Raw genomic sequence first — 127,596 nt, forward strand, 5'->3', positions numbered from 1 at the left:
AGAATTTTTGCATCAGCATAGCAGGGCTATAGACCATTCAGATAAATGATGAAGTCTGTGTGTTTTTTATTATAGACTTGTTACAAATGTCACATCCAACACACACACACACACACACACACTGCACTCTCTGGTTAGTCATGGCTAGTCTTGCAATGTACTGTGTAACTGAGCAAACATTTGCTCTGCTCAAAAAGCTACTGGAGAACATCAGTTTTATTATGCAGAGTATCTTCCTTTTGTATGATGAACAGAGTGTCGATCTTGGACCTGAGACCCTGATTCCAAAGTCTGGCTCAGCCATGAAGTCCCATGATATCCACCGTTGGCAAGTTGCTCTTAGTTTCCTGTTGGTAAAATGGATCTAGCAGAGATGGGTATAGGAGGGAGCCTTATTCCATGTTAGACCGTTTGTCTGTCCTAGCCTGGCATTGTCTCTACACAATCCCATATATAAAAATAATTTCAAATCTATTACAGACTGGGATAATATTCTTCACTTAACATGTTTGTTTCCTCACAACAACTCTGCGAAGTAGGTTAGGCCGGGACACTGACTGGCCCAAGGTCACCCAGTGACTCATAGCTGAGCAGGGATTTAAACATGATTGCAACCTGTCTGTTGCTCTTTGACCACCAGGGCCTTAGTCCCTGCACCCAGATCTTTTGTTTATTTGTTGTTTAAACCCAACAGTGCACACGCAGGGCGTTTTGCAGCATGAGAATAATTAGAAAGTATTTCTTTTTTCCCCTTTTTCTTCTTTTTTTCTTTTTCTTCTTTTTTTAATCTGTACAAGTCGTATATAAGTCATGTAAATGTAAAAGCAATAAGTAATAGTGTATATACAAGATACAAAATGGTGTACAAATTATGTATATGACACAAGTTTAAGAGCATTTTTATTTATACAAATTTGTATATACATATATAAGTTATAAGTGTTGTATATTATTGTTTAAACTATAACTATGAGAAAACTTAATAAAAATTAAAGGAAAAAAAGAGAATAATTAGAAAGTAGTCAGGCCGCTTCCTCAGGGAGCTGTCAGGATGCTGTCGGCGGCTCCTAGCTGGTCGCCCAGGAAAGTATAAAGACAAAGAAAAGTTTCTTACAGTCCTTTTTTATTTCAATCTTTACAGGGAGAGGATATGGAACCCAGCCTCTTGGATAATGGCATTGTCGCGAGTGAATCTCCACCCCCTGTCTCTCCCACTTCCTCATTTGTCACTTCTACGGGTGCTGCTACGTAACGTCCCCTTTGTCTTCTCTCCTACAGTGGTGCCCCGCTAGAGGACGAATGCCTCGCTAGACGAAGGCATTCGTCTAGCGGGAGGCTGCCCCGCTAGACGAAAAAGTCTATGGGGCTGCCTCGCAAGACAAAAAATTTTCGTCTTTTTTTTTCTAGCGAAAGCGCGGCTGTCATTGCTGCTTCGCTAGACGAAAAACCCGCTAGACGAAAATTTTCGCAGAATGAATTATTTTTGTCTAGCGGGGCACCACTGTACTTTTAAGGCTCGCCGGGTTCTGGGAGATGGAGGGTGTGGAATGCTCTCTAATGACAACGTGTCATCCAAGTGTTGCTCCAGCTCTCCCATGATTTCTCAACTTTTCCCCTCATCTGCCTCTGAGCTGTGACCTCGCTCAAACCCCTGTTGTAAATTTATACTGTCTTCCTCTTCCTCCTCCCTAGAAGGGTCAGGATGGGGGGGGCAATTTCCACCATTCCTCCTCTGCCCAGTCCTTGACAGGAGCATACAATCTAAAGTCTGATGGGACTGGGGTGAGAACAAAGGGAGGGGTGAAGCGAAGGGATGAATGGAAGCACAGACAGTTTCATGTAGGTGTGTTGTTTTCTTGCGATTAATTGGTTTTAAATAATTAAGAACAGATTGGTAAATCTCCTAAAGCAAAAGAAGAAGAAGAAGAAGAAGAAGAAGAAGAAGAAGAAGAAGAAGAAGAAGAAGAAGAAGAAGAAAAGTCTGGGCAGAGGGAAGGGGTTGGGTGATGACTAGGACAAGGATATATTCAGCCTTTCCTTGTCTGTGACTAACTGCTTAGTCAGCATGTTTATGGCCACAAAAGACAGTGTTTGTTGACTTTAAGAGTTTAAAGGACACAATGCAAATGGGACGAAAAGTCTGTCCATGTCCAAACATGAATGGAAACGTCCATCAAGGTATTTATTGTAGAGATAGGCACATTCCAGGGCATGGCTGAGACTTTTTTTTTTTTTTTAAGGTTACCACTGGGTTGATTTTGAAACTCAGGTAGCATATAGATTACCAAGCAGGGGAGTCTAGTCTATGGAGTAGACGTTTATTTGAGCAGCTCTCTTATCATAGCCAACTTACAAGGCAGAGACCTGAGAAGGTGTTTGTGGATCAAGTTTTAAGCTAAATATTTTTGGACTGGTAGGTTAGAAAGTACACATTAAATGAGAGAGACAACTCACTCTGACATGGGGCCAACCTGGCTTCTGTCAAAGGAGTGGTTGCCTAGGTCATCTGAATGTTTATGAGCCATCCTGATTCAGAGAAATATTAGACATGCACACAATGCCTTACGCATTATGGCATCATCATCCAGTCTATGAAGAGTATAGATTTACCCAGGTCAATATCAGATCAACTCCAAAGCTTTGGGCAGAGAGGTAAGAGGGGGCAAATCCCAGCCATTGCATTTGCCAGTGTAACGTTTTAAAAAGCACAACATTTCACCACTCTACAAGGGGGCTGATTTTGCATTAAATAAGTGGAATCTTTTGTATGTGATATACATATTTCTAAACAATTGCCTAACCACTAAACACTTTAGAAACACTGGTTTCTCAGCTATGAAGGCTGCAATCTGAAAAATGTACAACTTATTTCTAGTCTGGTAATGTTTTGGCGTTTATGTCTGTTTAAAATGAAGGTTGAGACTGGATCCTCCACAGCCCCCATTTTAAGATCAGCTACTCTCACCATTCATTTCATGTTTTAAATAATAGTTTGTCATGCTGTTCACCCTATATTCCAAGAAGGATTCCACTTTATAAATTCACGCTGGAAATAGATAGGATCAGTTGTTTCGTTCTGTTTTAGATCAGGCTTTGAAGTTCACTGTTCCTACTAGAAAGATCTGATACTGGCAGAATCTATTTAATACAATATAGCATTGTCTGTAGTCAACAATCAAATACTTGAAATTCACCTTGCTTCATCACTGGGATGCATGGCAGCCATCTAATTAACAATGTCAAGCATTTGTGTATTGAGCTTGTATTGTTACAGCATATTTCCCTGCTTCCTTCATTGCCACCCATCTAACCCATCTTCATAGAAGACTAGAATCATAGATCTTGCAGGACTTGTTCTTGATGCGCAGAGAACAAGATACCATTGCTTTCATTTCTCCTAAGCTTCACAGGATGTCTCTTCTACATTTTTTGATGTCTTTAAAACCTGCCACTCATACGTTCCCGGTGCCAAGAAATCAGACAACACATGGTTTGAGTTTGCCACCTCTTGTGGCTTCCCGTCTCATATTTTAATCTCTCAATTTCAACCGGATGCTTTCTTTTATTTCTGTCTTCTCCTTTAAACTGTGTTGCAATGTGACAACAGTATGCCATATTTTACCCTCAAGGATGGACTGCTGGAATATTTTAAACTCAGAATTTTTTATTATAGCATATACTAATAAAGTAAGGTAAAGGACCCTTGGATGGTTAAGTCCAGTCAAAGGTGACCATGGGGTGCAGTGCTCATCTCGCTTTCAGGTCGAGGTAGCCGATGTTTGTCCAAAAACAGCTTTATGGATCATGTGGCCAGCATGACTAAACCACCTCTGGTGCAATGGAACACCATGACAGAAGCCAGAGCGCATGGAAACGTCATTTACCAGTATACCTGTATACTAATAAATGCAAACATATATATACATAATACAATTAATAATAATAATAATAATAATAATAATAATAATAATAATAAACTATTATTGCCAGGCTGCTGCCAGCAACTCCCAGCTGGTTGCCAGGAACGTACAAAGACAAGGTAATTTTTCTTACCGTCCACTTTTTATTCAGTATTTACAGAAAGAGGCTATGGAATCCAGCTATGGAATCCAGCGTTGCTCCAAGTGAATCTCCACCCCCCATCTCTCCCACTTCCTCATTTGTCATTCGCATTGTCACTCCTATGGGTGCTGCTACATGCCCTCCGAGAGCCAGTATGGTGTAGTGGTTAAGAGTGGTAGACCCGTAATCTGGGGAACCGGGTTCCCCCACATGCAGCTGCTGGGTGACCTTGGGCTAGTCACACTTCTCTGAAGTCTCTCAGCCCCACTCACCTCACAGAGTGTTTGTTGTGGGGGAGGAAGGGAAAGGAGAATGTTAGCCGCTTTGAGACTCCTTCGGGTAGTGAAAAGCGGGATATCAAATCAAACTCTTCTTCTTCTTCTTCTTCTTCTTCTTCTTCTTCTTCTTCTTCTTCTCCTCCTCCTCCTCCTCCTCCTCCTCCTCCTCCTCCTCCTCCTCTGTCTTTGAGTTCTTTGCTCTCCTACTTTCAAGGCTCTCTGGGTTCTGGGAGACGGGTGGGGTGGGCTGGAGTCTGGAGTGCTTTCTAAAGACACTGTATCCATCAGCTGTCGCTCCCCTGATGCTTCCCCTTCCTCTTCCCCTCACATTATCTCCCAACTTCCACCCTCATCTGCCTCTGAGCTGTGACCTCCCTCAAACCTCTGTTAAATCTAAACTGTCTTCCTCTTCCTCCTCCCTGGAAGGGTCAAGCTGGGGAGGCGGTGTCCACCATTCCTCCTCTGCCCAGTCCCCTGACAAATATACAGATTCCTGCAAGGCACTCGTGATGGGGCTCCCCTCGAAGTTTCAACAGTTCGGTGGAATGCATTGCCTTCATCTTAACAAGGTTGGGTCTCTCTTTAGTAGCATACGATTCCAGCATCCTTACTTAAGAATATAAGAACATAAGCAGAGCCTGCTGGATCAGCCCAATGGCACATCTAGTCCAGCATCGTCTTCTCACAGTGGCCAGATGCCTGTGGGAAACCCACAAACAGGACCGAGCTCAAGAGCACTCTCCCCAAAATAGACGAGGATAATATCATTCATCTTATTGGAACCCTGCGATTAGCCAAGAACACCTTCTTAGCATCAAGTTCAAATATGAGGAGCACACAGAGATATTTGTAATGGCTGTTCTATGGTTGTTGTGCTCCCTCCCTCTGGAGATTTGTCAGAATTATCTCTGAATTCTTTGCAGATGTGTTGCAAAATCTTGCTATTATTAGGGCTGGTTTGTTTGTGTGTGTGCTTGCAACTAAGTGAGCTGGAATAGAAATGGAAGCACATTGCCTAGTCTGCATTCATATTGCATGATTTCCCTCATGTATCCCAGTCTGCTTGCCAAGGTCACACACAATTACCTCTGGACTGTGGCCTTTATGTGACACAATCTGTTTTCTCTTTGGCTTACGCATGGCCTACCTTTTATTCACCTCGGGTGTCCTCCCTTGTGGGCCATAAGGCACACCAACTATGCTCCCTTCTCCAGCAACCTGTCCCTATGACTAGGATGATATGTTCTGCATACCACAGTGTCTTGTCATTTGTGGAAGGTGACATTTGATTAGTTAAGGAGTGCCACAACAATACTTGGAAATCCTCTAGGTATGAATTCAGATACACCCAAGTTTTCTTTCAATTTCTAAACCCACAAGAAGTGGGAGTCTTTCCACTCCACCCACAGGCGTAGTCATCTTCATAATAAGGTGGTAAAATAATACTGACACAAACCTCCCCCTCCCCAAGGAATAGGGAACAGAAGCCTGTGATGTTTTCCTCCCAATTCAGTTTTTCAGACCGATTCTTTTGCAATCGCCACCAAATCCTGTGCTGCCAGAAGATCTGACTAGCTAGGAATGCAACACTGTGGGGAATTGCAGAGCCTGAGGATTATGTGGACATTTGGTGAACCCTTGTGATGTTTCTTATTAACCAATCCTATCTCAATATAGTTCCTGTAAAGTATGAATATATTTGGAAGTAGCTATAATTTGCGCTTTCCCAGATTGCTTTTTCCATTTATGACTTAGGTTGCTTGTCTATTTCCCCCCTTATTTTTTCCTTACAATTAGATGTTAATGCTCATTCATTGGTTTTTCTCTAAATGTATACTGTAAACATACAAGATTTATATTTACGTTGTTTTTCTTTTGTATTCTTACCATGTCCATGCATGTTTTATTTTTTATTTTTATTTATTTATTGAATTTACAGTGGTACTTTGGTTTACAAACTTAATCCAATCCAGAAGTCCGTTCTTAAACCAAAGTGTTCTTAAACCAAGGCGTGCTTTCCCATAGCAACGGGGGACTCAATTTACAAATGGAACACACACAACAAGAAGTGAAACATGTTCCAAAGCAAAGTTCACAAACCAAAACACCTACTTCCGGTCTGCAGCGTTCTTAATCAAAGTTGTTCATAAACTAAGCTGTTCTTAAACCAAGGTACCACTGTATATACCGCTCTATACCCAGAGGTCTCAGGGCGATTCACAGAAAAGATCACAATATATAAAATCAATCAGGTCAACCAAAGGCCTGGTTAAAAAGGAACAGTTTTGCCTGGTGCCTAAAGGTGTGTAATGAAGGTGCCAGGCAAACTTCTCTGGGGAGAGCATTCCATAGGCGTAGAGCCATTGCAGAGAAGGCCCTGTTCTTGTGTTGCCACCCTCTGGAACTCTCAAGGAGGAGGCACACACAAAAAGGGCCTCAGAAGATGATCTCAGGGTCTGGGTAGGTTAATATGGAAATAATTTTATTTCTTCTCTTTCTTTGTTAAAGATGTAAAAAAGAGAGCAAGAGGAATTCAAACTCACACTTTAAACAGTCTTACAGAACCATCCACTTCGTAAGTCGCAAAGATGTGTTGCTGTATTTAGCCCCATTCACATGCACATTCACGTAGATATTAATGTGTGGAAGAATAGGATCATGCCTACTGAATCTGATTGCTATGTGTTCATTATTCAAACTTCTGAACAGAGTCAGGTGCATATGTCACAGCATGAGTGTCTCCTGCAACAATACAAAACAAACCTGTACCTACCAGCTCCAGATGTACACTTCTTAAATCACAGATGGGGAACCTGTGTCTTGGACACTAGCTCCCATCAGCAACATCACTCAAGGCCAATTGGAGTTCAGGAGGGCCCAAGGTTCAGTTGGTACAATTGAAGCCGGACTCTGCCCTATCATAATATTTCCCATCGTTGCTCTTGTCTGCACCTTCCCCAGCACACACTTGTGGTTCCTTCGGCTGACTCTTGCCCTCTCACTGCAGTCAAATTATTAAAACATATTGTCGGGGAAAGCAGCATAGATCTGCATTTTGACAGCTTGAACTGCATGCCTGGAAATTATTTTCTGGATGGACTTCTCAAGCGGGCAGCTCCATCACATGATTTCTGTATTAGCAACACGCACAGATTCCATTTAAATTTTCATGCAAGGCTTTTTGACAAGTTCTTCAAGGGAGGTATGTGCCTGCTTTACAGCTGAAAAGGTGCCAAGTAAAGAAGCATAAGTAAATATTGGTCACACTGGACTGCCTCTCCCCAAAGGGATAAAGACACACTGGAAGTCTAGCATAAAAAACTCAAGGGGGTGTGGTGCATTGAAAGAGATGAAATGGGAGGATTATCCTGGCTGTGGGCTGTCCAAGTGGGTCCTCAGAGCTCTTAACAGCATCAGGGCCTGTCCTCAAATTTGCTTCCCCACAGCAGAACTTATGAGTGACTGAAATTCAGAGACACCGAGGAGTATGGAAAGAGAACTCACCAGAGTGACACTCACAAATCTATTACTACTAATAATAATTTATTATTTGTACCCCGCCCATCTGGCTGGGTCTCCCTGGCCACTCTGGGCAGCTTCCAACAAATATTAAAATACAATACAAAGTCACAGATTAAAAACTTCCCTAAACAGGGTTGCCTTCAGATACGGTATTTTCTAAATACAAAGCAAGGGGGGAGATGAATCACACACAAGTTTGCATAACATGCTGATTTAGATGTATAGATGTGAATCTAGAAATATTGGAGAAGGCAGTAACCAGGCGCTCATGCTTCCTCAGATGATCAACTTCAAGGCCTATGCTTACGGTTATAAATCTTTAAACTAGACTCACAGTTTGTGCAGAGGGGAAAGTGGTAGGCAGAGCAAGAGTACTTCTCTCCCACCTGACAATTGTCCATGACAATCACACCATGCAACTCACCAGTCCAGTGTTTTGAACCACTCTGGTGTCTTAGTGCCTGTCCAATTGCTTTGGCTAATTTCCAAAGATGTCCTCACCTCCAGATCTTTTTATAGCTTGGGATACAAAAACTACTTGACATGACTGAGTGCTTTGGCTGCATCTATGAAGACGAGAAAAGTGCCAATAATGTATTTCTGGGAATAGTGAAACACTGTGAGTAATCTTACAAAATTATCTGGCCATTTGTCATTTCAACGCTCTTTTGCAGCCTTCAGTGATGAGCATGCATGCCAGAGCTGTTCCACGGTGCTGAAATGCCAAAAGGCAGGGGTCCCTATTTGGCAATTTCCACCAAACCCTGCACCCCTGCCCCACCCCTGATGTCAGCAGAGGAAGCTCCCCAGTGCAGCCAATCCCTACTCAGTGGGGTTCATTGATCAACTGATTAGCACTCCCAGAAAGCCCTGCTGGCACCAGAGACCTGAATTCAAATGCTGACTCACAAATGAAACTCATTGGGTGACTTCGGACCTAACCTCACAGGGTGTTGTTGTGACGTTGAAATGGGAGGAAGATCCACTTATGTCACGGTGATTTCTATGGAGGGAGGTGAGATATTGTATAAACTGGAAGGTGGCCCTGCAAATTTAGTACTATTAAGCTCCAAGTGCCATTGCCAAGATATAATGAACAAACTGTTACATATTGTGAATTAGCACAGTCACTCAGAAAGTACCGTAAGCTGTGAACCAGGTAGCTATTGTTCTAACTTCGCTTTTATCATGAGCTCACTTGATGATCTTAGCCAAGCCACTGTCTCTCTGCCTCAGGTCTTATTAGCAATGTAAGGATAATAAAAGGTCCCTGGATGGTTAAGTCCAGTCAAAGGTGACTATGGGGTTGCGGCACTCATCTCGCTTTCAGGCTGAGGGAGCTGGCACTTGTCCACAGACAGCAACCAGGTCATGTGACCAGCATGACTAAACCACTTCTGGCACAATAGAACACTGTGACAGAAACCAGAGCACACGGAGACGCTGCTTAACTTCCCGCCACAGCGGTACCTGTTTATCTACTTGCACTGGTATGCTTTCAAACTGCCAGGAGCTGGGATAGAGCCAATGGGAGCTCACCCCACCGCAGGGATTTGAACCACTAACCTTCTGATCAGCAAGCCCAAGAGGCTCAGTGGTTTAGACCACAGCGCCACCTGCGTGTAGGGATAATAACACTGACTTGCAGTATGTCTCTGAATGACAGTTGCTGGAAGCTGCAGGAAGGGAGAATGCTGCTGGGCTCAGGTCCTGATTGTGGGCTTTCCTGAAGTATTTGCTTGACCATGGTGAGAACAGGATGCTGGACTAAATAAGACCACTGGTCCGATCCAGCAGCCTATTCTTTTGTTCTTAGGAGATACATGAAACAGTGCCAGTGTGCTAATGTATTTATTTTATTTATGGCATTTTTATACACCTATGAACCAAATCCCATGGTTACTTTACAAAAAAAAAAACCATGAAAAAGAAAGAATGCAATAAAAATAATCTAAAACTATATAATATCTGTAGCAGCATAAAATAAACAGAAATAGCTATGAAACCAACCCAAGACACATAAAACCATTGCAAAAAAAACAAGAAAGGAGAAAATAGTAAATGTCACCGATTGAAAATGCACTAAAATTCAAAGGCTTGGGGGAATAAAAAGGTCTTCACCTTGTGTTGAAAGGACCAGATGAACCTCTCTGGGGAGGGCTTTCTACAAATGAGTTGCCTGCACTAAGTCTTTGATGTCTTATAGATGCTACTTAACATAATTACCGGTACCATTTTTTTCTGTCTTCCCTTTTTTTCCTGTTTCTTAAATAGGGAAGTGAGAACCCTGACCTGTATAAGAATTGTTTGCCTATTGCCTATATAAATAAGTAATGTTCTGTGCTACGTTGCTTCCGTCCTCACTGCGCTCCTAGAAAAAATACTGATTCTCTGCAGGTTGCAGAACAATTGCATTGCACACATAAGGATGAGTCTTAATCTGGTATGGAAAGCAGGAAGCCACTATGGAACTTTAATTATACAAATTAGGCTCTTTGCATAAGAGCAGGTTAGTTATGTACTTGGAATGCATTTCTTTTCCCGTGTACTGTGAGGCTAATTAATTACACGCGCACCCCCGCCCCAAATATTCCTATTCTAAATGCTAAGCAACCGGCCCCATCTGGCCCTGCAGAGAGAATTCCACCACATGGAAATTCACTGATGTGTGCAAAGCATTGGAAAGCACCCATCTGCATCTCAGGGGCCTTTCCCGCACCTCTCATACTGGATTGTTACCAGCTCTGCATTTGGTGGATGGATCAGCTGCGTTCCACAGTATGGGCAGAATGGCAAAATGCCTGTTTCAAATCACATGCCATTTTCCTGGCGATTTACAAATTTTGAGTTTGTTCTAATGTGGATTAGAACATGCAACAAGCGAGTTATTTCAGTAGGATCTGCAGAACATTGTTTGTTTGTTGGAATATCAGGAATATTTGTATCTTCCCCCACCCCAATAAAAGATGGCCAGGCCTTTGTGCCTCTATGCTAGTTTATAGCTTAGTCCCAAGGAGGTTGCCTAATGCAGCTCGCCGGTCGGTTTAATCTGGCCCCTGTGGCAGTGTATCTCCTGGGGTAAAATCCCAACAATTCCAATCCATCCTAAAAATCCTTTGGTTGGCCCTCACGGCCCTTCACTTCATCAAATCTGGCCCTCTTTGAAAAAAGTTTGGACACCACTGCATGGAGCCTTTGTTTTGAACAGTGTTTCCCGAACTTTGGTCTCCAGCTGGTTTTGGACTACAACTCCCATCATCCCTAGCTAGCAGGACCAGTGGTTAGGGATAATGGGAATTGTAGTAAAAAAAAACACAGCTGGAGACCCAAGTTTGGGAAACACTGGTTTTGAAGGATACCCTGTATTGTATAAAGGCTGACTGAACAAAGATTGCACAATATCCCTGACTTTTGAATTTACATTGTTATACATTGTTCTAACAATTAATAAATGGTAGGATTTTGATTATTTGGAGTACTGGAGTACCAGTAGCACCTTAGAGAACAAACTTTGTTGTGACAGGAAAAGAGAGTCTTCAAAGGAAGGTGTGCTGGGGAGAAAAGGGGGAGAAAAAAGACTCACTGGGAGAGATGCCTTTGACTCCAGTGCTGCACTGCTGTGGAGAACAAGCCCAGCTTGAGATGACTGTGCTGTGCAAACTGGTATATAGAAAGCTACCTTACCAGACCATTGGTCCATCTAGCTCCATACTGTCTACACTGACTGGCAGTGACTTGCCAGGGTTTCAGATAGGGACCTCTCCAAGACATAGCTATGGGGCAGAATCCACATCAGAGCCAGTGTGGTGTAGTGGTTAAGAGTAGTAGACTCGTAACCTGGGGAACCGGGTTCGTGTCTCCGCTCCTCCACATGCAGCTGCTGGGTGACCTTGGGCTAGTCACACTTCTCTGAAGTCTCTCAGCCTCACTCACCTCACAGAGTGTTTGTTGTGGGGGAGGAAGGGAAAGGAGGATGTTAGCCGCTTTGAGACTCCTCGGGTAGTGCTCTTCTACATTTCGGCAAGTCTTGTGCAGGATACCATCCTGCTAGGATCCTGTCCCATGTTAATTGGTGTGAAAGGGGGAGGGGCATCTGTATTGTCTTCCTCAGGCAGCAAAATGCCTTGGCCTGACTCAAAATTTTCAGAGTGCTTTAGCAGGTTCACATGGCAGGGCCAGAGGCAAAAGTAGGCAGGACAGTTAATGTTGATTTCACCTTGATGCAGTAGACTAGTGTCAAGGGGGGTGCACAGCAGGGCTGTTGAGGTATATGGCCTAAGGAGAGGGTGTGGCTCCAAGGGGCCAGATAGAGAAGCTTGGAGGGCCACAATTAGCCTCCAGGCCTGAGGTATAGCTATATATTCCACTGGAGTCTATAGACTGAAGTAGCACAAATTTCCCTTACACTAAGAAGTTTGTTTAGTGCATTCTGCAGTAACCCAAAGGGGCTTGTCAGGCAGCAGCTACAGGGGTCTGTTGCTCAACTCTTTTTCTGTAGGGGAATGTCACAAAGATATGCAACCTATCTTTTCAACCTAGGTTAATTAGGAACAGTTTCCTCTGGCCATTTCACACTAATTGCAGCAGGAGGGAGAACCCAATTAAATAGCCACTGGAAAGCCTGAGGGAAAAGTTAGGTCTGCCCCCAGTCATTGCCACACGCAATAACAATGGGGGAAGGACAAAATAAAAAAAAAATTCCTTCCAGTAGCACCTTAGAGACCAACTAAGTTTGTTCTTGATATGAGCTTTCGTGTGCATGCACACGAAAGCTCATACCAAGAACAAACTTAGTTGGTCTCTAAGGTGCTACTGGAAGGAATTTTTTTTTTTTATTTTGTTTTGACTATGGCAGACCAACATGGCTAACTACCTGTAAATGGGGGAAAGGGAAGTATAAAGCTATATGAAAACCAGGGACTTGGCTAGACTGGTAAAGAAAAAGCGATTTACATGCATCATATGTGTGATATAACATTGTGCCACCAGATGGCGACGTGGAGTCCCATTTTTATCTACCCGTTTTCCCTGTTTAAATTTACAACTGAAAATTTACAAATTTAAAATGAAACGCTTCTTTGATGTGTCTAGATACAGCCCAGGGACACGTCTCTTCTCCAGATTGCCACAAGCTATGCCCGTTCTCCCAGTACAACCCGCCCCATGCTTTTTCTGTGCATATGGATATAGAATATACAGGGGCACACTCAAGACAAAGGACATGCTTATTATGCCTGGTGTGGAGACTGTCTGTGTGGGAGCAAACGGAGAGGGGAAGCATGCTGTGTGGAAGGTCCCCCACTACAAACTGCAAGGTGCAGCCTTTTGGAAGTGGAAGCATGAGGGTGATATCGTGTGATGCTTGAAGACATAAGGGTGAAACCTTCTGCCTTCTCAGTTGTTGTGTAAGTTTTTCTTCCCCTTAGTGGGGAAAAAGGTCATTAAATGGCTTCTAATCTCTTGCAAAAGCAAAACAACAGGCTGAGCTCCATATGCTGGTCACTTGGCATTCTTGGAAGAGATAGCTTCAAAGAGGCGCAGATGGTGAAGAAACATATTATAGTGCGTATGAATGTTATCATGTATTACAGGGAGGAGAGCAGGGGGTGGAGGTGGAAAGGAAATTAGTGAGAGAGAAAGATAGAGGTTGGGGTTACCAGGCAACCAGAACTAGTAAAGAATAACATGAAAGGACAGCAGGGAGGAAGGCTTCAAAGCAAAGAACTGGCAGAGCAAATTAGATTTCTGGAAAAAGTGATTAATTTATTTGTCACATTCCGTAGAAGGTTAGGAAATCCGCTGAAAATGTATCACTGGTACTGAGGACCATGTAAATAAATGGACCAACAACAGGGCACAAACCAAGATGAAGGTTAAGCAGAGGGCGGGGGCAATTTAGCTGCTCCACAGAACATAGATGGGAACCTCCAGAGGTTGTTGAGCTCCAGCTTCCATCAGCTTTTATTTTAAGAAGCAAGTAATATTCTAAAATAACATATACTGCATACACACAATTACATAACATAGCCACTTATCATAATACATCATAACATCAAATCCCAGGTGCAGGTGAGGGGAAGGATTTCTATATTATATATCTGCATTTCTCTGCCATTTAGGTCATCTTGGGGACTATCCTTTAAAGTAGCATCTCCCGGCTCTGGACTGCGATTGAAAATTTGAATGAACCTTTTATGAGTCCCATTTCTGGGTCTTTCTGGCTGGGGTTTTCTGATTAACAAAAGGATTTCCTGTTTGTTTGTTTGTTTTTTGATGCCTTGGCTGTGTAGGTTCCCTTTACTAAACTGGGTAGAAATAAACTGTCCAATATTATTATCTGCTTTTGCAGATCATGCGGTGGTGGGTGGGGCATTGTGAGAGATGGGATTTATTTAAGTCATTTCTAGGGTCCCCCTTCAGTATTCCCAGGGCAATGTATAGTTGCTAATAAGCTTACAATAAAAAAGCACACAAACAAATAAAAGACATAGAAATAGTAGTCATAATACCAATAAAAGCCAGCAAAGCCATACTATAAAATGAAAATCAGTCATAAAACATTCTGAAATGCTTGTGCCCTATTTTTAAAGGTCTTATTCCTCTACATTTGAGAACAAGGAGCTGAGCAGGTTGAGAGAGAATGTCCAAAGACAGCCTTGCAGTGCAGACCACTATAGAAATCTCCAGATTGCTGTTTCCTGAGGCCACCAGATGGAGAAGCAGAAACACCCTGGCACATCTCCATCATGTCTAAATGCTCTTCTGTCTGACAGCCTCTACTATGCATAGGCACTAAATTACGGTACCCTGCAGTTGTTTGAAACTCATTATCTATTGAAATGACCAGGAAATGACTTGCAACAACTCTATAACACAAAACAAAATCAAAAATTCTTTCCAGTAGCACCTTAGAGACCAACTGAGTTTGTTCTTGGTATGAGCTTTCGTGTGCATGCACACGAAAGCTCATACCAAGAACAAACTCAGTTGGTCTCTAAGGTGCTACTGGAAAGAATTTTTGATTTTGTTTTGACTATGGCAGACCAACACGGCTACCCACCTGTAACTGGATCTATAACACAAGTCCACTGTTAGTATCTGTTGCTGTAGACTAGGGCCCTACAGATTTTACTAGACTACAACTCCCATCATGTTTATATGCTCAAAGCAGTATAACATTTAAATAACAAATAACAATAAATTATCCCTGATCATTGGCCATGCTGCCTGGGGCAAGGCTGATGAGAGTTGTGGTCTAACAACTTCTGGAGGGCACCACATTAGCTACCTGCAATGTTGGGGCAGTGCTGGCTGCACATCAGTAGCTCTTGACAATCCCTCCATGTAGTCCAGTGTTATCCCTACAAAGAAATGGTTGGGCTGGGGCAGGTAACAAATGGCCACTCTGTTGCAATATGGTGCTCTTGCCATTCACAACAGAGAATGTCAGAGAGCCAAAATAATACAGGGAAGAAGAGTGTTCCTCTCAAGTCCACCCACCTTTGTATAGTTTAAGGTAAGAATGAGAGAAGTTAATAAAAAAGACAACATAATATTTTTGTTGTTGTTTAGTCGTTTAGTCGTGTCCGACTCTTTGTGACCCCATGAACCAGAGCACGCCAGGCACTCCTGTCTTCCACTGCCTCCCGCAGTTTGGTCAGACTCATGTTGGTAGCTTCAAGAACACTGTCCAACCATCTAGTCCTCTGTCGTCCCCTTCTCCTTGTGCCCTCCATCTTTCCCAACATCAGGGTCTTTTCCAGGGAGTCTTCTCTTCTCATGAGGTGGCCAAAGTATTGGAGCCTCAGCTTCAGGATCTGTCCTTCCAGTGAGCATATCAACATAATATAGATATAACCATTTTCTCCCCATCCTCCAATCAGTATCAGCAGAAACTAGAAAGTCACCAAGATCTGTTGCCAGACATAGAGATTCATAGAGGTATAGTAAGTGTTGCTTCCCAGGATGTTTCTAATTAGTCTTTGGTAGACACTGTTTTTTTCCATGATGCCCAGGTGTTACAGGTGCTCCTGTAGCTTTTGAGGCCTGTAATTTAAACTTTGCTAGCAATGCACTTTGAAAGCAATATAAAACATGAGCACTGATTAATCCCTACTCACCTCCTCCTAAGAGATGCACCGCAGGATATAATTATTGCTATGAAAGCACTTTTAGATTCTTGGATCAAAGACATGTAAGTGTCCATCATTATTTAGGCTGGAATCCTTTCCTATTTACCTGAGCATGACCCACTGAATTCAACAGGACTTACTTCTTAGTAGACATGGATAGGAGTTTTTGAGAATGACCAGCCCTTTTGTCGTTCTCATCTGCCATCATGAACTGAAACGAGACTATCAGCTTTGTTGGTCAATGATTTACAAAATACTTTTGAAGTTTGGAAGGCAGCATTCCTAAGTATTTTTCCTATGCCTGTAAATACAAACTATGTGCCATGAGGAAACTACAATCTGTCATGACAAATAAAATTTAAAAATAATGGAAGGCTCCTGTGAATTCAAAGTGCTCACCGACCAATGGGCTTGCCCGCTGTGCCTGTATAATTCACTGATATGGTAATACCTACTTCCACCCACACGGGTGGCACTGTGGGTTAAACCACAGAGCCTAGGGCTTGTTGATCAGTAGGTCGGCGGTTCGAATCCCCGCAAAGGGGTGAGCTCCCATTGCTCAGTCCCAGCTCCTGCCAACCTAGCAGTTCGAAAGCATGTCAAAGTGCAAGTAGATAAATAGGTACTGCTCCAGCGGGAAGGTAAACGGCGTTTCCGTGCACTGCTCTGGTTCACCAGAAGCGGCTTAGTCATGCTGGCCACATGACCCGGAAGCTGTACACCGGCTCCCTCAGCCAGTAACACGAGATGAGCACCGCAACGCCAGAGTCGGACACGACTGGACCTAATGGTCAGGGGTCCCTTTACCTTTACTTCCAATTAGCCTCTTCTGGGTTGGGATGCAATTAGGACAGGACTTTGGGACAAAAGCCCAGGGCCCTGCTCAGCAGAATTAGCAGGATGGCCATCAAACTCAGCAGGGCTGCCTATAATATTGTTATAAGCTTGTAGGTGCCAGATCTTTTAACCCCTGGACCCAGCAAATGTTTAAAAAATAGCCTAAGCCAGGCTGGCTTCCTGATGAAATAATTCGCTGTGTAGATGGGCATTAAAAGGCGCCAAAGGGCAAAGGCTCTGTGCCAGAATAGAAATGGGAGGGGCCCCTCTTCTAGTCTTGTCAGGTAGAAGACAAAAGGGGACTTTCTGGAACAGAGTGGAGAGTTTAGAATGTTTTATATTGTGTTTGAAATCTGTTTGAATCCAAGGCTTCAAAGTGTTGCATTTGAAGCGCTGGCGTGTGTATCTGATTTACTTTTCAGCGCAATCCTAACCAGGTCGACTCATGAGGTAAATCCTATTGATATCCAAAGGGATTTATTCCCGTGTGTGGAGTTAGAATCGCAGCCACAGACATTTTTGGATGTAAATCCTTAAAAAGCCACCCTTTGCTTTTCACTCCTAAAATTCCATTTCACACTCTTTGCTTTTTAGCGCCGCTCTAGCCATTCGCTTCTCCTTATCTCCGGGGCTCGCTATCCTAGGCAACTTCTCTCTATGGTGCGGTGAGGTCATAGAATTGCGCCGGGGCGGATGCGACGCGCGGCGCTGAAACCATGGCGGCGGTGGACATACGAGGTAATGGAGACTGGATTCTGTTGCTTTACTATATCTGCTTAGGCACCTTGTTTAAGGAAAGGCCACTGACTCCCGGCTCCCTTCCCGCCCCGTGTGTCTCCATTTTGCCATCCATGTCCGCCAGGGCCCCTGAGGCAGATGCAGAAAACAGGGGCGAGCGGCGTCTGTTGTCTCGATAGGGCTGGGAAGGAGGGAGTGGACGAAACCTTTGTGGGGGTGGCAGAATAAAAGTAATTCCAGTTATTATTATTATTATTTTAAAAAGACGCAGTGGAATCAAGTGTCGTTGTCGTTGTTGTTTTTATAACACTCCCAATAAGTCCTGCGCCCAAAGACATTGTAACGTTGCGCCGATCTGCGGCTGAGATCAGAAGCGATATTAGTGGCTTTGGGGCTTTTGAAATTATAAACATTATTCTGTTGTCGAGAGAGTAGACAAAACAGGAAAAGGAAAGACGCTAATATCATTACAACTCGGGATCACTTAATGAAATTGCCAGGAGGCTCAGGACAAATTCAAAAGAAACAGGTCTTTCATAGCGAATAACGTGTTTGCTACTCCACACTGTGGCAATAGTCACCAGGTTCAGATGACTTCAAAAAAGAATGAAACTGAATCAGAAAGGATTTCTGGGTTTGTACTCTTCTTAGTTTTATTCCATTACAGGTGGACTATATATCCTTCAGATTCTACCTAGAGTGGCATGTTGCCTGTAGTGTTATAAACTCAGATATATAAGCCAAATAGCACCTTAAACCTAGGTTACGGTTGCCACAACAGAATGTCTAGGTACCATTCCCCCCCCATGAGATTTATTGTTATTATTAATATCCATTTGCAACTAGTGCAGGTCCAATTACGACCATGTGGAGATATCTGGATGCCAGGTTGGCAACTGACATCTCCCTCTGACTGCCTCCCCTTTCTTAAGCAGGTAAGCAAAAGAGCTTATTTATTACATTTATATCCCACCTTCCCCCCCCAAGGAATACATGGTTCCCCCTACTCTCAATTAATACCTACAACAACCCTGTGAGGTAGGCTAAGAGGCTGTGACTGGCCCAAGGTCACCCAGTGAGCTTCATGACTGAGTGGGGCTTTGAACCCTAGTCCCAGGTCCTAGTCCAACACTCTAACCAAAACACCACACTGGCTTCCTAGAGTACTTCTGCTTTGGGGCAGGTATATAAATTAAGTAGGCAAATAAATATGGGGAAAGCAAAATGTCACTTAGAGAAGGATCTGAAATACTTTCTTTGAAGCTTGAATTTGTTTTTGTTCTGGATTTTTAAAAACGTTTTAGTGTGTTGTAAAATACTTTGAGATTTTTTTTAAAAAAAACGCTGTATAGAAATGAAATGAATCATCATCATCATCATCTCCATGGGGGGGGGGCAATGGCGCCTAGACATAACATTGTGGCAATCACAACCCAGGTTTGGCGATTACCTTATATATCTGAGTTTCTAACACTGGGTGGTACACCAATGGGGCGGGATGGCACATTCCCATTTTGCCTCATTTTTTCCAGACTTAACAAATGCTGTTATAAGAATAACCTGAAGTGCAGACAACTTTGAGGCATTAAGCTAAATGTTTATTTTTGAAATGATTAAACTTAATTTCTGACACCTCAAAGAAGAAGAGAATGATTACATTCGTACCTCGGAAGTCAAACGGAATCTGTTCCGGAAGTCTATTCGACTTCCAAAATGTCTTGAAACCAAGGCACGGCTTCAAATTGGCTGCAGGAAGCTCCTGCAACCAATCAGAAGCTATGTCAGACGTTTGGGTTCCAAAGAACATTTGCAAACCAGAACACTCACTTCTGGATTTGCAGCGTTCGGGAGCCAAAACATTCGACTTGCAAGGCCTTGAGGATCCAAGGTGTGACTTTTGAGTTTGAGTCACTTTAAGAAGTGTTTAGAAATATCAGTCAAAGCTTGTCTTCTCAAGTCATTCTGTTTGACACTGATTTTTGCAGGTGTCATGCTAATAAGTTGCTGAACCTCTACTTCTGCTAAATCAGTATATGGCAATGCTGTACAGGTGGATATTCTCCACTGCAGGCAGATTCCTACTTTATTAATTAATTTCACAGGAAAGGTTCAATTGTTTCCACTGATATTCCCTAATGTGGGAATGCTTCTCCCCCTCTTGTATTGCACTTGAAGATAAAGGAGTGACTTTTCGAAGTGTTCCTGTATTTTAGTTTGTACTATGGGTAGAAGCCCACAGTGAACAGATATAATACTAAAAAAAATATTGAGGATAGGCATTGCTGAATCTGTGGCATCAGTGGTTTCATTAATTCCCACATTTTAACCTGCTTTTATGAAAGAAGGTAAATTGCTGCATTGAGAGAAACTCTTCTCTATAGAAGTAGAATGGCGCAAGGCACATTTACATAATAATAGGACCATCTCTTTGCTTGCCTCTGCTTTATGCAAGAGTTTGAGCAGCACATTATTGATGCAGCATATGCATTATTCATAGCCTATTTATGCTGCATTAATCATGGTTTCCTAAGCATCCAGGTATGCTTTCTAAAAGATTGCTGAAACAATGTACAGTGGTACTTCGGTTTTCGAATGTCTCCGTTGACAAACATTATGGTTTACGAACGCTGTACACCTGGAAGTAAATGCTTTGGTTTTCGAACACACCTCAGAAGTCGAACATGCCACATGGCTTCCGCTGAGTGCAAGATCCTGAGGCCTAGCTGTCGAGTCCTGAGCACCCACGCAACATGGAGGTGATATTTGGGTTTATTTGGTGATTGTGTGCAATCAATCTGTGCTCATCTCATGTCAGGAGCTCTCTTGCAACCAATTTGTTTTTGTGACTGTGCAATCAGTCTGTGTTCATGTAATCTCAGGAGCCCTCTGCCAATCACCCATTGCTGTGAGAAATGGATAAAAGCTGCAAAGCCAAGAGAATCATTAACAGAACAACAATAGAGGTGAAGAAGGAAATTATTTCCAAGCATGAAAGTGGGGTCCATGTAAGTGATCTGGCAACGCAGTTTGGTATGCCCAAATCTACAATTTGTACCATCATAAAAAGTAAGGATGTCGTGTCATTAAGTGAGCCAGTGTTGCAAAGGGTGTTAAGACACTCATAAAGCAACGAACACAGACAATTGAAGAAATGGAGAAATTGCTTTTAATATGGATAACTGAAAAACAGTTGGCTGGTGACAGCATTTCTGAGAGCATAATTTGTGAAAAAGCTTTACATTTGCATGCTGACCTCATCAGAAACACCCCTGGAGCAAGTGCTGAGGGTGAGAGTTTCAAGGCAAGCAGAGGATGGTTTGATAATTTTAAGAGGGGAAGTGGCATATACAGTGTGGTGAGACATGGTGAAGCTGCCAGTGCCAACAAATTAGATGCTGAGCAATTTGTTTTGGAATTTAAAGATTATGTTAAGTCACAGGGTTTCGTTCCCCAACAAGTTTTCAACTGTGATGAGACAGACCTCTTTTGGAAGAAAATGCCAAAGAGGACCTACATAACAAAGGAGAAATCATTGCCAGGACACAAGCCCATGAAAGACAGGCTAACCCTTTTATTTTGTGGTAATGCAAGTGGAGATTTTAAGTTGAAGCCTTTGCTAGTCTACCATTCTGAGAACCCCAGGGTATTTAAGAAAAACAATGTCATAAAAAGCAAATTGCATGTGATGTAGAGGGCAAACAGCAAAGCTTGGGTAACCAGGCAATTTTTAATTGAGTGGGTTCATGAAGTGTTCGGGCCAAGTGTAAAAAATACCTCCAAAACTATAATCTTCAAATGAAGTGCCTGCTTGTTGTGGATAATGCTCCAGCTCACCCTCCAGGCTTGAAGGACAAGTTGATGGAAGATTTCAGTTTTATCAATGTAAAGTTTTTGCCACCCAACATGACTCCTCTCATCCAGCCCATGGACCAGCAGGTCATTCATATCTAATTTTAAGAAGATTTACACCAAAGCACTGTTCCAAAGGTGCTTTGAGGTGACTTTGGACACAGAGCTAACCTTCAGAGAGTTCTGGAAGAATCATTTCAATATCCTACATTGTTTACATCTCATAGACAAAGCATGGAGGGATGTGTCTCACAGAACAAGTGGAACTTCTGTTGATTTCCACTGTGGTTTAAAATGGTTGTGCTTTGGCTCCAAACTTTCTTCATCCACTTTCTTAAGCACTGAGAAGCATTGCTACACTTGCCTTGCTGCAAACCCCACATCAAATACAGCACAGAGGACATGTTCTGCATATTAGAGAATTTAGTGCTTCCTCAAACCTTACTTGCTACATTACATTTTAAAAATATATACACTGTTCCACCTTTAAAACTTGTGTGCTTCATCCCTTCTTGAGATAAACAACAACAAAAGTTTTGTACAAAGTTGAAAGATTGACTGCCCTTTAGAGAAAGTCTGCCAACTTCTTGGTGCTTGAAACCAGTTCCCCATAAAGCAACTACTTGTGGATCCTGCCATACTCTGAGCTCCAAGCACCCATTGAAGCAGGTGGATAGTGGTGGACCAGCACTTCATTGACCAGGGCTGCCTGGCTTAAGGTGGGCAGTAGCTGACCAGTCAGACACAATCTCTCACACTGATGAAGACTATCACTATTGTAACTATACTTGTGCTAACCATTCATTTCTCTTTCTCCTCCAGATAACCTCCTGGGAATTTCCTGGGTTGACAGTGCTTGGATTCCAATATTAAACAGTGGAAGTGTGTTGGATTATTTCTCAGAGCGTAGCAACCCATTCTATGATCGAACGTGCAACAATGAAATGGTTAAAATGCAAAGGCTATCGCTGGATCACCTAAAGTAAGTTACTGCTAGACATTGGTAAAGTAATCCTATAAAACAGGAATAGGGAATGTCCAGCCTGCTGACCTGATTCATCCCAGCAGGTCTCCCTGTTTGGTCCTATTTGTTTCAGGCACACCATGGCCAAGTGCTACAGCTCTCTTCATATATCTGTTAGTTGGCATTGCCTGCAAGCCCTGTTCTGCACCAGTTTCCAGTTTCCTGACAACCAGCTGGCTGATGGGTGATTGGAAACTGCTGTGTGAAGCATTTTGCTAGCTCTTTGCTTGGAGTGTGAGAAGTGGTTGCAAAGCTCCTAGTGCTCTTTCCAAGTGCCTGATAGCCACCCGGTTGTCACGTGCTTTGGAAGCATTATGCAAGGGACTTAAACACCCACCATTCACCTGATGTAATTATGACACCACATGATTGACAGAAGGATAGTCCAGACCAGCTTTCACAACTGGTCTGCTGGAGTGGGAAGAGAGGAGGATCTGGGCTGTTGAGACTAAAAGTTTCCTCCTGTGGTTATAAAACAAAGTTTAGAATGGTAGTTGTCACCTGTGAAAAGTAAACACTACCAGCAAATAAGCTACTAAAGCCAGAGATGATAGAACTTTCCCCCTCTCTTTGTCCCTATTTTGCCTTGACAGCTGGTTCACTTAAACTACTTGCCCTGCCCTTTTATATAAGCAGAAGACAGTTACCCAATTTGTCTTGTGCTATGGATGAAATATGGGTTCAATGATTCTGGCTTATGTAAGATTAGAGAAATGCCTGTTAACTGGTGGTCTTCTGAAAGTTTCTTATTCTGTTTTGAAATGGTAGATGTTGAATGACTAAGATACTGTGTGTCAAAAGTGATTAAAGCTTTTTCATTCGTAATCTACTTTGTTCCATGCATATGAGAAATTGACAACGTTCCTGTTGATTATAGATTGCTCTGCAACACAATTGTTTGCATATTTTAACATCAACTAAAGTTGGAGCTATAAAAGATAGCTTTAATTAATATTAAATTAAAATTCATTTCAAAATGAAGAGCATCATAACCGTTTCAGATAATGTTTTCTATTGCCGTTAGAGGATAGCTTTATTAAGTCTATTCAAAATAAACAATGAACAAATATATTTATTTGGAAAGACATACTAATGAGCCCAAGGAAGCAAGCACTGTTTCTTTTTTACATTGGAAATAGAGCCTAGAGAGCAATTTAAGTGGTCTCATTAGTAAGCAGTTACCTTGAAACCTCCTTTGTCTTTTATTTCTATTTGCTCTGAAAATGCTTTGCGATAACTCATTTCTTTTTTAATATTCTGAAATTTTCTAATGAAGTCCTTGTTGGTACAATTTGTGGCTGGGATCCTTTATAGTGTTGCACTTTCAAACCTGCAGAGATTCAGAGTCCAATAACCACACTAATCAAATCCAAACATGGACACTTGATTTTAAATCATCCTATGGTGCTATTAAGGGACGCAGGTGGCGCTGTGGGTTAAACCACAGAGCCTAGGGCTTGCTGATCAGGAGGTTGACGGTTTGAATCCCCGCGACGGGGTGAGCTCCCGTCGCTCAGTCACAGCTCCTGTCAATTTAGCAGTTCGAAAGCACGGCAAAGTGCAAGTAGATAAATAGGTACCGTTCCGGCGGGAAGGTAAACAACGTTTCCGTGCGCTGCTCTGGTTAGCCAGAAGCGGCTTACTGGTAGTCATGCTGGCCACATGACCCGGAGGCTGTACGCTGGCTCCCTCGGCCAGTAAAGCAAGATGAGCGCTGCAACCCCAGTGTTTTCCGCGACTGAACCTAATGGTCAGGGGTCCCTTTACCTTTATGGTGCTGTTAAGCTATCTGTGAATTTGGTGGGAGTCCAGCTGGTGACAAATTTATTAAGGACAGCAGTATGAAACCCGATAGATTTAGAGCAAATAGATCCATCAGGTGACTGTCATAAAACTACTAGGATCTAGAACAATGTATTACATGATTTGGTCCAAGAGGGGGCACACTTGAAAGTGTGCACTAGATGACCCTTTGGGTCTCTCCTAATTCTACAATTCTATGATTCTATAGGTGTGATCTGTCAGTGGGAGGCTTGTACTTTCAGTTGGCTTCTTTAGCCTCTACAACAAATAGTAGTCTTATCTCTTTGTTCAGTCTTGTCTTTATTCTTTCAGTCAAATGGTTGGAGTGGAATATATCCTTTTACATGCACAAGAGCCAATTCTCTTCATTATTCGTAAGCAGCAAAGACAGTCTCCGACGCACGGTAAGGATTTTTACAGTATTTTGTAGAGGACAAGATGGAAACAAATAACAAAAAAAAGGATAGGTACATTGCTTCCCTGTGCAGATGCAGTGCTCACAAACAGAGGAATCTTCCCAGGGCTAAGCAAAGCTATGTTCTCCAACCTCCCCTCAGTGCACATACAGGAAGTGATTTGGTGTTTATGAAGAACAAGAGGTCTCTTCATATCCTCATCTGCATATCCCTATCCAAGCTTTCCATTCTGCTTGCTTGATCAAGTTAACCTCCCTCTGGATCTCTCATAACTTGAGCAAACGGGGAGGAATCTGGGCATGCAGAAGGTGCATATTCCACCTCCAATTCCTCATATCAGCTTGTGGCTTTGTGGGGTGGTGGTGGAAAGAAATGAGAATCCTATGTTTAGGTGCTGTGTCCACACAGGAAAGGATCATAGCCTATGCGTACTTCCGAATGCTCCACCTGATTTTGAATTCCTGTCCACTGAAGCATGTTAGCTCCCAGAATTCATGTTGCAGTTACATTTTCTTCCTGAATTTTGCTTTATGGTATAATTTCCTTTTTGAAATAGTAAAAGAATGCCCTCTTGTGGCAAAAGGCAAATAGTGCTGGTAAAAACATGCCTATTTGCAATCTTATGTTTTTAGCAGTGTTGACTTGTTATAACTATGTATTGCAATAAAGCTTGAAAAAAAAGGCATTCAATCCCCCCCCCCCCGGCTTTCTTCATGTTTTAATCATGGGTTGAGATTTGCTCTAACCATTGAGTTTTTCTCCCCAATGCTTCACAAGTAAGAAAAGTGGAAGAAGACTGAGCCCTCACAAACAGAGCCCTACTGGGCCATGTGCGTGTGATACACATATGAGAAATTGGGCACTCTGCTTGATTTTGGATAGTAGGTTTGAATGTCCCATGACCGATCTACCTAATACACTTGCAATGACAGTTTGTTTATCTAGAGGGTTTTGGCAGCTGGTCTAATGTTCTGCTTTTCTTTTATAGTCACCCCACTGGCTGATTATTACATTATTGCTGGAGTGATTTATCAGGCCCCTGACTTGGGGTCAGTTGTAAACTCCAGAGTGGTAAGTCTCTATCCTGTATTCTTATAATGAAGGTATTACCAATGCAAGTGCTTTGGGTTTTTTCCCTGTTCCCTTGTTTGTCCTCAGGTTTGGGGGAAAAATGTGTGAAAAAAGGATCTCCACCTTTGTGAAAAATGTATGTGCTGTAGGAAGATTTACTATTGTTCTGGACTTGTTAACTTTTGAATGGTGTCTTGTTCTTAAGGTTGAATATGCCCTGTATCAGAATAGCCCCCCCTTAGAGGGAGTGTTCCCAAAGTGGGGTACCACATCTCAGAAGGCCCCCTCAATGGTTCCCAACTGCTTAACGTCAGAAGATGTTTGGTCCCTGAAGATGTACCGGTATATGTAGTAGAGAAATTACTTCTGAGCATGTGCATACTGCCTTGCCTTTATTCCATGTGTTCCTACCTCCTAAGTGAAAGATCTGGCTCAGTGGTATTATTCAATCCCCCTCCCAATCTTCCAGCCTCTGTGCATGAAGGTGCATGGAGATTCCATCCCAAACTCAGAGTACTGGACTACCTATGTATAATGGCATTTATTTTGTGAGTTGGCCGGTTTGGCTACCTAAAATATAGCACAATATGGGAAATCATGTATCTTGTTACAAACTTTTTTTTTTTCAAGCTCAGTGCAGTACATGGAATCCAGTCAGCTTTTGAAGAAGCCATGTCCTACTGCCGCTATCACCCTTCGAAAGGCTATTGGTGGCATTTCAAAGATCAAGAGGAACGAGGTAGCATTCTAGGCTTTAAAATACATGCCTTTTCTTCTCTGAAATGCCTGTCTGCTCTGCTGGTTTATCAATACATGAATGAATGAATGAATGCACCACAGGAGTTGGAAAGAGTTAAAACATTCCAGAAAAGTAATGGTGTCGGCACAATGTCATTTTAGGTGTCTGGGCTGTTGAGTATTTAGGAGAGTAGTTGTACTGCAGAAAGTGTGCTGGGGAGACCACACATTCCGGAAGCAATGAAGAAACGCTCAGCATTCTTTGCTCAGCTTTATTTACAGAAACAAAAACTCATTTTTCATTAAATCAATAAGGGTGATCCATCCATCAGGGTACTAAGATAGGTACACACTGCTCTTTACATACTGTGCCCAATTGCTGACACAGCTTAATAAGCACAACTTAACAGCACCTGCTATACAGCTTCACAGCTGTAAAACTAGGTTGTGACTTTTACTCTGGCTTTTAAAGAGATACACATCTTGTGAAACAATAATGAACCTTAAAATATAAATAAACCATTCAACAATTCCTCTGCGGTTCATTATTGTGGAACAAAAATGTAAAGCATATTTTGTACATGCCTTTAATGTGTAACCTTCAGAAGAGCTTTAGTAAAAATGACCGCAATTTGATTGTTACCTGGAACATATTGAAATGCAATTATTTTGTCAGCAATCAGTTTCTTTACAAACTGTAAACGTAATCTTAAGACTGCGTATTGGTCTCTGAACACAAGATAGCGTGTCTGCTCTGGGAATCGAGGTAAACTTTTACTGGTAGTGTTACTTGCATCTGTAGATCTGCAGATACTTGTAGATACCATTCAATATCACGAATAGCCTGAATGCATGTGCATGGTTGTGGAGAGACAAATAATGGCTTGTTTCTGGGACTTCCATTCAAATGGACACCCGTTATAACAGAACTCCATACCAGACACACCCCTGTAATTATTTTGTTCCACTGCATGCGATGCATCACAGAAAATTTCAAAACCTTTGTCAATACTTGATGTAAAGTGCAGCCTATAATGTTTGGTATGTTTAAGGTACATTACAACTCTCTTAAGAGCAGAGAAACATTTGCGTAGTGGGCTTTTCCACAAATTTTGCTAGAAAGTGAAAAGCATAAGTTATACCCTGTTTCTCATAAAATAAGACGTCCCTATAAAATTAGCCATGGCAGGATTTTCAAGAATTTACGAAATGTAAGACATACCCCGAAAATAAGCCGTAGTGCTGGGCGCAGTTCTGGAGGGCGCCAAGGAAGAGGCGAGGCTGCCCGCACCTTAAAGCCTCCTTTCTGCTGGAGGAGCCACCCTCCAGCTGCTGCCCATCTTCTTTACCGCAGCGCTGCACCGAGCGGTACACCCAGCAGCCTCGCCTCTGCCTGGCCTGGCCGAGGCCTGCCAGCTCGGCGCCCGGAACCAGCTGCTGCAGCGCTGAGCATAACGCCCGGCAGCGCTGCGCGGAGCGCCCTGAGCCAGCAGCCTCCCCTCTGCCTGGCCTTGCCTCCGCCTGCCAGCTCAGCGCCCGGAACCAGCTGCTGCTGCAGCGCCGCATGGGATGCAGAGCAGCGCCGCATGGAGCGCCCCGAGCCAGCGGCCTCGCCCCCGCCTGCCAGCTCGGCGCCCGGAACCGGCTGCTCCTGCAGCGCCGAGTGGAACACCCGGCAGCGCTGTGTGGAGCACCCCGAGCCAGCGTCCTCGCCTCCGCTTGGCTCGGCCGAGGTCTGCCGGCACGGCACCAACAACCGGCTGCTGCTGCAGCTGTGAGAGGGACGCCTAGCAGCGTCACGTGGAGCCCCGAGCCAGCGGGACCCAGCAGAGAACCCAAGAGGTTAAACTATTGGGATTGGGACTAAATTACTCCTCCCCCCCAAAAAATACTTGCCATTTTATTTGAATTTCCTTTGTGTTAAAAGAAGAAAAAAAGTTTAGCAAAGAACATACATAAGCTGTGCAGTCTTGGCAGCCTGCACCCACATTTAGTACTTCTCATGGCTCTCACTTGGTCCGTTTATAAATCTGTGGTAATAAAAATAAGACATCCCCTGAAAATAAGCCATAGTGGGGGTTTTTGAGGGAAAATAAATGTAAGACGGTGTCTTATTTTCAGAGAAACACGGTATCTAGTCTTGAGATTCTTTGAATGAAATTTAGCTTGCCTATAGCAGAACGATACAAAGCCTTGTCAAGAATTGGCTTATCTTCACCTGTAAAAGTAAAACCACACACCATAGGCGTTTCCTTCCCATTTGCATTTTCTAAACATAAGATTTTTTTTACAGTTTGATGAACCAGAAAAGATCCATTTTTGCCTTCCTCAATTGGCATGGATAAGTAATTTTTAGCTATGCCTAATTCCACCACATCAAATTTCTTCTGCAACTGTGATGCTACCTGTTCATATTCCTGTTTAGTTTTTGTAGAAATTAACATGTCATCTACATACACACATATTTTTGTTAAGAGTTTGCCCCTCCCTTAAGAAACACACAGTTGTCTGCCTTTTCTTGCGAAAAACCAATATCCAGCAATTCTTTCGCTAATGTTTGGTGCCAGTTCCTTCTGCTCTGGTGCACACCATAAAGTGATTTATTTAATTTGCATACCAATCCTTAAGAGGCATCTATGCCATCAAGAACACGCATAAAAATTGTTCTTTTAAATCTGCAAACAAATAGGCAGATTTTATATCCAAATGATAAATAGAATGTCCACATTGTGATGCATCTTTTAACAAAAGCTTAACTGTTTCATATTTTACACTTGGTGAATAACACAAATCATAATCTTCGTCTAGAATTTGTTGAAAACCCCTAGCTACTAATCTAGCCTTGTACCTTACCACTTCATTTTTGTCATTCATTTTAACTTTATAAACCCATTTTGAATCAATAAGTCTCATATCTGGGGTTTGTGGTACAAGAGACCAAGTGTTATGCTCCTTTAAAGAAGCTATCTCAGAGTTCATAGCTTTATACCAATTCACAGCTTGGTGCTTAGGTAAATTCCGAACATCATTGTAGCTTTTTGGCTCAAAAATCGCCTTATTGGCATACACAGTATTGAACTGTTCATCTGCAAAACGTTGTGGCTCCTGTCTCTTTCTATTTGAACGTCTCAGTCCGGAAGGAGAGTTAAGACTCTTCAGACTTAATGGGACTAAGTAAACTACTAGTTTCAGGTTTTAAATCATCATTGTTAGACTGAAGATATGCCTGTAGGCTAAGCTCACGGTCAGAAAACTCGAGAGAATTTAAACTCCCCTCGGGTGCCTGTAACTAAATCCTCAAACAAATTACTAGACTCAACAGGCTTTTCATCTTCTTTCATTAATTCAGAATCACTATTATTCCCTCCTCCTCCTCCTTCCTTTTTCTCCTCAGTATTATCTATACCACCATTACCTTGGAAAACAGCAACTCCATTCCAATTTACAGTTTGTATCATGCTTCTGGTAATATGAAATTTGCCAGTTGCTGGTACGTAAATTCTGTACGTCCCCTGCTGGTAGCCCATTAATTTTCCCTGAACACTACGCTCACCCAATTTCTGCTTAGTGTGATAATGCATAATGATATCTGAACCCCAAATGCGTAGGTATTTCAGATTAGGGCGTTTTTTAAACAACATCTCATAGGGGGTGACATCTAAACCAGAATGATAGCTACGATTCTTGACAGCAAAAAGCATGGAGCGCTTCAGCCCAAAAAACTTTGGGCAGATTAGCATCATGCAGATAAGTTTTAACACCTGCCTGCAAATCACGCTGCACAACTTCAACAAGCCCATTTTGCCAGGGCAAGATAACTCATGAGTAGTCCCCTGCGCTTCCAAGAAATTCTCAAAATCCTCAGAAACAAATTCCCCTCCCTGGTCAGGCAACAAGTTCTTAATAGGTTTGTTAAAGTGCGTTTTTACCCAGCTGCAAAAAACTTTGTACTTCTCAAATGCTTGTGACTTCTCAGCAATTGTATAAGTCCAACAATATCTACTATACTGGTCTATCAGAGTAAGCCAGTACTTAGAACCTCCTAATGATGATGGGAGTGGCCCAACTAAATCACAATGTACATGCTCAAATGGCTCAGTTACCTTCCTGTTTGAGCACCTACTGTAGGATGGGGCACTGTTGGTGGAAGTGAAAGCTTACATTAATTTAATTCTGCAGGGATACCAAATCAGTTGAAGGAGCTTAGAGAAGATATAAAGTAAGCAGAAAGGAGAAACATTTCTGGAAAGCTGTAGAAAATTAAAGGTTAACTTCTACTGCAAAACTAACAAACAAACAAACTAAAGAAGACAAGAAGCTTTATTCTGTAAATGAAGAATGGACAGATAAAAGAAAGTTAAAAGTTTATGTTCTGATGGGATGCTTCATTACAATCTCTAAATTATTTTCAGATAAAGCCATACCCAAAGCCAAAAAAAAGGAAGAACCAAGCTCCATTTTCCAGAGACAACGTGTAGATGCATTACTCCTAGATCTGAGGCAAAAATTTCCTCCAAAGTTTGTGCAGGTATTAGTTGGGCTCACACTTTAACTGATAATACATCAGTTGGATGTATTAAGGTTATGTATTGTAGGTGTTAGAGCTGTCATGCAGCTAAAGGTTGGCATCTGTTATGGTTGGCACCTTCAATCTATTTATTTATTGAATTTATATACTGCCCTATACTGGTGTGTGTGTGTGGGGGGGGGTGTCTCTTGTTAGCTGGTTTCATATGTTACTTGATTTTTAAAAGTGATATAATTTGATTTTCCTGTGCAAAAATGTACTTTGGAAATCTTGTGTAATGAAAGCAATTGCACAAGGCTGTAGATTTGGCTTCTGCAAGTTTTGCCTCACAAACCTATTATTTGAGAGTGTCAACAAGCATATACATAGATAGAGGTTGTCTAATTGACATGCTGTAGTCGTACCTCGTGTTGCGCTCACTGCGGGTTGCGAACGGCGCGGGTTACAAACACGGCCTGCGCATGTGAAGCGTTCTGTGCAGGTCACGCATGCGCAGAAGCACGATATCACACTTCCGTGCATGCACGATACAACCGCTCGGGGTGCAAATGGCACCCCGGAATGGATCGTGTCCGCAACCCAAGGTACCACTGTATTTGAATTTTTTACTAAATGGTTTTTAAATATAGCAGCAGTTCTTAATAGGACAATAGCAAGATCATGCCAAAGCCAGATGCATGTATTTTTTTTTTAATTACCGTAGTGACTGTTTTTCTTTTTTCTCTTTTTCACAGCAAAAGTCTGGAGAAAAACCCATTCCAGGTGAGAATTCAGTCATTGTTTTTAAACAGAACCAAACACAAAGCCACTGCAGTTTTTTTTCCCAGCTGAGGCTTATGGGAATATTGCCACTGTCTAAGGTCATGTGCACTATAGAGAGTGAGCGGGGGAAGAGAGAGTGAGGTCCTCTGTGCTGGGACCCTAAAAAAATCACCACTTTATTTATAAACATTATGGGTGCAGGAAACTATTAGGATTGAAAATCTGAATGCAGCAATTTGAGTTATTTTATTTAATATTTTGCTGGAAGCTGCCCAGAGTGGCTGGGGAAACCCATCCAGATGGGTAAGGTATAAATAAATTGTTGTTGTTGCTTTATTCTGGCAGTTTTGCATTGGAAAATAATTTTACAGCAGAATCAGATATATAAAACTGTTAGAATTAGATTTTCTTGATTTTATGTTTCCAGTGGATCAGATCAAGAAGGAGTCAGAGCCAACCCCTGAAGCTACAAAACAAGAGGAGAAGGACACGGCTAAGATCACCCAACAGAGCACTAGCACCAAAGGACCGCCAGAGAAACGGATGAGACTGCAATGAGAGAAGGGAAGATTATACTCTTAAACTGCAATACAGCAAGGAAAGGAATGACAACTGCGTGGTGGATTTTTGACATTTCAAGGCTCTTTTCTTTTGAACTGTTTAGAAACCTGTTAGCTGAAAACCTTTAGCTACATACAGGAAGAAATAGTTCATCTAGTGTATCTAACCCCCAGTGTCATGTCTTTGGCTAGAAGCCTGTGCTCTTAAGCTTAGACCTTGGAAAAGGATGCTTCAGGAAAGAAGATAAAGAAAAAACAAATGCAAAACCAGCTAATTCCTTGATCATTATCTTCCTTCTACCCCTCATTCTTATGTATTCTACAGAATAACAAATGTGTGGCAGGATTATGTGAAGAAATGAGCAAGTTATGCTTTGGGCTTTGAAGAAAGGTGTTGGCAGTAGATGAAAATATTTTTAAAACTGTTTTACAGAATCCATATAATTGGAAGTGAAATGTAGGCTGAAATTTCAAAATCTTATTGGTAACTATCTCAGTAAATAACATAATTGGAACAGTCACCCTCTTTATAAGCTTTTGAGTCCATACTGCTTTATATATAGAAAAAGCTTTACCTTTGTTAATTTTTCATAACAGTGCAGTGTAATGTTGAAATAAACTCAGGTACTCTGGTTTTTGAACTTACATTTTAAATTTATTCCTGACTCTACCCCATATTACCCTCTAATTAAAGCTGGTGAGAGAATAAGTTGTACTTATCATCTTGGCCACATAATGAACTTACCATATTGTATTCGGCTTTTGTAATTTGACCTGTTTATTATGGTTAACGTCAGGGCAAGAAATAATATATAAAAAGTTGAGCCTTTTATGAAATTAGCATTGCCCCAAATAATAGGAAGATGGAGTGGGAAGAATTACATTGGTGAGCTCCTTTTAAGTCAAATGATGTTCTGATGAAGCCACAAACATCAAGTTGTCTAGATTAATGTTACCGGCCCTGGTTCTAATGCACAAGATTGATAACTGTCTGGCTATGCAAACAGGACAAAGAAAGTGATCAAAGCAGGTGGTATCTCTAGATGTGCTGTACTACCTTACTGGTGGGACAACTTTTACTGGACAAAACGTCAGGATAAATTTCTGCTACCTGCCTGCTGCTTATCATAGCACTGGAAAGGACCACAAGGGTCATCTAGTCCAACCCCCTGTAATGTATCTCAGCTAAACCATCCAACAATATTGAATAATCATCCCCTGTTGGCTTTAAAAGAAGGAAAAAGAGGTTCCATTTTCCAAAGTAGGCATACCATCACCGTAATCCAAGGAGATCGGTGAGTTCATGTGTAACATTTGAAACTTTACATTATCTGGAATTTGCTGCTATTGCTACTACTAAGCATGACATGCTAGCTAGGTGTCATATAGAGCACAGTCCTAAGAGTCATTCCCACCTACAGATTTCTGAATAAACTTGGCAGCCATGGAACAGGAGGACAGATTTTCTTCTGGACTGGTAAAATGTTGAAGAACAGGAAAGTATCTACAATCCAGATGAGCAGTAGGTAGCCAGGCTTGCAGATGACACTAAAGTACATAGAATGGTGAAAATCAGATTGTAAATGTTTGAGACAACTCCAGGCTGTCTGTGGGTGGGGTGGAGGGTGAGAGGGAAGAGAAATATGGTTATGGCACTGGGGAAAATCCCTTCTCTCCTTGTCCTTTCTCAATTTAACCCTAACTCGGAAAACAAACGGGCAACTTGAGCACCTTCTAGATTGAAACTGAAGCTAAGCAGAGCTAATTTTGAAAATAACCAAAGCCTTTTGAGCTAGAAACTGGAAAGTGTTCAATATGTTTTTTATATGATATGGCAGCTAAAATTACATATTAAAACAATTTCCAGTACAGTAGGTTTATTAGCAAAAGCAATGAAGAGGGGTTTTGGCACCTTAAAGACTAACACGTTTTATTATGACATATGGAGTGATTCAAAGGAAAGTATACAGCATATCACACATGGATATAAAGAAAAGGACAGTTTAAATGGTTGTAAATGATTGGGGGGGGGAGTTGCACCATATTCTGGAATAAGAAAGTGGGTAGGTGGTTGACTGTATCTTCTAATTTTCCTGAATTTTTCCGTGTCAGAGATTACCAAAATCTAACTTTCATAGTCTGTTATTAGGAAGGTGTGATCCTTGTGAGGAGGGAATAAGGAACCTGTTGCCTTCCAGATCTTGCTGGACTGCAGTTCCCATTGTTGTTGTTCAGTCGTTCAGTCGTGTCCGACTCTTTGTGACCCCATGGACCAGAGCACGCCAGGCACGCCTATCCTCCACTGCCTCCCGCAGTTTGGCCAAACTCATGCCAGTCGCTTCGAGAACACTGTCCAACCATCTCATCCTCTGTAGTCCCCTTCTCCTTGTGCCCTCCATCTTTCCCAACATCAGGGTCTTTCCCAGGGAGTTCCCATTACTCCCTGCCAATGCAAACACTGATCAAGGAAGATGGGGTTTGCAATGAAACAACACAACTGGAGAGTCCCAGGAACCCCCATGCCTGCAGGCTTATCTTGATCCAATTTCTCCTTTTAGATTATCTGTACCCCCCAATTGAAATATTTAACGCTACATCCTCTCCGTCCCTCTCTCGTTTTTAGATTCAAGATAACCCCCAGAGGTAGATGGGCAGAGAGTGCGCGAGTGATCCAGCGTCACTTCGGGAGCCTTCCTCGCCTAGCGAGGGCCTTGTCCTGTGGGCATCTTCTCTCATGCAAGCATCCTTTACCTCACACCTTGTCACCCGCCGCGCCGTCGAGAGGCAAGCGAGGAGCGAGATGCTCCCCGACCTCGAAGGCAACGGCATTGCTCAAGCCGTCCAAGATGCTTCCCTCAGCGAATGGCGCCTGCACACTTGTCGCCGGGGGGAGGCTTCGGGGCGGCCAGGCGAGGTTCCTTTCGCTAACCGTTTCTTAAGGGCCGAATGCCGCCCACCATCGCGGAGCTTAAATCTGTCATAACCGCCGCCTTGGGAGCCGTTTGCACCCTGGGAGGTTACACGCTTCCATTGGCGGCAAAATCACGGCTCCTCCTCATCAGAGGCGACGACGCTGTTCGAGGAAAGGGCCACAGGCGCCCTCGTGGGTTGCACCGCCGCCTTGGACCCACCGGCCGTCGGCTCCGTGTGCTTCGCCGCCCTCTCGGTTCAGGCAGGCGCTAACAGAGAGACATTTGTTATTTTTCGCGCCCCCACCTTCCGAATAGACCCCTGAGAAGAAGGCGGAGAAACGAGGCACGGGAAAGCAGCGCGCGTGGGACAAAAAGCACCTGCTGAATTCCTCTCAGGGGAGCCTCGAGGGAGAGCGGCGGGGATCGAGAGGGAGCGGCGCGGGAGAAGGGCGGCGGCGAGACTGCAAAATCAGGCCGAGCGCCCCGCCTGGAGGGGAAAAGCCAGGTAAGCCACTATTTTGTTCTCGAACGGCGTCGTTTTCCCGGCCCCGCCGCCGCGGCTCCCGCGCTCGCCCCTCCCCTCGGGCCGCTCAGTTCCACGGTTGCTGGAGCGCCGGGCGGAGGACACCACCGATGGCTGCTCTCCTCCCCGCAGGGCAGCGGTGGCGCTGGTGGCGTCGGCGGCAGCAGCAGCAGCGGAGGAGCCTCGTCCTTCTTCCCACCCCCTGCCTGGCTGTCGCCTTCCCGCGCGAGGCGAGGCCCTCCCGCCGCCCCCCGGCCCGCGCGCGAGGGGAGATATGGGGCCGGGCGGCGCCGGTGGGGGACTCGCGTGGCTGCTGCTAGCCTCGGGCGCCTTCCTGAGCCAGGCCTCGAGCCAGGCGCCGCCTCAGGGCTTCCGATACGTCTCCTACGAGGTGATCATCCCGAGGAAGATGGCGCCGCGTCGCGGGCGGGAGCCCCAAGACCTCACGTACCTCGTGGAGCTGCAGGGGAAGGGCCACGTGGTGTACCTCCGGCAGAAGAGAGGCTTCGTGCCTCAGCACTTCCCGGTGTTCACGTACGGCAAGGAGGGAGACCTCCAAGCGGACTACCCTTTCGTCAGGGACGATTGCTTCTACTACGGGTTTGTGCAAGGCCAGCCCTCCTCTCTGGTCGTGGTCAGCACATGCTCAGGAGGACTTAGGGGCCTCCTGCAGGTGGAAAACAAGACGTACGAAATCGAGCCGGTCCAGGCACCCACGAACTTTCAACATGTGGTGTATCGGCTGGAAGAAAAGGAAGGCGCCGTCCGCATGAGGTGCGGGCTCACTAAGGGAGATCAAAATCTCCAGGAGGCAATGATCCATATCCCAGAGAATATAGAGCTCAGAAGGTCCCAGGGAGCACTCTGGCAGACACATGCCAGATATGTGAAGGTTGCAGTTGTAGTGGAACATGAGCTGTTTGTCCACACTGGCAGAAATGAAAGTCTTGCTGCTAGAGAAGTACTGGATATTGTCCATATTGCAGATTCACTCTATAAGCCTCTTGGGATTCATGTAGTCCTAGTTGGACTAGAAATATGGTCACAAAAGAACCTCATGGCAATTGCTAAAAGTATAGATGAACTGCTTGATGTTTTTAATACTTGGAGAAAAACGACTTTCATCCACCATCTAAGGCATGATGTTGGCCACTTATTTGTATATAAGCATTTTGGAGATAAGCTTGGATTATCATTTGTGGGAACAGTGTGTGATCCCATTTGGGCATCTGCTGTTGAGGCATTTATTACTTCTAGTTTGTTCTCATTCACTATAACTTTTGCTCATCAGTTGGGCCATAACCTTGGCATGCAACATGATGAGAAATACTGCACTTGTAGTCAGCATTCTTGCATTATGGCTTCATTACAGAGCAACACAAGTCAGTTTAGCAATTGCAGTTTTGATAGTTATTCTACCCTAATGAATAGTGGTAGGAAACAATGTCTGTTAATTCCACCAGAGCATGAGAAACTGTATGAGCTCGAAAACTGTGGAAACAAGGTGGTAGAGAGCGGAGAACAATGTGATTGTGGTTCAGAATTTCATTGTGAATTGGATGCATGTTGCCAGTCGAATTGTATGATGCGGTCAGGAGCTACTTGTGCTTTTGGAACATGCTGTGCCAACTGTCAGTTTCTTCCAGCTGGAACAGTTTGTAGAGAAAGGACTGACATCTGTGATCTTCCTGAATACTGCACTGGGATTTCAGAGTGGTGTCCTGAAGATGTTTATGTACAAGATGGAGCTCCATGCTATGATGGTGCCTACTGCTATCACGGGAAATGCTCTACTCACATTCAACAGTGCAAAATGATATTTGGCAAACAAGCAACGGTTGCCCCACTAGATTGCTTCAAAGAAATAAATACGCGAGGTGACCGCTTTGGCAATTGTGGCGTTATTCCTGGTGATGTTTATAAGAAATGTGAAAACAGTAGTATCTTGTGTGGAAGAGTCCAGTGCATAAATAACGATAAAGTGTCTAATCTAAATGAGCATAGCACCATAATACAAACTCCTGTTAGCAACAACTTGTGCTGGGGTGCATACTACCCAAGTGGAATGGGCATAGCTGATATTGGAGCAGTGAGAGATGGTACACAATGTGGCGATGGCATGATATGTATTAATAGGTATTGTATCAAGGTATCCCTTCTGAACTATGACTGTAATCAAACAAAGTGCCACAACAGAGGAATGTGCAACTCTCATAAAAATTGTCATTGTAACTATGGTTGGGCCCCTCCATATTGTCTAAATGAAGGCTATGGTGGCAGCATTGACAGTGGACCCCCTCCACCTAAGAGTGGCAATTTAGGTATGACTATAAGCATTGTAATAGTTATTTTTACTGTTGTTATTGGAGCTGGGGTTGGAATCATATAAGGAATTTCACTGATAGAAGGTTTGAAATTACTTACTGTATATTACTCATTGAAGTGTCAGACTCCAGTAAGCTCTCAAAAGACAGCAAGTCCTAAAGTGTCTAATCTGACATTGCAAACACTTGGGAGATATTGAGCTTATAAAGGATTTCACTCAGTACATTATGCTGCAAATAATGTATTTTGTTGCTTGTAAAACAAGTCTGGCCTCTCAATAATTTAAAAATCTGACTTGCTATTAATTTTCTAGGCACATCAGCTTATGAAAATACTTGGGCACCTAGATAGTAATGTTTGAGGATGACTTCCCACAGGGTCTGTTGTAACATAATTACTGTGGAGTATCACATAAACAGAGCACTCTAGTGTGGGTTGGGGCTGACCAGGGCCTATTTAAATAGGTCCTATCAGACTGATCTTATTTGCAGGTCATGTTGAGGTAATGCAAAGTGTTTATTAGGGAAATAAATTGAAACCTGACCAATTGTTCTAATTGGCACCTGTGGTTTTTAAAAACAATGTACCTCTGCTCTCTGAATGGAGAAGCTGAAGTTCCATGTTCTTGTTGAAGGCCAAGCATATAAGTAGTTAATTAATGGAGCCATTTCCAAAACAAAATGTTGGGTCCACAAGAAAGTTCATGTAATGAACTTTAAATGTATGCATTTAATAACGGTCCATTGGAAGTGGACATTTACAGAGTTTGCTCAAAGAATTAAACTGGACAGTGTTTTACAGTTGCATCTTCAAGCAAATTATGTATATGCCCATTCTAATAAAATATATTCAAGCCCACAAGAATCTTTCTAAATGGCATTTTGTGGAGGCGAAAGCATACAGTGAAACTAACTTTTGTATGCTGTAAATTAGAGAGGATTGGAAGCTTGGAAAAAATTGAAGTAGCAAGAGAATGCCATCCAGAGACAAACCTAGAAAGACGATACATTCAAAAAGAATTATGAACAATTCTTTTAACTGCAATAATGACAATACAATTGGTTTCTTCATGCATTTGAAATGTCCTTAGGAATGAGGTGAAACATCTCAGAATTTCACATTCATGAACCTCTTACTCAAGATTTGTGTAGCTCTTTAAATGATATTTAATCATGTGTAAGTGTGTTGGGAACTGCAGCATCCATTAGTAGTATAACTGACACACTGCTGCTCTATACATAACTCCAGTATGTTATGACTATTCATAAACTGCCTCACAAGAATAAATGTAAACTCATGCTTTTGATTTGCAATGGCATACAATATAAATTCTGAGAGATTTAATGTATGGTTTTTCAGAACACAAAAGTGCAAACCAGCAGAGCTATGTGGTGTAATTTCTATAGCAGTATTGTATGTCCCTTGAACAATCAAACATCTGGGGTGAAAACATTATTTATGGGTCTGTGTAATGTAAGAGAATTGCTCTAGTGAAACTGGTTCAATTAAATACAAATTTTGCCTTTCTGTCTCAGTCTGTCTTGCATTCTAATTTAACCGAAAGCATTCGTCTTTGACTTCCCTCTCACAAACCATTCATCAGGACTGCATTGTTTAATACTTTGATATTTCCTGGAAGAATCAGTTTACAGTTCTTAACAGTGATACTTGTTCAGAACAGTGAGAGTATATATATATCCCCATCTTTCGTAATTTATCTTTATCATATTGTACAATATACTGTTTTGAATGCCCTTTACTGATGTACAACCATGAAAACTATTGCTTAGAAATTATTTCAGATTACTTAATAAAAATATTTTATGTAAAAGTTTTTTTATTTATTACATTTGTACCCCACCTTTCATCCAAGGACCTCAAAGAAGCATACATAGATCTCATTCCCCCCCCCCCCTCACAATAGCCTGTGAGGTAGGTAATAGCATCTGGTCTCAGATAGATCGTGGTGACTGTCCCTGCTAATTTTATGGCAGCATGGAAATTTTAATGTAGGTTTCCATGGTGCTAGTTCATAAAAAGGTGTACAGTGGTACCTTGGGTTAAATACTTAATTTGTTCTGGAGGTCCGTTCTTAACCTGAAAACTGTTCTTAACCTGAGGTACCACTTTAGCTATTGGGGCCTCCTGCCGCCGCCGCACGATTTCTGTTCTCATCCTGAAGCAAAGTTCTTAACCTGAGGTACTATTTCTGGGTTAGCAGAGTCTGTAACCTGAAGTGTCTGTAACCCAAAGTGTCTGTAACCTGAGGTACCACTATATCAGCTTTTCATCAAGAGAACACCAATTTGTTTGGGTGTTATGATTGGTTTTATGAATGCAAATCATTCCTGGAACAGTATAGTTGTCTACAATTACAGCTAATTTTTGCCTTTTATTCAAAGTAATAATAGCCTTTAGACATATAAACTACTGTAGATTATTTGGTAGTCATGCCTTCTGCAGCCAGTGCAATATCTTTTATTGGGACACCTCATGGAATTTAAGGAGAGCAAAGCAGGGGATATGTATGAAAGCGACAGTTTGATAACATATACGGTGTTAGGGTTGGTACAGTCCTCATTGGGTTTTGCCACTCCAGTGTCATTTATGCTGTCAAACGTTCCTGGCTACTTAGCAGACCTCTTATTTTGACATTTTGACCGTTGGGACTCCCTCTAGCTCAGGGGTGGGGAACTTCTGGCTCACAGGCCGATCTTCGCCCCATCAGGGGTTCCAATTTAGCCCATGAGGACATTTTCCACAAACCACACCCACCTGTGGCATCAGCTCATGGGCAGGGTTGAATTCTGCTGGGTACTGCTTCACTAGTGGAGAGTGCATTAGTAAAGTACCGTAAATCCCTGCAGAGAGCGGAATTGAATTCTCTGCTCACCAGTTGGTGAGTAGAGCACTTAATCTTGCTGGGTGCTGCTTTGCCACTGCATTTTCTGCAAATAACCTCTCCCTTCACCCTATAAATCAACTTTAGCATGTGGATGGTACTGCCCACTTATCAGTTACGTGACATCATTATGTCAAATGATTATGTCAATAGTAAATAGTAAATTTAACCAAGACAGGACACAAAAAGGGTTTCTAAACGAACCTTCTTTATTAGAAATACACCTGCTACAAAGCAGAAATAAATTAATATCAAATATGTATAATATATTACTGGAATGGGAGGTTAAAGATGAGATGGTGAAAGAAACTATGATTAAGTGGGCGAGAGAATTGGGTAAGACAATTGATTTGGATAAATGGGAAAGACTTTGGAAAGAAGCATGGAAGTTTACAGCAGCGGAGGGGATTAAGGAAAACATGATTAAGATGTTCTACAGGTGGTATATGACTCCAAGTAAAATACACAAGATGTACAAAACAAAAAGCAACTCTTGCTGGAAATGTCAAAAGGAAGAGGGGACCTTCTTACACATGTGGTGGCATTGCAGGGTGATTCAAAATTTCTGGAGCCAGGTTTTAGAAGAAATTTAAAAAATGATGAAATATAACATCAAGAAAAAGCCGGAATTATTTTTGCTGGGAATTTTGGATGGGGAAATAAATAAACAAGATGAGAAACTTTTTCATTACGCCACGGCAGCGGCGAGAATGTTGATCGCCCAATATTGGAAAAATAAAGAAGTACCGGCAATTAAGGATTGGCAAGAAAAATTATTTAATTATATAGACCTGGCTAAATTAACTGATAAAATTAGAGGAAGTAGTGACCAAAAATTCCAACAAGGTTGGGGGAAAATTGGAGACTACCTGAAAAAGCAATGCCCCACTGTGAAATGCTGGCTCCATTACTAAGCACTCTGTATTGGGAGCTAAAGTTAGCAAGGAAAATACAAGAAAATAAAATAGAAGAATTACACAAGAGTACCAAAGTAGTAAACTAGAAGAGATAGACTGACAACCTAGGATGAAGACAAGAAGCCGTAAGGGAAGGGGAAGTAACAGATAGTAGAAATAGACAAGTATGGACAGAAGTAAGGAAGAAAGAAGTATTACTAAAGGTTAATAGAATTGATTTATATGAAATATAGAATTGGATGTTATGTTTTGCTTTGTATTATTTACAACTGAATTATTGGGAATATAGGAAGGCATTAATTGAATGCATTTTGTGGTTTTTTAGGAAGAATTTAACATGTAATTTTTTAACATTGTTATTCTTTGGTTATTGTTTTTTTTAATTCAATGTTCTTTTTTCTTTTGTATAGATGTAATAAAGTAAATAAATTTAAATAAATATTAAAAAACAACAAAAAAACAACAAAAAGGTTTCCTGTATCTGCTTCTAGCCAGTTGCTTACTCACTAGGCTTATCTAAATTTATATGCCTGACTAGCTTCCCCCAGATGCTAATCTAGTCAGTGAAATCAGGAGGTATGGCTCAAATTCCAGTGAGCAGGAATTTGAAAGGGAAAGGTCAATTTAGCCTTTGGGAATGGGATTGTTTTTTAAATCAAACATTTTTAACCAGTCACAAAATGGCTGCCACATCTTAAAGTAGAAAAAGAGACAGGTCAGCAACCTCAGCAATGGGGAGAGGGCACAACAGAATCCACTGCTGTGTTCGCTCCAGCAAGAATCCATCACTTCTCAGTTTAGAACAGAACGGATGGTGAGTGTCCAGTTCTGGCACTCAGTGAAGGGGTGGGCATGTTTAAGGGGCGAAGGTGTTCAGTGTGGTAAAGGCCAAACCAGTTCAAACAAGAACTAAGCAGGAAGAGCAAACAGTCTCTAATGCATTGTGGTTTCGAGAGGTTACTTCTTGAGACCTTTCACAGGCATCACAGGAGGCACCATGTTGGGAACCCCCGCCATAGCCAATATCTTATATAAGTTCACAAAGGAACAAAAACGAAATAGAATAGACTATCCTCCTGCTCTTGATCAGTATAAGTGGTGTCCAGGGAATCATTTTCTTTCTCTTTTTGCTGTCTTAACTCATTTTTATATGTCATCACTCTGCTGAAGGCCCTGGGATTCTGGCCTATAAGCCTGGCTGGGGAACTATGAACTTTATTTAAAAATGTCAGGAAACCTGGATATGCTATAGAACTTACATGTTCTTTTTCACAACTAGATAGTCTGGAAGCAGTAAAGAGGATGGCCAATGGCATACATTGATTGATTGCTTTGTCAGTGCAACTGCAATGACAATGTTCTCAAATTTTGAAGAAAATGAAGCAACTTTAAGCAGTGTAATATTACAATAATTTATTTTACATAAATAAAAAGTACTTATTTTAAAGTCACATTAAATTATCTTCTGTATGACAATATGCCTTACATGAAGAATTGTGTACCATTAAACAGAAATAATTTGGTGTCTAGGGTGGCGCTGTGGGTTAAACCACAGAGCCTAGGGCTTGCCGATCAGAAGGTCGGCAGTTCGAATCCCCGCCACAGGGTGAGCTCCCGTTGCTCGGTCCCTGCTCCTGCCAACCTAGCAGTTCAAAAGCACGTCAAAGTGCAAGTAAATAGGTACCACTTCAGCAGGAAGGTAAACGGCGTTTCCGTACGCTGCTCTGGTTTGCCAGAAGTGGCTTAGTCATGCTGGCAACATGACCCGGAAGCTGTATGCCGGCTCCCTCGGCCAATAAAACAAGATGAGTGCCGCAACCCCAGAGTTGTCCGCGACTGGACAGGGGTCCCTTTACCTTTTAGTCTTTTATCACTATTTGCTTCCTGTCTCATTGGGTTGCTAATGAGCAAATTCAAACCATCATATCAAAGCTACCTAAAAAGAGGTATACAGAGAACTGGAAGCAAAAATATTAATGTTATATGGACAAAATACAAAACAATCTTATCAATAAGAAGCATTTATTTATGTGTTTATTTTAAAAATGCGATAAAAACAGTGCTTAAGAACTGAGAGCAAAATGTCTGCATTTTTTATCTGATATAGTTGTAAAATGACTTAGAAGTCCATTAAATGAGATTTCTTCATTTTCTGAATAATCTCTTCTGAATAAATCCTCAAGAAAGATAACTACTGACAGCTGATGTGGACAAAATAATCATTAAGCCATTTCAACTACATTTAGTCATGGAAATAGGAGAAAAATAAATAAACGTACAATTGGAAATACATTACAATGTTCGAAATAAAATTGATTTTTAAAAAGGAATGTCAAATTCCCTCATACTGAAAAAGTGATATAGATACCCCAGCTGTATAAAGTTATGTGAAGCTCCAAAATTCTGCTGATAGATTGTCTTACATTGAGGGTGGTCCATATAGAGTTCGTAACACACATAGGTGACTGGAATATCTATCTATCATCTATCTCATTAGAAATAGACCTAAAAGTCCTACAGATTTGTCACAGGTATTGTCACTGAAGGCAGGGGGATTTTAAATGTTTTATTCTATCCTTTTTAATTGTTGACCAAGACAATTAAATTTAAGTACCTGGAAATGAGTTGCCTTTCTGCTGTTGTTTCCCCTATGTGAGCATGGAAGAGAGCAAGCAAGCAGGAAGGAAGGTGCACGGGGCCAGAAAAGCAAGTCATTCTATCAGTTGTATTTTATTTACACAATTGGAATTGATTTCAGGAACCAAAATGCATTTTTGTGTGCAGCCTGAGCAGGAGCAGTGAACAATGCTATAGTTCATTATTGTAGCTTGTCTTCACTTACCTCACAGTTGTAAAGAATATCTCAACATTATGAATGGTCTGTTTCACCAATAAGAAAAAGAGGTTGGAATAGGCCAATATATATGTGAATTGTACTTGGATAAAGGTGACTTTTATTCTTTACGTTCTCAAATTTCTTAACCCAGCTCAAGGTAGTCATCTGAACTAACCGGAAATTTAACTGATAATCAATCACAGTCAGTCCATCATTTGAAAAATAAGAATTTAGAGCCATCTGATGCTAAAATGGGAACTAGACATTACATTTTGGCGAGTGTAATCTTGGTTTAAGGAGCCATTTGGTACCTGGCTTATATACATGAGTTTCTAATACTGATTACTACAGGTTGTTCCACTAAGCCACCTAGCAGCTGCATTTTGTACTAGCTGCAGCTACCAAACCAAGTGCAAGGGTCATCTACAGTGGTACCTCTGGTTGCGAATGGGATCTGTTCCAGAGTCCCGTTTGCAACATGAGCAGAACACAACATGAAGTGCTGCGTCTGTGCATGTGCGCAGCTGATTCAGCGCTTCTGCGTATGCACGAACCGCCAAACCCGGAAGTAACCCGTTCCGGTACTTCCGGGTTCGGCGCATTCGTAACCCGTGACGAACGCAACCTGCAGCTATCGTAACTAGAGGTATGACTGTAATTGTAAAGTTATCTTGTCTGTGGTAAGGGGAACAGCAGATTCTAGCAGAACAGTCTTTATATACAGCACATCATGATTTGATGAATCACATTCAAGTATTCAAAACCCCTTAACAGCCCTTATGTTATCTCAGTGACGTCCTCCCTACCCTGAAACTTTTGTAAGTTATTTATTAATTTAAAAGCATGACAAATCCTCAGGCTATGACCATTTACTCTGATGTGCAAACGGCCATGATACTAGTCAGGATTTTCCTGCTGTGAAAACCAGCAAGGGGGGGGGGGGGAGCAGTTATCCTGGAGACTCAACAGCAGGAATAGGAACATTGGGACATGCCTTACACTGAATCTGATAGTTGATCCATCTAGCTCTGGAATGTCCTAAGACTGGAATTTGGGTGGTGGTGGTGCACAGACATAATTCCACTGTCTATAACTTAAGCTTGAACCTTCAGATTCCCACAAAGAGCGTAACTATGGTCCATTAAGTATTGTCTGAGGAATTGGTCTGCTTTTGAAGAGTGACTTGCTCATGATTTTCCTTTTACTCATGCAAAGTCTTTATTCATCAGGCGTGCATTTCTGCATCTGGTAGCCAACCAAGCCTGCAACTTTAGGAACTAAGTGGATGCCTGATGTCTGTCTCAGATTCAGAGAGGAGGTTATCCACATATTAGGAGGAAGCATGAACTGCTGTCTCCCTCAATAACACAGGATCCAATTGATGTGGCTTACTGTTCTTTGACATGGCCCGTCTCCCTATAACATTGTGCTTGGGAAGCTTAAAATTATCTCTGAAGAGGATCACTCCAGTGAAAGCAAGATAGTAACAACCCCCAAGGAGCCTCTCCTAAATAGAGTTCATATATCTTGTATTAGTATGAGGTTAGTGATTTTGGTTATCTTTCACTCCCCTAACATCTTGGTCCGAAAATTGTCCGCAGAACATCCTGTTCTTCCTGTAACTGCCCATTTTGCTAACCATCTTCTAGGTTCTCCCCCACCCTTTCTATTCTCTCCCCATTCCGTCTTGTTCATAACCAAGCTCCGCCCACATTCCAAAGGGAAATCTCCTGACAGTTGCTATAGACAGAATCCTTCTCCTCTAACATGCAGCTTTCTTCCTATCTTGCCTTGCACCCACAAGGAGCTTCCCTATTAAGAAAGACAAGCAAGAGTGGAGTGGTCTAGTGAATTATTTCACTGATCAAGGAAAATGACTAGCAATCTTGCCTGGCTACTGGTGCTGATCTCATGGAACGTGTTATGCGAGAATGAAGGTCAGAAACCACCACAGGGTTTTAGATATGCTTCTTATGAAGTGATCGTCCCAAGGAAACTGACTCCCCGATATGGAGAACGAGAAACTCATGATGTCACATACATGCTGCAGATTGAGGGGAAGGGTTATGTGGTGACGCTCAGGAAAAAGAAGAGCTTTGTCCCTAAACACTTCAATGTCATCACATACAGTAAGGAGGGAGACCTCCAGGTGGACTATCCTTTCATCAAAGATGACTGCTTCTACCATGGCTTTGTACAAGACCAGCCTTCCTCTAGGGTCACCCTCAGCACTTGCTCGGGGGGCCTCAGGGGTCTGCTTCACTTAGAAAATTACACCTTTGAAATTGAACCTGTTCAGGTACCTGGTACTTCTCAACATGTGGTGTACAGATTGGAGGGAATTGAAGGTGCTGTTCGCATGAGGTGTGGGCTAACAAAGGAAAAGCAAAGGCGCCAAGAGGCCATGTTCCAAAACAAAAGGAAAGTATTTACTAAAAGTGCTGCTAGAGGAGTCTGGTGGTCACACACCAGGTACCTAGAGGTTGCAATCGTGATAGAACATGAACGATATGTTAGGTTTGACAGAAATGAAAGTCGGGTTGCTAGGCAAGTTATGGATATCATCCATACTGCAAACTCACTATATGAGCCACTGTCTCTTGAGCTGTCTATAGCTGGCTTGGAGATATGGACAGAAAGAAACCTCATAGAAATTGTTAACAGCATAGATGACACTCTTACTATGTTCACCCACTTTGTAAGAAATTCACTAAGTAAACGTATACAACTTGACGCTGCTCACTTATTTATATATAAGAGTTATGGAAGTACACTTGGATTAGCGTACATAAAAACAGTTTGTAATACCCACTGGGCATCTGGTGTTGAATCATATATGACTCCCAGTTTGTTCCTTATTTCTCACACATTTTCCCATGAATTAGGACACAATCTTGGAATGAAACATGATGAAAAATACTGTACTTGTAATCGAACTGCTTGCATAATGGCTGAATATCAAACAACCTCTGATATATTTAGCAACTGTAGTTATAAAGAATATTTCAACATAAGAAACAGGCAGTGTTTGCTAATTCCACCAGACTCCAATAAAATATATAAACTTTCATACTGTGGAAACAAAGTAGTGGAAGATAAAGAGGAATGTGACTGTGGTTCACCTGATCAATGCAAGTTGGATCCATGTTGCCAGTCTAATTGCATGTTGAGTCCAGGTGCCACTTGTGCTTTTGGACAGTGCTGTGTTAATTGTCAGTATCTTCCAGTTCATAAGGTTTGCAGAGAACAGGTCAGCAGTTGTGATCTCCCTGAGTACTGCAACGGAACTTCAGAATGGTGTCCTGAAGATGTTTATGTACAAGATGGCACCCCGTGTAGTAATGGTGTATACTGTTATCATGGGAATTGCACAACTCACAATAGGCAGTGTAAAACGATCTTTGGCAACAAAGCAATCAGTGCATCAAAGGATTGCTTCAGTGAAATGAATGCTCGAGGTGATCGCTTTGGCAACTGTGGGCTTAGAGATGACACTTATAAGAAATGTGATACTCAGAACATCTTGTGCGGCCGAATCCAGTGTGAAAATGTTGATACAGTACCTTCTTTGGAGGAACACAGCACCATAATTAATACGCCCCTTGGCAATAGGAAATGCTGGAGTACAGATTACCACGCTGGACTGAAGATACGTGATATTGGAGCAGTGAGAGATGGGACTCCTTGTGGCACAGAAATGATGTGTATTAATGGGGAGTGCAAGAGTGTGTCCCTCTTGAAATATGATTGCAATGTCACAAAGTGTCATAATCGAGGAAAATGCAACTCTCTCAAACATTGTCATTGTGATTATGGCTGGGCCCCTCCAGACTGTCTAAACGAAGGTAATGGTGGCAGCATTGACAGTGGACCTCCTCCACCAGGGAAGACTTCACAGCGTACTGTCAACTTGACAGGAATTATAGCAGCAATTGTATTTCTTGTTTCTACTGTTCTTGCTGTTCTTGGGCTGGGTATTTATTTCAGGAAGCGTCTAAGAGAGCGGTTTGTAAAAAAACCAGAAAAAATATATGAAGAAGATAGAAAAGAGGAAGAAAATCCTGTCCCAACTGAATGAGAGAATTGAACAATACACTGAATGTGTCAAATAGATGTGCAGGAAACAATGGACAGTATTATGCAGAGATACATTTAAGTTTCTAAAGTTTTTAAAGCCCTTCTTCATTACATTTGTCTACTAGGTGCAACAGGGCAGAACTCTGCAATGTGTTGATGTTGTCTGTATTCTCTAACTCTCGGAAGTATCTCCCTCAAGCCCACTGGGGAAAAGAAACATATGTGAAGGAATGATAAATACTTTCAGCAAAAGCCAGGCTCTGAATAAAATCCCATTCTCACAGAAACCAACATAACCACTAATGTCACTTGAGTAACTGAGGTGATGTCCTAAAATATGCTAGTTGTAGAGCAGTAAAAAGGCAACAAAATACTTTAACAGCTGAGCATCACAACGTTATGTAATCTTAGTGATTCCATGCCTTCATATCAATGCAACTGAAGAATGGATACAGAGAACTGTGGAAACAAAAACAATGTTAAGATGACAAAATGTTTATTTGTTTATTTAATTTATTCTTCACACTTTAAAGAAAGTAATCCAAAGTGATTTATAATATAGAAACAAACACATACTGTACATTGAAACCAGCAGAAAATAAAATAAAAACCAAAGATACATCTAAAATAAAACCCCATTTTTAAAAGGTAGGATTAAAACATTCCACCCACTGGAGACCACAGATAACTAAAAACAAAGGTCTAGCAAAAGAGGGGGAAGTTTTTGCTTAGTGCCTAAAGCTATTTCTTTATAATGCCAGGTGAGCCTCCTCAGGAGGAGCATTCCATAGGCAGGGAGCCACCACTGAAAAGGCCCCTTCTTGTGTTGCCACCCCCCAGAACTCCTGAGGAGAAGGCACAAGAAGAAAGGCCCCGGATGATTATTGTAGGGTCTATGCTGGTTTATACGAGGAGAGGTGTTTCTTCAGGTATTTGGGTACTGAGCCACAATAGGCTTTGTAGGTCAAAACCAGCACTTTGAATTGGGCCCAGAAACTGATTGGCAACCAGTGTGGTTGGGTCAGGATTGGTGTTATGTGCTCAGACTGTTTTGCCTCCGTGAGCAACCTGGCTACTGAATTCTGTACCAACTTCTGAATTGCCTTCAAAGACAGCCCCATGTATAACACATTGAGTAATCTAACCCAGAGGTCATCAGTGTAGCTGGCCACCAGCCAAAGCTGATGGAAGGCACTTCATGCCACCGAGGCCACTTGAGCCTCAAGTGACAGCAAAGCGAAGTTTCCAGAAGTGTAACCCCATCAAGAGCAGGCCATTTCCCATCCATCCAGTCTAGGGAACCATTCACTTCAGTTTAATCTGAATTGGGCTTCAGTTTATTGGCTCCCATCCAGTCTATTACTAAGTCAAGACATCAGTCATGCACATCCACTGCTACAGTTGTAGATGTAAAGAAATCCAGCTGTGTGCCATCAACATATTGCTGTCAATGTACTGCAAGACTCTGGATGACTCCACTCAGCAGTTTCCTGCAGATGTTAAACAGCATGGGGGATATGCTCCTCGCCCTAAGGAGCCCTGCAGTGAAGACTTCATGAAGCTGAAAAGCACTCCCTAAGCATCATCCTGTGGAAATGACTATCCAAGTAGGACCAGAACCACCGTAAAGCAGTGCTGCCCACTCTCACACTAGGACAGCTGCTCCAGAAGGATACCATGGTGAATGGTATTGAAAGCCGCTGAGAGATCAATAGGATTAACAGGGAATTAACACATTTTCCCGTCCTTCTCCTGACTGAGGTCATCATACAGCATAACAAAAGCAGTTTCCATGCCCAAACATACCTAAACCTTGATTAAAATGGATGCAGAAAATTGGTTTCATCCAAGAGAGCCTGGCTCTGGCTCACAACCAGTCGCTCAAAATATACAAGTAAGCATTTATTTCTTTGTTTTAAAAGACCAAAAGCAGTGATTTAAAAACACTGAAAGTACAAATGCCAACATGTTTTATCCAAATAGGTGTAAAATTGTTGAGAAGTCTAACAAATGACATCACTTAATGTTATGAATAATTTCTTCTGAATAAATCCCCAAGGGAGATTACTGAATGTTGCTATGGACAAAAGAGGGATGCTTTAATCCTTAAATTCCAAAGTTCTGCTGATAGCAGACTGATCTTATTATGTAGGGACCAATTTCAGTGTTGTACATAGAGGTGACTGGATCTCATTTCTCTCTCTCTCTCTCTCTCTCTCTCTCTCTCTCTCTCTCTGTCTCTCTCTCTCACACACACACACGGAGTCACAAATATTGGCCACAGATACTGCAGGTGAGGGAGGAAGGCGCTTCAATGCTTTATTCCATAGCATCCCAGCTCTTCCTCCCCTTTCAGGACAGCTAAAGGTGAAGCAGCCTGCAGAGGAAAAAGGGAAGGTGGAAACAGTATTATGCCCTTGTTAGATCTTCCTCTTTCCAGACCAGAAAAAGGAATGTGGGGCTGAGCTGCTCTTTTACTCTCGAAAATTTCATAGGTGAAGTAGGTACACTTATTTGAAACAATAGGAAACAAAAGCCCAGGGAATGAGGCTGCTAGTCACCAAGACAGCTAATCTTACATAGTGGCATCTGGCTTTTTGCTTGTAGTGCATTGTAGTCAGGTCTGCACTTGCTAAGAGTCCAAGCTGGCACTGTTTTGAGCCTGGTCCTCAGCTATCCATCTCTCCACTGTAAATGGAGAAAACCACCTTTCTTTGTTTCTACAGAGGTTCCCTAGAAATAAAAGGCAAGTGTACAAAACCAGGACATACCTCTGTACACACACACTCATTTCAGAGATAATGTTTTTCTGCCAGAAAAAGTACTAGAAAAAGTTAGTCTAGCTTATAAAACAATTTGTTCCACCAAGACACTCTGGCTGATTTACTACAAATTCATATTATCCCAAAGATCTATTTAAATCAGTTTGTATATGTGTGCTGTATAATGTTGTAACTCTTTGTGACCTATTTCAACTATATATTACTTTTCAAAACTGCTTTGAGGTCCCCCCCCTACAATCAAGTGGTATATAAATTTTATTAAATAAATAAACAAACGAACATTTGCAGTTGCCGTCATCTTTTTTAAAATCAAAATTAAATTTAAAAAGAACTAGATTAAGTCAGCAGGCCAGAAACTCTTAATCTCAGGGTTGTGGATTTGAGCCACATGTTGGGCAAAAGATTCCTGCATTGCAGGGGGCTCGAGTAGAAGACCTTCACGATCCCTTCAAACTCTACAATTCTATGATTCTATGATAAGAGAGTATTTTAATTTCTATATAAAAATGTATTCTGCTTAATATATATTTAGAGTGTGACCCGTAACACTCAGTAAATCAAAACAAAATTATTTGTCACAAATAAAATTGATTTAGTCATGAAAATAACGGAAAAAATATTCTGGAAATCAGTTATCATGTACTAAATGCAATGGAATTTTAAAAAGCCATGTCAGATTTCTGGTGTTGAGAGTGACTTAAAAGCTTCAAAAATAAGTCATGCCAGACCAATCTGATTTCTTTTTTTTCTTGTTTTAATGGAATTACAAACTTGGTGGTTGAGGGAAATGCTGTGGATATAGTGTATCTTGATTTTAGTAAGGTGGTACCTATTTATCCACGTGCACTGGTATGCAAACAATGAGAACCCCATCAGACCAGCTCTATGTAAGAAAACACACACTTTGTTTTCTGTTAATAATAAAAACTCAGAAAAGTTGTCCTGCTAAAGCAGGGGTCAGCAAACATTTTCAGCAGGGGGCTGGTCCACTGTCCCTCAGATCTTGTGGGGGGCCGGACTATATTTTTTTTTGGGGGGGGGGGAAATGAATGGATTCCTATGCCCTACAAATAACCCAGAGATGCATTTTAAATAAAAGGACACATTCTACTCATGTAAAAACATGCTGATTCCTGGACCGTCCGCAGGCCGGATTTAGAAGGTGATTAGGCCGTATCTGACCCCCAGACCTTAGTTTGCCTACCCATGTGCTAAAGTGTATACAGTAAATCAGTTTGTTGTACCATGGCACTGTCTGGATTGTTCCAAACTCATATCCCCCTCCTCTTGTGTGTTTTAATCAGTTTACATCAACACAGGACATACTGTATATTCTGGCGTATAAGACTACTTTTTAATCCAGGAAAATCTTCGCAAAAGTTGGGGGTCGTCTTATACGCCGGGTGGAGAATCTGCGGTCGAGTATATCTCAAACTCTATATTTTAACTGGAAAAGTTGGGGGTCGTCTTATATGCCCAGTTGTCTTATACGCCGGAAAATACGGTAAATGTGCTGTTTAATTTTGTTATTGCTTGTGATTAGCAATGGGTGAGAATTCCATTCTAATCGAACAGAAGAACTGCTTTTGCTGCAGTTTGCAAATTTGTCTTGTGCCTTTCATGTAAATGCTAGCAGCATTTGTTGCTACTTTTTGTTGCTGTTTTGTTTTGTTTTGAAAAAAGTTCAGCAAAGTTTATAACATCCTGAACAGTAATAAAATAACATCTATTCATCGGCTTATATCTCAACACTAGTGGGAGTTGAGTACTTTGTATAGGCCTCCTGGAGTTTCATCACTCAGAGATGCCATAGTTAACAGCTTAATATGTGTGGCCCAGGGATGTCATGAACCCTAGAATCTGTTCTCATATACCCTGGCTCAGAGATGTGCCCCTGTTTTCCAGGGAGCTCACTGGTTGAGCCAGTGGGAAATGGGAGGCCTCACATCATCATGATGGAGCATGGGGACCATCCCAAGTGTTGTGTTGGCATCCAACATTGTTATTACTATTAATAATTTCTTTTCTAGAATAATTTAATTTTTTTAAGAAAAACACCTTGAAGCATTTTACAACCTACAATAAAATATCAAATACAACAATCCAAAATAAAACATTACAAAATATATATAAGGTATACCTTCAACACAACATAACTAACAGGAAACTAAAATATTATCTTAAACATGTACAGAATGCACATTTAACAAAGCAAAGTTAACCTAAAAATTATCTTAACATTTCAAAAGAAAACATTACTAAACAAAGTCAAATATAAAATGCACATTTAAAACAGTATTATTAGCAAGAGAATAAAATATTATCCTAAGCATAGAACCTATCTGCTGCAGTTGCTGGTAATACTGCCAATGGTGGTTCAGGAGGAAGCTCAGGCTCAATGACCTGGGTCTGCACTAAGAGACAACCAAGATGGTCTCGGGCCTCTTCAGCAGCCTCAGTTTTTGTAGCTAGACTCATAACTACAACATAACTAAAGTAGTCATAAACAATAAAGAAAACATAAAAATATACAACCAAACGGAACAATTTCCACATAAATCACAAGATCTAAAATAAACATACAAAAAACCAGCAACAGCAGCAACCACCACCCAACAAAATCTGGCAAACAACACCCCAGCCCAAGGGTGTGTTCAGCAGTCTCAGCTTTTGTAGCTGAAGTCAGTTAGGGCCCCTTCCTCCTAGGTCAGGTGGAAAAAGGCTGCAAGGCAGGGAGCAGGTCTTCCAGGACTCGTAGCCAAGAGTCACAGCCAAGATGCCCTTGGGGTGAGGGGCAGCTGCGCTCTATGCCCTGCATGTTTGTTGGTGGGGCAAGGAGTGAGCCACCTCAAAATGAGTAGACACATTGGAGAATTTTGAATGTGAGCCTTGTCATCAAAAGGACCACATATGCAGCAGCTACAGTGTGACTCTGTGGACCAGTTGGACAAGTAAGGACTTCCCATAATTTGTTTAAAAAACACCTTCATATAAAATTTATAGCATTTGATACAAACTACTCCAACCTGCATCTAATATCTTACTGTAAATTTATGAGATCTATAGATTTAGGGCATTATACAAATTTAATAAAATAATAATAATTAAAAATTCCCCCTTTGCCTTACCTGCTATTGCTGCATATTGCTGGCCAAATCTCTGTAGAGCAGGCAACTTGCTGTTCACACATCCTGCTTCCAGCCCTTCAGTGGCGCAAGAAATACTATATCTATACCAAATTTGTTCGTGACAAGGCCATAGGAACTCGACTAGGTATTCTTCCATTGCCTTTCACTCAGTTCCCATGATTACCTGACACTATGGTCCTCAGCTTATCAGCACTCCTTTCTGTTCTTCCTGTTAAGTCCCCTTTCAGGCACACTGACCTGCTTCCCACTCGCCCATTCTCTGCATTCTGTTCTGTCCGTAATCACCAAGGCCCGCCCACATTCCAAAGGTAAATCTACAGACGGTTGCTATCATCAGAATCCTTCTCTCTCTATAGGAGTCTCCTTCCCATTTTGCTTTGGGCCCATCACAGGCTATCCCATGGGGTGCCTTAGTGCATTCTTTCATCTGTCAGGGAAGGTGACAAGCAATCTTCCCTGGCTGCTGGTGCTGATCTCATGGAATGTGTTGAGTGAGACTGCAGGTCAGAACCCTCCACAGGGCTATAGGTATGCCTCCTATGAGATGATTGTCCCAAGGAAATTAACCCCCCGATATGGACAAAACCCCCATACTATCACTTACTTTCTGCAAATTGAGGGGAAGGGCCACACCGTGAAGCTCAAGAAAAAGAAGAGCTTTGTGCCTAAACATTTCCCTGTCTTCACTTACAGTAGGGAGGGGGACCTTCAGATGGACTACCCTTTCATAAAAGATGACTGCTTCTACCACGGCTTTGTAAAAGGCCATCCTGCCTCTCGAGTCACCCTCAGCACTTGCTCGGGGGGACTCAGGGGTCTGTTGCACTTAGAAAACGGCACCTATGAAATCGAACCTGTTCAGGCATCTGCTACTTCTCAACATGTGTTGTATAGATTGGAGGAAATGGTGGGTGATGTACGAATGAGGTGTGGGCTAACAGAGGAAGAGCAAAGACGCCAAGAGGCCATGATCCAAAGCACAAATCTAACAGTTCAAATTGATGCTAGAGGAGCCTGGTGGACACACACCAGATACTTGGAGCTTGCCATTGTGATAGAACATGAACGATACGTCAGGTTTGACAGAAATGAAAGTCGTATTGCTTTGCAAGTTCTAGATATTATCCATGCAGCAAACTCAATGTATGAGCCACTTGCTATTGAGCTGTCTATAGCTGGCTTGGAGATATGGTCAGAAAAGAACCTCATGAAAATCGAAGACACAATAGAAAAAACACTCCTCAATTTTGCAATATTTGTAAAAGATTCACTAAGTAAACATATAGATCTTGATGCTGCTCACTTATTTGTATATAAAAATTTTGGAAATACAGTTGGATTAGCATACGTGAGAACAATTTGTCAGGCCTTTTGGGCAACTGGTGTTGAGTCATATATGACTTACAGTTTGTTTGATTTTACTGTTATATTTGCCCATGAATTAGGACATAATCTTGGAATGAGACATGATGAAAAATACTGCACTTGTGATCGACATGCTTGCGTTATGGCTGCATACGGAGTAAGCACAGATAAGTTTAGCAATTGCAGTTATAAGGATTACTTCTCAGTAAGGAACAGACAGTGTTTGTTAGTTCCACTAGATCCTGATCTAATGTACAAATTTGCATACTGTGGAAACAAAGTAGTGGAAGATAAAGAGGAATGTGACTGTGGCTCACCAGAGCAATGCAAGTTGGATCCATGTTGCCAGTCTAATTGCATGTTGAGTCCAGATGCCACTTGTGCTTTTGGACAGTGCTGTGTTAATTGTCAGTATCTTCCAGTTCATAAGGTTTGCAGAGAACAGGTCAGCAGTTGTGATCTCCCCGAGTACTGCAACGGGACTTCAGAATGGTGTCCTGAAGATGTTTATGTACAAGATGGTGCCCCTTGTACTGATGGTGCATATTGCTATAATGGGAATTGCACAACTCACAACGGGCAGTGCAAAATGATCTTTGGCAACAAAGCAATCAGTGCATCAAAGGATTGCTTCAGTGAAATGAATGCTCGAGGTGATCGCTTTGGCAACTGTGGACTTAGACATGGCACTTATAAGAAATGTGATACACAGAACATCTTGTGTGGCCGAATCCAGTGTGAAAATGTTGATACGGTACCTTCTTTGGAGGAACACAGCACCATAATTAATACGCCCCTTGGCAATAGGAAATGCTGGAGTACAGATTACCACGCTGGACTGAAGTTTCCTGATATTGGAGCAGTGAGAGATGGGACTCCTTGTGGCACAGAAATGATGTGTATTAATGGGGAGTGCAAGAGTGTGTCCCTCTTGAAATATGATTGCAATGTCGCAAAGTGTCATAATCGAGGAAAATGCAACTCTCACAAACATTGTCATTGTGATTATGGCTGGGCCCCTCCAGACTGTCTATATGAAGGTAATGGTGGCAGCATTGACAGTGGACCTCCTCCACCAGGGAAGACTTCACAGCATATTGGCATCATGATAGGAATTATAGCAGCAATTGTATTTCTTGTTTTTGCTGTTTTTGCTGTTCTTGGGCTGGGTATTTATTTCAGGAAGCCCCTGAGAAAACGGTTTGTAAAAAAACTAGAAAGAACATATGAAGAAGATAAAAAAGAGGAAGAAAATCCTGTCCCAACTGAATGAGAGAATTGAACAATACACTTAATGTGTCAAACAGATTCGCAGGAAATAATGGACAGTATTATGCAGAGATACATTTAAGTTTCTAAAGTTTTTAAAGCTCTTCTTCATTACATTTGTCTACTAGGCACAACAGGGCAGAACTCTGCAACATTATGAAAAATACAGGTACAGTCCTGCACTTGTGATCAAACATGCTTGTGTTCTGGCTGCATACCAAGCAAGCACAGATGAGTTTAGCAATTGTAGTTATAAGGATTACTTCTCAGTAAGGTACTTTCAATGTTTGTTAGTTCCACCAGTCCCTGATCTAATGTATAAATTTGCATACTGTGGAAACAAAGTAGTGGAAGATAAAGAGGAATGTGATTTTGGCTCACCAGAGCAATGCAAGTTGGATCCATGTTGCCAGTCTAATTGCATGTTGAGTCCAGGTGCCACTTGTGCTTTTGGACAGTGCTGTGTTAATTGTCAATTTCTTCCAGCATGGTCTGTTTGCAGATAGAAGGTTCATGCCTGTGACCTTCCTGAGTACTTCAATGGGACTTCAGAGATGTGTCCTGAAGATGTTTATTTACAAGATCATGCCCCATGCAGTGATGGTGCATATTGCTATAATGGGAATTGCACAACTCACAATGGACAATGCAAAATGATATTTTGCAACAAAGCAACAGGTGCATCAAAGGATTGCTTCAGTAAAATAAATGCTTGAGGGGATTGCTTTGGCAACTGTGGGCTTAGACATGACACTTATAAGAAATATGATACTCAGCATATCTTGTGTGGCCTAATCCATTGTGAAAATGTTGATCAATTACTTTCTTTGGCGGAACACAGCACCATACTTCATATGGCCCTTGGCAATAGACAATGGTGGAGTACAGACTACCACCCTGGAATAGAGATACCTGATATTGGAGCAGCGAGACATGGGACTCCTTGTGGTACTGACCTGATATGCATTGATGGGAACTGCATGAGAGTGTCCTTTTTGCAGTATGATTGTAATATCACAAAGTGCCATGATCGAGGAATATGCAATACTCAGAAACATTGTCATTGTGATTATGCATTGTGATTAGCTCCAGCATGGCAGCAATTATAGGAGTAATTATATTTTTTGTGTTCCTGTGGTTCTGGGTATTTATTTCAAGAAGCTCTAGACACGGACATTTGGCCAACTGAAGGAGCAAATGCATAATTATTATTTTTTAAAGGAGAAGACATTCAAAACTGAATTAGAGAATTGAACAATGCACTGAATGTGTCAAATTGATGTGCATGAAATAATGGACAATATTATACAGAAATACATTCAGTATTTTGATTACTCTTAAATGTTAGGGGTATTTTTTTAAAAAAAATTCAGCTAGGCACTACAAACGGGAAATTTTTGCAATGTGGTCTATAATCTCTAACTCTCAGATGCATCTTCCTCAAGCCCACAGCACAGCAGGAAAGGCCCTGGGCATGAGGGGCTAAACACTCTGTGAAAGAAAATCGCATTCACACAGAAATTTACATAGTGATTCTGTTGAAATAACTGAGATGCTAACCTAAGATATGCTGGCTGTCTAGCAATAATATTGCAGCTGATTGCCTTAGCTACTGAACAGCAGATACGTATTCAGATTTCCACCAGTGTAGGATGGGCATTGAAAAAGGTACTGTGGAAGCAAAAAACATGAATGCTATAATGCTAAAATATACAACAACCTTACTTATAAGTAAAGGTAAAGGTAAAGGGACCCCTGACCGTTAAGTCCAGTCGTGGACGACTCTGGGGTTGCGGCGCTCATTTCGCTTTACTGGCCGAGGGAGCAGGTGTTTGTCCGCAGACAGCTTCCAAGTCATGTGGCCAGCATGACTAAGCCGCTTCTGGTGAACCATAGCAGTGCGTGGAAATGCCGTTTACCTTTCCGCTGGAGCGGTACCTATTTATCTACATTACTTACACTTTGGCGTGCTTTCGAACTGCTAGGTTGGCAGTTATAAATAGCTTTTCCTTAATCTTTATTATATGCAGAAGATAGTGCATAAACACTGAAAGCTCAAATGGCAACGTTTTCAATCCAATTTAGGTATAAAATTGCTCTGAAGTCAAACAAATGAAATATATTAGTTTTACGAATAATTCCTTGAGTAAATCCTCAAGGATGATGATGATGATGTTTTTATTATTTATACCCCGCCCACTCTGGGCAGCTTACAGCATACATAAAGCATAATAAAACATCAAACATTAAAAACTTTCCTCTAAGGTAAAGGTAAAGGACCCCTGGATGGTTACGTCCAGTCAAAGGCTACTATGGAGTGCAGTGCTCATCTTGCTTCAGGCCGAGGGAGTCTGCATTTATCCATAGTAAGTTTTCTGAGTCATGTGGCCAACATGACGAAACCACTTCTGGAGCAACGGGGCACCGTGATGAGTGCCAGAGCGCATGGAAACACCATTTCCCTATATAACTCTACTGACGTCTGCTATGCCAAGAATGCACAAATTCATTTCAATTACGTTTAGTCATGGAAATAGGCAGGCCCTCCGCCTTGGCCCTGCAACAGTGAGTGCCATGGGCATGCCGACATCACTGCGACTTACGCATGTGGCGTTGGCACGCCCCATTGCGTGCGTCCGCTGCTGAGTAGAACCTGGGGGCGGTGGCCCCTTTATTTAAAAATTCAGGTGCCTGGGCACCCAGGGCCCTGTATAGTTGGCACCTATGGAAATAGAAGAACTAGAAATAACCTTTTTGAAATCAATTACAATACAATTGAATTTTGAAAAGCAGTGTTAAATTCCCTGGTATTGAAAGTGATTTGCAAACATTAATAGTATATAGTTATTGTGAACCTTCAAAGTTGGATCAAACTCAATGTGACACATGTAGGTGACTGGATCTTATGAGATTTCATTGTTTAAAAGCAGGAATATGGCACATCAGATTAGTCATAGATAGTGACACTGCAGGAAGGAGTTTAAATATTTTGTCCTATGCCTTTTCCTTGTTGATCAAGACAATTGAGTGCATTTCTCTGGAAATGAGCTGCCTGCCTGCCAGTTCCCTTTTGATGTTCCTTGTGTGAGCATGCAAGGGAGCAAGGAAGCAGGGCTGGTGGTCCCTGGGTTGAGCCAGCCAGGTCAACCTGATTTGTACAGTTGGGCTGTGGGTGTGCACAGCCTTATTAAATACAACCTATGAAATCAGCTCTCGGTAATTAGACTCTACCTCTTCACAAAGTACACCTACTTTCAGAAGTCATCTTTTTTTTAAAAGCAGAAAAATATTATACGGTATAGCGCTTTTTTTTAACTGTGATTCTTTGGTTGAATTATTGCAAGTTCATTTTATCTTCAAATGACATTTAAATCACCTTGCACCAATCTGGGGGGAATATGTGTTTATATTTCATTACTGGTGATTTATTTCAATTAAATATTAGTTTTGAACATTTGCAAATGACCTTTAAGTTTTGTTTTCTAAAGTAGAATAAAGCAAGAATTACATTAAGAGAAAAGTGATGTGATATATATTTACATTTAATGTAAAATAAAATACTTTTGTTTTTTTATATATTATTATATATATATAAAGCGTTAAACATTAAACATATAGGGCTGCCTTTAGATTTCTTCTAAAAGTTGTATATTTATTTATCTCCTTGACAAATGATGGGAGGGCGTTCCACAGGGCGGGCCCCACTACCAAAAAGGCCCTCTGCCCGGTTCCCTATAACGTCCCTTTCTTCAGTAAAGGAACTTCTAGAAGGCCCTTGGCGCTGGACCTCAGCGTCGAGGCTGAACACTGGGGGTGGAGACACTCCTTTAGATATATAGGGCTGAAGCCATTTGGGGCTTTAAAGGTCAGCACCAACACTTTGATTTGTGCTTGGAAACATAGTGGGAGCCAATCTGGGAATAATGTTCATTTCGAGAGCATTCAACTTTCTGCAAATGATAAGGTTTAATGGCTCCTATCTATCAATATCTAGGGAAGCCTATTTTTTTAAAATTTATGTTTGTTATTTTATGTATTTCATTTATGTTTACTATTACTAGCTGAGTTATATCTCTTGGTGATAACTTACCTAGATATTTAACAGATTCGGTACAAATCTAGAATTGATATTGCTTAAGTGAATTTGCTTAAGTGAATGGGTAGGACGTGGGTGGAGCTGTGGTCTAAACCACTGAGCCTCTTGGGCTTGCCGATCAGAAGGTCAGTGGTTCAAATCCCTGCGACGGGGTGAGCTCCCATTGCTCGGTCCCAGCTCCTGCCAACCTAGCAATTTCGAAAGCACGCCAAAAAGTGCAAATAGATAAATAGGTACCACTCCGGCAGGAAGGTAAAAGGCGTTTCCTTGCGCTGCTCTGGTTTCGGTGTTCCGTAGTGCCAGAAGCGGCTTAGTCATGCTGGCTAAATGACCCTGTGGTTCCCTCGGCCTGTAAAGCGAGATGAGCGCCACAATCCCAGAGTCGTCTGCAATTGAACTTAACTGTCGGGGTCCTTTACCTTTACCTTTTAAGTGAATGGGTAATTGAATTTTCACCTATTGGCATCAATTCCAATTTGGACCAATTAATCAATTATCCTGATATTTTACCCGAAGCTTCAATTGTTTACATCAAATTAGGAATACTAGTTTGAGACTTCAAAATAAACAGAAGGGTATCATCTGCAAATAAAAACAATTTATATTCGACTGAATTGTGAATTGCTCCATGAATCTCACAATGTTGTCTGATAGCGCAAGCCAGGGGTTTTAAACATATTGTTACAGAATGGGTGTGTGTGTGTGTGTGTGTGTCTGTCTGTCTAAACACTGAAATTAATAAATGCTAGGATGTGGGGTTATTTGTGATACGAGGGGAGAATATAAGCTGCAAAGGAATTCCTGGGTAGCCTGGCAAAACTAGGTCCCTTAAGAGAGCCATTGTGAGTTGTTAAAAAGAGAATGGCACTTCTAGCCCAAGGTGTGATCAGAGACTGTAGATTTTGAAGGTTGCCAGGGTAACTGCTCTGGGGAATGGCAAAGGGTTTCTGGGAAGAAGAAGGGGGGAGATCCATTTTGGCAAGGGAGAAGGAAGGACTGCCTGCAATGCTTTGGGCCATGCTGTAAGCTCTGGACCCTCTCCATGCAAACTAAGGGTGTAAATGGGTGAATAGACCCTATTTCTTAAAGCACAACAGCCTCCACCGTGTCTTCTATTCTCCAAAGGGAAACAGACCCTGTGTGGACACCTGAGATCCCATACGCTCTTGCCACGGCTTTTGTCACAATATATTAAAGAGTAAAGGTGAAAGTGGACATCCTTTTCTGGTTCCTCAGGCCAGTGGAAAGAGAACAGACATAATATTGTTCACTTTAACTCTATATGTAGGTGAAACATAGAATACTTTAATCCAACATGGATAGCTCAATTGGTTAAAGCATGGTGCTGATAATGCCAAGGCTGCAAGTTCAATCCCCATATGGGACAGCTGCATATTCCTGGGGTTGAGCTAGATCAGGCATGTCCAATTTCAAGTAGGATGTGATCTACTATCCAGTATCAAAAACTGGAAATGATCTATCACACTCTCCCATTGTCATTCTTCAATGTGACTGAGGCGGCCGCAAGGAGGCGGAGGCAGCACTTGCGCCAGCCAGAGCTCTTGCCGTGGTGGTGGTGGGCAAGCCTGCCTAAGTGCAGGGCGGTTGCTGGGAGAGGGCGGTGGGCAGAGGCGATGAGGCCTTGGTAGTGCTCGACCAAAATCGTTCCCACGATTGACACATTATATTTGACTGGTGAAACCCAGCAGATGGGCGGGGTATAAATAAATGATGATGATGATGATAAAAATAATAACAAATCATTACCCCCACATCAGGGCCCTCCCAGGGCCCTTGGCACACGCGGGAAGCCAACACGCCCCCAAATGTCCAATTTCCCCTTTTCCAGACGAAGAGCTCTGTGGGAAGAGGGGTTGGTGGCTTACATTCACGTAAACACAGCTAGGCTAGACCTGGAAAGGTGGGGAAAGTTCAGCATCCACGCAGAACTAAGATGGAGAGTGGAGGGGCGTGGGACCTGGCATTTTCTTTCCACAGGAACTGGTAGGAGGGAGGAGGGGTGTCATTGTTTCTCTTGTGCGCCGCCCTTCCCTTGGCTTCCTCTGCAGCACTGCAGCCCTTGTGGAACATGTGTACCTCATTGTCGACCCCTGCCTCCTTGCCCTGGGACTGCGGCTTGCAGGGGGCAGAGGCAGGCACCTCATATGTTTCTGGGGCCGGCCAGCTGACTGAGGCGGCCGCAAGGAGGCGGAGGCAGCACTTGCGCCAGCCAGAGCTCTTGCCGTGGTGGTGGTGGGCAAGCCTGCCTAAGTGCAGGGCGATTGCTGGGAGAGGGCGGTGGGCAGAGGCGATGAGGCCTTGGTAGTGCTCGACCAAAATCGTTCCCACGATTGACACATTGGACATGTCTGGGCTAGATGATCCTAAGGGTCCCTACCAATTATATGATTTTATAAAATCCAGTGGAAATCCAATGTTTCTGAATACCTGTTGATAGGAATCAGAAAAGGGGAAAGCACCTAAGTCCTAGCAGTAGGCTTCCCAGTGGTATCTGTTTAGCCACCTTGGGAAGAAGATGCTGACTAGATTGGCCTTTCACCTGATATAGCAGGGCTTTTTAAGTTCTAATGCTCTGTATTTACCCTTTCATGCTTTCCCACCCTCCATCTTCCTTCTCCATTCTGTTCCATCAATCAACTAAGCTCCACCCACATTCTAAAGGTAAATCTACGGAGTGTTGCTATGGTCAGAATCATCCTCCTGGTCTAGTTAGCATGCAGCTTTATTTCCACCACCATTCCAGACCAAAAGGGACTTCCCTGTCATGAATGACAGGCATCAGTACAGTGCTCTAGTGAATTCTTTCACCTCTCAGGGAAAATGACTAACCGCCACACATGGCAACTGGTGCTGATCTCATGGAATGTTTTGTGTGAGACTGCAGGTCAGAAACCACCACAAGGCTTTATGTATGCCTCTTATGAGGTGATCATCCCAAGAAAACTAGTCCCTAGGTATGGACAAGAACGTCATGATGTCACCTACCTACTGCAGATTGAGGGGAAAGGCCATGTAGTGCATCTCAAGCAGAAGATGGGCTTTGTCCCTAAACACCTCCCTGTCTTCACTTACAGTAAGGAGGGAGACCTCCGGGTGGACTATCCTTTCATCAGAGATGACTGCTTCTACCGTGGCTTTGTACAAGACCAGCCTTCCTCATGGGTCACCCTCAGCACTTGTTCAGGGGGCCTCAGGGGTCTGCTGCATTTAGAAAATGACACCTATGAAATTCAGCCTGTGCAGAGATCTGCTACTTCTCAACATGTGATGTATCGGTTGGAAGAAATAGAGGGTGCTGCACGCATGACTTGTGGGTTAACAGAAGAAGAGCAAAGGCATCATGAGGCCATGATCCAAAAACCAAAGAATATAGTGGCTAAGGGTGCTCCAGAAGGAGGTTGGTGGACACACACCCGTTATGCAGAGGTTGCAATTGTTGTGGATTACGAAAGATATGTGAGAATTGATAGAAATGAAACTGTTGCTGCTATGCGAGTTCTAGATGTCATTCATGTTGCTAATTCATTATATGAGCCACTTGGTGTCGTTGTGACTCTTGTTGGATTGGAGATTTGGTCAGAAAAGAACCTCATTGTGATTGATAACAACATTAAAACCCTGCTTTCCAATTTCAATGACTGGAGAACAAACATCCTAAATAAACATCTAGAGAATGATGCTGCTCATTTATTTGTATATAAGAGTTTTGGACGTACACGAGGATTATCATATTTAGGAACAATCTGTTGGACTGATCGGGCATGTGGTGTTGAATCATATGTTGGCTATAGTTTGTCTGATTTTTCTAATACATTTACTCATGAATTAGGACATAATCTTGGCATGCAACATGATTCAAAATACTGTACTTGTGAACGAAGTAAGTGCATTATGGCTGCAGCTCAGGCAAACACTGATAAGTTTAGCAACTGCAGCTATCAGAATTATTTTGAGCTAAGGAACACTCCATGTTTGTTGATTCCGCCAGAGCCTGATAAAATGTATAAACTCAAACACTGTGGTAACAAAGTAGTAGAAGATGGAGAGCAATGTGACTGTGGTTCACCAGATCAATGCAAGTTGGATCCATGTTGCCAGTCTAATTGCATGCTGCGCCCAGGTGCCACTTGTGCTTTTGGACGGTGTTGTGCTGAGTGTCAGTATCTTCCAGCTCATTATGTCTGCAGACAAGAGGTTAGCAGGTGTGATCTTCCCGAGTACTGCAATGGGACTTCAGAATGGTGTCCTGAAGATGTTTATGTACAAGATGGCTCCCCGTGTAGTGATGGTGTATACTGCTATCATGGAAACTGCACAACTCACAGTGAGCAGTGCAAAATGATCTTTGGCATGGAAGCAACAGCTGCTTCAAAGGCTTGTTTCAATAAACTGAATGGTCGAGGGGATCGCTTTGGCAACTGTGGCCTTAGAGATGGAGCTTATAAGAAATGCAGTGCTAAGAATATCCTATGTGGAAAAATCCAGTGTGAAAATGTTTATAAACTGCCTTCTTTGGAGGAACACAGCACCCTAGTTAATACACCCATAGGCAATAGGAAATGCTGGAGTACAGACTACCACAGTAGAATGGAGATGCCTGATATTGGAGCAGTGAGAGATGGGACTCCTTGTGGCAAGAACATGATGTGTATTAATAGGAACTGCAAGAGTGTATCCCTCTTGAACTATGATTGTAATTTCACAAAGTGCCACTATAGGGGTATATGCAATACTCATAAACATTGTCATTGTGATTATGGCTGGGCCCCTCCATACTGCCTTTATAAAGGCTTTGGTGGCAGCATTGACAGCGGGCCTCCTCCACGAGGTAACATTCTGGATCGTAGCAATCTCAGTGCAGGAATAACAGAAGTAATTGGATTTATTGTTCTGCTACTATTGTTGTTGTTGGTCTGGATATTAATTTCAGGAATGGACTGAGACTGAAGTTCTTACATTTAAGTAGAAGAGTTTGTCAAGCACAAAAAAGAAGAAATTCTGAAATGGATCACAGAAATGAACAGTTGGCAATGTGCCAGATACAGAACGAATAATAGATTGTACTATGTAGATATACATTCAATTTGCTAAGTTTTTGATTTTTTTTTTTTTTAAAAAAACCTTTTCATTAAATTTTCCTCCTAGGCACTCTAGGTTGTGAAAATCTTGGTTTCCTCAACAGGGGAGAATTATGTTATATGTTGAGCCTCACTACATCCTCTGTCTTCCAGAAAGTATTCTGAGGGCTCCCCCCCCCCAGCTGTAACTCACCAAAAGTTAGTTCTGGCACCTGTCAGGTGGGCACCATTGCCATTTTTAGAGAATGAGAGAGACATTCATAGTGAGTTCCGGCACCTCTTTTTCTAGAAAAATAGCACTGCCTCTGCCTCATGGATTAGCTGTGATAGTCTATGTATTGTTGGATAATAACCCCTATTAGCCCCAGTCAGCACTGACAATGTTCAGGGATGATGGAAGCCATTTCCAACAACATCTAGAGGGCCACAGGTTTTTTAATTGGATGTATGTGTGTTAAACACTGAGCAGAATTCTATTTCCCAAATAAGAACCCATTCTCAAGGAAGTGCGTGGATTTTTAAAGCACCCAGGGGGTCCCATCACTGAGGGAGGAAAACCTTTAAATATTTTAATCATGCTGTGTCCATATTTACCAAGGCAACTGAGTGACTTTCTCTGGAAATCATCTGCCTGCCTGTCAGCTGTTTCCTCTAGTTACCTGTATGAGCAGGAAGGAGGATGGGAGCCAGGCAAGCAAGTATGTGTTTCCTGTGGCTGAGTTCCATCCCTTTCCACTAATAGTAGGCCCACCATTTCACTGCAATCCAGATCTTCTTCCCCTTCCAGGCCAATTAGAAAGGGATGAGGAGGGTGGGGATGGAGCAGCCTGCAGGGGGAAAAGGCCAAGGAAAAGGAAGCAGCGTTATCAACTTATCTTGTCTTCCTTCCCCTCTCTGTTCCGAAGATTGGAGTGGGTGGCCAAGCTGCTCTCCTACCCACCAACATTTCTCAGACAAAAGTATGGATGCTTCTGTGAAACGGTAGGAAATTGAGCCCATAAGTGCAGGAGGCACGATTAACACAATGACCTCCTGCTTTTTTGCCTGAAAAACATTTGAAGTCTAAACTTTGCACATGGACAGTGGTAATTTATCAATTACACAACTTCTGCTACTGATCTACCCTTGTTTTGAAAAGAATGCTAAGCTCTTGTGAGCTTCAACTATCTGCCTCTTCATTGTAAATTCAAACAAGCACATTTCTTTGCTTCTGGTGAAGTTCCCTTAAAAAAAACCCAATTAAACAATTAAAAATAAGTCTATGAAATCAGCTTTCTGGAACCAGAACTTACCTCCTCACAAAACACACATTTAATAGGTAATTCCCCTCCCAGGTGGTGCTGTGGGTTAAACCACAGAGCCTAGGGCTTGCTGATCAGAAGGTTGGTGGTTCAAATCCCTGCAACGGGGTGAGCTGCCGTTGCTCAGTCCCAACTCCTGCCCACCTAGCAGTTCGAAAGCACAATAGCCATTCATCTATAGGCTGCTAGTTTGTTTTATAATGACTCAGGTTGAATTATTGCGAGTTCATGTTACCTCCAAAGGTGTTCAGACACATTTTGGAGTGATGTTACCCTCTTGAATTTGCTTTTCAGCTTCATTTATACCAATCTCCTATGTGGTGGACCCTACACCTTACCCCTGTACTTGAGGCATATTTTTCTGCCAGTACTGGGGAACCAGGATGGTGACTTAGATATACCCCCCCGCAAGAGTAAGTGGTAGCGTATGTAGTTCTTAGGCTTGGTTTAAAATATTGTCCCACCTTCACAGAAATACTGCCTCTTGGGTATATAACTCAGCCCCAGAACAGATGCAGAGTGGTCCTTTATTTAGGAATAGGAATAGGAATAGGAATAATTTTATTGGCCAAGTATCAATCATACTTGGAATTTTGCTTCGACTACATTGCAATGTAAAGAAAACGTACCTCATACAAACACTATTACCTTCATGATACAACAGCCCAACAAAGGAACCCCATACCACCAACTGACCTCCCTTGTGCACACAACTACAAATTCAACAGTTTGATGACACAAGGAAAAAACCTCTTCCTGTGCCTAGACGTTTTTGTGTATAGAGTCCTGTAACGACGTCTGGATGGAAGTAAATCAAACAGGTAATGACCAGGATGCGAAGGGTCTGCGACAATTCTCTCTGCTCTCTTCCTGGCTTGAGCAGCATAAAGTGTCTCTATTGGATGCAAACTAACACCAATTACCCTCTCTGCAATTATTACTGCTCGTTGGAGCGTCTTCTTATCCACCTTAGAGGCTGTGCCATACCAGGCAGTAATAGAATTACAGAGAACAGTTTCAATAGTATCTCTGTAAAATTGGATCAACAATTCTTGGGGCAAATTAAATTTTCTTAGTTGTCGCAAAAATACAATCTCTGGTGGGCCTTTTTAATAATAATATTGATGTTGCCTGACCAATTTAAATTTTGATAAATTATAGAGCCCAGGAACTTTAAGGACTCTACCACTACAACCATGTTACCAAGAATGGAAAGTGGCAGCGAGATGGGAGGGTGCTTTCTAAAATCGATTATCATTTCCACTGTCTTTTGGGCATTTAGCACCAAGTTATTTTTACTGCACCATGAAACAAGATGGTCTACTTCCTGCCTATATGCAGATTCATTGTCCTCCCAGATAAGCCCAATGACTGTCGTATCATCTGTAAATATCGAGATCTTAACCAAGGTGTCAGCAAACTTTTTCAGCAAGGGGCCGGTCCACTGTCCCTCAGACCTATATTTTTTTGGGGGGGGGCAGGGAAATGAATGAATTCCTATGCCCCACAAATAATCCAGAGATGCATTTTAAATAAAAGCACACATTCTACTCATGTAAAAACACCAGGCATGCCCCACAAATAACCCAGAGATGTATTTTAAATAAAAGGACACATTCTACTCATGTAAAAACACGCTGATTCCCAGACCGTCTGCGGGCCGGATTTAGAAGGTGATTGGGCCGCATCCGGCCCCCGGGCCTTAGTTAGGGGACCCCTGTCTTAACCAATGGGTCAGTTGAGGTGCAGTCGTTTGTGTATAAAGAAAAAAGCAGTGGGGAGAGCACCCCCCCCCTGGGAAGCACCTGTACTGAGGGTACTATTACTTGATATAATTTTTCCCAGCCTCACCTGCTGCCTCCTGTCTGTTAGAAAGCTGTATATCCATTGGCAAACAGAAGCAGGCATGTTAAACTGAAGTAATTTAGAAAACAATTTGGATGGGGCAATAGTATTGAAAGCTGAACTAAAGTCGCACGTAACCCCCAAGGAATCCATATGTTAATATAGAAAAAACAACAACCCACTTTTAAACTGGCACTTTGAGTCTTATGCAAGTTAAACAGAAAAAAGGAATTATTTCACAAGAACGGTAAAAAGAGATATGTTGGGAGTTGGAATCAGTAAACTGTATAAATTGTGTTTAGTAGATGTCACAGGTTTTTCAATAATAAGTTATGTGTACAGCTTAGATTTATTTCAGTTACTTAGACTTGTTACAGAGGTGTTACAGCTTGGGTTTCAACAACTGAAACAGGCTAGTACTAGCCTGCCTATTGTCCTTCAGATTCCCACCCCTTAGAAGTCTCACACCTGAGGCTCCTCTATTAGAATCAGTATATTAGACCAGGGGATCACTGCACATTCCTCTGCTAACTGGTTTAGGATTCCTCTTCTCTAACTAGAAGATATATCCCCCTCCTACTGAAATGGGATTTAAGTAGAGCATTACCTCACAACTCCTCTTATTCCAAAATTCAGCTTACCAGATATTTCACATTGCTAACTTGTCAGTGAAAAAGCCACTGAGATACATTTAGGGCTCGCAAGTTCCTATGTGAAAAGGAAGGATCTCTAGGATGAATTTAGGAAGGGTGTTGCTTACACACCAAAATGACTTGACAAATTTTGCTTGAAATGTCCCTTGCCATGTCACTCTGGGGTGAAGAGTGAAAAACCCCAACTTTCTGGGTTGGGTCATACATACATCTGAGAGAAGCAAGTGTCTTTGTTTGGTTGAAGCTATGGATTATTCCCTAAAGGAACTGATAACCTGACTTTGTTGGCAATTTTGAGCCGACTCACCCTGCAATGCCCCAAAGCAGAGAGTTAGTTGCTTCTTCATGTTACAAACAGGAAGAAACAGTATCATGGGTTGGGGTAGTTTTGCGAGGGGCATACCATGCAAGTTGGTACTGAGCTCTCCACCTTACCTCAGGTACATTATGTAATTTGCTCCCACAAGGTACAATTATGGCCATCAACTCATGTGACTTTAAAACAGAGTTAGACAAAATCTAAGGATAAGGCTATCAAAGGCTACTTGCCAAAATGGCTGGTATGCCTCAGTTATTAGAGGCAGTATGTGACTCAATAGCACTTCCTGAGTATCACAAGTGGGGTAAACATACAGTTCCTGATTGTGGGCTTCCTAGTGGCATCTGCTTGGCCACTGAGGAAACAATATGTTGCATCAGATGGACCTTTGGCCTGATCCAGCAGGTTTTTCTTATGTTCTGTAAGTGCCTGTTCAGCTAAACCAATCTTCCATCCTTTTTCTCTACTAAGTTCTGTGCTCAACCAAGCTCCGCCCAAATTCCAAAGGTAAATCTACTGACTGTTGCTATGGACATAATTCTCTTGCTTCCCAACTTGCTTGAGGTTCAAAAGAAGCTTCCCTGTGTTGAATGACATGCAAGAGTGGAGTGCTCTAGTGAATTCATTCACCCATCAGGGAAAATGACTAATGATCTTGCCTGGCGGCTGCTGATCTCATGGAATGTTTTGAGTGAGAATGCAGGTCAGAAACCACCACAGGGTTTTAGATATGCTTCTTATGAAGTGGTCATCCCAAGGAAACTGACCCCCAGATATGGACTACAAGAACCCCCTGATGTCATGTACCTGCTGCAGATTGAGGGGAAGGGCCATGTTGTGCATCTCAAGCAGAAGAGGGGCTTCACTGCCAAACACCTGTCTGTCTTCACTTACAGTGAGGAGGGAGACGTCCAGATGAACTATCTTTTCATCAGAGATGACTGCTTCTACTGTGGCTTTGTACAAGACAAGCCTTCCTCCTGGGTCACCCTCAGCACTTGCTCAGGAGGCCTCAGGGGTCTGTTGCACTTAGAAAATGGCACCTATGAAGTTGAACCTATTCAGGCATCTGCTCCTTCTTCTCAACATGTGGTGTATAGGTTGGAAGAAAAGGAGGATGCTGTTCACATGAGGTGTGGGCTAACAAAGGAAGAGCAGAGTCGTCAATTGGCCTTGATCCAACATACAAAGAATTCAGCAGCCCCAAGTGCTGCTGCAGGAGTCTCGTTGGCACACACCCGGTATGTGAAGCTTTCAATTGTGATAGAGCATCAACTATATGTCAAGTTTAACAGAAATGAAAGTCATGTTACCATGGAAGTTTTGGATATCATCCACACTTCAAACTCACTATATGAGCCACTTGCTGTTGAGTTGTCTATAGCTGCACAGGAGATATGGTCAGCAAGGAACCCCATAAAAGTTGTTAATGATATGGATATTACACTACAGAATTTTAATCTCTGGAAAAGAGAATCACTCACTAGGCATATACAAAATGATGCTTCTCATTTATTCATATATAAGAAGTTTGACTTTACACCTGGAAAAGCTTTCCTAGGAACAGTTTGCGATCGATATATGGCAATTGGTGTTGAATCATATATGGGTTTCAGTTTGTTTGAATTTTCTGTCATATTTACTCATGAATTAGGACATAATCTTGGCATGCAACATGATGGAGAATACTGTAAATGTGATCGGCCTGAATGCATTTATGGCTGCATTTTACGCAAACGCTGATAAGTTTAGCAATTGCAGTTACAATGAGTACTGCAAGCTAAGGAACAATCAATGTTTATTCATTCCACCAGACACTGATAAAATGTTTAAATTTGCATACTGTGGCAACAAGGTAATGGGAGATGGAGAGCAATGTGACTGTGGTTCTCCAGAACATTGCAAGTTGGATCCATGTTGCCAATCTAATTGTAGGTTGAGTCCAGGTGCCACTTGTGCTTCTGGACAGTGTTGTGCTAAGTGTCAGTATCTTCCAGCTCAATCTCTCTGCAGAGATAGGAGTAGCCCCTGTGACCTCCCTGAGTACTGCAATGGAACTTCAGAGTGGTGTCCTGAAGATGTTTATGTACAAGATGGCACCCCGTGTAGTGATGGTGTATACTGTTATAATGGGAATTGCACAACTCACAGTGGGCAGTGTAAAATGATATTTGGCAACAAAGCAACCAGTGCTTCACGGGCTTGCTTCAGTCATATGAATGCTCAAGGTGATCGTTTTGGCAACTGTGGCCTTAGACATGGAAATTATAAGAAATGCAGTGCTAAGAATATTCGGTGTGGCCAAATCCATTGTGAAAATATTGATGTATTGCCCTCTTTGAAGGAACACAGCAGCATAATTCAAACAAAAATTGGAAACAAGATGTGTTGGAATACAGACTATCACAGTGGACTGGAGATACCTGATATTGGAGCAGTGAGAGATGGCACCCCTTGTGGCAAGAACATGATGTGTATTAATGGGGAGTGCAAGAGTATGTCCCTCTTGAGGAATGATTGTAATGTCACAAAGTGTCATTATAGGGGAATATGCAACAACTACCAACATTGTCATTGTGTTTCTGGCTGGGCCCCCCCTCCTGACTGTCTAAACAAAGGTATTGGTGGCAGCATTGACAGTGGACCCGCTCCATGGGGGTACTTTTGGAATCGTAGTGCCAGCATGTTTACATCTTGTTGGTATTCAACTTCTATTAGCCCCAGTGAGCACTACCAGTGTTCAGGGATGATGGGCCCGAGGCTCCACATCCTTGATCTAGCCCAGGAGAGAGAAAAAATTCTCCTCTTTTAAGGGAGAGGTAAACACTCTGAGCAATAGTTTTGTTCCCACAGGAACCTAAATAAGCAGCTGTTTTGTTTCAGTAATTGAGATCCTACCCTAAAACATCCTCTCTATATAGTGAAAGGAATGTAGTTAAGCTCTGTAACTGCAGAGTAACAGCAAGTACAGTGGTGCCTCGCAAGACGAAATTAATTCGTTCCGCAAGACTTTTCGTCTTGCGGAAAGTTCGTCTTGCGAGGCACCGTTTCCCATAGGAACACATTAAAATTTAATTAATGCGTTCCTATGGGGGGAAAAGTCCAGGGGCCCCTTCTGACCGGCACCAGAGCCACACTGCGCTGCGTTTTAAGGCTGCAGCGAGCGAACAGCAGCGCTGCTGTTTGCTCGTTGCAGCCTTAAAACGTGGCGCGGCGCGTTTCCGGTGGGGAGAGGTGGCGTCGGATCGCGCCCGGCCATCCAAAATGCCGACTCCGCCCCCTCCCCCGGCATCGGAGCCACGCTGCGCCGCGTTTTAAAGCTGCAGCGAGCGAACAGCAGCACTGCTGTTTGCTCGTTGCAGCCTTAAAACGCGGCGCGGCTCCGGTGGGGAGAGGCGGCGATCTCCAGACATGCACAGTCGATCCCAGATGGATGCGATGGACAACACCCCTCCCGACCGGAGCCAAAAGGTAAGCCTTTACAGCTCCCTGTATGGCGCGCCGCCGCATTTTAAGGCTGCAACGAGCTGCTGTTCCCTCGCTGCAGCTTTAAAACGCAGCGCGGCGTGGCTCCGGTGCCAGCTTACAGTGGTACCTCGCCAGACGAATTCGCCTTGCGAAAAAGAGCCATAGACGAATTCGTCTCGCGAGTCAACTAAAAACTTGCAAAACCCTTTCGTTTTGCGAGTTTTTCGTTGTGCAAGGCATTCGTCTTGCGGGGTACCACTGTAGTGATAGTAGTAGTAGTAGTAGTAGTAGTAGTAGTAAAGGGACCCCTGACCAATAGGTCTAGTCGCGGACGACTCTGGGGTTGTAGCGCTCATCTCGCTTTATTGGCCGAGGGAGCCCGCGCACAGCTTCCGGGTCATGTGGCCAGCATGGCTAAGCCGCTTCTGACGAACTAGAGCAGTGCACGGTAACACCGTTTACCTTCCCACTGGAGCGGTACCTATTTATCTACTTGCACTTTGACGTGCTTTCAAACTGCTAGGTTGGCAGGAGCTGGGATCGAGCAACGGGAGCTCTCCCCGTCGCAGGGATTTGAACCGCTGACCTTCTGATCGGCAAGCCCTAGGCTCTGTGGTTTAACCCACAGAGCCACCCACGTCCCTTCAGTGGACAGTAGTTGTAGTTATATTTAGTACTTGCCCTTTACCAGCATGTTCCAGGGTAGGTTACAACAAACTAAAAATCAGAATTAAAGGATTAAAAATAGATTACAGTCAGAGGAATAGGGTGGGCCTGAAATAATAATAATTGTAATAATAATTATTTATTTATACCCCGCCCACTCTGGGTGGCTTCCAACAGAATATTAAAATGCAATAATCTATTAAACATTAAAAGCTTCCCTAAACAGGGCTGCCTTCAGATGTCTTCTAAAAGTCTGGTAGTTATTTTTTTCTTTAACATCTGGTGGGAGGGCGTTCCACAGGGCAGATGCCACTACCGAGAAGGCCCTCTGCCTGGTTCCCTGTAACTTGGCTTCTCATAGTGAGGGAACTGCCAGAAGGCCCTCGGCACTGGACCTCAGTATCTGGGCTGAACGATGGGGGTGGAGACACTCCTTCAGGTATACTGGACCGAGGCCGTTTAGGGCTTTAAAGGTCAGCACCAGCACTTTGAATTGTGCTCGGAAACATACTGGGAGCCAGTGTAGGTCTTTCAAGACCGGTGTTATGTGGTCTCAGCGGCCGCTCCCAGTCACCAGCCTAGCTGCAGCATTCTGGATTAATTGCAGTTTCCAGGTCACCTTCAAAGGTAGCCCCACGTAGAGCGCATTGCAGTACTCCAAGCGGGAGATAACCAGAGCATGCAGCACTCTGGCGAGACAGTCCGTGGGCAGGTAGGGTCACAGCCTGCGTACCAGATGGAGGTGGTAGACAGCCGCCCTGGACACAGAATTAACCTGCACCTCCATGGACAGCTGTGAGTCCAAAATGACTCTCAGGCTGTGCACCTGGTCCTTCAGGGGCACAGTTACCCCACTCAGGACCGGGGAGTCCTCCACACCTGCCTGCCTCCTGTCCCCCAAGAACAGTACTTCTGTCTTGTCAGGATTCAACCTCAATCTGTTAGCCGCCATCCATCCTCCAACCGCCTCCAGACACTCACACAGGACATTCACCGCCTTCACTGGTTCTAATTTGAAAGAGAGGTAGAGCTGGGTATCATCCGCATACTGATGAACACCCAAACCAAACCCCCTGATGATCTCTCCCAGCGGCTGCATGTAGATGTTGAAAAGCATGGGGGCGACAACAGAACCCTGAGGCACCCCACAAGTGAGAGCCCAGGGGTCTGAACACCCATCCCCCACCACCACTTTCTGAACACAGCCCAGGAGGAAGGAGCGGAACCACTGTATAACAGTGCCCCCAGCTCCCAACCCCTCTAGACGGTCCATAAGGATGTTATGGTCGATGGTGTCAAAAGCCGCTGAGAGATCCAGCAGAACCAGGAAACAGCTCTCACCTTTGTCCCTAGCCCGCCAGAGATCATCAACCAGTGTGACCAAGGCAGTTTCAGTCCCATGATGAGGTCTGAATCCCGACTGGAAGGGATCCAAATGGTCCGCTTCTTCCAGGCGTGCCTGGAGTTGTTCAGCAACCACTCACTCAATCACCTTACCCAAGAATGGAAGATTTGAGACTGGGTGATAGTTGGCCATATTGGCCGCATCTAAAGATTTTTTTTTTAAAAAAAGAAGCGGTTTAATAACTGCCTCTTTCAGCGGGTCTGGGAAGGCTCCCTCGCAGAGAGAAGCATTCACCACTCCGCGAAGCCCATCACCCAGCCCTTCCCAGCTAGCTTTTATAAGCCAGGATGGGCTTATAGGAGACAGGTGGTTGGTTTCACTCGTCCAAGCAGCCTGTCCACATCCTCGGAGGTAACGGATTGGAATTGATCCCACACAACTGGACTAGACAGGACTCTAGCACAAATCTCACATGTCAAAGTTCAGAGTAAACAGATATGACTTCAGCATCTGCCAACAGCTGTGTAGGGAAGAAGCCAGACACACCTCTGTGGAAAGGGAATCCCATAACTTAGGGACAACCACAGAAAATGCCACCCAGAAATTCTGAGAGAGGCAGAACTACCTATTGTGGCCCTCTGCTGATCGAAATACTTGCGAGTGCCTGTAGGGAAGGAGGTGGTTTTTCGGATTTTTGGAGCCTAAGTCATTGAGGGCTTTAAACACTAATGTAATTACCTGCATGAAAACTCAATAGCAGCCAATGCAGCTATTTCAGAACAGGGGTTATAATGACAACCCCATGCAGTAATCCGGCCACTGCAATTTGAACCAGCTGAAATTTTTGAGGTGCTTTCAGGTGCCGTCCCACATAGAGCACATCTAATCTTGAACTTTGGAGCATGGGCGCCAACGTGAATAAAATATGGGGGGGGGGGAATAAGCCCCACCCACAATCCTATCAACTTTTGTTGTTGTTCAGTCGTTCAGTCGTGTCCGACTCTTCGTGACCCCATGGACCAGAGTACGCCAGGCACGCCTATCCTTCACTGCCTCTCGCAGTTTGGCCAAACTCATGTTAGTAGCTCATGTTAGTAGCAGTTTGGCCAAACTCATGTTAGTCAACTTTAGGCTTGGATTATTCACTCTCTGTCATTTCTAGCACCTTCACCTGCTCAGCGGTGGCACCACCACCATCTCCTCCAGCTCCTGAGCTATGGCAATGCTGTGCTGAGAGCAGCAGGAAAGGTGAACAGCACCAGGCAAGCTCAGGGCCAAACGCGCACACAATGTGGTGCTCTCGCACAGAGACTAATGTCTGTGATGATCTAGCCATAGGCAGTTCCTGGAGAGTGCCCCCTGCAGATAGGAGCATTAAAATAAGCTGATTACAAAAATTATTGAAGGGAGAGTTTGGCTCGTGGCCTCTAGCTTGCCCCCTCTTGCTTCCTAATGGGCCCCATGTGGGATCCAGAGGCATTATGGGGAAAGGTCAAGGTGTCACTAGATGCCTGCATGACACTTTCCAGTCACTTCAGCACCATCATTTCAAGCAAACCTTGAAAAATTCATTAAAAATAGGAGGGGCAAAGAACCTGGGCATTCACCAAGGAGCTGTATGAGGTTGTCATGGTGCCACATAGGGAACCCCAGGTATATGCTCTCATGAGTGGCCATTTTGCCTAGAATATACACACACACAATGTTATTTTTCTAGAAAATAAGGTGTCAGAACTCACCATGAATACTTCCCTTGTTCTCTTATAATGGCAACGGCACCCACTTGAGAGGTGCTGGAACTGCGTTCTGGCAAGCCCTGGCTGAAAAAAAGCCCTGGATGGGACCACCTTGGTTGGCCAGTGCTACACACTTTTTAAAGCAGGGGTGGGGAACCTCCATGAGCAACCTGGCCACCAAATTCCGCAGCAGCTGCAGGTTTTTGAACCATCTTCAGAGGCAGTGCCACATGTAATGTATTGCAGTAAAATAACATAGAGGTTACCAAGGCATAGACTACAGAAGTTAGGCTATACCTGTCCAGATAAGGGCATAGCTGGGCCACCAGCTGAAACTGATGGAAGGCACTTCATGCCACCAAGGCCACCTGAGCCTCAAGTGACAGCAAAGGATCCAGATACCCCCAAGATACATACCTGCACCTTCAGAGGGAGTATAATCCCTTCAAGAGCAGGCGATCTCCCATCCATCTGGTCTAGGGAACCACCTACTAACAGTAGCTCAGTCTTTTTTCTTTATCTTTTTTAATGAAATCTTTTGGCATACAATACAATACAATAAAATATAAACTAAATAAAAAAGAAAACAATGAAAAAGAAAAGGAAAGAAAGAAAGAAAGAAAGAAAGAAAGAAAGAAAGAAAGAAAGAAAGAAAGAAAGGAAAGCCTTCTACCAGAGGTAGATCTTTACCCTTGTCACACACAAAAAGGGTGGACCTTCCCAGCTCTCACCTGGGGGCTTCCCTTTCTTCTCCCAGCCTCCCACCCTGGGAGATCTTCCCTTCCCTGCCTCTCACACAGGGTCCTTCAGCATTCATCTGTCACCTTCCTATGCAAACCCGCATTAATCCAGGGAAGAAGACGTCACAAAACAAAACAAGCAAGAGTAAAGTGGATAGAAAAGAAATAACAGGAAATAAATATCATAAAAAATAGAAAGAGAAAAAAGAGAAATAAATAAAATGGACTTCTGATTCTCCATCTGTCAATTATGGATATAAAGATTATTCAAAGTATACACACCAGGATGTTATCCAGCTTTATTGCAGGGTAATATTCAGCTGTTCCTTAGTATGCTGGACAGTGTTTTCCCAATCTTCAATACTAGATCATTTCCACACAAAAGTCCAAAAGGGGTCTTCAGTTGTCCCCTTCCTGATAGTTTTTATCAGCCAAGAGGGGCGAGGCTCCAGAGTGCAAGTGGACAAGCAACTTGTCCACTTCCTCAAGCCTTACCAATTGAAACTCATCCAACACAACAGGACTAGACAGTGCTCTGGACACCCCTTGAGATTCATATGCTGTAACAGCAGAGTCGATATCTTGGTAGATGCAAACGATCTTCAGGCTGAACTATAAAAGGCTCAACACTTCTAGTAAAAGCTCTGTCAGATGGCACAATGAGGATGCGATGCTGAATAGCTTAGTTGGTTAGAGCATGGTGTTGATAATGCCAAAAGTCATTCCAAAATCAGGAAGAAAGCTTTAGTTTTCTGTAGGAATGGATTTAGGCACTATGACAGGAGATACTATTTATCCTTCCTTGCTCACATGAGTGAGGTCAGCAGAACACCACCACCCTTTGCAGCTTTAAATTTGGTAAGATAAGGTCAATTTAACCTCCTAGAAACAATGATCTAGGATGTTTTAAGGTAGTCTGAACCTTCCCTAGTATTACCCTGTGTTTTCTCTCTCTCTCTCTCTCTCTCACACACACACTTTTGTAAAGAGGTAAAAGTAATATTTATTTACATAATCTAGGTCTTGAAGCAGTTACAGCAACAAAATGAAGGCAGATTTATAACTACAGTGGTACTTCGGTTCTCGAACGTAATCCGTTCCGGAAGACCATTCAACTTCCGAAACGTTCAAAAACCGAGGTGCAAAGGGCTGGCTGCAAGTTCAATTGGAAAAATTGAAAAACATGCAGCAGAAGCTGTTCTACTTCTGAGGCGCATTCAAAAATAGAAGCAATTACTTTCAGATTTTTGGCGTTCGAAAACCAAAACGTTCGGCTTCCGAGACGCTGAAAAACCAAGGTGCCACTGTATTAGCTAACTTACAAAAGTAACTCTGCCTTGCCAGAGTGGTGCATGCTCTGGTTATCTCCCGCTTGGATTACTGCAATATGCTCTACAGGGCTGCGAACTTGCATAAAATATGGGGGGGGCAGGTAAGCTACACACCACATAATTTATCACATGATGCGGCACGCACACGCACAAACACACACACACACCCAATTGAATGGCAATGTCCATCAACTTTGGTGGGTCCCAGCCCGCTCAAATATTTTACTGGGGTGGCCGTAGGGACCTCTGCCCCTAGGAGTTGGCTCCTATGGTGCTCATACGTGGGGCTACCTTTGAAGCCGACTCAGAAACTACAACTAATCCATAATGTGTCAGCTAGACTGGTGACTGGGAACAGCTGCCGGGACCATATAACACCAGTCCCAAACTGTCTACATTGGCTCCCAGTACGTTTCCGAGCACAAATCAAAGTGTTGGTGCTGACCTTTAAAGCACTAAATGGCCTTGGCCCTGTACATCTGAAGGAGCATTTCCACCCCCATCATTCAGCTCGGACACAGAGGTCCAGCTCCGAGGACCTTCTTGCAGTTCCCTCACTGCAAAAAGTGAAGCTATAGGAAACCAGTTGGAGGGTCTTCTTGGTAGTGGCACCCACCCTATGGCATGCCCTCCTATCAGATGTCAAACAGATAAACAGCTATCTGACTTTTAAAAGACATCTGAAGGCAGCCCTGTATAGGGAAGCTTTTAGTGTTTGATGTTTTATGGTGTTTTTATATTTTGCTGAAAGCTACCCAGTGGGGCTGGGGAAACCTAGTCAGATGGGCAGTGTATTTATTATTATTATTATTATTATTATTATTATTATTATTTTCAGAATGGTGTCTCAGCTGCAGAGCTCAGACATGCATGTGTGGTCAGCTTGGAGGCATAATGAAGAAAGAGAGATGCCTAGGCAGCAAGGATGTATAGTGCTACAGCTTCCTGCCAAGGCAAAAAAGGAAGTGTATCTCACAGTGTTCTCTCTAGAAAATTTTAGATGAAAGCTCTGTGAGTCTCAGCTCCTTCATGTGCCTATCTCGCAAAACATGAATGGTTGCTTTGGGGTGCAATAATGTACAGTGGTACCTTGCAAAAACTCGTTAGACGAAAGGGTTTTGTGATTTTTTAGGTGACTCGCAAGATGAATTTTTCTATGGTTGTGCTTCGCAAGATGAAAATTTCAATGCATTCCTATGGGAATTAAATTTCAATACAGTCCTATGGGAAACCGTGCTTCGCAAGACGAAATTTTCGCAATACGAAATGACTCGCAGAATGAATTAATTTCGTCTTGCGAGGCACCACTGTACCAAAATTTCACCCAATGTATTTTAGAAATATATTTTCTTTGTATCTTTATCTGTCAATTTGTTTTTGTTATTGCAGTATAAACATATTTAGATCATCTCTCATAAACCAACTTGTAATTCACAAAAGTATTTACATAATAATATTGCAAATACGCTGATGATGCAACCTTGATGGCAGAAAGTGAGGAGGAATTGAAGAACCTTTTAATGAGGGTGAAAGAGGAGAGCGCAAAATATGGTCTGAAGCTCAACATCAAAAAAACTAAGATCATGGGCACTGGTCCCATCACCTCCTGGCAAATAGAAGGGGAAGAAATGGAGGCAGTGAGAGATTTCACTTTCTTGGGTTCCATGATCACTGCAGATGGTGACAGCAGTCACGAAATTAGAAGACGCCTGCTTCTTGGGAGGAAAGCAATGACAAACCTAGACAGCATCTTAAAAAGCAAAGACATCACCTTGCCGACAAAGGTCCGCATAGTTAAAGCTATGGTTTTCCCAGTAGTAATGTACGGAAGTGAGAGCTGGACCATCAAGAAGGCTGATCGCCGAAGAATTGATGCTTTTGAATTATGGTGCTGGAGGAGACTCTTGAGAGTCCATGGACTGCAAGAAGATCAAACCTATCCATCCTTAAAGAAATCAGCCCTGAGTGCTCACTGGAAGGGCAGATCCTGAAGTTGAGGCTCCAGTACTTTGGCCACCTCATGAGAAGAGAAGACTCCCTGGGAAAGACCCTGATGTTGGGAAAGATGGAGGACACAAGGAGAAGGGGACGACAGAGGATGAGATGGTTGGACAGTGTTCTCGAAGCTACTAACATGAGTTTGGCCAAACTGCGAGAGGCAGTGAAGGATAGGCGTGCCTGGCGTGCTCTGGTCCATGGGGTCACGAAGAGTCGGACACGACTGAACGACTGAACAACAACAACAACAACATTGCAAAGTAAGAATACTCACACCTCCGTATTTCCTAAAGATACTTATTTGGCATTTCCTCCCGCCCATAGGAAATTTGTCATTTTCTTGCCATTCTTTTCATGCCTCCATTTTCATGTATATGTCAGGGATAATGTAAGTTTAGTGGTTAATGTACATAACAAGCAGACATTCAAACACCTCTGCACTGCTATTTGAACTTCTGAAACCCAGAGGTTCAAAGAACAGCATGGGGCTGTTTCAAAGCCCTTAGCAAACAGCCTTGCACTTCTGCTTTAAACATCCAAATTCCAGAGGTTTAAAGCAGCAACATAAGGCTGCTTGCAAAGGGCTTTCAAACAGCCACATACTGCACTTTAAAGTCCCCCAACTCAGGGCTTCAAAGCACAGCAGCAACCCCCAATGTCACTATAATGCCAGGTGACTGATGGGTGGGCAGCCCTACTCATCTGTCAAATTTGATATCTCCCCATTGGCAGGCCAATGTGGTCTCCCAGCCAGATAGTATTTCCCACCACTACTAGACAGCCTCTGTTGTTATTTTCCCATTCTGTTCCATCATGGATACTTCAAACTCCGCCCACATTCCAAAAAGTGATTCTACTCACTGTTGCTATGGTCAGAATCATCCTCCTTCTTTATCCCACATGCAGTCTCCTTCCAGTCTTGCCCTGTATAAGAAGCCGGAGTAGAGTAATTTAGCAGAAATTTTTGTCTCTTGGTGGAAATGATTAGCAATTCTGCCAGCTTGTTAATACTGATACTACGGAATGCCCTGGTTGAGGCTGCAGGTCAGACACCACCGAAGGGTTATAGGTATGCCTCTTATGAAGTGACCACTCCTAGAAAACTGCCCTATGGTTATGGACAACAAGAACCCAGTGATGTCACCTACCTGCTGCGGATTGAGGGGCAGGGTCATGTGGTGCAGCTGAAGAAAAAGAGTATTGTCCCTAAACAACTCCCTGTCATCACTTACAGTAAGGAGGGGGACCTCCAGGTGGACTATCCTTTCATCAGAGATGACTGCTTCTACCGTGGCTTTGTACAAGGCAAGCCTTCCTCTTGGGTTACCCTCAGCACTTGTTCAGGGTGGCTCAGGGGTGTGCTGCACTTTGAAAACAACACCTATGAAATTGAACCTGTTCAGGTATCTTCTGCTTCTCAACATGTGGTGTATAGGTTGGAAGAAAAGGATGGAGCTATCCACATGAGGTGCGGGTTAACAGAGGAAGAGCAAAGCCATCAGCTGGCCATGATGCAAACCACAAGGAATATATTGACCCACAGTGCTGCTGGTAAAGGCTGGTGGGGACACACTAGGTACGTGGAGGTTGCGATTGTGGTAGAACATGAACGATATGTCAAGTTTGGCAGAAATGAAAGTCGTGTTATTATGCAAGTTCTGGATGTGCTCCACACTGCCAATGCACTATATGAGCCACTTTCTGTTGAATTGTCTATATCTGCACTGGAGATATGGTCAGAAAGGAACCTCATTCAAGTTACTAACAGCATAAATGACACACTTAGGAGTTTCTCACGTTGGAGAACAGCCTCACTAGTTAAACGTAGAAAGAATGATGCTGCTCACTTATTTGTATATAAGAGTTTTGGAAGTACACTTGGATTAGCATACATAGGCACAGTTTGTAGTACACGTTGGGCATCTGGTGTTGAATCCTATATGACTTCCAGTTTGTTCCATATTTCTAACACATTTGCCCACGAATTGGGACATAATCTTGGCATGAAGCATGATGGAAGATACTGTACTTGTGATCGACATGCCTGCATTATGGCTGCAGATCAAGTGAATACTGATAAATTTAGTAATTGCAGTTATAAAGATTATTACAAAATAAGGAACTCTCATTGCTTGTTAATTCCACCAGACACTTATAGAATGCAGAAAGTCACATCTTGTGGCAACAAAGTAGTGGAAAATGGAGAACAATGTGACTGTGGTTCAAAACGTGAATGTAAGTCAGATCCATGTTGCCGATCTAATTGTATGCTGCGTTCTTCTGCTACTTGTGCTTTTGGACTTTGTTGTGCTAAGTGCCAGTATCGTCCAGTTCATTCTGTTTGCAGACGGAATGTTGGCCGCTGTGATCTTCCTGAATACTGCAATGGGACTTCAGAATGGTGTCCTGAAGATGTATATGTACAAGATGGTGCCCCATGCGGGAATGGTGCATACTGTTACCATGGGAATTGCACAACCCATAACAGACAGTGCAGAATGATATTTGGCAAGACAGCAACAGCTGCTTCAGAGGTTTGCTTCAAAGAGATGAATGCCCGAGGTGATCGCTTCGGCAACTGTGGCCTTAGACATGGCACTTATAAGAAATGTAATGCTACCAATAGCTTGTGTGGTCGAATTCAGTGTGATAACATTACTAAGTTACCTTCTTTGAAGCGACACAGCACAATACTTCAAATACCCATTGGCAATAGGAAATGCTGGGCTACAGACTACCACATTGGAATGGAGATACCTGATATTGGAGCCGTGAGAGATGGGACTCCTTGTGGCAAGAGAATGATGTGTATTAATGGGGAGTGCAAGAGTGTGTCCCTCTTGAAATATGATTGTAATTTGACAAAGTGCCATAATCGGGGAAGATGCAACACTTACAAACATTGTCACTGTGATTATGGCTGGGCTCCTCCAGATTGTCTCAATAAAGGCTATGGTGGCAGCATTGACAGTGGCCCCCCTCCACCACGCAGGATTGGCTACAAAGTAGGAATTTTTATAGGAATTGTATCTATCCTTTTCCTTCTGTTAGTGCTGGTTTAAGGGAAACAGACTGAGAAACTAATTTAAAAGACTGAGTTCAAGATTCCTCCTCCAGTGGCTCACTCCATATGGCAGTGGTGAGGAACGAGACACCCTCCAGATATTGTTGGATGATCAACCCCCAGTTAAAGATTTTGGGATTTGTAGTCCAGCAACAACTGGAGGTTCCCCATTCTTGCCATAGAGCATGGGGTTGGGAAGCAGAATATGGAATTTTGAGTTGCACCAGGAAGAAAATGACCTCATCTTTTTCATGCCTTGCAAAAAAAGAAGAGAAAAGATTGAGTCAGGAGGAAAAGAGAGTTCCAAGATCTCAAATGCAGACTGCAAATACGACAGAGAATTCCATAAGCACTTAACGATCTGACACATCATTGAGCATTTGCCTCTCTCACTCCTGCCCCCAATCATAGATGCCAGGAAAGAGGAGGAAGAGGAGGCCTTATTTGTAGAACTGCTCGTGTTGGGAACAGGTGAGATAATCAGTGGGCCAGATGCTGAGCTCCCCCATGTGGGCCATTTTGACAGGTGGGTAGCAAAAGGAGGAGGCTCGCCCTGAATTCAGGTACACTTAATCAAACCAGGATAAGTACTGCATGAACCAATAGTCATGCATGTACCAAAGACTCCTGTTGACACACCTTCCTCAACAACCCATATGACCAACCTTCCACTGCTATTTTGTCCAAAAGACAACCCTCATGGTTGGCATCCTAACAGGCTTAATTTACTACACCACCCCATTTCTCCTTCCCTCACATCTCCCTGCTACTCCCTCCTGCCCTTAAGGGTTGCTCCTGCAAGGCTAGCAATGGCACTGTTTATGGTGGCACTGTTTAGTGGAGTGCCTGGCTTCAACCAACACAAAGTTTACCTGCCTATGGGGATGAGAGTGTCTCCTCTGTGTGGATGCTGTTGCTTCCCACTGTCGAGGAGGAATAATGTTGGAGCACTGCAGTATAGGCAAGGCACAGTACTCACATATGGCAAAGGTGGTGGTGTGTATAATTGTTATACACTTCAGACAGTTTGCAAAGACCTGTTTAGTGAATTTTTTTAGGGTGTTTTCTTGATTGTGAGATATTACTTGGGTCACACACTGCTGTGGCTATTTCTGGGCAATGGTGTCTCCTTCTCACTGTCTTTTATTGTTTATTGTGTTTGATCTGGTGACTGTACATTTAAAACATTTTCTGTGATTTTATCTGTAGTGTTTGTTGTTCAGAGACATGTTTATATAAATAATAGACAAATAAACATTTAAAAGCACTCAACCACTAAATCCAGTTGTCAAATATTAGCTATAGCAACCTAAATTTGTTATTACTTCAATAGTTATTACTTCCACTACTGTGCCTTGCAACCCACATCTTCCTGATAGAGCCTACGCCTGTGTGTACAGAGAAACAGATGCTGCCTAATGGTTAAGTCTGGTACCACACTCTTATTGTAAGAAATCCAAGATGCATCCCTGTGAAGGACGCTGATTTGCATATTTGGTGGAGCTGTAACATATGCTTAACTTTAACTGTTGCAATATGTTCAGCAACAAATGAGTGCTTGGGACACTTGTGCCTCCTTCCCAGTAACCCTGAATAAGTTTTGAAACAGCTCATTTCACCCTAAGCACAAGTGCCCCCAGCAGTGCAAGGGTTCAATTCTGCTGAAGAAGATTAAAACGGTCTTCCTTTGTGAAATGAAGATTTGTCGCTCGCTGTTAGATGTACTATTGATGTGCTGAGAGCTTGGATATCTGCTAACTTCTGCAGTAAAGACCTGTGCTGTAAGTACTATCAGCCAAGATCACTATAAGTGGGCACTTTCTTCCTGGCTGAAATCTCTACCAAGAAGGAACGTGTTTGAGTCACATCAACATCTGGGATCTCACCTGCATTTACAATTGGCTGATGGTGCAAAGACCAGAAGTTGCTACAGGAATGCTTTGCTGCTGCTTGCTGGTTGGAATACAAATCTGCACTCGCCACTGATTGCCTAAAGTATTTGCAATGCACCCAGATTACCATATTGGAGATATTATATTACAACACTATCAAGTATATGCATCTTCTTGGAAATTACAATGGACCCCACATCATGATTGCATCCTTGAATCAACCATGAACAAAGTCAAAGGATTACATTTTTTTCTACTTTACCAGTCTCTTGTTAATGTGGTTTGCTAAGCTGAATAAATATGGTCATTTGGGCCTTACTTCAGGTAAGTGGAAATGGAAGAACTGCTATTGAAACATTTTTTGTGGGATTCTAGGTTTTACGGAATGAGGGTTTGACCTAGTTCTAAATACAATAGAAAAATAATTCCTAGTTACTGGCACAAGGGTTATATCTGCATATCCCATATTCCCATCTACTTTCAGAATGTTAGTAAATAGTGAAAAGGGAGGTCCCCATCAAATACATGCTATGTGCATACCCCAAATCCTGCATGCCCTACATGCCTATGTTTCTACTGTCAGTTTATTGGACTTTCTTCCATTTCTTGGTCCTCTGCTTCTCAACTTCCCATTGCACTTAATTTGCAGTCCCAGTCGCAGCGCCTCCCCTCCCAGCATTTGACCAAAGTGAGATGTAATAGGCCAAACTTGCACAGACAGTGATTTGGATTAAAAATGGCCACAACTTTATTGATTACAGGTATAGGTGGAATTTTGGCTCAGGCATTGGGTGTATATCCATTCCAGCCTTATAATAAATTATAATAACGATAATTTATTATTTGTACCCTGTTGTTTGGACTAAGTTGCCCCAGCCACTCTGGGAAGCCTTCTGCCAGAGGTGATGGAACATTTTCAGGGTAGTGCCAAGGATTATGGCCTTGCCAAGTCGCTGATCTAGGGTCACCGCTGAAAGCTCTATGGCCCATCAGCCTCATGCTTGGCTTCTGGACAGACTTCCACCAAGATCCCTCTAATGGGGAACCCTGAATATGTTGCTGGGTCAGGACAGGGTGATACACCACTTCAACCAAAACATGAAGACTAGCAGCGATACATATCAAAATACATATGGCAGGGTCAACGTCCTAGAATAAAACACCTTAATATGATTGATATAAAATCACGAGGAGGGCTAGCCATGCCTGACATAACATTGTATTATGATGCTGCCTGCCTCACTTGGCTTGCTGAGTGGTGGCGCCTTGACAACTTGGAACTATTGGATCTGGAAGGGTTCAATTTAAGGTTCGGCTGGCACGCATATTTAAACTACGAAAAACATAAAGTACACAGGGATTTCTCCAACCACATTATAAGAGGATCTTTATTGAAAGTCTGGCTGAAACATAAGCATCTGTTGGAACAGCGGGTGCCTTAGTGGAACTCCCCCTTGGAAGCCCAAGTGTTGAGACGTGGCAACCTAGAGTCCGGATGGCCGACATATCAAACATTGCTAGAAGAAAAGAATGACAAGTTAGAATTAAAATCATATGAAAAACTTAAAAATATAGTAAACGATTGGTTTACATACTATCAACTTTTTGAGAGGTTTAAAAGAGATAGCAAAATAGGTTTCGAGAAAGGGCAATCAAAATTTCATCTAAAAGTGGTAAATTCAAAGGCCAAAACCCTTTCAAAGACATACCAGTTACTGCTAGATTGGACAGTAATGGAAGAACAAGTCAAATCGACAATGACGCAGTGGGCACAGGATATAGGTCATGATATAATGATGACAAGGTGGGAAATTCTATGGAAATCCAGCTGGAGCTTCACCACATGTAACTCGGTCAAAGAAAATTTAATAAAGATGTTTTACAGGTGGCACATCACCCCCCACAAGCTCTCGAAAATGTATAAGAACGCGAGCAATATCTGTTGGCGATGCGAGGAGGTGGGAAGTTGGTACCATATTTGGTGGGAATGCAGTAAGATAGAAACATTCTGGAATGAAATACATTTAGAAATGGAAAAAATTCTCAAAACCAAATTCCTTAAAACACCAGAAGCTTACCTTATAGGAATAACAACCCCTGACATACCAAAAAAAATTGAGGAATTTTTTTCTTTATGCCTCAACAGCTGCAAAAACCTTGATAGGGTCAAAATGGAAAGGTGCAATAATACCTAATATAAAAGAATGGTTTTATAAAATCATAGAGTATACAGAGCTGGCTTATCTTTCAGAAAAGGTAAAGGACAATCCGAGGGAAAAATTGAGGAATGGAACAGCTTTTTGTACTATCTCAAAAAGCGGTGCAACATCAACACAATTTTGGCTTTAGAATAACTCTTGTATGGTTTAAAGATGGTATAGTAATGAACTGAAGTTAAAAAGTAAAGGAATGGAATTAAAAAAAGAAAGGTAATCGAGGTCAGAGTCATACTTTTATGTGTTTCTTATATATTTATTAAATATTTATTAGAATTTAATGAAGAGATGGATCAGGGAAGTCAAGGAACAAAATTATTTAATAATTTAGCCCTACTGTTACGAACGGATGGCTAAAAAGTATGAATATATGGATTTAAATTAATTAGTGTTATAATGTGATATTTGTCAAAAATGAATATGGAAGATATGGATGTAAGTATATTGTATGTGTATAGCTTTTTTTCCTTTCCTTTTTTGTAGTTGTAGTTGTATTTGTACTGTTGGTTGGTATGTCTGTTGGTTTGTATGTACTTATTTTTGTATAATAAAATTATTTTTAAAAAACCCAAAAAAACCCCATGAAGACTAGGATTTCACCCAGTGCTTTAACTACTAAAAGTTGTGATGTTTTGCTGTGGGGAAGGCAAAACCTCCAGACAGTCCAGTTCACCTGCAGGCAAATTCCTTCCCGGCTAGCAACCATAGCAAGGGAGGCATAAGGAATCAAAATCGGTTAGACAGAATACAACCTAAGGAATAAAGCGGGGTTAAAGCAGCAACCTGAAAAGTGAAATATGGTTAAAAATATAGGACACTGACCTACAAATGTAAAAAACAATTAAATATAAGGGAGGGAGGGTGGGATTGGTCTTTGGCCGACAACGCTGTGGAAGGCAAGTGCAGACAGCTCTTCTAAGGTGTTGCAGCCTGGTGCAGGCATGGCAGAAGCCAATGTTCGGCTAGCCAGCAAGGCACTGCCCAACCAGTGGGGCCTCTGATTGGCCCCTTTGAAGCTGGGGTTAAGAAGGGAAATTCCACCCTGAGAACATGCTGGCTGGGAGAATTCCCAAAACAGTCGACAAACATGCATGAGTTGACAGCCAGGATGGCAGTGGAGAGCAAGAGGCTGCAACTGCTGCCCACCTGAAAAGAGTAAGCACTCATTTCTTCCTGTGTCCCTTTCACCCAGTCATCTCTGCAACGTCTTTCCCTTTCCACCATGTGGTTTCCCATTCTCCATTCTATTCCTTCTCTGATTCTCCAAGCTCCACCTACATTCTAAAGGTAACTGCAATGACTGTTGCTATGGACAGAACCATCCCTTTCATTGATGGTCTCACAAACAACAACCTTCTCATCTTTCTGCTCTGCTCTCAACTGGGAAGCTTTTGGGGCTGGGATAAGAAGCCAAAGCAGGATGCTCTGGAGGTTGCTTTCCCAGTCAGAGAAAATAACTAACCACCACACATGGCAACTGGTGCTGATCTCGTTGAATATTTTAAGTGAGACTGCAGGTCAGAAACCACCACAAGGCTTTATGTATGCCTCTTACGAGGTTACCATCCCAAGAAAACTAGTCCCTAGGTATGGACAAGAACGTCATGATGTCACCTACCTACTGCAGATTGAGGGGAAAGGCCATGTAGTGCATCTCAAGCAGAAGAGGAGCTTTGTCCCTAAACAGTTCCCTGTCTTCACTTACAGTAAGGAGGGAGACCTCCGGGTGGACTATCCTTTCATCAGAGATGACTGCTTCTACCGTGGCTTTGTACAAGACCAGCCTTCCTCATGGGTCACCCTCAGCACTTGTTCAGGGGGCCTTAGGGGTCTGCTGCATTTAGAAAATGACACCTATGAAATTCAGCCTGTGCAGAGATCTGCTACTTCTCAACATGTGATGTATCGGTTGGAAGAAATAGAGGGTGCCACACGCATGACTTGTGGGTTAACAGAAGAAGAGCAAAGGCATCATGAGGCCATGATCCAAAAACCAAAGAATATAGTGGCTAAGGGTGCTCCAGAAGGAGGTTGGTGGACACACACCCGTTATGCAGAGGTTGCAATTGTTGTGGATTACGAAAGATATGTGAGAATTGATAAAAATGAAACTGTTGCTGCTATGGGAGTTCTAGATGTTATTCATGTTGCTAATTCATTATATGAGCCACTTGGTGTCGTTGTGACTCTTGTTGGATTGGAGATTTGGTCAGAAAAGAACCTCATTGTGATTGATAACAACATTAAAACCCTGCTTTCCAATTTCAATGACTGGAGAACAAACACCCTAAATAAACATCTAGAGAATGATGCTGCTCATTTATTTGTATATAAGAGTTTTGGACGTACACGAGGATTATCATATTTAGGAACAATCTGTTGGACTGATCGGGCATGTGGTGTTGAATCATATGTTGGCTATAGTTTGTCTGATTTTTCTAATACATTTACTCATGAATTAGGGCATAACCTTGGCATGCAACATGATTCAAAATACTGTACTTGTGAACGAAGTAAGTGCATTATGGCTGCAGCTCAGGCAAACACTGATAAGTTTAGCAACTGCAGTTATCAGAATTATTTTGAGCTAAGGAACACTCCATGTTTGTTAATTCCGCCAGAGCCTGATAAAATGTATAAACTCAAGCACTGTGGTAACAAAGTAGTGGAAGATGGAGAGCAATGTGACTGTGGTTCACCAGATCAATGCAAGTTGGATCCATGTTGCCAGTCTAATTGCATGCTGCGCCCAGGTGCCACTTGTGCTTTTGGACGGTGTTGTGCTGAGTGTCAGTATCTTCCAGCTCATTATGTCTGCAGACAAGAGGTTAGCAGCTGTGATCTTCCCGAGTACTGCAATGGGACTTCAGAATGGTGTCCTGAAGATGTTTATGTACAAGATGGCTCCCCGTGTAGTGATGGTGTATACTGCTATCATGGAAACTGCACAACTCACAGTGAGCAGTGCAAAATGATCTTTGGCATGGAAGCAACAGCTGCTTCAAAGGCTTGCTTCAATAAACTGAATGGTCGAGGGGATCGCTTTGGCAACTGCGGCCTTAGACATGGAACTTATAAGAAATGTAATACTACGAATCTCCTGTGTGGTCGAATCCAGTGTGATAATATTGATGAATTACCTTCTTTAGAGCAGCACAACACTATAATTCAAACACAGTCTGGAGATATACAATGCTGGGGTACTGACTACCACAGTGGGATGGAAATACTCGATATTGGCGCAGTGAGAGATGGGACTCCTTGTGGCACTGACATGATGTGCATTAATAGGCAGTGCAAGAGTGTAACCCTCTTGAACTATGATTGTAATTTCAAAAAGTGCCACTATAGGGGTATATGCAACACTTACAAACACTGTCATTGTGATTATGGCTGGGCTCCTCCTTACTGTCAAAAAAAAGGCTATGGTGGCAGCATTGATAGTGGACCTCCTCCACCACAGAATATTTTTAGCCCTAATTCCAGCACAGCAGCAATTACAGGAGTAATTATATTTGTTTTTTGTGTTCTTGTTCTGGGCATTTATTTCAGGAAGCACTTGAGAGAAATGATTGTTAGATTGAGAGAAAGAAAGCATGGGCAAGATATTCAAAAAGAAGAAAGTCCAGACTAAATCACAGAATTGAACAATGCATTGAATGGGCCAAACAGATGTGCATGAAATAATGGACCATATCATGCAGAATGCGGCACCATAGTTAATGCACTTATTGGCAATGAGAACTTCTGGTGAACAGACTACCACAGTGGAAGGGTATATCTGATACTGGAGCAGGGAGAGATGGGACTCCTTGTGGCAAGAACATGATGTGTATTAATGGGGAGTGCAAGAGGGTGGTCCCTCTTGAGGAATGATTGTAATGTCACAAAGTGCCATTATAGCGGAATATGCAACAACTACCAACATTGTCATTGTGTTTCTGGCTGCTGAGCCCCTCCTGACTGTCTAAACCTGATATTGGAGCAGTGAGAGATGGGACTCCTTATGGCAAGAGCATGGTGTATATTAAGGGGAATGCTAGAATGTGCCCTTCTAGAAGTATGAATTACAAAGTGCTGTCATAGAGAAACATGCAGTACACACAAAAATTGTCATTGGGATTATGGCTGGTCCTCTTCAAACTGTGTAGATGAAGGCTATGGTGGGAGCATTGACAGTGGCCCTCTTCCACCAAACTAGGACACTGTCATTGCAGCAACTGCTGGAGGAATTGAATTTGTTATTAGTGCTACAGCTGGTGTGTGCCTAGTGATGTGCGGTGAGAATATTCTCTGGAGAATATTCTCGAGAATGAGAATATTCTCCAGAGAATATTCTCGAGACTATTCTCTGCTAGAAAATTCTCCAGAGAATATTCTCCACAAACTGTAAATTCTAATGTAAGAACCAGTTTTACAACCCACATTAAAAAAAATCTAGTAAATAATAAGTCAAGTTGTGATATTGCCAGTGTAAGTAATGAATAATGATTTTTTTTTTAATCCAGTTACATTACTGGGCATTGTGTCACTCACCATTGGCAGTTCTGAAATGTGAGCTACAGAAAACATTTTTTATTTTAGTTTTAGTTTTAAAAATGCTATTCATTTAATTTCATGAACATCTGAATTCGTATGTATTTCAACTATATGTAATAGCCTTTTTTCTATTTTGGTGTGACCCTAATGCTTAGTAATTCTATACCCTTGGTCATACAGTGTGATTTTTTTAAAACAGAAAGTAGTTTAGATGCTTTATACACCTAAAGTACCTATACAATTATGTGTAACACCATGTGAGGTGGCATTGATGTAAACAGGTGACGTTTCTATATTTTTATAGAATTCACTGCATTGCCCCATTGAATAAAAGTATCTGTACAGTTTTTGGTTGCCATCTGAACAAGTTTACCCATGAATAAATATTTTTCACTCCATAGGATGCATTGGACCATAGGGCGCACCTCATTTTTAGAGGAGGAAACAAGGGAAGAAATATTTTTCTGGTTTTCCTCCTCTAAAAGCCCTGTTTTTTTGAGGATCAGCTAAACGTTTTGCAGTTTTTTTTGCAAAGGGGAAAGCCGTGTTTTTTTGAGGATCAGCTAAATGTTTTGCAGCTTTTTTTTGCAAAGGGGGAAAAGCAAAGCTCCTTTTGCAAAGGGGGAAAAGCAAAGAGGAAAGGCCCCGTTTTTTATGGGGTTCAACTCACATTTCTGAAAAATCTTAAGGAAAGGGAGCCGTTTCTACAGTTTCCAGACAGATAATCTAATCAGCCAGTCACATGTCGCTGGGGAAACAAACAACCTCCCTCTGCAGCACATTCAACAATGGAGGCCTAGGCAAGGGGGCGGGGCAGAAAGGGAGCCAGGACTCTTATCTCTCTCCTGATCTCTTGCTGATCAGCTGCTAAGCGGGGTCCTTTCAACACCCCCTTTTCTCTTTGTAAGAAAAAAAGCATGATCTGCTTTTGGCCCCTGGGCAATTCGGCTCCAGGGACCACCATTCACTCCGTAAGACGCACAGATATTTCCCCTTACTTTTTAGGAGGAAAAAAGTGTGTTTTATGGAGCGAAAAATACGGTATATTAACTAATTATATCATTTTCAATGCATTCAAATTATATCATTTTCAATGCATTAAAATGAATATTATCCTATTTTAAATGAAAATTCTCTAATATTCTTGAGAATTTAACATCACTATGTGTGCCTGTGTGTTTATTTGAGATATGGACTGATGCAATGCTGGAGAAGACTGAGGGCAAGAACCCATCCAACTGAACACAAGCAGGAAGCAAGTGCACAGTAGAATACTGAACTGAACAATGACAGAATATATAAAAAGTGTGAAAGGGAAATATGCAGATATATTTGACTGCAAGTCTTTCATCAGTTCTTAAGAATTGCTTTTGGATGTAATTTGTATTCCTGTCACATGAGCATATGGAAATCTTGTGTTTATCAATAAGAGATAGCAAGTGGAGTTCCACAACAAAACATTTCAACTGATTGCTGATGTATGTGCATGTCATCTGACTGCTTGTAGTTGAGGGTGGGTGAGAGCATAAAATACAGTAGTCAGTGATTTAATCTGGGTCATGTACAATGTATGTTTGATTTCTTTGAAAGGCAACTGGGTACTTAATTTGGTCTAGGAGGAGGTCTGAGAGGGCAATATAAGTCATTTAGCTTTTGACAAGCAGTTTAGAGGAGGGTCTGAGGCTGGTTTGGATTTCCACTTAAAATCCCCCCCCCCCCCCACTTCAGGATGCATCACATATAATTGTTATTAACTTATTCCCTCCTAACACAAACCCAGCTTTCACTGGCATGCATAATCTTTGTGCTCAGTTAGCACACTACCCACACTAGCATGGGCTGTACTGGTAAGCTATATCACATGAAACTTGGATGCAGAGTGGCCTGCCTAAGCCCCCAGAGGTCCTCTTATTTGACTATGAATCATGCCCAATGCCCCTCCCCGACCTCAAGAGATGGGAAGCTCAGTTGACTGGCTCCCTGCCAACTCAACTCTGACCACAACCAATTGACTAGGCTAGCCTGTACGTTCAACAAGGGTTGCATTCGACAAAGCAATAAGATGAATGATCTAATAATACAAAAATTTTGCCTACTGGCCCAAATGTTTGATCCTACCTGAAGACTGTCTTTTTTTTTTTTTAAAGGAATTGTTTTTTGATAGGTTTTTCTAGTCATAAATAAATACATATATATTTTAAAGTCTGGGGTAGGCTGAGCTGCAGCAACTTGCACCCAGTATCACTTCTGCTGTATACTTGCTACAACCTGCTGCTCCTCACATCCCATATTCTCCTGGTAGAGGTTGCTCCTGTTTATGTGCTACATGATTCCTTCAAATCATGATCATGTGCCAAGAAAACAAAGTGTACTCCCAGAATGTTTAGTAATGTGGCTGCTACAGTGTCTTCTGTAAATGCATATCACATATCTCTGTTACTCCAATGTCAGTCTCTGTTGTTGTTTTTTTATCTGTTGTATCTCATGTTCCCATCACACCCAATTCTTCTTCCTGAAATGCTTATACCAGGAACAAACTCAGTTGGTCTCTAAGGTGCTACTAGAAAGAATTTTCGATTTTGCTTTCAGCCAATCATGCTTCAGGCACCTTTCTCTTTCCTTTGCCATTTTCCTCCATTTTGTTCTATCCATCACTGACCAAGCTCCATGCGCATTCAAACGATAACCCACTCTCTCACCATTCTTCTCCGTCCTTTACCAAGCTCCACCTACATTCCAGCTGTAAAGCTACTAACTCCTTGCAAGGAACAGAATATATTTCCTCATCTGCTGCCCATTCTGCACCAGAGTGGGGTGCTCTAGAGGACATTTTCCTATCAGACAAATGATTCACAATGGTGTTTAGTGTTGCTAATGATCCTATTGAGGAGACTCAGTGAGTCCAATGGTCAGACTGTTTCAGGGCTGTAGGCATAGCTCTTACAATGTGATCATCCCAATGAAAATGACCTCCAGATGTAGAAAACAAGAACCCCAAGACATTACCTAGCTGCTCAGTTTGAGGGAAAGCCATGTGCTGCAGCTCAGGCAAAAGAGGGGCCTTGTCCCTAAAAATATACCAGTCTCCACTTACACTAAAAAGGGGTCTTTTAACTCCTAAGGTCCTAGGTTTTCCTGGGTGAGAACTTGAACAAATGGATGTTATGCACCTACCCCGAATCCCACGTGCCATACGTGTCTATTATTACACTGTCAACATACTGAACTATCTCCCATTCCCTGGTCTCCTGCTTCTCAACTTCCCATTGCACTTGCCTCTTCTTCCCGTAACCCTTTAACCCAGCCATCTCTATTACACCTTTCCCTTTCCACCATGTGCTTCCTTATTCTCCATTCTATTCTTTCTCTGATTCTCCAGGCTCCGCCTACATTCTAAAGGTAACTGCAATTATTGTTGCCAGGGTCAGAATCCTCCCTTTCCTTGTCTAGCTCACATACAACCACCTTCTCATCTTCTTTCTGGTCTGCTCTCAGCTGAGCTGTGGGAGGCTTTGGGGGCTGGGATAGAAAGCTAGAGCAGGGTATTCTGGAGGTTGCTTTCCACTGTCAGGGGAAATGACTAGTCACCATGCATGGCTGCTAGTGTTGATTTTATCCAGTGTTGTGAGTGGGAATGCAGATCAGAAACCACCACAGGGTTTTAGATATGCCTCTTATGAGGTGACCATCCCAAAGAAATTGACCCCCAGATATGGAGAACAAAATCCTCACAATGTCACCTACCTATTGCAAATTGAGGGAAAAGAGCATGTGATTCATCTCAAGCAAAAGAGGGGCTTTGTCCCTAAACATTTCCCTGTCTTCACTTACAGTAAGGAAGGGGACCTCCAGACGGACTATCCTTTCATCAGAGATGACTGCTTCTACCATGGCTTTGTGCAAGGCAAGCCTTCCTCTTGGGTCACACTCAGTACTTGCTCAGGGGGCCTCAGGGGTCTGCTGCACTTAGAAAATGGCACCTATGAAATTGAGCCTATTCAGGCATCTACTACTTCTCAGCACATGGTATATAGGTTGGAAGAAAAGGAGGATACTATCCGTATGAAGTGTGGGCTAACAGAGGAAGAACAACGTCGTCAAGAGGCCATGATCCCGAAGAGAGAGCATTTACCAGCCAAACGTTCTGAAAATGACTGGTGGACAGACTCCAGGTATGTGGAAGTTGCAATTGTGGTGGAACAAAAACTATATATCGAGCTTGGGAGAAATCAGACTTTGACCAGTGCACGTGTTCTAGAGATAGTCCATACTGCCAATGCATTCTATAAGCCTCTTGGTGTTGTTTTGTCTGTAGCTGGCTTGGAGATATGGTCAGAAAAGAACCTCATAGCAATTGCTGATAAAATTTCACAATTACTTGAAACTTTCAATACTTGGAGAAAAAACACACTAAATAAACATTTACCTAATGATGCCGGTCACTTATTTGTACATAAGCTGTATGGACAGACAGCTGGATTAGCATTCACAGCAACAATTTGTAGCTCTCACTGGGCATCTGGTGTTGAATCTTATGTGGGTTACAGTGTGTCCTTTTTTGCTGTGCTTTTTGCCCATGAATTAGGACATAATCTTGGCATGCAACATGATGAAACATACTGTATTTGTGAACGAAAATCCTGCATTATGGCTGCTTTTCCAGATGACGTTGATCAGTTTAGCAACTGCAGTTATAATGATTATTACAAACTAAGGAACTCTAACTGCTTGCTCATGCCACCAACAGCTGATCAAAAAAATAATCTCAATTATTGTGGCAACGAAATAGTGGAAGATGAAGAGCAATGTGACTGTGGCTCACCAGCTAAGTGTAAGTCAGATCCATGTTGCCAATCTAATTGTAGGTTGAGTCCAGGTGCCACTTGTGCTTCTGGACAGTGTTGTGCTAAGTGTCAGTATCTTCCAGCTGGAACTATTTGCAGAGAGAAAGCTAGCAACTGTGATCTTCCTGAGTACTGCAACGGGTCATCACAATTGTGTCCTGAAGATGTTTATATGCAAGATGGTGCCCCATGCAATAGTGCTGTACACTGTTATCATGGGAATTGCGCTACTCACAGTGAGCAGTGCAAAATGATCTTTGGCAAGAAAGCATCAGCTGCTTCAGACAATTGCTTCAGAGTAATGAATGCTCGTGGTGATCGCTTTGGCAACTGTGGCCAGGGACTTGGAACTTACAAGAAATGTAATGCTGAGAATGTCCTGTGTGGGCAAATCCAGTGCGCTAATGTGCAGCAACTTCCTTCTTTGGTGGAACACCGCACCATAATTCAAACCTTAATTGGCAGTACCCAATGCTGGGGTACAGAGTACCACTTTGGAATGGAGATAATCGATACTGCAGCAGTGAGAGATGGCACCCCTTGTGGGACTGGCATGTTGTGCATTAGTAGGGAATGCAAGAGCATTTCCCTCTTGAAGTATGATTGTAATGTGTCAAAGTGCCATAATCGGGGGAAATGCAACAACCACAAACATTGTCATTGTGATTATGGGTGGGCTCCTCCTGACTGTTTCAATAAAGGCTACGGTGGCAGCATTGACAGTGGACCAGCTCCACAAGGCATGAGTGGTATCATAATAGCAATTCTTGTAGGAACTGCATTTGTCATTTTTGCTGCTATTGGCCTGACTTTGTTTTACAGGACTATACTGCTATATCGCTTAAGAAGACTGATTTCAAGAATCCATCCAATATAATCAATGCAGGAAGTAAGCACACAGTAGATCAGAGAAGTGAACAATGCACTCACTATATCAAAAACTGAGAAAGGAAATTAAGTAGAATAATATGCAAACCTATTTGTGTCTGTAAGGTTTTCATTAGAATTTTTAAACTGATCTATGATGATTATCTCCACATAAAATATTGCACTCACTGAAAAAACCCACAATATGTATATATGTGTGCATATACATATACATATAAACACTTTCAAAGCTCTCTGTAACGCCAATGTTTTTTTTTATAAAAAAAACAACACATGATAATGAAAGACATAAAATATGAACATAGGAAGTTGCCTTGTATTGAGTCAGACCATTGGTCCATCTAACTCAGTATTGTCTACACCAGGCATAGGCAAACACGGCCCTCCAGATGTTTTGGGACTACAACTCCCCTCATTCCTGACCACTGGTCCTGTTAGTTAGGGATGATGGGAATTGTAGTCCCAAAACATCTGGAGGGCCGAGTTTGCCTATGCCTTTTCTACACTGACTGGCAGTCTCTAGGATTTCAGGCTGAGGTCTCTCCAAGCCTTACCTGGAAATGTCAGGGATTGAACCTGAGACATTATGCATACAAAGCAGATGTTCTACCACTGATCTAGGGTTCTTCACCAGCATTATCTGGCAAAGAGATAGCTCAGTCAGTAGAGCATTGAATTCTTAATCTCAGGGCTGTGGGTTTGAGCCCTATGTTGGGCAAAATACTCCTGCATTACAAGGGGTTGAACTAAATGACCCTCGTGGTCCCGTCCAACTCTACAATTCTACGAGATTTGGTCAACAATAAAATTACATCAAGAAAACAAATACATCATAAATGAATAGATCAGATTAGTACATCAATATTGCTGGTTCAACCTTCAGGGAAAGTCTGGGTAAAAAGGTAAGCTTTAAGCAGGCACCTAAATGCCACTAGTACAGGAATCTTTTTGATGGTCACTGGAAGCATATTGCAATGGGCAGGTGCCATATCACTAAAAGCCCTGCTCTTAATGAACGTAAGACAAACTTTGGGAGCAAACAGTACTACCAGGAGTGTCTCTCCTAAAAATGAAGTGACCACCAGCAGCATACAAGTGGTAAGGCATTCTTAGAGGTAGCCTGATGCCAAGCTGTTCAAGGCTTTATATACTAACAGCAAGACATTAAACTTGACTCAGTAGCATATTGGCAGTCTGTACAGCTCTTTCAGTTAGGTGTTATATGCATGGCTGGCCCATCCATGAGGTGGGGGTGAAGCAGCAGCTTCAGGCAGCTGAGCCCCCCAAGGTGCTGTCCCCGCAGGCACCCCATCCACTCCAATGTCAGCATCAGCATAGTTTTCTGACAAAACCTCATGAGATCTTGTTGAGCTAAGATATTGGCACCACAGCTGGCGGAGTTGGGTGGAGCAGAGGCAGTGCTGGCAGCAATGTGGGCAATGCGGCACCATTTCACCTGAAGTGTCAAAATAGGATGCACCACCCCTGGTTATACATATGTTATCAGTAGAGCACCCCTTTCAACAGCCTTGCTGCTGCATTCTGCACTAAGCTGCAGCTTCTATATTAAGAGCAGCCCCAGAGGGAGCATATTGCAGTAACCCTATCTGGAGGTAACCATTAACTAGACTAGTATGGTTTTGCTATCCAGGAACGACTATAGCAGACACACCAGCTGAAGCCAGGAGTGAAGACACACTCCTAGTCACTCAAACAACTTGGACGTCTAGTAACAAAGATGGTGCACCCCCAAGTTACATACCTGTTGCTATGAAGGGACTACCACCCCATCCTTAACAAGCAAGCAATTTGTTCAGCTCCGTTTCTAGACCTTCTTCCAGTCCACCACTGCTCCCAGGCACCACAGTGCCCAGTTCCTGCATGACAACACAGGATTTAAGATGCCATGGAGAAACAGTGGAATGCAGAATAGTATTTAGTGAATGTTCTATCGGCACAAGGATTGCTTGAGCATCAGAATGTTGTCTCTCCCCGCTCCCCCTCTCCCAGTGTGCCCCAATCTGTTCTAGAGTTCCCTCAACTCTCTGGAGCAGATTTTGGGAGGCCATACAGGAGGAGGATGGGGGGAGTCATGCTACGCAGGCAGATATCTTTGCACTGATGGGACATAGTAATTGAATACTGCCCATAGATTTGACTGTCATCAGCATCCTGAAGACCCATGTTCCAAATCCCCTAATGACTACTCTGACCTCACTTTTCACAATCTTTCCAAAAGAAACCTCCATAACACCGTGTAACACTTCATGTATTGGATGAAGTGGACAGTAATCCATGAAAATTTATGCCATAATAAATATATTTATATTTGTGGTGCCAGAAGGCTTTGCTTTTTCAGCAAAACAGGAAAACGAAAATGAAGGCTAAGCTCTTTGTAACAGAAAAGAGTATTTTTAATGACAATATGTTTACAATTGATTTTTCAACCTAAAATAAGCGCGCACACACCCCTTTTACCTTCCTCTTTCATACAACAAAATGTAAATCAAACAAACCAGAAGTGATAAGGTAACCATACCATTAACAGTGGTATAACATATGCCTACTCAAAAAAAATTCACACTGGATTTAATGGGACTTACTCCTATGTAAATAGATCTAGGATTGTAGTCTACCAGTGACATCTTCATATAGCTTCCCATTCCTCCAGAATACAGCAAAAAACCAAAACAAAATCTTTGTATTTTACCATTGGCAGAGGGCTCCTTTGCTCAGGGTATCCGTTTTCCTCCCGGAGGCTCCTCCTGAAGCAATCTCCGTCACGACCTCGGGTCGCTCCAGCCGTTTTTGTCACGGCTCCTGGCTCCATGAAGCTCTTTCAGCCATTTCCCTCCAAGTTGAGAGATCTAGACTTCTATCCCTCGCTTGCTGTGATCCACAGGACAGGATCTCTCCCCTTGCTTCTGTTTCAGTGTATCTGAAGAAGTGTGCATGCACACGAAAGCTCATACCAAGAACAAACTCAGTTGGTCTCTAAGGTGCTACTGGACAGAATTTTCTATTTTGTTTCTTGCTCAAGAGTGCCAGCCTGCTCCCTCCAAGTCTCAGCTGGTCCAAGTCCTCCCCCAAGCGGCGGTTTAGCAGCCTGTGAGCCGAGATTTCCAAAGTTTGCATGCTGCGTTTCATGCGTAAAATTAAAAAATTGACGAGGAGCTGATGGGTGAGGCGAACTCCCTAGCCTGTGCTTCTTCTGCTCTGCCCACCCCTCCTGGCGCGCAGGCGGGTCTTTGTGGGATCGCTTTGGGTTTTATATCCAAACATTTGGGATTTAGATGATGAAGTGGCATCCCGTTTTTGAAAAATAGGCGCAATTCCTCATAGACTGTGTGGACCTGAAGTCCTCTCCTTACTTACTTACAAACAGTACTGCCTAAAATGTTCTCGTTGTTGCTACTGACTGCCTTTATATTTTGTGAGAGGGCAGTCTAAATAATTCATTATTGTTAATTATTATTAACACCACCGCCCTTATATTTTGTGAGAGGGCGGCTTAAAACATAATATAAATACTTCCATAAATAAATAAACAAACGAACAGGACCCTCAGGACTACGGAAACGAAACATCTCTCCGCCCGCTCCCTACACACGAAGGGAGCAGCTGCCTGAGGGGGAAGGGCCCGCGCGCATGTCGCGAAAGCCCGTTGAGGACTACGAGTCCCAGAATCCTCAGCGGCCGCCTTCCTTTTCTCCTGTCGTGAGGCTGAAGAAACTGAAAGTGCTGCCGCTGTTGCTCTTGCTGCTGCTGCTGCTGCGGCAGCCGCCGCTTTGGTCCGGTTGTTTCACCTTCAAACGCGCGGAGAAGGGGCGGGAGGCAGCGCAGCTGAGGAGCAAAGCATGAACGGGGGAGTGGATTACCTCCTCTCCGAGGAAGTGATCGATCTCACCAGAGGACCTTCAGGTACAACTCCAGAGTGGGGTGGCGGGGAGAGCGCGGCCGCGGCCGCTGCGTGGGCTTGGATCGCTGCCTTTCGCTTCCGAGATCTGACCCGGCCAACTTCCCCGAGCGCCGAGCAACGGCGAACTTTCGGAGCTGGGTCCTGACTCTTTGAGTTAGTAGGAAAGCGCCCGGCTGAGGCCTGTATACTTTTTGTCCTTGCGAAGCCGCTTGTACATAACTTCAGTCTGCGTGGGCGAGAGAACGCCTCTGTTTGGAAATGTTAATAATAGACTGTGCCGACTTGGTGCAGCTTTTTCGGCCTCTCTCTTCCCCCCTCCCCCTTGCAGCACGAGAGAGAATGGTTCCCACTGCATTGCACTCTGGCTCACATCACATTGCCTACCATTTTAAGTCGCTACATCACATGCTTACCATTTTGAGTTATTATATATTTAGTGGATCGAAGGCTTTAAACTTAACCTTCGACTTCACTCAGAATTGCATTGATTTCTTAATAAGCCAAGCACATTTTTGTTTTTCTGCGGGTATATTTGAGGCAAACTGCATGTACTTGCAGCTGCAGTAGAACTCTCTATGATCTACCCACAGACACACCAACAGCAGAATGGAAGACTGAGGTTGCAGTCCTGTGCACACTTACCTAGGTATAAGTTCCTTTGCAAGGGAGCTTCTGAATAAGAACATAAGAAGAGCCTGCTGGATCAGGCCAAGGGCCCATCTAGTTCAGCATCCTGTTCTCATAGTGGCTAACCAGATACCTGTGGGAAACCAGCAAGCAGGATTCAGTCACAAGAGCAGAGCACTCACCCCTCCTATATATACAGATGTATAGGCTTCCACTTGCTGCACGATAGAAGAGTGAGATAGAGCTGTTGTAGAAAGAAAGGAACTGCCCATATCCTATCATATTTGCTACAGTCGAAACAAAATAGAAAATTCTTTCCAGTAGCACCTTAGAGACCAACTGAGTTTGTTCTTGGTATGAGCTTTCGTGTGCATGCACACTTCTTCAGATATTTGCTACAGTTCAGAATTTGCCCCAAATTAAAGCTCATAATTCCTCCTCTGAATACCAAGATTCATACAGTACAGGCTACCTTTTAGCAACTTTGGTTCATTTTGATTGCTTTCTAATTTAGCATATTTGACGATTTCATATCTTGTGGTCTTCATTATTTCCTTTTAACATTGCCCGATGGACTAATCCCAATGCTAATATGAATTGTGCCCTGTGCTAATGGCATTCTCCAGTTGAAGAGTAGAATCAGGGTGTACTCATCACTCTACCTCAAAATGATTCCTATTAACATCACAAAATATATTCCCCTGCCATTGCATAGTAGTAAAAAGGCAAGCCTCTTTCTAACCAGGATTTGCAACTCCTGCTTTCAGATTTTGATTAAAGTTGGAACCTTGGTTTAGACATTGGGTGCACATGAAAAAGGTGAAGCAGGTTATGGCTGACAGGGAAGGGAGGGAGCATTTGAACCTACTGACGACCTTCGTGGTTAAAAGATTGGCAGCATCTGGAATGGAATCTGGGATTTGCGAGAGACTAACACTCTTAAGGTTCTGTGCAAGGTGATACTAGTTGTTGTAGACTGGATCTGCACCACACTTACCCCTCTCCTTGTTTGTCAACTCTTCTTTGTAGAATCTCCTGAATACTTTTCTGTAGAAATTTGGCCTTATTGATTGCCTGTCCTTTGCTGCCTGGAAAAGTGAGACAGCATGAATAATGAACTCTAGGCTAATAGGATTCAACTGTTTCAGGGCCAGGACTATGCCTCAACATGGGACTTTACTTCCTCCCTTCCATATATATCCTTTGCTCTTTAGAGTGACCAGACGCAAAGGCAGCAGGGCTGCTGTATTTTTGACAGCTGTATAAAAGAGATTTTTGATCCACCATAGACTGGGCCCCAATCCCCTCAATTTACTCTCTGTCTCTGTCTCTGAAATGCTGCTTGTTGCTCACAAGCAATTTCTCACTAACAGTCCAAATTTGGTCTAGCTAAACCTTCCCCAACCTGGTGCCCTCCAATATTTTTGGCTACAAGTGCTGTTAGCCACAGCCAGCATCTCTGGTAGTTGGGGATGATGGAAGTTGTAGTCCAAGGCATCTGGCTGGGGAAGGCTGGCCTAGCCTGCTAAAATTCTTAGCAACTGACAAGACAACCTACATCAGAACTATTTGATCTTGGACAATCCTCATAGGATTATGCCATTTTCTAGTACAGATGAAGGATCACATGTTTGACCACCTTGTGTCATCATCATAATCATCATTATCTGCACATGAGCAGAGAAGATTTAATCCTAGCCTTTCTTCTTCCCATGCTCAGAAGGCGTTTGAGCCAAGGGAACAGTCACACTTGGAATCTACCCCTTGAGAATTCAGACGATGAAGTCCTGGGACCATGTAGTGTGCTTTTCTTCTTGGATGAGCCTCAGGATATAAAAGCAGTAACCGAGGGGCTGAAAAGTGATTTAAACATTACTCTTGATTTTGTGTATATATATGTTGATGAAATGCACAATTCATTTTTTTGTCTTGCAAAAAAAATTGCAACTAGATATTCCGTCATTATGCCCGTAACCTAGCTTTAAGGGGCATTAGGGGAATAGCTAATATATTTGAGTTTCTAACACTGGCTCTGTCTGATTAAGGTATCTGGAATGTACGAATTCAATTTTACATAAGGAGACATTTGCCTGACCTCATTCTTATGTGAAGATCGTTTATCCAGAAAGAAGGCCCTAAAACTATTGTCATTTCTGGCTTCTTTCCAAACTGTGTTACTTAACATTAAAGTGAAAAATATGCTTTTACTAGAATTGGTTTTTGGTTTTAAAAAAATATAGCATTGGCCTTGATCCCAACTTTTGGCGTAGAGTTCTACTGGCATAGAAGGATGGCCTCAGTTGGGTATTTTGGGTGCCTAGTTTATTTTTAGTCTTGGTTCTCATTTCTGTCTACCTTGTTCTTGTTCTTAGGTTTGGGGTTTAATATAGTCGGTGGAACAGACCAGCAGTACATCTCCAATGACACGGGCATCTACGTTAGTCGGATCAAAGAAGATGGAGCCGCCGCCCTCGATGGACGCCTGCAGGAGGGGGACAAAATTTTAGCAGTAAGTAGTTTAGGCCTGAGACCTGTTTGTTTCTGCAATGAAAGGAGGGGAGCTTCCGGGTAAGATACTGATGCCGTTCCTCCACCTTTCTAGAAGTTTGGACTGTTTGCCTCTGTGGGAAAAGAAACCTTTCTGATATCTTCCAAGTTTTTTCTCCCCCCCCCCACTGAAAATGAAAGTAGCAAATATTGCCTCACAGTAAAGGCTCTGTTGCACATTGAAAATGTAATATGTACTCACTGATGCCCTTAGGTCGTCACACATCATTTTTCATTATGTGAGCCATATAAAAAGGCGCTGTAAAGAGCCACAGATTTCCCTAGTGTGTTTCTAGAGTATGCATTGTTCTTGGTTTGAAGCCACTGTTTAACTTATGCAGCTCCATTCATGTATGCGATGTTTTAAAGAGTAAGACAAGCAAAGAAGACAAGAGTCCTTGCTCTAAGAAGCTCACAAATCTTTATTCCTCACTTGGTGCATGCTGGGAAACAGAAGGAGAGGCAAGGTGACAAGGGATGCAAAAATGCAGTGTGAGAACCAAGCTTCACTGGTTGAGGGTGGAAATTTCCTGCCCCAAAACTCTAGTTCTATTTGTCAACTTATTATTATTTTTGCTTCACATGCAAATTGTCTTCAGGGCATCACAGTGTGCATGCAGTTGTGAGGATGGGGAGATACATAACCACGTTTCTCATAACTCTGGAAATGGGCATGTGTTTACTTTTAATATTTACATTGGCTGTATTTTTATTGAACCCTCTTTCTAAACATTACTCTTGATTTTAAGTATAAATACCCATTTATAAGCAACTTTCTTCTGGAGGCAGTGATGTGGCTATGTGGACATCCCTACTTCTTTGCTTTGTTTTCGTCTGAGCCCGTGTGGTTGGATACTAAGGCTTTCCTGCTCCTCAGTTTATGTGTGTCTGTCCCATCCAACCCCCTCTGTTCTTCTCACCTGGAAAATAGGTGACCTACCACTATGACAAATCCACAGCATCTAACAAAAAGTAGGCACACTTAGGTTGGGATAGTAATTGATTCAAATTGGATTCGTTTAGAGGTACTTGTTGGAATACTATCACATTGTGCTGCTTATTTTACAGTGCAGTACTTAAAACAGATAGGAATTCTTAATTGTTCTGAATGAGATTTATCCCAAGTAATGTACATTTACTGCTGAACTCGTAAAGCTTTCCAACGCCGGCATGATTTCACAAGCTTGGGTGCTTGCCTATAGTTAAGAAGTTATGAATTTTCTGTTTCAAGAGTATATGGAGAATCCTGGCCGTTTCACTGCCTGTTCCCAAAATATAAAAGGGTGTGAAGCACTTTGAACGCTTACATACTGTGTAAATGCTATGTACAATCCAACATCAAACCTGGCTTGTCCATGTATGCCTAATTTGTTGTTTTAAAATGGTTTGTTTCAGGTTAATGGCAAGGAGCTGAAGAACATGCTGCACCAGCACGTCGTGGATCTGTTCAGGACTGCGGGTGATAAAGTATCACTAAAGGTTCAACATAGGGTGTGTATTATTTTGTTTCTTGGAACTTACCGCTATAGCTTGAAAGGTTGTGCCCTTCCAACTGCTGCTTCTGAGATTATCCATGCAGGTGATGAGCCTTAATAAGATTGGGGGGGGGGGGCAGAAAGAGTTCCTAGCTGGCTGTACATATATTTTAAACATGAAACTTTTCAATCCCTGTGTTATTCGTGGTGCCCCTTTTCTGGTGTCCATCCACCCACTGGGAAGATTTTGGATTGTGTAGTCTGAAGGCAAATGAGGTCACTACTTTGCTGAAGCTAAGCAGTATCTGGACGGGAACCTGAGAACCCAATGGCTGCCACCCTGACCTTAATGAAAAATGTCTATAAATGTAATAAGCCATATAAATATTTGTTGTTGGTATGCCCCCATGGCAGTGTTGGGGAGCCTGCAGGGTAATCCGTCCTACCAGGTGGCCTCATTTGACCTGCCAAGCCATATTGGCTAAGCCATGTCCACCTGCCCCACACCTGACTTCATATATAGCATGAGGTGAGGGCCAGGTAAAGATGTGGCTGGGTCTAAAAAGGGTTTCCAGGCACCTGTTAGGCAGCACCTACAAAGCCCTGTGCTGCAGTGTAATGTGTCTTCAAGAGTGTCTCTCAGTTCTCGTTTCCTAACACTGCAAATGATTGCTGTTGTCACACACATGTGATCACCTTCAGAATACATCTCACTCAACATGTGATATGCCGAAGGTAAAATCCTCTCCTTGATTACTGTAGCATGCAAAAGATTTTCCAGTATCAGCATCATAATTATAAAAAAGAGTCTCTCTTGTCCCAAGCAGATTATGATCCAAAGTTTGAGGTTGACGGTGGTTGGTGGGCTTTGTGGGAAAAGTGGCTGTTGAAGAAGGCATCTGCAGTCTGCCGTCAACAATGGCAAGAAGCCATTCTCTAGAGGTGGGAGACTTTATGACTTATCTCAAGCATAATGTGGAGGCTAGATTTGGTGACGGTAGGAAAACGAAAACAAAAAAGAAAGTTTGGGTAGCCTCATTATTGTGCAAAGAGCACAAGCCATCTAGGGTTAATGAATGTTCAGCTTTGCCGAATACTAACTTGGAGCAGAATCATCCTCCGGTTTCCCGACTTGAGGGTGTTGCTCCTGCTTGGCTTGAGAAGCATGTGATCCTTAGAAATTGCTTGAGGTTTCTTGCTCTGGCTTGGCTGAACTCAATGCCGCTCTCCTCCTTCCTGTTGCAGCTGTTGCCCCAGAATGGTCCCTCAAGCCACCGAGGGGACGGAGACCCGGGAGGCCTTCCTTTGGCGGTTATCATAGTGCCGGGGCTGGCCATAGCAGCGGCTGCCGTGTGGGCCTTCGTGAGATATCGGCAACGGGTGTGACTTGACACTTCTTCTTCTGGAAGACCCACAGATCTACAAAATAATTTAAAGAGAGCAAATCAACAATCTTATTCTGGACTGGCATGGGGGAGGGAAGGAGAGAATCATTGCCTGATGTAAAGTTGCTGCTGCTTGTGATGTTGCGTATTGCATGTATATGGAGGTACGGTGATTGTTTCTGGACTTGGGATGTCCCATTTCACGGGTTCTGCTGAAGATGGCATAATCGCCTTCTGGTTTTCCTTTTTCTTTTTTGTCCCCTGAATGTTTTTGAAATGTGGGCTGTGATACACAAGATCTATACAGTGACCAGAGAGGGCTTTTGTCATCCTTCTCCTGCCTCTTGACAAACAGCTTCTGTAACTTGGGCAAAACTTCTGGAGAAGTTGCGAGCCCAGCTGTGGTTTGGTGGTGCTGCAGGGAGTCAAAATGCCTTGGAGCATGCAGCAGATTCTGCTTGCCTGTTCAAAGAGCCTCTCTGGATTACGGATGCAGCATCTAAGTAGTTTTTTTTTTTTTTTGGTAAATGAATTTTTATTTTTAGAATTTGCCCTTTTTTCTTTCAAGTTTTCTCACAACCCATACACATGCCCCTTGTACTGGGAGAGGAATGTATATAATGGTTGTGGTGGGCAGACTTTTCTTTTAAAGATATGCCTTAGAGAAGGATATCGAGTTAGACTAAAGTTCCCACTTCAGGTGGATTGCTGGTACAAAATAAGCCATGAGTGTTGGGATTGGCCCTGAAAGGGCAGGAGGTGGCATAGCTTAACAGGGCCATGTGGGGAAGGGAATGAAGTGCCAGCCACAGAGGCTTCTTAGGTTTTGTTCATGGACTTGGAAATACGTTCCATTGAAATTCGTGGGGTTGACTCCCAAGTAAGTACATGCATAGGATTAGAGTACAAGGAGAAGGTTCAAATGAGATGTAACAGGAAGCCTAGTTACAATGAGGGATCGTGCTCAGCTTCTTGAGAAGCATGAATCCATTGGGGTGAAAAAAGCATGAAATATCAAGTAAGCCTTCGCCAAACTGGTGCACTCCAGATGCCAGTAGGACTACAACTCCCATCATCCTTGACCATGCTGTCTCAGGGTGATGGGAGTTGGAGTCCAGCAACATCTGGAGGGTATCAAGTTGGGGAAGTGCATTAACGCAAAGCAACACTTGGGGGGCCTAATCAAAGAGTGCAGCTTTCTGTTTATGGAAATCTATATTGAGGTAGAATATTCATTTTCCATGTGATACTTCTCTGCCAAAGTGGATGCACCATCATGAGGAGCGTTGGTCTACCCAGAACTACTCTTTATGGAGAAGAACTGGGTGATGTGGCTTCTGGGAAGTGTAGCGATAGCTACTATTTACATGGGAGAATTAATTTGGTGACACATTTACTTTGGAGAAACAAAGCTAGCCTTGCCCATTCTGGATTGTACATCTGCTCAGGAGATGCCTGTGCTACCAATTTCATGCTTTCGGCCAAGTCAGCCTTGGGGCAGGGGAGGAGAAAATTCAGCTAACTGTCACTGGGCTGTCATGGTACAACTAGGTGTGTTGAGCTAAACTCACCTTGCTGCCTTGAACAGTTTGGGCAGGAAGATCAATGCTTGAGCTGAAGATCAGCGACTGCAAACCCCAGAGGACAGTGTGTGTCATACTGCATCCATATTAACCCAGTTCTTCCATCACGGTTCTTGACAGCCTTAGGAAGTAGGGAAATATTACGCATGGCCCCATTGCATCCCCTTGCTTTTGCTTAAGCAGTGATAACATCAAGTGTTATTGTCAACCGACAGCTAACCTTGCAATGATCTGGGGTAAATTCAGTGTTCATTTCAGAAGGACAAAAGCTGTAATCCTAAGCACAGTTACTAGGAAGTCAATCCAATGGAACGCTGGAGGTTCCTTCTAAGAAATCATGTTTTGGGTTGAGAGATCAAATTAGTTCCCCCAGTCGTGGAGTATTGAGTGTCTCTTTCAAGTAATGAACATTGTATGTTCGTGCCACACATCATCTGACTGAAGAGCCTGAATAGATTCCTATAAATGCCCAGTACAGTTTTTGAGCCATAATCTGTGGGCCTTGCTGCGACGAACCATTTTTAAAAATAGAGATATAGAGATGTTAGATGATGTTGAGATGGGACGCAAAGGAAAGGCAGCAACAACTTCACTTTCAAGACAATTAACCTTCCCACGTGGATTGCAGCATCCGTTTCACATTTCTTTGAGCGAATGTGTTTCCTGTACTTTCCAAAAGAACGTTGATGTGAGAGATCTGTATGATGCCAAAAAAGTAAAAAAAATCACATATGCAATATATATATATTGAGACTATAAATTGTAGTCTTGCAGTGGTTTACTTTCCTAATCTCTTAGCTTTTCTTTGCAGGATTTTGAGGAAATGCTTGAGGTATTTGTCATGACTGGTGCTTGGCTAGTGTAGAGCCCTTGAAAGAAGGGCTATAGCTTGGTGGTAGACCATCTGCTTTGCATGGAGAAGGTCCCATGTTCAATCCCTGGCATCTCCAGGTAGAGCTGGAAGAGACACTTCTGAAAATCCTGGAGAGCTGCTGCCAGTCAGTGTTGACAATGCTGAGCCTTATGAACCAGTGGTTTGACTTCCTAGGGAAACTGGTTCCAGCAACCAGAACTTAGTGCCATTATTATTATGCATTTACATACCACTTTTCAGTCCAAAGGTCCCCAAACCAGCAAACATCATATGAACACAACAAAATATATAGTGAACTACAGGAAAATGTGATTCAGCAAGGGAGGAGAGCGGTGTCCTGTTTGTGGGCTTCCCCAGAGGCATCTGCTTGGCTGCTGAGATAACAATATTGGTGGGCTAGATGGGCCTTTGGCCTGATCCAGCAGGGCACTGTTTAATAATCAAACACTAATTAAACTTGAATCTCACCATCCAGCTCAAGATGACTGTCAGAAATCAAAGTCTCATAAACGGTTGGCTAAAAAATCAATACAAAATAGAATGTGGACAGCTGGCACCTCCACTAGCAATAGGTGACATCAATTGATTCCCATGGAAGGAACAGCAGGATGGAAAGAAGTCCTCGGCCACATTCTCTGCTGCGACAGTCAGTGACCTCTGCAAGCAGCTGGGCAAATGGAGACTTGTTGATAGTTTGGCCCCTCCCTCTGCACCAGCGTGGTGTAGTGGTTAAGAGCGGTGGACTCGTAATCTGGTGAATCGGGTTCGAGTCTCCGCTCCTCCACATGCAGCTGCTGGGTGACCTTGGGCTAGTCACACTTCTTTGAAGTCTCTCAGCCCCACTCACCTCACAGAGTGAGTGTTGCGGGGGTAGAAGGGAAAGGAGATTGTTAGCCGCTTTGAGACTCCTTAAGGGGAGTGAGAGGCGGGATATTGAGTCCAAACTCTTCTTCTCTGCTAATAGTAACAATTCATGGGTGATTCATAATAAAGAAATGGAAATTATTTTTATATTAGGTTTTCAGATTGGTAATGTTTTGGAGAGGCAAGCAGACAACACCCTAAAATTGAAATTTATAACCTCTCTCTTTAATTTAGAGTGTACCCTTAGTCCAAGACAAACTGTAAAGTGCCCGCTTTGGGTCCCAGGTGTGAAGAGACACTCCCACGTGTTTTGCCCTTTCCTCATTTGGAAGAGAACATTTCCTGATAGTTTAGTTGTTCTTTTCTGTATTTTGCCTGATCCCTTTGGAAGTGCGCAACCAAATACACCCAGCATGTTCTAAGCGAGAAGCACATCACAGCAGCATTCCGTCCCTTTCTTACCATTTGCCAACACACTATTGTTTGCTTTTCTTTGCTAGTGTGGCATATTGAGGGAATGTCAGAAGGGCCCTTGCTGGAAAGCCTGAAAGGGAAGCTCAGAAGAACAAATTGGTTTGTCGAAGATGACCCTGAAAGGATGACTTTTCATACAAAAAATAAAAATCAATCAACTATTGGAGTTAAACATTTAGGAACCGTTTTGTGCTTGAGACACTGGAGACTGGCACACCTAGGACATGACTGAAGGGGCTATTTTGCTTATTGATTCAGGCAAAAGAAATGGGCTCGCTTGCTCCACTTCAAAGCGGCAGCAATTACAAATGCCAGTGTTGCTAAGTGCTCCTATTGTGCAACTGCATCCCCCCCCCCATCCCCACCTCCAAAATCTGCTTGGTGTACCCTTAACGCAGCAGGAGAAAGGCAGCAATCAGCATCTGTTAAGTGGCAGTATACATCAAGCAACAGCTTTTAAAGAGAAACCTTTCTGAATTGCCACACGAACTGCAGGTCACAGTAGCTGGAGTGGGGCAGAGGCACCGCAGCTTAGTTTATTATGTTCTGTATTCAGCAGCACTATGGCAACACCAAGTGACAGCCGTGCTGTTTTTCTAATGGAAATTCACAAGCATCTTGCAAAGAGAAAAAGCTATGGAAATATTACCTTGAATGCCTTGTGGGGTTCAATTTCCTCACTTGGCATCTACAGCAGTGGCGAACCGAGCCGCTTGGCTGCCGGGAGCGACAAGCCCAGCGGCACCCCCTGGGGGCGGGGCGTCGCTCTGTAGCGCACATGCGTCATGACATCAAGACACATGCGCTATGGAGCGCAGTCCGGCTGGGCTGCCTGGCGCGAACGGCTCCCCATCTGCGGCGGCTGCTCGCGCCCAGCAACTCGTAAGGCTGCAGTGCACAGACGGCTGGACTGCGTGTGCAAGTGCGGATATGCACAGTCTGTCCAGACTTCCAAGCCGCTGCCCGGCACCCCTTCCGTGCGGCGGCTGCTCGTGCGGAAGGACTTCCGGGCGGCAGTTTGGGTGTCGCACTCATGGGCGGGTGGCTCTAAGTGTCAACCCCCCCCCCCCAGGCTGGAACCCTGGGCGAAACACCCCCATCGCCCCACCCTCGCTATGCCACTGATCTAGAGACACTGTCCTTCCAGTGGTCTCCCTCCAGATTGCATTTAGGAAGTTACATGGTGCTTTATAAACTACATTGCAGAGGAAAGCCAGTTGGAAAACTGCATTCACACACAAGAAAGATCTCAGTTGTGCAAATAAATATTGGGTTTTGGTTTCAAAGGACCAAATTCAATTAACCTGGTGCACTAGTGGAAGGACTCCTGCTAACTCAATAGGGCTTTCCCCCTTTCTCCAAATCTCTGGAGGGTTGGGCAGACCCCCAGAACAGGGCCCAGGGAGAAGGAGAGGGAGATTGTTCCATCTGGAAAACAAATGCTTGTGCTGACAATCTTAGTGCAACAAATTCCACCCAAAGCCTTTGGATTATATTCAACCAAGTCACACTCCTAGCAGGCTCACTTAAAATGAACCTTTTCGATTCCCCGCTCCTCCACATGCAGCTGCTGGGTGACCTTGGGCTAGTCACACTTCTTTGAAGTCTCTCAGCTCCACTCACCTCACAGAGTGTTTGTTGTGGGGGAGGAAGGGAAAAGGAGATTGTTAGCCGCTTTGAGACTCCTTTGGGTAGTGATAAAGCGGGATATCAAATCCAAACTCTCCTCCTCCTCCTCCTCCTCCTCCTCCTTACCACAGGGCTACATACAGACCATCTTTCTCTCATGTGCCATGTATCTAGCTTTTTTAAAAAAAATCCATTCTAGCATGTTTTTGCTATTTTACAATTTACTGTAAAGTGATGTTTATTGTTTTAATATATTTTGTTGACCACTTGGGAGGTTCACCTGCAAAGCAGTGGAAAAGTATCTAAAACAAATGGTTAGACTGTCTCAGTCCAAATCTCCAAATTCTCTTCCCTACCACTTGGGGGATACCCTGGGACAAAAAAACTCAGCAAATTTCCCCTGTGTTTTCTCTCTGCCTAACACAACAAATGCTTCTTTTTTCAAGTTGGGGAAATGAATGGGAACTCTACAGTCAAACAAGAATGTAGTCTTCTTGGGTCTCTTTCTCCGGCCAGAACTGCCTCCAGAGCCTCCCTTGGTTACCACACAGAACTATTAGAAAGGCAAATCTTTATTGTCCATTCAGGAAGCTGATATGAAATCTGAGTCACTCCTAATGGACATTTGAATAGCAGCATCCCCATTTGAACAAGGCTAGCAGTTGAGTTGGCTAAGTAATCATTTCAATGAAGTTGGAGGCTTGGCAGAAGAGAAAATGAAGTCATCATTATATACGAGGAAGGCCTACAAAGTGAGGCTTGTGTTGTACACTTAGCGTTTTGCCCATTGTGGTCGGTCTTTGTAATGAGACTCCAAATTGTTGTTTGTCTTTCTGTTTCTTTGCCCTCATTGCCATTTGATGACTCTTCCTGCCCCACTCATTAACTAATTGTTTAATAAAGAATGCTATAGATGGGGGGATCTCCAGGTCAACGCAGAGGGCCCTTTTCATTGTCCATATGTGGAGAAGAGGCCAGGAAGCCTGCATTACTAGATATGCCCTTGTTGGCAGGCTGCTCGCTACAGGAGCCTGGGAGACACTTTGCTCCAGTATTGCCCATATGATTTAAAAATTGCTTCAGTGTGGCTCAGGAGGTCAACTCAGCAGATGTGACATTGTAAGGCACGGTCACAGGACATAATGGGGCCAATGAAATCCAATGAAGCCAACATTACAACAGGGTGGCCTTTCAGATGTGGGCCCAGATATGGGGATGAAACGCAACATTTTGTTGCAGGTCCCACATGTACTGCATCTTCTTGTAGCTTAGTAATGATGACCAATAACTGGATCTTCTTGCATTGTAAAATGGTGGTCTTGAAATGAGCTGTATTTTTATTTTGTTTTGACTACATGTATCACAACCACATTGATCCAGCTGGCCTGGGGGAGATACATCCAATAAATTCTATTCAGCCTTTTGGATACACCTAGGCCCCTGTCACTTGTGATTGCTACATTGCCTCAGGAGGATGCTGAGAGCAAACAAAGCTAATCACTGGTGTTGCATAACAAGTTTGTGTGTTACATGGGTTCTGTGTTTTGAAATAGAAAAGTGTAACTGTCTTGTAGCAATAAGGAGCTACCTTTGATAACCTCCAAGAAGAAACTTGGTACAGTCTGTCTGAAAAAGGCTTCTTCAGATGAAGAGGGCATTAGCCAAACACTTGTCTTTCACTTCTGGGTGTGTGTGTATCTTCATGGCATTTTCACCTGCTAAATGTTTTCTTATCCACACACTCCTACTTAAATAAAGGGGAAAATAGAAGGTGGTGGTGAAGGGAAAGATTTGAAGTGAATCATGCAACCCTAGAGTCTGTCATCACTGCTGGAGAGTTTAGGGAGAAGCTGGTGCACATTAGGCAGGCTCCCCAATCCAGAAGTAATTGAGGAGCACATGGGGTTGTTGCTAGGTAACTGCCAAGTGCTCGGATTAGTCACTATCACCTCTTTGCCCAGCAAGCCAAGTCCTTAAGTCAATTTCACAGCTCATCTCTCCCTGCAGGCTCCTAAGAGAATGATGAGTGGCATAATTGTCTAAGGGCTTAGACTACAAGGTTAAATTGAAACATTTATTAATATGGCATCTTTCTCCTACAAGCCAAGCCCTTAGTCAACTTTCCAGTTGGCTCTTCCGCCACCCCTCCAAAATCTGATCCGTAGGGCTGAGCTCCATTGCTCCAAGGGAAATGGAAAACAGAGGCAGAGGAGGAGAGGCAGAGCTAAAGTAAGGGATCACTGTTTATAGACAGTTCTTGCTCACTTGTTCTGGGAGTCTGCACTAAAGGTTTCCTTGATATCGGTGGAAATAACTTTAATTGTGCTTAAGGATGCACAATTGCCAAGGACAGATATGGTGCCACAAGGGAGGGCACAGGTGAAGCTGAAGCCTTCTACTTCTAAGGATGTCCTGTGACATCCTTAGGTCTACCTGCAGTCATCTAAGGCTGTGTACACAGTGCTGGTTTACCATGCCACAAGGCTGTTCTTTTTTCAATTCAGATCAATACTAGCTTGGGGGGGAAATGCATCAAAGGGCAGAGTTTTATAAGAAACAACGGAGTAGATACTGGATAGATATGTATTGTGGCTAATGTGCACTCTTCCCAAACTACTGGCAGGGGTGCAGTGGATGAGAGTGTGTATATAGTCTCTGTGTATCCTGGAAGTCACATTATTATTAGAACATGTTACATTTTCAATACAGGACATTGCTTTAGTGTTGGCAAAGAAGGAATATTACATTGACTGGCTCACAGCCAGACCAATGAACAGCAATAGTTCAGCAAAGAGCCTCACCAGTTTAATAGGGTTTATCCACTCAGATAAGAACGTCCACATCCTTCCAGACAGAGGAGGGACTCTCAGAAATTTCTCCTGGGTCATTAAAAATGAGAAGCCAGCCTGAATCTTTTGCCAGCTTCACTGGTGTGATGGCAGAGTGGCACTTGTGAACATTGTTAATCAGAGATAGGAGACAGGAAAGAGCAATTTTTTTGTTGCATATATATATGTATTCACTAACTTTGTTTATTCGTTTATTTGACTTGCCCATTGCCTTATACCGAAGTCTCAACCAGACTTGTGACTCTGAGCAGTAAACTCCATTGCCCAGAGTTATTTGAGGGAAAGAGAGACCTTTGAAGGTATAGTGTGTGCACAGTCCTTTCAGTTCCTTGATCTGGGTCATTGGACAGATATTCAGAGTTTGAAATAGATGATTGGGAAGCAGAGGAGTTTACTCTAAAAATACTCTCAATTAAAATTATCCTTCAGATTGCAGATTTATTAATGAATCCTAGGTTCTCCTGTGTCCCTGCAAAGGACTGCCTTTTCTTCTCCACAGCTCTCCCCTTTCTGAGGGGAAAGGGTAACAGAGGGGGAAACGGAGAACTGTTGTGGGAGGAAGAAGTGAATGTAAAAAGACCAGGGAAGAAAGGTCAAGCAGGTGAGGGTGGGGTGAGAATAAGGTACAATTCAAGTATGTTCAATGTCCTCAGTTAGGAGCACAAGCCATTCAATGATTGATAGGTCCTCTCCATTTGTCCTAGGAGGTTGAGGGTGGGAGTCTTTTGTTATTGCTTTAGCATTTCCCGATGACATTTCTAGAATTTGCTTTAACATTAGGTCCTCCATTTGTTGGGCTTGGGATAGTCCGAGGGATGCTTGGGATTCAAGTCTCAGATTCGGGGATGATTCAGCAGCTGTGCAGAGTATATTTGAGGTTACTTTCAGCTCATTCGACCCTTTGTTGTGACTTTCCTCTACACAGTCCTCTCTCTGCACATCCGGTCCGTCACTGTGACAGTATGAAAGGGAAATGGAAGGAAAAGACCGCAGGAGATGAGTGAAAAATACTTGGGAGAGTCATGTGTGAGTGAGAAGGGAATATATAAAAGGGAGGTCTCCATTTAAAGCCTCTGGATTAGCAAATTCTGCCTGAAAGGGGGAGGGCAGGAAGTCACAATACATCCAGAGCAATGTCGTACTTAACTTGGGGAAAGCTGAGCTGTGGAACACCTTGCTGCAAGAAAAATGCTGTGGTAAAGCATTTACCAATTTCCAAAGATGGATAAGGTATCAGTAGAAAACAATGTCTGTAATCACCATCAGATTATGCCACACTCTGGGCCTCAGTAATTTTCAGCCTTCTCAGGTGGGTCGTGGGGCTTGAAAGTTTGAGAACCTCTGTTCCAGTCTATGAGTGTGCATGTTTGTATGTCCTGCAATTAGATTGCCTGATATAATCCTCTATGGATTAAAAGGAGCAATGGTTAAGGAAAATCATTTCCCTCTTATCTCACTTCACTTCAGCATAATATGACACAAAGCAGCCATGCAATCCTTGCAAAGAAAAGCAAATTGTGTTAGCACAGCAGCCTCTCCAGGGCTGATCTGCTTTCTGTAGCTGACAAATAAAATAACGAAAGCTAAATGCACTTACATTAACCCCAGGCTCCTCTGCAGATGGATGCATACAATTGTACCAGAGAGAAAGATCACATTATTTCCTATTAGCATTACTTTTGTTTCACAGTCAATGTAACCATCAGTTCCTCCTTTCATACTGTTCAATAGTTAGAATAATTTAACAGTTAGGATCTGATTTCTACCTCTTGTGCAAGATTTATGTAATAATAAAAACTGAGGTCTAGACTGCATTTGAACTTAATTCAGAATAGATCCTTCCGTTGAAATTAAATGCACTAAATTAAAATTTTGAACCCCTCAAATATATCTTCCTTGGCAGGGTTTTTCCTTCTGCTTTTATGCATACCCGCCAATAAGGTTTAAGGCAAGGGTTGGGGACCTGTGACCCTCCAGATGGTGTTCCATAATCCCTGACCATTGATCATGCTGGTTGAGGCTGCTGGGACATCTTCAGGGCCACAAATTCCCACCCCAGATTTCAGGCTGCTCCTTGTAAGCACAGGATTCATGACTTGCTGTGTTCCTTAAATGATGTTTAAAGCCAGAGTAGCCCCATTGACTTCAATGGAAATGCTCCAAAGTACAGTAAGTCATTTGAAAACCCTTTCTACTCGAACCAATAGCATCCCTTGGTCCTTTGTTTTCATTGCAGATGGAGGATGTCTTGGCAGTTTTAAATTACAGGACTCCATCCTACTTCCCATGTGACTTTACCTCATTGGGACCATGGAAGGTGAATCACAGGTTGCTTTTTCTTGATGACTCTTGTTGTCTGCATTTGATGCAGCTCAGCTGGTCTGGCACAACAAGCTGTACTCAAGCGTAAACTCTGCCTTTTCATTCAGCTCCAAACATTTATCCTCAATGTACAAACACATCCTTTAAATTGCAGGCTTCATTGTTCCTCACTTAAAGGGGTGTGCCACAACAACCAGTAATGGTATGCCATTGGTAGTTGCAGACCCAGAATTCCTAACAAAACTAAGGAAGCCTTGTTCTTGTTTGCCTTTGCTTTGAAGCCAGCAATCAGCATTTTATTTACATACCAAAGAATGCACACACTACCCCAAATGAACACAGTGAGAACTACTTTGGAGTAAACGTGAGCAGACTTCCTATGCACAAGACTTTATCCATTTCTATGTCCTGTGACTGCCTTATAGAATCAACTGGGGATGTTTTGCTACCTATCTCTCCTGTTGATTTTCAAGTCCCTGTTTGATTCTCAAGATCAGGGTTCCCTCAACTTGAGTCTCCAGCTGTTTTTAGACTACAGTTCTCATCATCTCTGTACACTAGTCCTGCTAGCTAGGGATGATGGGAGTTGTAGTCCAAAAACAGCTGGAGACCCAAGTTTGGGAAACCCTGCTCTAGATCAGCCTTTCTTAACCTCGGATCCTCAGATGTTGTTGGACTACAACTTCCATCATCCATAGCAAGACATTTGGAGACCCAAGGCTGAGAAAGGCTGCTCCAAATCCTTTTGATGCCATTGATCATGGAATTCTTATGTGCCAAATTAGGGATGAATTTCCCAGGCACTGGAGCCATGTGGCTCTGCTCATCTCTGGAGGATAGGTCCCGCAAGCTGGTACTGGGGGACTATTGGTCTTCAAGAGCAGGTGTGGGGAACCTTTGTCCCTCCAGTTGTTGCCGAATTGCAACTTCCATTATCCTTGGCCATTATTTCTGACGCTGATGGGAGTTGTAGTTCAGCAACACCTGGAGGGTCAAAGATTCCCCACGCTTGTGGTAGAAGGTTACCAATCTTCCTTTAACTTTCATTGCGCCACAACATTTTGATCTCATCCCTCAAATGCTTCCACATCTGCTTGATAAGGTTCTCCTGAAATTGGGCTATGGACTCATCAGTATGCTGATGACACTCGGCTCTGTCTCTCATTTCTTTCAGATCCTAGGGATGCAGTGGAATTAACTTTATGGGAGTGGAATGGAGAAAACAATCTGAAACTTAATCCAGAAGAAACAGAGGAATGTCTGGTTTAGTGGGACACCTGATCTGGGAGTGAGTGCATATCCTGTTTTGAATGGGGTGGTGCTACTCTTAAAAAAATCAACTTTGATGCTTGGGCAGATGCTTCTGGATGTAGCACCACTCTTAGATGATCTGGTGGTCACAGTGACTAAGCATTATCTGATGGCTGATGAGGCAGTTGTCCCATTTCCTAGAGAGGTCAGACCTAGCCACAGTAATCCATGCTTCCTTAACTTCAAGAATAGACAGCTGTGGTTGTTGTTGTTGTTCTTAACAGGTGACCAGTGTGTGCTTTAAAAATTAAAGCCTCTGCTGATCTACCACCTTATCTAACCATGAGGCAAAGCAAGGGCCATCAGATGACATATAGGTTTGCCAGCAGGTGGAGATAGAGAGTAGTTCTACCCAATGGTTTGTCTCACAAAGTCTGAAAGGAACGTTGCCCTGTTAAGTGTCCTTAAATGAAACCAATGTAGAACCTGGTTTTTCCAAGCAGCTGTTTGGGCTAAAGTTTTGTAGGGCTAAAGCTGTTGCTTCTAGCGAAGTCATCTTTCATAGCTTTAGCAAATTAACAGTACAGTGGTGCCTCGCAAGATGAAATTAATTCATTCTGCGAGTGCTGTCGTATAGCAGAAATTTTGTCTTGCGAAGCAGTCGGAGGAAGCGCGGTTTTACGAAAAACAAACAAACCGCAAAACGTTTTTGTTTTGCGAGTCACAGCCATAGGGAAATTCGTCTTGCGAGTCACCCTTTCGTTAGCGAATGCCTTTCGTCTAGTGAGTTTTTCGTCTAGCGAGGCATTCGTCTAGCAAGGTACCACTGTATTAAAAATGAGAAGTGTGGTTGCCATTTAGACTGGCAGTCCATGGTGTGATAGGTGGATTAAAACAAGTGGCACTTCCTGTTGTCATAAAAGTAGTAGTAGTAATAGCAGTGGTAAAAGTTTTAACATTTAGAACAATATCCTTATATAATGTCCTTTTGTTAAATGATTTTTTTGTTCTGATTTATCTGGTTTTAATGAGGATTGTTTAAAATAAATAGATAATGAATTGCTACAGAAATGGAGAAAGATTTGAAAAGAAAGTTTGGGGAAAAATTCAAATTGAGAGAAACCAAAAGTGACAGATTTGTCCATCCCTATGCAAAAGTATATCATGAGAGTTTGAAAATTTATGGTATAGCGTTAAAAAAGGTATAGAAAAGTTACTAGAGGTCTGAGGTCATTGCATCAGAATTATAAGTTGGGAATCCACTTAGAAAACAGTTGCCAGGTGTTCTTTCCAAATCGTATATAACTAAACTTGAATTTTTGTAGGCTTCAGTGTGTTTCTGTACCCAAACTGCTCTCTCTCTCTCTCTTTCTCTCTTTCTCTCTTTCTCTCTCTCTCTCTCTCTCTCTCTCTCTCTCCCCCTCCACCCACTCTCTCAATTTCTGAAAGCCCAGTGCAATAAAATGTGGCCTAAACTGATAAGAGAAAGTTCAGAAATACCTTTGTCCCTAGAAATATATGAAGATTCATCTTGACATGCTGCTAAGCTGTCATTCTGAAAGACAGATGAGCCTGCGAGATTCAGAGTGACGATGTCAACTTCAGTTTCAAGCATAGAGATTTGGAGAGAGGTGAAGGAGAGAGTGGTTTTGGACAGCACTAGAATTGGACAACAAGGCAAATACGCTGTACTTTGGAGAAATGAGTTTCATTTTGTTTCACAAATGGGCAGAAATAAGAAAGGCCGGGATCCAAATGGCCATGGCCTGGATGTGAAAGCCACCCAGCTTCAATGCTGCACTATCTTCCAATGCAATAGTGGGGGGAACTCTCCACTAGCTTCTGCCAGCAGGACCAATGGTCAGGGATGATGGGAGTTGGAGTCCAACAACATCTGAAGAACCACACGTTCCCCATCCCTGTTCCAAAGCAACCACCCACAAAGCCCCAATAACAGGGCAACTACCTAGAGCTAAATCAAACACAGGAGGCTGCCATACGGAGTCAGATCATTGGTCTATCTAGCTCAGTAGTGTCTACACTGACTGGCAGCAACTCTCCAGGATTTCAGACAGGGAATCTCTCCCAGCCCTACCTGAAGATTGAACCTTGGACTTTCGGCATGCAAGGCAGATGCTCTACCACTGAGCTGCAGTCCTAGTTGCTGCTGGATTTTACAGACTTCACTGCGCTTCAGTACCCAAATTGCACAATCTCCCTCCAGCTTCCTGAAAGTCAAGAGCAAGAAAATATGACCTAACCTGATGAGAGAAAGTTCAGAAATACCTTTGTCCCCAGAATAGGCGCACCTCAAGCAGACCACTTCCCAAAACGCAACAGTATCTTCTCTTTAGTTAAATCTGTCTAACAGGAATCCAAGAGGAAATTCTTCCAATTTACACCCCTTCCATTCTCTGCACAAAGTGATAATTGCTAACAAGCACCCATCTCTAAAGATTTCCTATGTTTGAGATACACTAGGGAATGGAGAGTCTAAAAACAGCCATAACTTTCTCTTTTTCACACAAGTGGATGAAATTTGAAGACAAATGAGCCCCCTTAACTCCCCCCCCCCAATTAAGTCTGCCAAATTTCAGGCAGATCCATCTGGAGCGTTTTGTGCAGAGAACCTTTCATGGTGCCAGTGTGGTGTAGTGGTTAAGAGCGGTAGACTCGTAATCTGGTGAACCGGGTTCGCGTCTCCGCTCCTCCACATGCAGCTGCTGGGTGACCTTGGGCTAGTCACACTTCTCTGAAGTCTCTCAGCCCCACTCACCTCACAGAGTGTTTGTTGTGGGGGAGGAAGGGAAAGGAGAATGCTAGCCGCTTTGAGACTCCCTAAGGTAGTGATAAAGCGAGATATCAAATCCAAACTCCAACTCCTTTATTGTTTTTATTATTATTATTATTATTATTATTAAAGCAATCCATTAATATTTAAATTTGGGCCAGAATTTAATGCAAATTCCAGGCATGGTTACTCCTTCTGAGAGGATGAAGCCTGGCTAATTTCAGAAAGACATGTTATATTTATATTTCTATTGTTTCTATTTTATGGCTATGATTAGGTACATTATTATATTGTTTATTATTGTGTTGCTATGTTGTAAACTGTCTTGTCAAGGAAGGGTGGTATATAAAGTTCACAAATAAAACAACAAAGCATGCAAATAGCCTAATGGGTTCTAAAGGAGGGGGTAAGTATCTAAAATCTTCATAATACCGAGAAAAGGAAGCAACTGTCAGCATTGCACACAGCATGCAATCTGTTAATTAACAGTAATGGTTTCTTGGAAGCTATTAGAGAGGTTATATATGCTAAGTTCATATTATTGTCAAAACTTACCGGTACTTTAAACACCCACTTTACAAAATTTAACCAGGAGCTTCACTGTTTGTGTTCTAATATGCAGACAAAGCCGACTTCATTAAGACAAAGTTAAGTTAAGAGTTAGCTGAACGTCAGCAATAATTCTATTAAAAAAAACACATTTTAACAGACCACATATAAAACATAGTGTTGCTTTGTTTTACAGTGTCCCTGATAAAGATTGTAACAAAATGGCATTGGCTGCAATCCTATGCACTTTTACCTGGGAGTGAGTCCATTTGAACTCAGCATTACTTCAGAGGTAACATGTATAGGATTGAACTGACAGTTACAGTTTCATGCATCTTTTAGTTCTTCATTGTAACTCTAAAAAAATCACCCTCCAGTAGTTAGATAATGAGTACTGTCTAGTTAACATTTCAGTATAAGTTTAAATTCTTATTTTCTCCTAATAGAGTGTGGTGTCATTAGACTGGATAGACTGGCTCAAAATAATAAATTCTAGTTCAAAATGGGAGCTTGGATCATGGTGGCCATGGCAGCAGCAAAATATTCATTGAACCTTCCAAAAAGTACAACCATTTCCACCTGTTCACTTTTGTTTGCTGTTGTTCTCATTTTGCAGATGGAGAGATAATTATTTGTTCATTGGTGCTCAATGAATTCACCACTTGTGAGATCAGCCTCACAAGCTCAGCTCTCTAGTCCACTGTTAAGGACAAGCAGTTGGCAGGCACTAGAGGCAAGGCCTTTTCAGTGATGGCCCCACATATCTGGAACTTCCTCCCATGGGTACTACCTTTGGCCCCCTCCTTGATAGCTTTATTTTAAAGAAAAATTCTGTTCCACTTGATATTTAACTGATAGTTTTCATATTTTGATTGTGGCAGTTTTAGGCATCAGTTTGTTTATCTTGTTTTAATGTTTTGTTGTTTAATAGATGTGTTTTTGTTGACATTTTATTCACAGAATTTTACCCTAGTACTTAGAATGTAAATGCATCAAATAAATAGATACTGAGACCCAACTTGAAATTGAGGCTTTCAGTTTGAAGTCCTTGAAGCACACTTTAAGGGAGGTACACTGCCATTAGATTGTAACCAAATCAGAGCCGAACCCGATGCCCTCCATAGATCATTAGAATATAAGTTTCATTAGCCCCAGAGAGCATGGTGAATGGTTGGGGATGCTGAAAACAGAAGCAGTTCACTGGGTGGGGCAGCCTCCCAACAGTGGGTTGCTGTAGAGGTGTTGGGGAGTTCAGTGCAATGGAAATGCATTAGCAGAAGCACCAGATTGGCTTTGCTAGTGCATTTGCACTGCACCAGCCTCCTCTTCACCACCACCCCAGCTCTCTACCAGTAAGTAACAGCAACCCATTGCCTGGGCAGCTAGTGTAGTAGTAGCACCATTTCACCTGGCAAATTGCCAGGATTTTCATTCTCTCCCGTGCTGCAGAGTGTGTGTGTGTGACTACTAGATCACATGCTCTGTGTGTTGACATTCCATTCTGGCTGTTTAATATGCCTGGGATTAAGCCTGAGATGTTCTGCATTCAAAGCAGTTGCTCTATAACTGAGCTACAGACCTTCACCTGCCACCCTCTAGATATCTAACAACTTCTAGAAGGGCCACAGGATTTGGGGTAGAGCTTCTGTTATCTCACAGAACATCCCAGGTGTAATCCCTGACATCTCCAGGTAGGAGTGGTAATGTCCCCTGTCTGAAAACCTGGACAGCTGCCAGCTTGTGTTGATAGGACTGTGCTAGATCAATGGTCTGACTTGGTATAAGGCAGTTTCTTATGCCTTCCCTGCTCCCCCCCCCCCGCCCAACTGATATTTTTATCCAGCTTCCATAAGAACATAAGAAGAGCCTGCTATATCAGGACAATGGCACTTCTAGTCTAGTATCCTTTTCTCACAGTGGCCAACCAGATGCCTGTGAGAAACTAGCAAGCAGGATTCAAGCACAAGAGCACCTCCCCTCCAGTGGTCTCCTGCAACTGGCATTCAGAAGCTTGCTGCCTCTGACTTGAGATTTTTTCCAACTTCCAGATTTGATCTGAGGGCTGGGGGCGAAGGAGTGATATTCACCCCTCTTCAGCCTCTCCCACCAAACCTCAGACGAAAGTCTGCTCCAGTGAGAATTCCAATGCACAAAGCCTGCGCCAACCTTTATTATTCCCATTAATTCAAACCAGTGCTGCCTATTGCAGCCTGCATTAACCTGACAGAGCATCAAAGAAAGTGGCTGGGTGGACAGAGTGGCTTGCAGTGGTTAGACTGAGCTGTTCCCCTGCAATCTCAAGGGGACAGGATGGATGGCTATAGAATCAACATTTCCCAGGTTCTCCAGTCATATTTCACTCTTGGATGGCACTCAAAGATCCTGTGCTGTCACCCTGAAGACGGTATTTCACATAACACAAAACAACAAGAAAAGGGGCTGGGAGCAGAAACAAAAAAAGTTAGGTCAAAATTATTCATTCCAAGTGAGAGCAATGGTATGTTACATAGGCTATTACAATCAATCAATTGATCAATCAATCACAACACTAGGAGTTTGAGATCCAAGCCATCTCCATTGTAAGCTAGGGAGTTTTGCCATTGAGCTCAGCAGGAGCAGGATTGCATCCTTGGATTTAATGAGTAACCCAGCAGATGGGATGTAGGCTGTACACAAATGCATACGCACACACACACACACACACACACACACAGAGAGAGAGAGAGAGAGAGAGAGACCTCCTCCTACATCCCATGAAGCACGTCCTTGCATCTTATACATACTAAGCATTCATTTGGATTAATGAGTGCCTGTCAGTCCTGTATTATAATTCAGAACACCCCTCCTTTCTTTCTTTTTTAATGTGGTGGTGGGTAAAATTATCTCCACCATCCTGATAAATCCACTGAAATGTGCCCTGTCTGTAGAAGAAACTGCAGAAGAATAAAATGGGTCTTCTCTCGTTCAGAACAGAGAAGGGGGGGGGGGCTTAGGCAGGTGAGCCGGACCTTTTATCCTCAGCATCAATATGCCTGCTGG

The 127,596-nt window shown here is 42.9% G+C and overlaps 11 protein-coding genes across 13 annotated transcripts; all 11 read left to right on the plus strand.

Annotated features, from left to right (window-relative positions):
* The first annotated feature begins 17,468 nt into the window (after positions 1-17,468).
* Positions 17,469-33,033, plus strand: MED6 (mediator complex subunit 6). Of its 2 annotated transcripts, XM_033146671.1 has the most exons (8): positions 17,470-17,569; positions 22,241-22,400; positions 24,558-24,649; positions 25,650-25,732; positions 26,363-26,471; positions 30,883-30,998; positions 31,733-31,760; positions 32,188-33,033. In XM_033146671.1, exons 1-8 carry the CDS (start codon positions 17,548-17,550, stop codon positions 32,316-32,318), a joined length of 741 nt encoding a protein of 246 aa, XP_033002562.1. In that variant the 5' UTR covers positions 17,470-17,547; the 3' UTR covers positions 32,319-33,033. The 2 variants fall into 2 exon arrangements, with proteins under 2 accessions (XP_033002572.1, XP_033002562.1); XM_033146681.1 differs by lacking the exon at positions 30,883-30,998 and having other exon boundaries at positions 17,469-17,569; positions 32,188-32,254.
* Positions 33,034-36,011: 2,978 nt separating this feature from the next.
* Positions 36,012-38,758, plus strand: LOC117045524 (disintegrin and metalloproteinase domain-containing protein 21-like). The gene has a single exon (XM_033146645.1). The coding sequence runs from the start codon at positions 36,030-36,032 to the stop codon at positions 38,142-38,144; it is 2,115 nt and encodes a 704-aa protein (XP_033002536.1). The 5' UTR covers positions 36,012-36,029; the 3' UTR covers positions 38,145-38,758.
* A 7,345-nt stretch (positions 38,759-46,103) lies between these two features.
* Positions 46,104-49,596, plus strand: LOC117045513 (disintegrin and metalloproteinase domain-containing protein 20-like). Its single transcript, XM_033146617.1, has 2 exons — positions 46,104-48,882; positions 49,168-49,596. Exon 1 carries the CDS (start codon positions 46,609-46,611, stop codon positions 48,811-48,813), a length of 2,205 nt encoding a protein of 734 aa, XP_033002508.1. The 5' UTR covers positions 46,104-46,608; the 3' UTR covers positions 48,814-48,882; positions 49,168-49,596.
* Positions 49,597-54,618: 5,022 nt separating this feature from the next.
* On the plus strand, positions 54,619-57,382 carry LOC117041072 (disintegrin and metalloproteinase domain-containing protein 20-like). Its single transcript, XM_033139856.1, has one exon. The coding sequence runs from the start codon at positions 55,145-55,147 to the stop codon at positions 57,380-57,382; it is 2,238 nt and encodes a 745-aa protein (XP_032995747.1). The 5' UTR covers positions 54,619-55,144.
* Positions 57,383-57,600: 218 nt separating this feature from the next.
* LOC117041693 (disintegrin and metalloproteinase domain-containing protein 20-like) lies at positions 57,601-58,460 on the plus strand. The gene is given in 1 exon segment (XM_033141165.1): positions 57,601-58,460. A coding segment is annotated over 1 exon segment (768 nt). The 5' UTR covers positions 57,601-57,692.
* Positions 58,461-64,034: 5,574 nt separating this feature from the next.
* On the plus strand, positions 64,035-66,600 carry LOC117045520 (disintegrin and metalloproteinase domain-containing protein 20-like). The gene has a single exon (XM_033146629.1). It carries the CDS (start codon positions 64,316-64,318, stop codon positions 66,434-66,436), a length of 2,121 nt encoding a protein of 706 aa, XP_033002520.1. The 5' UTR covers positions 64,035-64,315; the 3' UTR covers positions 66,437-66,600.
* A 5,687-nt stretch (positions 66,601-72,287) lies between these two features.
* LOC117042407 (disintegrin and metalloproteinase domain-containing protein 20-like) lies at positions 72,288-73,503 on the plus strand. Its single transcript, XM_033142333.1, has one exon. It carries the CDS (start codon positions 72,367-72,369, stop codon positions 73,501-73,503), a length of 1,137 nt encoding a protein of 378 aa, XP_032998224.1. The 5' UTR covers positions 72,288-72,366.
* Positions 73,504-82,899: 9,396 nt separating this feature from the next.
* LOC117045527 (disintegrin and metalloproteinase domain-containing protein 20-like) lies at positions 82,900-95,369 on the plus strand. Its single transcript, XM_033146659.1, has 2 exons — positions 82,900-83,551; positions 94,875-95,369. The coding sequence occupies exons 1-2, from the start codon at positions 82,956-82,958 to the stop codon at positions 94,954-94,956; spliced, it is 678 nt and encodes a 225-aa protein (XP_033002550.1). The 5' UTR covers positions 82,900-82,955; the 3' UTR covers positions 94,957-95,369.
* Positions 90,281-93,396, plus strand: LOC117045506 (disintegrin and metalloproteinase domain-containing protein 20-like). The gene has a single exon (XM_033146604.1). It carries the CDS (start codon positions 90,481-90,483, stop codon positions 92,779-92,781), a length of 2,301 nt encoding a protein of 766 aa, XP_033002495.1. The 5' UTR covers positions 90,281-90,480; the 3' UTR covers positions 92,782-93,396.
* Positions 95,370-96,879: 1,510 nt separating the features above from the next.
* LOC117045546 (disintegrin and metalloproteinase domain-containing protein 21-like) lies at positions 96,880-99,528 on the plus strand. Of its 2 annotated transcripts, none has more exons than XM_033146695.1 (2): positions 96,880-97,858; positions 99,353-99,528. In XM_033146695.1, the coding sequence occupies exons 1-2, from the start codon at positions 97,263-97,265 to the stop codon at positions 99,405-99,407; spliced, it is 651 nt and encodes a 216-aa protein (XP_033002586.1). In that variant the 5' UTR covers positions 96,880-97,262; the 3' UTR covers positions 99,408-99,528. The 2 variants fall into 2 exon arrangements, with proteins under 2 accessions (XP_033002586.1, XP_033002594.1); XM_033146703.1 differs by lacking the exon at positions 99,353-99,528 and adding an exon at positions 98,272-98,351.
* A 3,674-nt stretch (positions 99,529-103,202) lies between these two features.
* On the plus strand, positions 103,203-111,688 carry SYNJ2BP (synaptojanin 2 binding protein). The gene is made up of 4 exons (XM_033146731.1): positions 103,203-103,339; positions 106,337-106,473; positions 107,907-108,002; positions 109,232-111,688. Exons 1-4 carry the CDS (start codon positions 103,276-103,278, stop codon positions 109,370-109,372), a joined length of 438 nt encoding a protein of 145 aa, XP_033002622.1. The 5' UTR covers positions 103,203-103,275; the 3' UTR covers positions 109,373-111,688.
* The last annotated feature ends 15,908 nt before the right edge of the window (positions 111,689-127,596 follow it).

The sequence above is a fragment of the Lacerta agilis genome, chromosome 1, assembly GCF_009819535.1.
Source record: "Lacerta agilis isolate rLacAgi1 chromosome 1, rLacAgi1.pri, whole genome shotgun sequence".
Lineage (NCBI taxonomy): Eukaryota > Metazoa > Chordata > Lepidosauria > Squamata > Lacertidae > Lacerta > Lacerta agilis.

What these genes read in the sequence shown, in the direction of transcription:
- LOC117045513 (XM_033146617.1), top strand. Translation starts at nt 46,609, where the DNA reads ATGACTAGCAATCTTGCCTGGCTACTGGTGCTGATCTCATGGAACGTG.
- LOC117045520 (XM_033146629.1), top strand. Translation starts at nt 64,316, where the DNA reads ATGACTAACCGCCACACATGGCAACTGGTGCTGATCTCATGGAATGTT.
- LOC117045506 (XM_033146604.1), top strand. Translation starts at nt 90,481, where the DNA reads ATGGTCTCACAAACAACAACCTTCTCATCTTTCTGCTCTGCTCTCAAC.
- MED6 (XM_033146671.1), top strand. Translation starts at nt 17,548, where the DNA reads ATGGCGGCGGTGGACATACGAG. An exon ending in AAGACAGTCTCCGACGCACG is followed by an intron (nt 24,650 to 25,649) that starts GTAAGGATTTTT and finishes TTTCTTTTATAG; the next exon opens with TCACCCCACTGGCTGATTAT. An exon ending in CAGTTGTAAACTCCAGAGTG is followed by an intron (nt 25,733 to 26,362) that starts GTAAGTCTCTAT and finishes TTTTTTTTCAAG; the next exon opens with CTCAGTGCAGTACATGGAAT.
- SYNJ2BP (XM_033146731.1), top strand. Translation starts at nt 103,276, where the DNA reads ATGAACGGGGGAGTGGATTACCTCCTCTCCGAGGAAGTGATCGATCTC. An exon ending in TCTCACCAGAGGACCTTCAG is followed by an intron (nt 103,340 to 106,336) that starts GTACAACTCCAG and finishes TCTTGTTCTTAG; the next exon opens with GTTTGGGGTTTAATATAGTC. An exon ending in AGGGGGACAAAATTTTAGCA is followed by an intron (nt 106,474 to 107,906) that starts GTAAGTAGTTTA and finishes GGTTTGTTTCAG; the next exon opens with GTTAATGGCAAGGAGCTGAA.
- LOC117045527 (XM_033146659.1), top strand. Translation starts at nt 82,956, where the DNA reads ATGATTAGCAATTCTGCCAGCTTGTTAATACTGATACTACGGAATGCC. An exon ending in GGCTGGTGGGGACACACTAG is followed by an intron (nt 83,552 to 94,874) that starts GTACGTGGAGGT and finishes TGTTTATTTGAG; the next exon opens with ATATGGACTGATGCAATGCT.
- LOC117042407 (XM_033142333.1), top strand. Translation starts at nt 72,367, where the DNA reads ATGATGGAGAATACTGTAAATGTGATCGGCCTGAATGCATTTATGGCT.
- LOC117045546 (XM_033146695.1), top strand. Translation starts at nt 97,263, where the DNA reads ATGACTAGTCACCATGCATGGCTGCTAGTGTTGATTTTATCCAGTGTT. An exon ending in GACTGGTGGACAGACTCCAG is followed by an intron (nt 97,859 to 99,352) that starts GTATGTGGAAGT and finishes TTTGTTTTACAG; the next exon opens with GACTATACTGCTATATCGCT.
- LOC117045524 (XM_033146645.1), top strand. Translation starts at nt 36,030, where the DNA reads ATGGGGCCGGGCGGCGCCGGTGGGGGACTCGCGTGGCTGCTGCTAGCC.
- LOC117041072 (XM_033139856.1), top strand. Translation starts at nt 55,145, where the DNA reads ATGGGGTGCCTTAGTGCATTCTTTCATCTGTCAGGGAAGGTGACAAGC.